General features: G+C 47.4%; 2 protein-coding genes across 3 annotated transcripts; one reads left to right on the top strand and one right to left on the bottom strand.

Annotated features, from left to right (window-relative positions):
- The first annotated feature begins 1,846 nt into the window (after nt 1-1,846).
- On the top strand, nt 1,847-60,440 carry LOC140408375 (insulin-like growth factor-binding protein 7). Its single transcript, XM_072495487.1, has 5 exons — nt 1,847-2,349; nt 42,010-42,119; nt 50,770-50,886; nt 53,307-53,415; nt 60,097-60,440. Exons 1-5 carry the CDS (start codon nt 1,923-1,925, stop codon nt 60,111-60,113), a joined length of 780 nt encoding a protein of 259 aa, XP_072351588.1. The 5' UTR covers nt 1,847-1,922; the 3' UTR covers nt 60,114-60,440.
- Nucleotides 60,428-112,842, bottom strand: LOC140408374 (DNA-directed RNA polymerase II subunit RPB2). 2 transcript variants are annotated; one of them, XM_072495486.1, is made up of 26 exons: nt 112,694-112,832; nt 106,143-106,231; nt 104,780-104,852; nt 99,376-99,526; nt 99,174-99,286; nt 98,857-99,076; nt 96,096-96,254; nt 95,844-96,008; nt 92,697-92,893; nt 89,148-89,267; nt 88,634-88,820; nt 84,242-84,385; nt 81,551-81,690; nt 81,176-81,287; nt 76,354-76,508; nt 74,810-75,008; nt 72,372-72,540; nt 71,363-71,459; nt 71,177-71,271; nt 68,968-69,218; nt 67,229-67,318; nt 66,464-66,571; nt 66,276-66,389; nt 63,884-64,044; nt 62,916-63,111; nt 60,428-60,785 (listed from the first exon to the last, which is right to left on the bottom strand). In XM_072495486.1, the coding sequence occupies exons 4-26, from the start codon at nt 99,460-99,462 to the stop codon at nt 60,696-60,698; spliced, it is 3,369 nt and encodes a 1,122-aa protein (XP_072351587.1). In that variant the 5' UTR covers nt 99,463-99,526; nt 104,780-104,852; nt 106,143-106,231; nt 112,694-112,832; the 3' UTR covers nt 60,428-60,695. The 2 variants fall into 2 exon arrangements, with proteins under 2 accessions (XP_072351587.1, XP_072351586.1); XM_072495485.1 differs by lacking the exon at nt 106,143-106,231 and having other exon boundaries at nt 112,694-112,842.
- Between the last annotated feature and the right edge of the window lie 31,337 nt (nt 112,843-144,179).

Consider the following 144,179-nt stretch of genomic DNA (forward strand, 5'->3'; position numbering starts at 1 on the left):
TCTGTGTGAATGGGGTTTAGTTTAGTCTGTGTGAATGGGGTTTAGTCTGTGTGAATGGGGTTTAGTTTAGTCTGTGTGAATGGGGTTTAGTTTAGCCTGTGTGAATGGGAGTTTAGTTTAGTCTGTGTGAATGGGGTTTAGTTTAGTCTGTGTGAATGGGAGTTTAGTTTAGTCTGTGTGAATGGGAGTTTAGTTTAGTCTGTGTGAATGGGAGTTTAGTTTAGTCTGTGTGAATTGGAGTTTAGTTTAGTCTGTGTGAATGGAGTTTAGTTTAGTCTGTGTGAATGGGGTTTAGTTTAGTCTGTGTGAATGGGGTTTAGTTTAGTCTGTGTGAATGGGGTTTAGTTTAGTCTGTGTGAATGGGAGTTTAGTTTAGTCTGTGTGAATGGAGTTTAGTTTAGTCTGTGTGAATGGGAGTTTAGTTTAGTCTGTGTGAATGGGGTTTAGTTCAGTCTGTGTGAATGGGAGTTTAGTTTAGTCTGTGTGAATGGGAGTTTAGTTTAGTCTGTGAATGGGGTTTAGTTTAGTCTGTGTGAATGGGAGTTTAGTTTAGTCTGTGCGAATTGGGTTCAGTTTAGTCTGTGTGAATGGGGTTTAGTTTAGTCTGTGCGAATTGGGTTCAGTTTAGTCTGTGTGAATGGGGTTTAGTTTAGTCTGTGCGAATGGGGTTTAGTTTAGTCTGTGTGAATGGGAATTTAGTTTGGTCTGTGTGAATGGGGTTTAGTTTAGTCTGTGTGAATGGGAGTTTAGTTTAGTCTGTGTGAATGGGGTTTAGTTTAGTCTCTGTGAATGGGGTTTAGTTTAGTCTGTGTGAATGGGGTTTAGTTTAGTCTGTGTGAATGGGGTTTAGTTTAGTCTGTGTGAATGGGAATTTAGTTTGGTCTGTGTGAATGGGGTTTAGTTTAGTCTGTGTGAATGGGAGTTTAGTTTAGTCTGTGTGAATGGGGTTCAGTTTAGTCTGTGTGAATGGGGTTTAGTTTAGTCTGTGTGAATGGGAATTTAGTTTGGTCTGTGTGAATGGGGTTTAGTTTAGTCTGTGTGAATGGGTGTTTAGTTTAGTCTGTGTGAATGGGGTTCAGTTTAGTCTGTGTGAATGGAGTTTAGTTTAGTCTGTGTGAATGGGGTTTAGTTTAGTCTGTGTGAATGGGAGTTTAGTTTAGTCTGTGTGAATGGGGTTCAGTTTAGTCTGTGTGAATGGAGTTTAGTTTAGTCTGTGTGAATGGGGTTTAGTTTAGTCTGTGTGAATGGGGTTTAGTTTAGTCTGTGTGAATGGGGTTTAGTTTAGTCTGTGTGAATGGGAGTTTAGTTTAGTCTGTGTGAATGGGGTTCAGTTTAGTCTGTGTGAATGGAGTTTAGTTTAGTCTGTGTGAATGGGGTTTAGTTTAGTCTGTGTGAATGGGGTTTAGTTTAGTCTGTGTGAATGGGAGTTTAGTTTAGTCTGTGTGAATGGGGTTTAGTTTAGTCTGTGTGAATGGGGTTTAGTTTAGTCTGTGTGAATGGGGTTTAGTTTAGTCTGTGTGAATGGGGTTTAGTTTAGTCTGTGTGAATGGGGTTTAGTTTAGTCTGTGTGAATGGAGTTTAGTTTAGTCTGTGTGAATGGGGTTTAGTTTAGTCTGTGTGAATGGGGTTTAGTTTAGTCTGTGTGAATGGGAATTTAGTTTGGTCTGTGTGAATGGGGTTTAGTTTAGTCTGTGTGAATGGGGTTTAGTTTAGCCTGTGTGAATGGGGTTTAGTTTAGTCTGTGTGAATTTGAGTTTAGTTTAACTTGTGCGCGCTGGAGTTTGGTGTGTGGGTGGGTTTGGGTTTATTTCGATGGGATTTCACTTTCTGTCACTGGAAGCACAGTTTGGGAGGAGCCTGATTTTGTGTATAAGGGGCCCCGGGTCTTCCCGGTTGGATTATTTGCCAAGTTTACTGTCAAGATGGGTTTGCAGTTGCTGGCTGGGCTCCTCCTGTTGCTCCATGCAGTGAATGTGGAGGGCAAGACGGGCAGAGTCCAGTGCCCTCCCTGTGCCCTGTCTGAGTGCCCGGCTCTGCCCCCCGGGGGCTGCCCGCTCGGGGAGCTCACCGACTCGTGCCGCTGCTGCACCGTGTGTGCCGCCGGCCAGGGAGCGCCGTGCGGCGGCCGCGAGTCCAAATACGGCCGCTGTGCCCAGGGCTTCGAGTGTGTCCGCTCCGGGAGCAAGCGCAGGGCCCGCGGCAGCTGCCGCTGTAAATCCCCCGAGCAGGTCTGCGGCAGCGACCGGGTCACCTACACTGACGGCTGTGAACTGAGAGCGGCGGCCAAGCGGGCGGAGAGGGAGGGAGGCGCCCCCATCACCAGGAATGGCAAAGGAGCCTGTGAGAAAGGTGAGGAAACACAATCTATCAGCAGCCCGGGGAGAGAGTGAGGGGGGGGGGGGGGAGAGTGTGAGGGGGGGGGGGGAGTGAGGAGGAGGAGGGGGGAGTGAGGAGGGTGGGGGAGGGGGAGTGAGGAGGGGGGAGAGAGTGAGGGGGAGAGTGAGGAGGGGGGGAGAGAGTGAGGGGGGGAGAGAGTGAGGGGGGGAGAGTGAGGAGGGGGGGAGAGTGAGGAGGGGGGAAGAGTGAGGAGGGGGGGAAGAGTGAGGAGGGGGGGGAAGAGAGTGAGGGGGGGAAGAGTGAGGAGGGGGGAAGAGAGTGAGGGGGGGAGAGAGTGAGGAGGGGGGGAGAGAGTGAGGGGGAGAGAGTGAGGGGGGAGAGAGGGGGTGGAAACGCAGAGAGTGGAAAGGGCAGAGAGGGAGGGAGTGAGAGGAAGAGGGAGGGAGTGAGAGGGGGAAAGGGCGGGGAGGGAGGGGGAAAGGGCGGGGAGGGAGGGGGAAAGGGCAGAGAGCGGGGGCAGAGAGAGGGGGAGGGGGGCAGAGAGAGGGGGGCAGAGCGAGGGGGAGGGGGGCAGAGAGAGGAGGGGCAGAGAGAGAGAGGGGTAGCAGAGAGAGGGGGAGGGGGCAGAGAGAGGGGGAGGGGGGCAGAGAGAGGGGAGGGGGGCAGAGAGAGGGGGAGGGGGCAGAGAGAGGGGGAGGGGGCAGAGAGAGGGGGAGGGGGGCAGAGAGAGGGGAGGGGGCAGAGAGAGGGGGGGCAGAGAGGGGAGGGGGGCAGAGAGAGGGGGGGCAGAGAGGGGAGGGGGGCAGAGAGAGGGGGGAGGGGGGTGGAGGAGGGGAGGGGGAGGGAGGGAGGTGGAAAGGGCAGAGAGAGAGGGGAGGGGGAAGGGGCAGAGAGAGGAGGGAGGGGGAAAGGGCAGAGAGAGGAGGGAGGGGGAAAGGGCAGAGAGAGAGGAGGGAGGGGGAAAGGGCAGAGAGAGAGGAGGGAGGGGGAAAGGGCAGAGAGAGAGGAGGGAGGGGGAAAGGGCAGAGAGAGAGGAGGGAGGGGGAAAGGGCAGAGAGAGAGGAGGGAGGGGGAAAGGGCAGAGAGAGAGGAGGGAGGGGGAAAGGGCAGAGAGAGAGGAGGGAGGGGGAAAGGGCAGAGAGAGAGGAGGGAGGGGGAAAGGGCAGAGAGAGAGGAGGGAGGGGGAAAGGGCAGAGAGGGGGAGGGAGGGGGAAAGGGCAGAGAGAGAGGGGGAGGGTGGAAAGGGCAGAGATAGAGAGGGAGAGAAAGAGAGGGCAGAGAGGGAGGGTGGAAAGGGCAGATGAGGGAGCGAGAAGGGCGTGTGTCAGGAGAGGGAAGAGAGTGAAAGAGAGGGAGGAGAGGGGGAAAGAGAGGAGAGGCAGATAGAGAGGGAGAAGTGTGTGAAAGAGGAAAGCGGGAAAGAGAGAGAGAAGAGAGTGTGAGAGAGGAGAGGGCAGAGAGGGGGAAAGAGAGGGAGGAGAGGGCAGAGAGAAGAGGAGAGGACAAAAGGAGGTAAGGCAGAGAGAGAAAAAAGGGCAAAGAGGGGGAGAAGGGAGTTTGCGAGAGGAGAGGGCAGAGAGAGAAAGGAGTGTGAGAGAGGAGAGGAAAGAGAGAGACGGAGGGAGTAGATATAGGAGGCTGAGAGAGAGATAAAGAGAGAGTGAGCGTACGAGTGGAAATGGCGGAGGAAGGACATTGGGCGATTGTTTAAAGATGCTGATTGGATTCCCACACTGGACACACACTCATCCCGAGTGTAACGTGGTGAGTGCTGGAGCCGCCGTCTTGAAAGAGAATTTGAAAGCATCTCCAGAAATGGACGCAATTTTTGGAGATTCGGGTTTACCAATCCTGTTTCCCCCCCCTGGCTCCTTCCCAGTGGCCCATGCAGGATGCCCCTGGGACCATTCCCATCCTGCCCACCCACACAGGGCCAGACCGAAGCTGCCCGGCTCAGTGTGATTCACTGCTCCCCGCTGCTGCTCAGTTCTCCCGCCCAATTCCACTGAAGCGCCAAGTTTGAAGACAGCTGCCAGTGCTGGCTCTGGGCACAGCCACTACACCTCCAGTGACTGCGGAGACGTGTGCGCCACCAGAATGTCTGCTCGGACAGCATGGGGCACCAGCTCACCAACTTCATTTCAAACACTTGTCCACAGATATACCAATCAATCTCCTTCTGACGTTTCTCATTCCATTTTTTGACGTCTCTTCGTCTTTCTACACATTTAAGTCCAACAGTATGCAGACGGTGCAAACTGCACTGATTTTAAGCAGAGTTGACTGCTCGAGTTTTTATTCCGAAAGTATTTGCACGTTGTTGAACATTCCTGAAACTGCGCAACCAAGCAGCATTTAAAAAAAAAACATTTTGCATGAACAAATATTTCTTGATAGATTGAAGGGCAGTTACGTGGTGAAGATATATTAAATGTTCCAATTGTATTATCACAAACCATTTTTATCAAAAACTATTGGTTCCCCAACTGTGATACTCCGATATTGAACAACTGGAGGTGACTACATAACATACAGAACTATTTTCAAATTTGTTTCTTGGGAAATGGAGAATGATCGGTCTGGCCAACAGTTACAATTCTAAATTGGGGCAAGGCCAACTGTAATGGTATTAGACAGGGGAATATTCCGTTTCCCAACGCCGATTTCGTAATCAGTGATCTGGCGGAGAAACCATTTTTACAACCAAATCAGGGGGCACCTGTTTTACACAGGTTGCGCATGCTCCACCCCTCCCAAAACGGCGTCATCGCGGCGCTCGCCGCACGCCGTTGGGACGGCCTCAGGGCGTCACCTGAAGGCCTTCCCGCGATGCTCCTCCCCCGATGGGCGGAGTTCCCGACCGCACGGGGGACGTGTGGTCTCAGCGGTCGGGAACCCAGCGCGGAGGCTGCGGACTGTGTCCAGCACCGCCGCAGTCGGGCGGGAGCCGTGCTGCAGGTCCCGGGGGACTTTGGTGAGGGCTAGGGGGGCTGGTGGGGGGTGGCGAGGGCGTGTCCTGAGGGGCACTATCTGGCAGGGTCCGTGCACGGCCGGCGGCAGGTTGTACGGCGCGCCTCTGCAGGTCGCCACTGTGCGCATGCGCAGCCATGGACCCGGCAATTCTCCGGCTGTTTATTTTGTGGAGGCTGGGCGGTTTATGTGGCATGGTTGCTAGCCCCTCACCGGTTGGAGGATCATTGCTGGGGTGGCGCCGATTTTCCCCATGTAAAACACCACGCATCCTCTAGAAAGAGCCTCAAAATCGGAGAGTCCAGCCCAGGAACTATCAAAAGTTGATCGGGGGAGTCTGTTGGCAGGCAAAGGGACAGCTGGTAAGTGGGAGGCTTTCAAAGGTGTGTTAACCAGAGTTCAGGGTAAGCACATTCTTTTTAGAGTGAAGGGCAAGGTTGGTATGAATCATAGAATCGTAGAATTTACAGTGCAGAAGGAGGCCATTTGGCCCATCGAGTCTGCACCGACTCTTGGAAAGAGCACCCTACAAAGCCCATACCCCCACCCTATCCCCATAACCCAGTAACTCCACCCAACACTAAGGGCAATTTTGGACACTAAGGGCAATTTAGCATGGCCAATCCACCTAACCTGCACATCTTTGGACTGTGGGAGGAAACCGGAGCACCCGGAGGAAACCCACGCACACACACGGAGAACGTGCAGACTCCGCACAGACAGCGACCCAAGCCGGGAATCGAACCTGGGACCCTGGAGCTGTGAAGCAATTGTGCTAACCACTATGCTACCGTGCTGCCCATAAGGAGGAGGGAACGCTGGATGGCTTGGGATATTGAAGCCCTGGTCAAAAATAAGAAGGAGGCATATGGCATCCATTGGCAGCTGGGATCAAGTGAATACTTGAAGAGTATAGGGCTTGTCGGAGTAGAGTTGAGAGAGAAATTAGGATGGCAAAAATGGAACATGAAATTGCTTTGGCAGATAAGGCAAAGAGAATCCAAAGAGTTTCTACAAATACATAAAGGGCAAAAGAGTAACGAGGGAGAGAGTAGGGCCTCTTAAAGATCTACAAGGTCATCTATGTGCGGATCCACAAGAGATGGGTGAGATCCAAAATGAATATTTCTCATCAGTATTTACTGTTGAAAAAGACTTGAGGAAATAAATAGTGATGTCTTGAGGAGTATACATATTACAGAGAAGGAGGTGCTGGAAGTCTTAAAGTGCATCAAGGTAGATAAATCCCTGGAACCTGATGAAATGTATGCCAGGACGTTGTGGGAGGCTAGGGAGGAAATTACGGGTCCCCTAGCAGAGATATTTGAATCGTCAACAGCCATAGGTGAGGTGCCTGAAGATTGGAGGGTAGCAAGTGTTGTGCCTTTGTTTAAGAAGGGCCACAGGGAAAAGCCTGGGAACTACAGACTGGTGAGCCTAACGTCTGTGGTGGGTAAGTTGTTAGAAGGTATTTCTTTCAAATAAAAAATGAGAAGAATTTCCTCACTCATTGGCAAAGTTTGAGGAAGAGAGCAGAACTTGCAGAAATACAGACAGCTTAGTGGAGTGGGTAGGTGAAAGATGCAGTTTGATGCAGGGAGATGTGAAGTTGTGCATTTTAGGAAAAAAGAACAATTAAATTTGTACTCTAAATGATTAGATTCTTAGCAGAGTGGAAGGACAGAGAGATATGGCAGTCCATGGATCTTTAAAGTTGCGTGTGCATATAGAAAAAGCTAACAGTAGGTCAAATGATTTGGGATTTTAAATGCAAGGATATCAAATATAAAGCAAAATACCAATGTTGAACTGGTAAGGCTACAATTGGACATTGTCTGCAGTTCTCAGCACCTTGTTACAGGGACGATATTCAAGCTTTGGAAAGAGAATAACAAAAATTTACTGAAGCTATATTATTGCTAGAAAGGAAACCTCAAAAACATTGATGCCTATTGTTGCTCTTATTAGCCTTAGTTTTATTAGCTCTAATTCTGTCACCTTTGCTCACGAGTCGCCAGGTATCTTTCTGATACCGCCACGTGGTTCAAGCTCAAGTAATGATTAATAATGCAGCACACCGCTTAGTAAGAGTTAATTCGACGATCATTTATTATATACAGCAATAAATACTTATACAATAATCCTACTTCTAGACTACTACCTACCACTAAAGGCCAATACTTAACTTTTGGAGATGGCCCATCAGGTCAGGGAAACGAATGGTCTATCGAATTGGGTCTGGCCTGCGGGGTTCAAAAAGGCTGGTACGAGTCGATAGTCTGGAGCACCTATCTGGTAGCGATCGCTGGAGTAAGACTTACTTGTTTTCCTTGTCGAAGGGTCTCGAAGGTTGCGAGCAGAAAAAGAAGGGTCGATCTGAACTTGGCCCCTATTTTTATAGTCCCTAGGGGCTTCCCGCCTCTCGGCGCGGACCTCGTACCTGGTTCCAAGTGATTGGACTTGGTCCCAATCACTTGGTTCGATGTGCTCCAATAATGGGGCGATTCCTTGATCGGGGGGTCGTTCACCTTCCTTTGTCACGGCCACTGCTGGCGCCGAAAAGTCTGGATCGGCTTTATGTTGCTAATGTGTAGCAATTGATCCCGGGGATGGCTGCTTAGTATGCAGATGGCTGGGTTGTTGTGCTGTTAATGGCGGCAGGTATCGGTCTGGGCCGACTTCCCCAGAGCCGAATACGCTGTTTTGCCTGCAGCTGTCCGTTTGAGTCCTGTTGGCTGATTTTCCCATCAGCCTCTTTCGTTCGCCATTTTAGATCGGGGTTTGACCATTTTAATCGGGAGGCAGCCATTTTAGGTAGCTACATACCCTCCTTGTGATCCTAACGCGAAGTGTGAAGCATCACATAAATTTTGTTCTTTCCATTCCCTGACCGGGGGGTGGGGGGGGGGGACACACCTCCTACATGGCCTCTGCTCTGACCCTAGCTATGCACAAATTTTTTTACCTAGACAATTCTAAGGGTGCTATGTCAGGCAGGGACATGCATTTACAAAATAGCAAACTTGGAACCTCTAATTTTACCTAAATACACTATACGCACTAAACATTGCATTATCCTATCTTCCTAAAACATACAACAACAATCACAACATTTAATATACTCTTTCCTCGCTTGGCAGTCAAGCCCCGGATCATACATTTTTTTTTGTTCATGAAAAGTCTTGTACATCTTTTATTTACAGTAATAACGCAAGTGAATGCTCATATTATTTTGTTATAGATCGCGGGGGTCGGGGGTCTGGTCGTAACCAAATATAGGGGACCTGATCCAATATACCGGGGTTCGAGCACGGTACGCTCTCCTTCTCCACTTGCGGAGGCGCATAGTCTGCACTACACAGCAGAGTATTGCCAACGCTAACAGTGCTTCGATCACGTAGGATGAACCTGGCACACCAGGAAGATGCAGTGTCGCTGGTGACTGGGCTCTGGGTACTGCGGGGCAGTGAAACATTAACGGCAGGGAGGTTTGAAGTAATGGGGTCCGCGTTCCCGCGCAACCAAATGTTCACAAAAAACATGTTGAGCACGATGAAGGGAGTCCTCATGGCTGTCCTGGCTGTCCTCTTTCCTTTTCCTTCTTGTGTTCTTTGTTTTCTCCGGTCCTGGAGCCTCTGGAGTTCTGTAAAAACAAGCATAGTATCTGTAACTACCTTGGTTTAATATCCGGTGTGTTAGTGTGTCTGTCCTTTGGGGCCAATTATACCCTTATAATTGGTCACTTTATGTGACTCCCTCATTTTTTTTTTTTCAAAAACCAAATTTTAGGACACGGCACACTTCCCAATGACGGACCAGTGCTTATTTACCATCCAAATGTTCCAGGATGTAAATAGCATATGGCAGCAACCTAAAGGTCGCTTAAACAAATAAAAACGTTTTGAAATCAAAGAATGTCAAATGAGGTGCGTATGGGCCGCGACGGGTAAGATTTGGATGGAGTCCCCGAGTAGGACGGCTACCAATGCCGTATCTCCCCTACCCGAGCGTGTTTGACCAACGGGGGGTCCCCAGGCAGGGCGGGTCTCACGCCGTTTCTCCACTGCCTGAGCAACCGACAACAACGGGCAAAAATGTAGTCATCGTGGTGTGGTTGCTACAGTGATTCTATCCTTGAATCACAAGAGCAGCTACGATCGGGCGTCTGATACCCGAACCGGTATCAGCTGAAGTGTCTGCAGACAAGCTAGTTCCACTGAACAAGCGTCTGGTCTGTTGACCAGGTATTTGCAGATAAGTTGGTACCACTGAACAAGCGGCTGGAAAAAAAACTCTCCTGTTGGATGAACAACACAAAACAAACATACGAACAACATAAACCATCCTGCAGGTTCCATCAGGAAGGACAACACTTCTCCCAAGCGTTTCCTTTAAACATCATGTGGACACCTCAGTTCTCTGTTGCGAACAGGGTCGCAAAGGGGTTGGCGGCTTGGGAGTCAGACTTGAGGTCGTCCCCTTCTCCCGGGTGCCAAACTCTGGAGTGAATTAGGGCTGAAAGGGCTGCTTGGTGTGAGTTGGGGTTGCTCTCGTCGTTGCGGACGAGTCTGTAGGAGTTGTCGCGGTGCCAATGAGTTGTGTCGAGTTGTGTGGGGACAAAGTCGGGGTCGTCGGTGTGGTTCGGTGGTCGGTGGTGAGATTTATTTAGAAAAGTAATCATGAAGGGATCACTGGAGTCGAAATCGGAGTCGCTGGGTGTGGGTCCGGTTGTATGGGGATAGTAGGGAGGCGTGCTGTGGCTATCGTACGAGTCACAGCCGCTGTCTCTGCTGCTGCAGTCTGTGGGCGTTCCGGGGCGGAGTGTAGATTTTGGGGGTGGAGTCGAGGTCGAGTCCGTGGCTGGACTTGGTGGGGGTTGGTCTGGTTATGTTGGCTGTGGGCGGGGTGTGGTCTGCTGCGTCAAGCATGACGTGGTGGGCATGGTTTGACTGGGCTCCATAAGCCTTTAACTGGTTTATATGAAACCACGCAGTCTTACCATTTGGGTATTTTATTTTGTAAACTGATGGGCTTACTTTATCCGAAATGGAGTACGGACCCGAGTATTTTGGAGACAGGAATGTGCTGGGGTTATATACAGACAACATCACTTGCTGTCCTATATCATACTCCGTTGCATGCACTGCCTTATCAAAACAGGCCTTGCTCTGTTTCTTTTTGGTGCCCAATTTAACTGCGGCTGCTAACTGAGCCGTTTTTACATTAGCAACTAATTGCTCCACGGCTTTCTCGTGGGCGAGGGCCATTACTTCAGGGCTGGTCAGGTCTAAACCTAACAAGTATTCTGTCCCTTTCATGGGGCGTCCGGTCATAAGAGTATGTGGGGTGTAACCTGTGGAGGTGGAAACAGTGTTACGCAAAAACATCAGCGCAAAAGGGAGGACTGAGTCCCAAGTGGTGGTGTTCTGCTGGACAATTTTTTGGAGGGTGATTTTTAGTGTCCGATTCATGCGCTCCACTATACCACTCGACTGTGGGTGGTACGCAATGTGGACTTTTTGGGTGATGCCAAATATCGTGAGGACGTTCTGCATGACCCGTCCCGTAAAGTGAGAACCTTGGTCCGATTCAATACTGCGGGGGAGTCCCCATCTTGTAAAGATGTGGTGGGTTAGGATCTTGGCTGTGGTTTTCACGGTGTTGGTGTGGGCTGGAAATGCTTCCACCCATTTTGTAAAAGTGTCTATGACCACCAGAACATATTTATAGCCGTTCCTGCAAGGGGTCAATGGACCTATAAAATCAATCTGGAGGTTAGTCCAGGGGCCGTTAACGGGTCGGGTGTGGCTGAGTTGGGCCTTTTTGCCATATCTATCGGGGTTGTTCTGCGCACAGATATAAGGCAATTCTCAATGTAATGGCTTACATCTTCCTTGAGATTTGGCCACCAACAAAGCTGTTTCAGGTGGGCTGTAGTGGGATCGATTCCCTGGTGTCCATGACCATCATGGAATAAACAAATTCATTGGTTCCTATCCTGCTCAGGAACTACATAAAGAGTGTCCTTTAACACCACACCGTCATGTGTGGTTAGTGTACTTCTGAACCTCTCGCAGGAGGCTGGAAACTTCCCTTTCACAATCTCAGTGAGAGCGCTATCCTGCTTCTGGGCCTCTACTAGATCCTCAATCCTAGTCTGTGTGACCTGAACTGCACTCACTGGCGTACTCACTGGCGCGCTTTCGGGGGGTTTCCAAAAGTACCCATGCCTGGATCCTGCTTTAGCCTGTGCGTCGGCTTTTACATTTCCAGGGGGGGGAGGAACGATGGTGGTTGCGGACTTTTTTGATGCCAAAAGTCCTGTTCTGGGCTTTTTGTAAAATATGGCGGAGTAATGGGGCTGAGGGGAGGGGTTTCCCATTTGCGGAAACAAATCCTCTTGTTTCCCACAGGGGCAGAAATTCTGTAAGGCTGTTACAGACATAGAGGCTGTCTGAGTATATGTCTGCTGGGCTGGGGAAGGAATCTGGGTGGTCTACTATGTACACGATGGCAGCAAGCTCTGCTGCCTGCGCGCCTATGTGTCCGGGGAGTTTTAATGCAATTTCCTCGAGGGCGCGTCCCTGCCTGTCCTCAACATAAATCCCGCAACCTGTTATGCGTTGCCCATCTAAGACTGTGGAAGATCCATCCACATAAATCTTAATGGGTTCACACGTGTCCGGGTGAGGGGGGCTCTGAGATGAATTTCCTATCTTTCTGGGGGGTGTTTTTGCTATAAAGGGTCCTGTGTTATGATGTGGAGAGATGATTTCACATTCATGGGAGGTTCCGGGGTACTGCAAATTGTCCGCTAAGTATATGTGAGTCTTTGTCCGTTTTACTGTGATGTCCCGTTCTTGCAAGAGAAGGGTCCATCTAGCTGTGCGTATTTGGCTGACGGTACCGTCCTTAAGTCGTCCGTCTAGTAAAAGTTGGGTGGGAGTGTGTTCGGTCAGAATGGTGATGGGGTTCAGTCCGGTGATGTAGGAAAAGTACTGGACTGCACAGAAAACTGCGAGCAGGTGCCTCTCACATGCTGAGAATCCCTGCTCCACAGCATCTAAAAGTCGGGAAGCATAAGCTACGGGTCTTAACTGGTCATGCCGTTCCTGCAGGAGCACGGCTGAAAGGGTGCGGTCTGTGGTCGCTACCTCTATTGCATAAGGGGAAAGCGGAAAGCGGGTCTGGAACTTGTAATGCGGGGGCGGCTATGAGCGCCTGTTTTAATGATTCCATAGCATCCGTATGCTGCGGAAGCTACTCCCAGGGGGCTCCTTTCTTTAGGAGGTCTGAGAGGGGTGCTGCCTTGCTGGCGAAACCGTCAATGTGGTTTCGGCAGTAGCCAACCAGTCCTAAAAACGACCGGAGGGCTGAAACGTTCTGGGAAAGGGGCAATTTAGCGATCGAGTCAATTCTTTTATGCTCGATCTCACGTTGGCCGTGTGTGATAATTGTATCCAAATATACCACTTTTTCTTCCAATATCTGGGCCTTTTTGGGGTTGACTTTACAGCCAATGGAATGTAATAATTCCAAGAGTTCGGACAGAAGCTCAATGTGCTCTTCCTTAGTGTCTGTCTGCAGTAGTAGATCATCTACATACTGTACCAGACATTCGGGACGAGAAAGTTTCGCTAGTCCATTTGCCAGCTGTCGGTGGAAAATGGAGGGAGAGTTGTGGAAGCCTTGTGGCAGGCATGTCCACGTGTACTGCTGCGCTCTAAAAGTGAAGGCAAATTTATACTGGCACGCCTTTGCCAATGGAATGGACTAGAATCCATTACTGACGTCCAAAACCGTGAAATATCGGGAATTGAGTCCCTGTTTGAGCATGGTCTCGGGACTTGTTGCTACGGTGGGGGCTGCTGCGGGGGTGACGTTATTGAGTTCCCGATAATCAATGGTCAAGCGCCATGATCCGTCGGGCTTTCTCACTGGCCAAATCGGGGCATTATTAGTAGAGGCTACCGATCTTAGTACGCCCTGCTCTAATAAGCTCTCTATAACTTTTAGGATTTCTCCCTCTGCTTCTAGGGGGAATCCGTACTGTTTTTGGGGTCTAGGGTCCGGTCCTGTTACTTGTACGGAGCCAGTCATCCATCCACAGTCATGCTTGTGGGTCGCGAATGCTGCCCTGTTCTTTTGCAGGACTGCCCTAACCTGTCGGTCCGTGCTAAGCGTGGTGGGGTTGAACCAAAACTCGCCCACTGTGCTAATTTTGTTCATATAGTCCCCTATGTTGAGCGTTGCGGGGACTCTAGCGGATTTCGCCATCTTCCAGACACACTGGTTGACTGGATCGAAGGATAGGTGGTGGGAATTCATAAAATCAATCCCCAGGATGCGATCTGCTGTGTGGGGCAAGTCTACTAAAACTACGGAGTGTTTTGTGGTTATGTTACCAATTTGAATGGGTACAGGGGCTGTGGTGTGTCCCTGCTGCGAGTGGCCTGTAAAACCGCTGAGGGTGATAGTGGCTGTAGTGGGCCACGTGTCCTGAAAAAGGGTGGAGGAATTTATGGTGGTGAGGGACCCTCCTGTGTCCCAAAGAAACTCGATAGGCTGTCCCTGAATTTTCGCTGCGACTACGGGTCGTCCTGACCTATCCCAAAGGGTATCGCAGACCCAACTGGGGGAGCCTGTACACCGTCATTCTGTTCCGGTCAAGTCCGTCTGATCCGAACGGGCGCTAACGCTATGGATGGGCTCTGCCTTTTTCTTAATCAGAGTGCCTGTCTGTTGGGCTCTCTGTGGCTTTTTAGGGGCATTGCACTCTTTTGCTAAAATGTCCCAAATGTCCGCAATTGTAGCATTCTTGTGATTTGGGTGGGGGCTGTTCTTTCCCTCATTTACCCAGGCGGGGTTGTGATGGGTTGCTTTTACTGCCTGCATGTCTGCGGTGGTTTGCTTTTCCTCGGTGGTTTTAGCGGTGGGTCTATTGTGAACAGACTGCTCCCAAACGCGGGACAATCTTTTAACCACCCACTTCTCGTTATGAGCCTCCTCCGAGGGATCATAACTATTGCAGGCATTCTGTCCTGCCTCTGTGGCATGGGAGATAAGGGTGCGGGTCCATTTGGCCATAGTGTCTGGGGAGAAATGGGCACGGTCTACGTCTCCAAAAACGGCTTCGAAGTGAATCCACAGGCATCCTGCAAACGCTGTGGGGTGCTCAGACTTCTTCTGCCTACACTTATTTAGGCCATCTACGGGGTCACCCTGGTTATACCCGATCGCATCCAGGATCTCGGTATGCATTTCTGCAAGGGTGCCTCCTCCTACGTTCTGTGGGTCGGGAAGGGCTGCTGCTACCGATGGATCCAAACTTAGAACCATGAGCTTTACATGCTCTCTCTCATCCAGGCCGTACATGGTCGCCTGATGTTTGACGGTGGCAAAGAAATGGTGGGGGTCTGAAGCGGGGAGGAAAGGTGTGATTTTCGCACACGCGTCCCGTAATTGGGTCACTGTGAGGGGGTGAAATATAGGAATTCCGCCTCGTCTGATGTGGCTGTGCGATGGGTTGTTACAGCGTTCATGGGAGCCTGAACTACCTGCTGTGCTGTGTGGGGGGTGGGGGTGCTTTTCTCCTTTGGGGCTTTCCCTGCACACATGTTCCCTGAACATATCTCTGCGCTGTTTCCTGTAATTCTTCCCAATCAGGGCCGTCTTCCTGGTCTAACTTTTCCCCAAAGGTTTCTTGAAATCCCTTCTGGACAGAAAGCAGTGACTGCAGGTCTGCAATTTGCTTCCGGCACTTTGCATGGTCTATGGTGCTCTGTCTTTGTTCTGTGGTTGCAGCGTGGAGCGCTCTCAAGGCTGCCTTGAGATCACTACATAGTTTCTGTAGCGTCTCCACCTGCTTCTCTGTTTCTTTCTTTACCAGGACTCCACGCTGCGTGTCCTGATAAGCCTTTTCATACTGGGACTGGAAACTACTCAAATGCGCCAGACAAGACGGGTGACCCCGTTTGGCATCCGCCACCTCTTCGTCCTTTGCTGCTAATTTCCTCCTTAATTCCAGATTCTCTTTCTCAACCTCGCATACATCGACTTTACTCATATGATGTATGCCCTCTACTTCTTTGCGGAGCGTCTTGACGACCTCCTCTGTGCCTCACAATTGTGTCAGACAGGACATAATTGCCATCGGCTTGCGAGCATTTGTTAAGTTCTTTTTATGGATCTCACTCATGTTCTCCCACCAAGTATGCCCTATACTTCCGGGACCTGAGTCTTCATTATCGCAGAAATCATTCCACATGGGCCATCCTTTGCCCTTGAGGTATTTCCGGATTTCTTCTTCCCAAATGGGACACTGTCCCACTCTACGGCTGCTGGTCGCTGCGACCGCAAATTCCTCGGGGTTCATGAGGCGTTGCATTGCCTGCATGGCCATCTTTCCTATCCATTTGCTTCGTTTAAATTTGGAACAGGGGGCTAAGGTGGTGTCGTAGATGCGGGTACGGCTTTCGCTAATTTCCGAAAATACAGACTTCCGACAGTTTTGACGCAACAAAATCTATCAGTTTTACCTTATAGCCCTGTTAGTTACGCATGCATACACACACTTCCAAATTATGAATTATTAATCAGAACTGCTTGAACACTTGTGGGTTTTTTTGTTTCCAATTGGATTCTAATTCAAAATTTCTTGGGTTCTCCCGGAGTGGTTTTCCACTTCTAGATCGGGTCCCGGCGGAGTCGCGAAAATGTTGCTCTTATTAGCCTTAGTTTTATTAGCTCTAATTCTGTCACCTTTGTTCACGAGTCGCCAGGTATCTTTCTGATACCGCCACGTGGTTCAAGCTCAAGTAATGATTAATAATGCAGCACACCGCTTAGTAAGAGTTAAATCAACGATCATTTATTATATACAGCAATAAATACTTATACAATAATCCTACTTCTAGACTACTACCTACCACTAAAGGCCAATACTTAACTTTTGGAGATGGCCCATCGGGTCAGGGAAACGAATGGTCTATCGAATTGGGTCTGGCTTGCGGGATTCAAAAAGGCTGGTACGAGTCGATAGTCTGGAGCACCTATCTGGTAGCGATCGCTGGAGTAAGACTTACTTGTTTTCCTTGTCGAAGGGTCTCGAAGGTTGCGAGCAGGAGGAGAAGGGTCAATCTGAACTTGGCCCCTATTTTTATAGTCCCTAGGGGCTTCCCGCCTCTCGGGGTGGACCTCGTACCTGGTTCCAAGTGATTGGACTTGGTCCCAATCACTTGGTTCGACGTACTCCAATAATGGGGCGATTCCTTGATCGGGGGGTGGTCGTTCACCTTCCTTTGTCACGGCCACTGCTGGCGCCGAAAAGTCTGGATCGGCTTTATGTTGCTAATGTGTAGCCATTGTTCCCGGGGATGGCTGCTTAGTATGCAGATGGCTGGGTTGTTGTGCTGTTAATGGCTGCAGGTATCAGTCTGGGCCGACTTCCCCAGAGCCGAATACACTGTTTTGCCTGCAGCTGTCCGTTTGAGTCCTGTTGGCTGATTTTCCCATCAGCCTCTTTCGTTCGCCATTTTAGATCGGGGTTTGACCATTCTAATCGGGAATCAGCCACTTTAGGTGGCTACACTATTTGATGGGGATGGCCTAAGTTGTGGTTCAGCTCAATTGGTTGCACTCTTGTTTCTGATAGGAATGTTGTGGATTCAATTGTCCCTGTATACTGCAGGCTGAAATTTCGACATGCGACTGAATAGTTTGGGACATTGAGGTAAAAGATCCCATAGTACAGTTTGAAGAGCAGAGAATTGTCTCCCCTAACATTACTTCCTCAACCAAAAACAGATATTCCATTAATTTCACTCGCTGTGTGCAAATGGATTGCCATGCTGCCAGTTACACTTTCAAAGTAATGTATTGGTTATAAATATTTTGGGATGGGGTACTGTGGAAATTCAAGTGTGTCCTTGTGGATGATTGCAAAATTAGAACAGCTCTTTGGTCCTGTCCAAAGCTGGAGGATTACTGGAAGGAGGTGTTTAGGATAATCTCTAAAGTGGTGCGTGTGAAACTGGACCCAGGCCCTCGGGAGGCCATATTTGGGATGTCGGACCAGCCAGGGTTGGAAACGGGCAGGGAGGCAGATATTGAAGCCTTCGCCTCGTTGATCGCCCAAAGGCGGATCCTGTTAGGGTGAAGATCAACCTCTCCACCCCGTGCCCTGGCGTGGCGGGGGGACCTGCTGGATTTCTTAACGCTTGAAAAGATCAAATTTGAACTGAGGGGAAAGATGGAGGGGTTCTACAATTCATGGGCGTTATTCATTATGCACTTTCGAGAATTGGATCACATTGAACATTAGGGGGGTTGGGGGAAGGGGGACTGTATGTGTTAATGGTGATTATGGGTGATTCCTTTTTGTCATTTGTTTATGTTAACATGCGGGCCAATGTTTAGGGTTTGGTGAGAGGATGGGATTATTGTTATTGATATGGGGATTGACATTACATTCATTACTGATTACTGTTTATTGTTGGGTGTAAATGTGGGAGAAAATGTGAAAAAGGAAGAGAATAAAAAATATTTTTTTAAAAACAGAGTAATTAGTGAGTGGTTGTTTCCATTGATCGTTAAATCATTAACACAAGGACCGTAACTCAGTATTTTCACAAAACGAATGAAGGGGGAGGTTAGAAGAGATTTTTCACACACAAATAGGGAAGGCTTTCCCACAAGTGGCGACTGTGATAGCAATTCATTTAGAAGGAATCAGTTGCATATTTCAAAAGGGAAAATATAAAATGGTACAAAATGGAAAAGGTAAGAAAGATGAAGAGATAGCTTTAGTTAAACCGCCTGCACTTGCCTCGAACGATAGGTCAAATAGTTCCTTTCTGTGCTGTGAATTCTGTAATTATATCTACGCCAACTGCAGCTGTACAATATTAACTGTACTAAGGAACTTTATACATACTTGACGTAATTCAGTTAGTCAGTACAAGTTGAGAGCTGTATGTGCAAAGTCCATTTTTGTATCAAATTCATTACATGCAACCGGATTATGGGCTGGCATTTATCAACACATCAATCATAAGATTCTTCTCAATTGGAAATGTTTTCAGAAAGTGACTTCAGAAAACACAGAAGGTGACGCATTTTTCAGTTTAATATTTGGACAAGCTATAACTTATTCCTCTGGAGCATTGTACCTAACGAATTTGAATGTTAGCAATTCTGGGCAAATTAATAATATTGTTCATGGCAGTCCCAAACAATGCTTCTTAAATAAATACTGCAGTTGCTGCAAATATTCGTCTGTAATGTAATCAAAATTATATCCCGTGTAATTAGAGTCATAGAGTCATAGATGTTTACAGCTTGGAAACAGGCCCTTCAGCCCAGCTTGTCCATGCCGCCCAGTTTCTATCACTAAGCTGGTCCCACTTGCCCGCACTGGGCCCGTATCTCTCTATACCCACCCTGTCCATGTAACTGTCGAACTGATTTTAAAGGAAGAAATTGTACCCGCCTCTACCACTGCCTCTGGCAGCCCATTCCAGATGCTCACCCTATGTGTGAAGAAATTTCCCCTCTGGTCTCTTTTGTATCCCTCCCCTCTCACCTTAAATCTACGCTCTCTAGTTCTAGACTCATAGACCTTTGGGAAAAGACATTGACTATCTACCTTATCTATGCTCCTCAATATTTTATAGACCTCTATAAGATCACACCTAAGCCTCCTAAGCTCCAGGGAAAAAAGTCCCAGCCTATCCAGCCTCTCCTTACAACTCGGACCATCAAGTCCTGGTAGCATCCTCGTAAATCTCTTCTGCACTCTTTCTAGTTTAACAGTATCCTTCCTATAATAGGGTGACCAGACTGAACACAGATAAAATTATATCGTGGTGAATTCGTGTCATTCTTGAACATAGCCTGTCCTGCATTAGGGCAGAGGTTAGCATGGCTGAGAATATCCTCAGATCTAGCCTGAAATCTGTCACAGGACTGGTATGCCAGGTGGCTAATAGGTAAGACCCATTGATGGGCCCAGGCTTAGGTCTTGGCCTGGATTTCTGAAGCAAAAAGTGGTATGTTAGTGGGGTGACCCTGCACCCTTGCACATGGTACAAGGATATCCAAAATAAGTCTCCATGCTGATAAAACCATAAGACCATAAGACATAGGAGCAGAATTAGGCCATTCGGCCCATCGGCTCTGCCCTGCCATTTAATCATGGCTGATATTTATCGCATCCCCATTCTTCTGCCTTCTCCCCATAACCCCTGATCCCTTTATTAACCAAGAACCTATCTATCTCTGTCTTAAAGACACTCAGTGATTTGGCCTCCACAGCCTTCTACGGCAAAGAGTTCCACAGATTCACCACCCTCTGGCTGAAGAAATTCCTCCTCATCTCTGCTTTAAAGGATCGTCCCTTTAGTCTGAGGTTATGCCCTCTGGTTCTAGTTTTTCCTACAAGTGGAAACATCCTCTCCACGTCCACTCTATCCAGGCCTCGCAGTATCCTGTAAGTTTCAATGAGATCCCCTCTCATCCTTCTGAACTCCAACGAGTACAGACCCAGAGTCCTCAAACATTCCTCATACGACAAGCTCTTCATTCCAGGGATCGTTCTTGTGAACCTCCTCTGGACCCTTTTCGAGGCCAACACATCCTTCCTTAGATACATGGCCCAAAATTGCTCACAATACTCTGACCAGAGCCCTATACAGCCTCAGAAGTACATCCCTGCACTTGTATTCTAGCGCTCTCAACACTAATAAGAGGCTGCAAATATTATATTACTAGCATTCAAGATGTGCCCGTAATAAGTAATAAAACACGGATGCCTATGCCGAACAGATAGCAATATCGCTCCTCACACACACAAACACACACACACACACACCCCACAGACCACATCATCCCTCCCCCCAACCCCCCACCCCCAGATCCCGCCACCCCGTACCTGGGTAATCTAGTAGAGTAATTGGCAAAGATTCCCAATGGGTTGATCATAAGATATTGGGGACCTACTTAATTTTTTATAGTGAGTGTCACTGCACAAGTTGGGCCTAAAAATCCACAGGAATCGGGGCAGCACGGTGGCCTAGTGGTTAGCACAGCTGCCTCACGGCACCGAGGACCCAGATTCGATCCCATCTCCACGTCACTGTCCGAGTGGAGTTTGCACATTCTCCCCATGACTCACCCCACAACCCAAAAAGATATGCAGGGTAGGTGAATTGGCCACGTTAAATTGCCCCTTAATTGGAAAAAGAAATTAAAAAGGAATCAACATCCTGACATGAATACTGGGATTTCCTCACCAGGAAATTCCAATGCTAAAACTGCCAGTGACCACAGAATGTCAGGAGGGTCCCCACTTTATATTTTAACAGTGGAAGCACATCTGTGCTTCTCAGCTGTCCAAACAAAAGAAAGAATATACTGCTATTCATAACCTCAGGACATCTCAGAAAGAACTAGGGAATCATTTTTTTGCACAAATAGTGAATTACATTTTGTAGTGTAGTCACTGCTGTAATACTGGAAACGTGACAGTCACTTTACACAGTGAGATCCTACAAACAACAATGGCGTAATGGCCAGAAAATCTGTTTCAGTGATGTTGATTGAAAGGTAAATGTTGTTGAGCACCAGACAAACTCTTCTTCAAAAGTGTGTCTGCAATTTCTTACATGCATCTTTAAAAAAACATTGTTTATCCTCTTAGAATCATAGATTATCATAGAATTTACAGTGCAGAAGGAGGCCATTCAGCCCATCAAGTCTGCACCGGCTCTTGGAAAGAGCACCCTACCCAAGGTCAACACCGCCACCCTATCCCCATAACCCCACCCAACACTAAGGGCAATTTTGGACACTAAAGGCAATTTATCATGGCCAATCCACCTAACCCGCACATCTTTGGACTGTGGGAGGAAACCGGAGCACCCGGAGGAAACCCACGCACACACGGGGAAGATGTGCAGACTCCGCACAGACAGTGACCCAAGCCAGAATCGAACCTGGGACCCTGGAGCTGTGAAGCAATTGTGCTGTCCACAAGGCTACCGTGCTGCCCCATTACAAAACCAATGCACAAAGTGGACAGGGCAAGCCCTTAATTCATCTCATTGCTTGTCCAAAAACCAATGCAAATTCAAATTGATTCCAATTCATGGTCACCACAAGAGAGACATACAAGATGACAAGAAAAGACATTGCACCTCATCTTGGGTTTGATCGGACGCTTGATCTTATCCAAAAAGCCAAGAAGCGTAGATATGGCATCGACTTAATGTCTCATGTGAAAACAACATCTTCCAACCGCGCAGCATTCTTTCAGTACTAAGCCTGAAACGTCAACCTGGAGTGAGTCTTGAACTCACGGTTTTCTTCCTCAGAGACAAGTGTACTAGCACTGAGCTAATGCTGACACCTGGATCGGCCACACTTCTCTAGATATGATGCTCCTCAGCAGCTACATTGATCCACAATCTGAAGCACGTGATCACCCACAGTGATGATAGGTGGAGCGTAATCGTTCCCTGGGGCTGGTTGGGAGAGAGAAAAAAACATCTTTTTAATTCTGATAGTCATGCCAGATTGCAGGCAATCTGTTGCACAGTGATTCATGATTGAATGCTCATCATCCTAGGGGTGGTTTATGAGAGCACCATCATAGTAAATAGGAAATCATGAATTAATACTTTATTCGACCTTGTAGTTTTAAAAAATTGAAACTCTCAAACAAACATGTTGCCATTGTCTCTTATCACTACATAGGCATATAGAAATGGAAAATCTACACCCATTCTACTATACTTGCTGCAACTAGGATTAGGAATTATTCCAGGGAAGGGATCCCACCCTTGGTCAATAGTTTCAGCGATGCCTTTTCAGAAGAAGACCAAACAAGGCTAGCAGCGTGGGAGTGAATACAAGAGCAGGGGCAGTCAATATGCTAACTGGGAGCAAGTATGACAGCTTAATCAACAGCAGATGGGGGCCTGAATTGTAGCCAAGAGCCCAAAAGATTTGAGGAATTCCTGCAAATTTTTCAACTCCAAAATGCATCACTAATAATCCAAATACCCAGCACTGACATTTAAAAAAAGGTAACCTCCCTCTGACCTCACCAACTTTATTAGGATCAGCACTAGAGGTCATTGGTGGGTGGATTCTCAGTATTTACACTGATTAGAATCTGCTGGGTTCTTGAACCCGTTTAAAAATGTGCAGAAGCAGTTGATTAAAGTTTTGTTTTGTGTGCTATACTTACTCATCTCTGCTCTTGTTTGTGGAGGGAGCAACGTTAAGGTTTCGGGTTGATGGGCAGTATGGTGGCGTAGTGAGTTAGCACAGTGGCCTCACACCACCGAGGTCCCAGGTTCGATCCCGGCTCTGGGTCACTGTCCGTGTGGAGTTTACACATTCTCCCTGTGTTTACGTGGGTTTCGCCCCCACAACCCAAAAATGTGCAGGCTATGTGGATTGAACACACTAAATTGCCCCTTAATTGGAAAAAAATGAATTGGGTCCTCTAAACTTATTTTAAAAAGGTTTCGGGTTGATGCTTTCTCATCGGTTTTTATTAGGAACAGGAGTGTGGGAGGCCATTCAACCCCTCACCTCAAGCCTGTTACACTAATCGGTGAGGTCACGGCTCACCTAAGTTCATGTATCTGCCTTTTGGGGCCTAACCCTTAAAGGTTTGGCTTAATAAAAACTGGCGATCCCAGATTTAAAGGCAATAATTGAGCTGGCATTGGTTGCATTTTGTGGAGAAGAGTTCCAAACTTCTACCACCCTTTGCATGTAGAATTGTTTCCTAATCTCACTCCTGAAATCTCTGATTCTTTTAGGCTTTGTTCTCCAATCATAGACCCCTCAATCAATGGAAATAGTTTATCCATATTTACCCTAACTCTTCCCTTAATACCTTGAAAACTGCAATCAAATTACCCTCTAGCCTTTTGAATTCCAAGGATTGCAGGTCTAGTTTGTGCAATGTCTTTTCATGATTTAATTCCAGATGTCCAGTTATCATTCTGGTAAATCCATGCTGTATTCTGTCCAAAACTAATATGTTCTCCACATCATAATATATTCTTCTTTAAGATTTAAATAATTGACTCTCTCGGTTTTCAGACTCTTCCACACTTTCCCATTGAATGTATATATCGTTCCTTTATTTCCTTTCACAATGCATCATTCTCCTCCTGAGAATTTGCACCTTCTACCCTTCCAACATTTCCACTAACCAGTGTTCTCTCCAGTGTTTACTAATCAGCTAATTTCGATGTTCTGTTCCCTATGACCAAATCATTGAGAAAGATGAGCGTCAGTTAGACCTCAACCAAGTACAGTTTTGGGCCACATAATTTAAGAAGAATAGATCAGCTTTGGGCAGAATACAGCATCGACCAGTGTTAATTTAGTCATCTTTAATGTCACAAGTAGACTTATATTCACACTGCAATGAAGTTACTGTGAAAAGCCCCTAGTCGCCACATTCCGGCACCTGTTCGGGTATACAGAGGGAGAATTCAGAATGTCCAAATTACCTAATAGCACATCTTTTGGGACTTGTTGGAGGAAACCGGAGCATCCGGAGGAAACCCATACAGGCACAGGGAGAAGGTGCAGACTCCCCACAGACAGTGACCCAAGCCGGTAATCGAACCTGGGACCCTGGTGCTGTGAAGCCATAGTGCTAACCACTGTGCTACCATGCTGCCCATGCACGTGAGTAAGACTACACAAGAGCGTGAAATCATGGAATGCTGGTCGACCTATCTTTTGACATTGACATCTCCCTGTTAAAAGGTGTGCAAAACCTGTGCGTATGGCTAAACCTCTGAGAAAGTTATGAGTGTTGTCAATTGGAGAAATCTTTGGTTTTCAAAGCATGAAGTGGAAAGCGGACATCGCAAAGAAGTGGGAGATTCCACCATTGTGTTTTCCTCCAAAATGATACACAAGGAATAGTTTGACAGACAGTCGCTCCAGCAAGGAAGATGATGAGAATGGCTGCCCGACACGACATTGAAGAAGTTCTGCTAACATTGTTCAAGCCTGCCCCACATGAAAGGGGCATCGCCCTGGCAACGAAGCCGGACCACGTAGAGTCCACTTGCTGTGACAGATGGCTGATATCTCAAGTTATCGAGGCCATTATTAAGAAGCAGGAGTAAAATCCAACTGTTTGAGAGGCCATGTTGATGATGCAGAAGACAGGGATTATGGTGGAGGAAGCCACTATTGTCAACTGCTTCTATCACTCACGATTCAAACAGGTTATGACTGCTCAAGACTTTGAAAATGAGGAGAAACAGGGTGAGGCCAACCAACCTGATGACAAGGCACTTTTAACTTTCCTGCTGGAGGCTGGCATGGAAATTCCAACAGAAGTGATCCTAAAGATTTACGTGAAGGTGGGCGATGTCATATTCTCTACGACAGAACTGACAGGTGATGCTATTGTAGATGCAGTGCATTCTTCAGCCGAGGAGGCCATTGACCCTGAAGAGTCTGATGAATGTGTCCAATTGTCTCCCTAACTGAAGCTGCAAAGGCCATAGAGATGCTCTGGGATTTCGCCCTGCAACATGAAAACACCAGAGACATGTTTGAATGCATTGACGATATGCCTGAGTGTATCACGCATGTCCGAAGTCAGCACGCTAAGCAGAGAAAGATTACGAAGTCTTTCCAGAGGTAACACCTGACATATTTCACTGAGAACTCTGGCCTTTTCAGGCCATTACAAGGAGCAAAAAAAGTGAATAAAGACTTTATCACGCATCTAACACTTTATTGTGTTTTCATTTGGTATTTGAATCTGTTGTTTTTGACATAAACCATGTTTGTTGGCATTCTGGGTTACATAGAGACGCTTTAATGTGGGAATGACTATTACAAAGCTCAACTTAACTCAAATCTGTGGGTGTATCCCCTGGGAATTGACTCATCGGAATTTTACTGTACTACCTCTGGTTGCAAGTGCGTGACAAGGTGGTCATCAAATTCAAATCATCATTAAATGAATGCCAAGAATATTTAGGAGAAAACCTTTGCACAGAAGCTGGTTGGAGCATCAAAAACCAAAAGCAGCAATGTATCACTTTTTAAAAAAATTTAGAGTACCCAATTATTATTATTTTTCCCCAATTCAGGGGCATGACCAATCCACCTAACCTGCACATCTTTGGGTTGTGGAGGTGAAACCCACGCAGACATGGGGAGAATGTGCAAACTCCACGCGGGCAGTGACCCGTGGCCGGGATTCAAACCCGGATCCTCAGCGCCATGCAGTGTATAAGTTAACCCGAAGTATAAGAGCATCTCATTTGTCTGGTCCCATAAATGTTGGGCTGGATTCTCCATTTCAGCAGCTAAGTGCCGGTTGAAACAGAGAATTCTCGGGCGTTTTATGACTTCACAATCGGCGCCGACCTCTCACCGATTGCGGGACCAGTGAGGGGCTAACAGCAGCTCCGGCTCCTGCGCCAAACAGGCTGGAGAATGGTCGGGTCCATGGCTGCGCATGCGCACGGCGACAATCTGCAGTGGTCGCGCCGTACAACATGATCCAAGCTGCCAAATGCAACCCCACAGGCCACACTCCGGCCACACCCCACCAGTCCCCCCCAGCCCTCGTGGAAGTCCCTTGGCCAGCAGCACGGCTCCCGCCCAACTGTGGAGGCGCTGGTACACAGTCCGCAGCCGTCATGCCGGGTTATTTACCGCTGAGACCACACGTCAACCGCGCGGTTGGGAACTCGGCCCATCAGGGGCGGATCTTCAGGTGACGTGCTGAGGCCGCCCCGACTGCATGCGGCATGCAACGCAATGACACCACTTTCGGAGGGGGTGGAATACACAAAACCTGCGTCAAACAGGTGCTGCACCCGATTTTGGCGTCAAAGGGAATACTGTGCCCGATCGCCGATAACGAAATCGGCGTCGGGGAATGGAGTATCCTGCCCATTGCTTTTGCAAATACTCAGCATATAAGTAGAGCCCCTTTTCAGTCATTATGCATCAGTTCCAATTCTCTTCCCGGATCTAGTGGTGCACTAAGACAGACGTTTGTCTGTTTCCATAGCTAGTTATTCCTGGAACAGGTCTCTATCGCCAGAGACTTAGAGCTTGAGGGGGCACCAGTCCACATCAAGGATGGCTGACCAGGACTCTTGCCTGCTCTTGCTCCCTGCCATTGGCTGTCAGGAGGATTTGGAGATTGATACTCAACCTGTTTGGCCGCAATATAAACACACGTTCCTTGGCCATCAAGTTCTGCGTTGGGACTCAAACCTGGAGCTCCTGGCTCAGAGACAGACCTGCTACCCCACTGCGCCACAAGACCAAATGCATTGGTAGTCAGCCTCAATTTATTTTAACCTGTACCTTATAAGTGGGCGTTTAAGACATGTCCACTCGTTGTGTCTGAAGCAGATGACATTTCAAAATGGTGACCACCACACCCATACCGGCGTCTCACTATTTTATACTCAGCGTACAAGTCGACCCCGGTTTGGAGGGATTTGTTTCAAAACCTCAGAGGTAGACGTACACACTGACATCCACAGTATTTTCCATATCTGTTCAAACCTCATCATGGCAGTTGAGGATTTTTAATTCAGTTTCTTTTAAAATCTGGAAATGGAAAGTTGGTATCAGCAAAAAATAACAATATTCATTCATCTCCAGTGCCTTAGATTGGAGGGGTGTTGCTAACTTTCTCCTTGGTTCAATTGCTCTGTTTTATTACCTTTGCTCTCGAGTTGCCAGGTATCTTTATGATACCGCCACGAGGTTCAAGTCCGAGTAATGATCAATAACCCAATACACCGATTAGTAAGATTCAAATCAAAGCACATTTATTATACACAGTAATCGCTACTCATGCACAAATTCTACGTCTAAGCTACTTCTACAACTAACAGGCCTATACTTAACTTCGGACTGGCCCACCAGGTCAGGGGAACAAATGGCCTTTCGTTCGGGTTCTGAGTCTGCGGGATTCGAAGTTGGTACGGATTGGTAGCTAGGAGCGCCTATCTCGTAGCGAGCGTTGAATTAAGACTTACTTCGTTCGGTGGTCACTGCACCGGTCACGGTCAATGTTGGTTTGTATTGCTGGATGACCTGGGCAGGGCGAAGAGGTGAAGAGAGAGCGATTTGAACTTGGGGCTTAACTCTTATAGTCCCAAGGGGCTTCCCGCCTTTCGGGGCGGACCCTGTACCTGGACCCAAGTGATTGGACTTTGTCCCAATCGCTTGGTTCGATTTCCCCAATACTGGAGCGGTTCCCTGATCGATGGGCGGTCTTGAGGTGCTCGTTCACCTCCTTTGTGTTGGCTCCTGCTGGCGCCGAGGAGTCTGGCTTTGCTTTGTGTGTCCAAAATGTTACTTATTGTTCCCAGGGATTGCTCATCAGTATGCAGATGGCTGCTAATCTAATAGAAACTTACAAGATAATGAATGGCTTAGATAGGGTGGATGTAGGGAAGTTGTTTCCATTAGCAGGGGAGACTAGGACCCGGGGGCACAGCCTTAGAATAAAAGGGAGTCACTTTAGAACAGAGATGAGGAGAAATTTCTTCAGCCAGCGAGTGGTGGGGCTGTGGAATTCATTGCCACAGAGGGTGGTGGAGGCCGAGACGTTGAATGTCTTTAAGACAGTAGTTGATGAATTCTTGATTTCTCGAGGAATTAAGGGCTATGGAGAGAGAGCGGGTAAATGGAGTTGAAATCAGCCATGATTGAATGGTGGAGTGGACTCGATGGGCCGAATGGCCTTACTTCCGCTCCTATGTCTTATGGTTTATGCTACATCTATCACGTGGGACAGGGAGTACCAGGTTATAAACCTGTCACACCAAGATGGTGCGGTGTCGCTGGTGACTGGGCTCTGGGTACTGTGGGGAAGTGAATCATTAACGGCTGGGGGGCTTGAGGTCATGGGGTTTGCGTTCACGCGCAACCAAACGTCCATTATCACGATGCACAATCCGGAGGATGTCCTCATGGCGCGTCTTCTTTCACGTCTCTTCTCTTCTCCGGTCCTGGAGCTTCTGGAGTTCTGTGGAAACAACCATAGTGTCTGTAACTGTCTTGGTTTAACATCTCGTACGATAGTCTGTCTGTCCTTTAGTGCCAATTACTCCCTTTATAATTGGTCACTATGTGTGACTCCCTCATTTTTTTCCCCCAAAACCGAATTTTAGGACAAGACACACTTACAAATAATGAACCAGTGCGAGCCGCCTCGCAGACTGTGCGGTTTACCATCCAAATGTTTCAGGATGTAAATAGCATGTGGTTGGCAACCTAAGGGTTACCTGAAACAGAACAAAACTTTTTGAACTAAAATTTCCAAAATGAGGTGCCAATGGGCCGCGACGGGTAAGAGCTGGATGGAGTCCCCGGGTAGGACGGCTACCAATGCTGTGTCTCCCCTACCCGAGCGTAGTTGACCAGAGGGGGGGTTCCCAGGCAGGGCGGGTCCCAAGCCGTTTCTCCATTGCCTGAGCAACCGACAAGAACGGGCAAGAAATGTCGTCATCGTGGCGGGGCTGCCGTAGTGGTTCTTCCCTCGAACCAGAAGGGCAGTTATGAACGGGTGTGTGGTATCTGTCGACAGACGAGTTCCGCTGAACTGGCGTCTGGGACCTTAACAAGTCTCTGTGGGCAAGTCCCCAGAGGCTTCGGCCGAAAAGGCGTGGGGCCGTGGAAAAAAAAATTTCCGGTCTGACATACAACATTTAACAAACAGTACAAACAACATACAACATGCTGCAGGTTCCAACAGAAAGGACACCGTTTCTCCCAAGCGGTTCCTTTTAAAACATCGTCTGGACACCTCAGTTATCGGTTGCGAACAGGGTCGCAAAGGGGTTCTCGTTTTGGGAGTCAGACTCAAGGTTGTCATCTTCTCCCGGATGCCAAACTCTTGAGTGTATCAGGGCTGAAAGGGCTGCTGGTATGATTTGGGGTCGCTCTCGTCGTTTCGGACGAGTCTCTATGAGTTGTCTTGGTGCCAATAGGTGGTGTCTAGTTGTGTGGGGACGGAATCTGGGTCGTCATGGTAGGTCGGTGGTCGGTGGTGGGGTTTGTTGAGGAAAGTGTTCATGAAGGGTTCATTCGAATCGTGGTTGGATTCGCTGGGTGTGGGTCCTGTTGCATGAGGATAGTAGGGAGGCATGCTGTGGCTATCGTCCGAGTCACAGTCACTGTCTCTGCTGCTGCAGTCTGTGGGCGTTCCGGGGCGGAGTGTATATTTCGGGGGTGGAGTCGAGGTCGAGTCCGTGGCTGGGCTGGACGAGTTGGGGGATGGCAGGGTTACGTTGGCTGTGGGCGGGGTGTGGCGTGCTGCGTCGAGCATGACGTGGTGTGAGTGGTTAGACTGTGTTCCATATGCCTTCAGCTGGTTGATATGGAACCGCGCAGTCTTTCCGTTGGGATACTTTATCTTGTATACGGAAGGGCTTACTTTGTCCGCAATGGAGTACGGACCCGAGTACTTTGATGATAGGAATGTGCTGGGGTTGTATACGGAGAGCATGACTTGCTGTCCTATACTGTACTCAGTCGCGTGCACTGTCTTGTCGAAACAAGCCTTGCTCTGTTTCTTTCGTGTGCCCAATTTCACTGTGGCTGCCATCTGAGCCGTTTTAACATTCTCCACTAATTGCTCTACTGCTTTCTCATGTGTGAGGGCCGTCACCTCTGGGCTGGTCAAGTCTAAATCTAATAAAAATCTGTGCCTTTCATGGGGCGTCCGGTCATGAGAGTGTGTGGGGTGTAACCTGTGGAAGTTGAAATTGTATTACGCAAAAACATCAGCCCAAAAGGGAGGACTGAGTCCCAAGTGGTGGACCATTTTTCTGAGGGTGGATTTTAGGGTCCGATTCTTGCGCTCCACGATACCACTCGACTGTGGGTGGCATGCTATGTGGAATTTTTGAGTAATGCCAAATATCGTGAGGACGTTCTGCATCACGCGTCCCATAAAATGGGAACCTTGGTTGGATTCAATGCTGTGGCAGAGTCCCCATCTTGTAAAGATGTGGTGGGTCAAAACTTTGGCTGTGGTTTTTGCAGTGTTTGTGCAGGCTGGGAATGCTTCCACCCATTTTGTAAACGTGTCTATCACCACAAGTACATATTTATAACCATTCCTGCAAGGGGACAATGGTCCTATAAAATCGATCTGGAGGTTAGTCCAGGGTCCATTAACGGGTCGGGTGTGACTAAGCTCAGCCTTTTTGGCATATCTGTTCGGATTATTCTGGGCGCAGATAAGACAATTCTCAATGTAGTGATTTACATTGTCCTTTAAATTCGGCCACCAACAAAGCTGCTTGAGGTGGGCTCGATTCCCTGATGTCCGTGACCGTCATGGAATAAACAAATCAGTTGATTCCTGTCCTGTTCAGGAACCACATAAAGTGTGTCTTTTAACACCACACCGTCATGTGTGGTCAGAGCATTTTTAAATCTCTCGTAGGGTGCTGGATATTTTCCTTTTAAAATCTCCCTGAGATTGCTGTCCTGCTTCTGGGCCTCCACTAGATCCTCGATCTTAGTCTGTGAGACCTGAACTGCATTCACTGGTGCGCTTTCGGGGGGTGTCCAAAAGTATCCATGCCTGGAACCTGCTTTAGCCAGTGGTTGGCTTTCACATTTCCAGTGGGGGGAGGACCGATGTTGACTACGAACTTTGACTATCCCAAAAGTCCTGTTCTGTGCTCTTTCTAAAATGTGACGGAGCAATGGGGCTGAGGGGAGGGGTCTTCCATCTGCGGAAACAAATCCTCTTGCTTTCCACAGGGGCAGGAATTCCGTGAGGCTGTTGCAGACATAGAGGTTGTCCGAGTATATGTCTGCTGGGCTGGGGAAGGAATCTGGGTGTTCCACTATATATGCTATGGCCGCAAGCTCTGCTGCCTGTGCGCCTAAGTGGCCTGGAAGGTTTAATGATATTTCCTCTAGGGCATGTCCCTGCGCGCCTCGACATAAATATCGCAACCTGTTATGCGCTTCCCATCCAATACTGTGGAAGATCCATCCACATATATCCTTATGGGCTCACACGTGTCTGTGTGCTGGGGGCTCTGGGTTGAACTACCTATCTTTCTGGGGGTGTTTTAGCAATAAAGGGGCCTGTGTTGTGGTGTGGAGAGATAATTTCACATTCATGGGGGGTTCCTGGGTACTGTAGGTTGTCGGCTAAAAAGGTGTGTGTCTTTGTCCGTTTAACAGTGATGCCCCGTCCCTGCAAGAGAAGGGTCCATCTAGCTGCTCTAATCTGGCTTACTGTACCGTCCTTGAGTCGTCCGTCCAGTAAAAGTTGGGTGGGGGTGTGTTCTGTGAGGATGGTGATGGTATTCAGTCCGGTAATGTACAAAAAATACTGAACTGCCCAAAATACTGCGAGCAGGTGCCTCTCACAGGCTGAAAATCCCTGCTCCACAGCATCTAAAATTCTGGAGGCGTAAGCTACGGGCCTTAACTGGTCATGCCGTTTCTGGAGGAGCACGGCCGAAAGGGTGCGGTCTGTGCTTGCTACCTCTATAGCGTAAGGGGAAAGTGGGTCTGGAACTTGTAGTGCTCCGTATGCTGCGGAAGCCATTCCCAGGGGCTCCTTTCTTTAGGAGGTCTGAGAGGGGTGCTGCCTTGCTGGCGAAACCGTCAATGTGGTTTCGGCAGTAGCCAACCAGTCCTAAAAACGACCGGAGAGCTGAAACGTTCTGGGGAAGGGGCAATTTAGCAATCGATTCAATCCTTTTATGCTTAATCCCGCGTTTACCATGTGTGATAATTGTTCCCAAATATATCACCTTGTCTTCCAAAATCTGGGCCTTTTTGGGGTTAACTTTACAACCAATTGATTGTAAAAGTTCCAGGAGTTCGGACAGAAGCTCGATGTGCTCTTCCTTGGTGTCTGTCTGCAGTAGTAGGTCGTCTATTTAGTCGTCTACGTACTGGACCAGACTTTCGGGGCGAGAGAATTTAACTAAACCATTTGCCAGCTGTCGGTGGAAAATGGAGGGGGAGTTGTGGAATCCTTGTGGCAGGCATGTCCACGTGTACTGCTGATTTTTAAAGGTGAAGGCAAATTTGTACTGGCACGCCTTTGCCAATGGAATGGACCAGAATCCATTACTGACATCCAAAACCGTAAAGAATCGGGAATTGAGTGCCTGCTTGAGCATGGTTTCGGGACTTGTTGCTACTGTGGGGGCTGCTGCGGGGGTGACTTTGTTGAGTTCCTGGTAATCGATGGTCAGTCGCCATGATCCATCGGGCTTTCTCACTGAGCCAAATCGGGGCATTATTAGTGGAGGCTACTGATTCCAAGTACACCCTGCTCTAATAAGCTTTCTATTACCTTTGAGATTTCTCCCTCTGCCTCTTGGGGAAATCCATATTGTTTTTGGGGTCTAGGGTCAGGTCCCGTGATCTGTACGGAGCCAGTCATCCGGCCACAGTCGTGTTTGTGTGTCACGAATGCTGCCCTATTCTTTTGTAAAACTGCCCTAACCTGCTTGTCCGTACTAAGCGTGGTCGGGTTGAACCAAAATTTGCCTACTGTGCTAATTTTGTTCGCGTATTCTCCTATGTTGAGCGTTGCGGGGGCTCTTGCGGACTTTGCCATTTTCCAGACACACTGGTTGACTGGATCAAATGAAAGATTGTGGGAATTCATGAAGTCTATTCCCAGAATGTGTTCTGCTGTGTGGGGCAGGTCAACTAAAACTACGGGGTGCTTGGTGGTGATGTTACCGATTTGAATGGGTACAGGGGCTGTGATGTGTCCCTGCTGTGAGTGGCCTGTAAAGCCGCTGAGGATGATGGTGGCTGTAGTGGCCACGTGATTTTTTGAAACATGGTGGAGGAATTTATTGTGGTGCGGGACCCTCCTGTGTCCCAGAGAAACTCGATGGGCTGTCCCCGAATTTTCGCTGCAACTACCGGTCGTCCGGCCCTATCCCAAAGGGTGTCGCAGACCCAACTGGGGGAGCCCGAACACCGTCAGTCCGTTTCGGTCAGGTCCGTCTGATCTGAACGGGCTCTAACACTATGAATGGGCTCTGTCTTCTTCTTACTCAGAGTGCCCGTCTGCTGGGCTCTCTGTGGCTTTCTAGGGGCATTGCACTCTCTTGTGACGTGTCCCAACTGTCCACAGTTGTAACACTCCTGTGACTTGGGTGGGGGGCTGTTCTTTCCTTCATTCAGCCATGCGGGGTTCTGGTGTGTTTTAACTGCCTGTATATCTGCGTCGGCCTGCTTTTCTTCGGGAATTTTAACTGCGGGTTTGCTTTGTATAGATTGCTCCCAAGTGCGGGACAATCTTTTCACTACCCACTTCTCGTTATGGGCCTCCTCTGAGGGATCATAACTCGCGCAAGCTTTTTGTCCTGTTTCTGTGGCATGGGAGATAAGGGTGCGGGTCCATTTGGCCATGTTGTCTGGGGACAAATGGGCACGGTCTACGTCTCCAAAGACTGCTGCAAAGTGGATCCCCAGGCGTCCAGCAAACGCTATGGGGTGCTCGGCTTTCTTTTGCCTGCATTTGTTGAGGCCATCTATAGGGTCACCCCGGTTATACCTGATCGCATCCAGGATCGCGGTATGCATTTCTGCAAGGGTGCCTCCTCCTACATTCTGTGGGTCGGGAAGGGCTGCTGCTACTGAAGGGTCTAAACTTAAAACTGTGAGCTTTACATGCTCTCGCTCATCCAGGCCGTACATGGTCGCCTGATGCTTTACTGTGGCAAAGAAATGGTGGGGGTCTGAGGTGGGGAGGAATGGTGTGATCTTATCGCACGTGTCCCGTAATTGGGTCACTGTTAAGGGGATGTAGTGTAGAAATTCCGTATCATCCACTATGGCTGTGTGGCGGGTGGTTACTGGGTTCATTGCAGCCTGAACTATCTGCTGTGTGGGGGGTTGGGGCGCTTTCCTCTTTTGTGGCTTTCCCTGCGCACAGGTTCCCTGAACATATCTCTGCACTGTTTCATTCAATTCTTCCCAATCAGGGCCGTCTTCCTCATCTAACTTTGCTCCAAAGGTTTCCTGGAATCCTTTCTGAACTGAAAGCAGCGATTGCAGCTCTGCAATCTGCTTCCGGCACTTTGCGTGATCTAGCGTGCTTTGTCTTTGCTCTGTGGTGGCAGCATGGAGTGCTCTTAACGCTGCCTTTAAGTCGCTGCACTGTCTCTGCAATGCTTCTACCTGCTTTTCTGTTTCTTCACGTACCAGGACTGCACGTTGCGTGTCCTGATAGGCCTTTTCTTATTGAGACTAGAAGCTGCTTAAGTGCACCAGACAAGACTGGCGAGCCCTTTTGGCATCTTCCACCTCTCCATCTTTTGCTGCCAATTTCCTCCTCAATTCTAAGTTCTCTCTTTCTACCTCGCTTACATCAACCTTACTCATTCGATGTACGCCCGCTACTTCTTTCCAAAGCGGCCTAACGACCTCCTCTGTGCCTCGCAATTGTGCAAAGCAGGACACGATTGCCATCGGCTTGCGAGCTTTCCCTAAGCTCTTTTTGTGGATCTCGCTCAGGTTCTCCCACCAGGTATGTCCTATACTCCCGGGGCCTGATTCCTCGTTGCTACAGAATTCGCTCCAAAGGGGCCATCCTTTCCCTTTGAGATATTTCCTGATCTCTTCCTCCCAAATGGGACATTGTCCCACTCTACTGCTGCTGGTCGCTGCGACCGCAAATTCCTCTGGTTCATGAGGCGTTGCATTGCCTGCATTGCCACCTTTCCTATCTGAATGCTTCCGAATTATGAGTATTGATCAGAGTGCTTGAACGCTTGTGGTTTTCTGTTCCCAATTTTGGATCTCTAATTCAAATTCTGGGTTCTCCTGGAGTGGTTTTGCCACTTCTAGATCGGGTCCCGGTAGAGTCGCCAAATAATGTTGCTAACTTTCTCCTTGGTTCAATTGCTCTGTTTTAGTACCTTTGCTCTCGAGTCGCCAGGTATCTTTATGATACCGCCACGAGGTTCAAGTCCGAGTAATGATCAATAACCCAATACACCGATTAGTAAGATTCAAATCAAAGCACATTTATTATACACAGTAATCGCTACTCATGCACAAATTCTACGTCTAAGCTACTTCTACAACTAACAGGCCTATACTTAACTTCGGACTGGCCCACCAGGTCAGGGGAACAAATGGCCTTTCGTTCGGGTTCTGAGTCTGCGGGATTCGAAGTTGGTACGGATTGGTAGCAAGGAGTGCCTATCTCGTAGCGAGCGTTGAATTAAGACTTACTTCGTTCGGTGGTCACTGCACCGGTCACGGTCAATGTTGGTTCGTGCTGCTGGGTGACCCGGGCAGGGCGAAGAGGTGAAGAGAGAGCGATTTGAACTTGGGGCTTATCTCTTATAGTCCCCAGGGGCTTCTCGCCTTTTGGGGCGGACCCTGTACCTGGTCCCAAGTGATTGGACTAGGCTCGTTCACCTCCTTTGTGTTGGCTCCTGCTGGTGCCGAGGAGTCTGGCTTTGCTTTGTGTGTCCAAAATGTTACTTATTGTTCCCGGGGATTGCTCATCAGTATGCAGATGGCTGCTACATTGTTATGGTGATGGTCGCTGGTATCAATGTTGTCTGGCCTTTTGCAGAGTTTTAATACACAGCAAACCTGCACCTGCCGGTTTCTGTCTTGGTGGCTAACTTTCCCATCAGCCTTTGCCGTTCGCCATTTTAAATTGGGAGTTGGCCAATTTAGGTGGCTACAGGGGGAACAGTAAATGTTTATTAGATTGGTCCTTGGGATGAGAGAGTTGTCCTATGATGAGAGGCTGAGTAATTTTAATCGCCCCTCTCTGGAGTTCAAAGGAATAAAAGGTGATCTCATTGAAATATACAAGGAGCTGGATTCTCCGGTCCCCCAGCTGCGTGTGTCTCGGCAGCGCAGCATTCTCTGGTGGTGGGATTCTCTACTCCTGCCGCTTGTCAATGGGATTTCCCATTAAAGCCACCCCACGCTGCCGGGAAATGGATGGGCGGATGTGTGTGCTACCGGCGCAAATCCATAGGCGGGGGTGCACAAAAATCTTGATGACTTGAGAATTCCAGGTGCGACCTTCACAGCCACTGCTCTGTACTGACCACTTGGCAGTGTGTAGAGAGAGAGTGGCTCAGGGTAGCAGCATAAGTGGGGAGAAAATGGTGCAAAGGATGCTTCAAATCCCATCAATTAATGATGGTTAATGTATAGCTTTTCACAAGAAGAATTTGTGGTGGGGTGTTATTTCGCAAGAAACAGAAGTACACTTATTCATGTCACAACATTATTGTGCTCCCAGCAGTTTCTCAAGTTAAATAGTGTAGTTATGTTCAACAGTTCAACTCAACAAAATATTTATTCTATGCTGGGTTTCCACAAGTGCAGTCATGAACTCGCACAGTACAGCACGCACTTTGGCAGGATTCCAGAACTAAGTTCCAGGTGAGAATGGCTACCCTTGATAGTAAGGTAACCTTCAACCTAGTAAAATCAGCATCAATGAGAATAAAGGAGAAAATTTTTGAGTGGCCAATCCCTAACAGAAAGAAAGATAGTTGTGGTTGTTAGAAGTTAATCTTCTCAGTTCCAGGATATCGCTGCAGAAGTTCCTCCGAGTAGTGATCTGGGCCCAACCACCTTCTGCAACTTCATCAATTTTTTTAAAATTTAGAGTACCCAATTCATTTTTTCTAATTAAGGGGCAATTTAGCGTGGCCAATCCACCTCGCTTGCACATCTTTGGGTTGTGGGGGCAAAACCCACGCAATCACGGGGAGAATGTGCAAACTCCACACAAACAGTGACCCAGAGCCGGGATCGAACCTGGGACCTCGGCGACGTGAGGCAGCAGTACTATCCCACTACGCCACCATGTTGCTCTACAGCGTCATCAATTACCTTTCCGGTGGCACAGTAGCACAGTGGTGAGCACTGTTGCTTCACAGCGGCAGGGTCCCAGGTTCGATTCACGGCTTGGGTCACTGTCTGTGCGGAGTCTGCACGTTCTCCCCGTGTCTGCGTGGGTTTCCTCCGAATGCTCCGGTTTCCTGCCACAATCCCGAAAGACGTGCTTGTTAGGTGAATTGGACATTCTGAATTCTCCCTCTGTGCACCCGAACAGGCGCCAGAATGTGGCGACCAGGGGATTTTCACAGTAACTTCATTGCAGTGTTAATCTAAGCCTACTTGTGACAATAACATTACTATTATTAAAAAGTCAGAAATGGGAATGTTCTCTGATGATTCTCTTCCCGCATGCAGAAGGCCTGGACAGTATCTAGGTTTGCGCTAACTGATAAATTTCATTCAAACCACACTGTCCCCAGTGGCACTATCATCACTGACTCACACACAACTAATCCTAGTACTCTCTCAAAACTCATCCTAGTACTCACTGTTGACCAGATTTTGCGCCAGCCATAAAAACGTTGGGGAAACCAGGGCAGATCAGAGGCTGGGAATTTATGCCTGGTTTTTCACCTGCCTTGTCCCCAGAGCCTGTCGACCACCAGCACAATACAAATTAGGAACATGGTGGAATACTCTTCTCTTGCTTGGATGAGTGCAGCTGCAACACCAGTCGAGAAGCTCGGCACTTTCCAGGATGAAGCAGTCCGCTTGTTGAGAAACCCATGGAGCACCTGAAACATTTGTTCTCTCTCCGCTACTGCATTGTGGTTGCAGTGCACACTATCGACAGGATGCACTACAGCAACTAGACAAGGCTCCTATGACAGCACCTCGAAAAGCTGTGTCCTCAACCACTTCGAACAACAAGGGCAGCTGGCACATGGGAGCACCAGCACCTTCAAGTTCCCCTCCAAGTCATAGAATCATAGAATTTACAGTGCAGAAGGAGGCCATTCGGCCCATCGAGTCTACACCGGCTCTTGGAAAGAGCACCCTACCCAAGCCCACACTTCCACCTTATCCCCATAACCCAGTAACCCCACCCAGCACCAAGGGCAATTTTGGACACTAAGGGCAATTTATCATGGCCAATCCACCTAACCTGCACATCTTTGGACTGTGGGAGGAAACCGGAGCACCCGGAGGAAACCCACGCACACATGGGGAGAACGTGCAGACTCCGCACAGACAGTGACCCAAGCCGGAATCGAACCTGGGACCCTGGAGCTGTGAAGCAATTGTGCTATCCACAATGCTACCGTGCTGCCCCACATCATCCTGACTTGAAAAGATATCGCTCTTCCTTCATCGTCGGCGGATCAAATCCTGGAACTTCCTCCCTGCCAACGTTGTGGGTGCACTTTCACCACGTGGAATGCAGCAGTTCAAGAAGGCAGCTCACTATCAACTTCTCAAGGGTAACTAGGGATAGTCAATAAATGCTAACCTTGCTAGCGAATCATAAATCCTTAATATGTTTTTTAAAAAATGGAAAACCTGTTTACACTTTGATTAAAACTTATATAAACTCTATCAAATGTAACTAAAATATATTAAAAATCAAAAGACTTGGAACTTGAGCATAACACTTTGATTGTTTTTAAATTACCATGAGTTGCTGTAAGAAACCAAGACAGATCAACATTGTGGTGTGCCCATTAGCAATGTATCAGTGTTGCAGCGCTCAAAGATTTTATAATTCACCTTCAAAGTATGCAGTAGCATGTCTAATCTTATTAACAACCTGCATGCAGTGACAAGTCAAGCTAGTTTGGATAAAGGACCGCAGCCTATTAAGTTTTTTGCTGAGGCCGATCTATCAGTAGAAGTGGCTTTCAACCATTGCTTATTGTATGTCTTTGTTAAGCGCCGGATTAATAATAAACACAGCCGAGTGCACAGAATGCTATCTGAAAGGTTTTGCTGGCAGTGCTGAACCTTTTCTGTGGTGAATATTTCATTCCACTATGAATGAATGTTTTCACTGGAGCTGGATTTTCTTTTCTCTTGCATAGCTTTTTTTTTTGTTGCATTGTTGACTCCATTTGCTGGTTTGCCCCCTTGGAATGTTTTTCTAGAGCTTTGGAAAGCGCTGTTCATATCCCTGCTACAAATCACTGAATAAATCCTGAGTAGTAGGCCCTATTTATATGAAAATGGATAGGAATGTGAGTCACAATTTTATACATGACTCCTAATGCTTTCATGTGACACAGCCATGTAACCCACAAAAAGGCTTGGGTACCCCTACCTGCTTTAATGACATTAAAAGGTAAACTTTGCTGTGGGACCTTTCCACAGGAATATTTTTCTTTTAACTAAATATTAATTTTTTAATTTTATTTTTAAATTTAGAGTACCCAATTCATTTTTTCCAATTAAGAGGCAATTTAGCGTGGCCGGTCACCTAGCTTGCACATTTTTTGGGTTGTGGGGGCGAAACCCACGCAAACACAGGGAGAATGCGCAAACTCCACACGGACAGTGACCCAGAGCCGTCGAACCTGGGACCTCGGCGCGGTAAGGCCGCAGTGTTAACCCACTGCACCACCGTGCTGCCCTAACTAAATATTAATTAAAATTGCCTTTCTTTGGTGTCCACTAGGGTCAGCTGAAATCCTCACCTCAACTGGGCTACTAATGAGTTCAGAAAAAGGTAGTGCCAATGTCTGCCCCACACACCGGAGATTTCAGCAAAGGGCCTTTCAAAAAGTGGTGGATCCCTTGCTTACATATTTAAGGGACCTAATGCCTGTTTTCGGCATCTTCCCAGCACACACAGAGTTTAGGTCCACGTATGAATTAAGCAGTGAGTCCAACGCTTGTGTAGATTGCACAAACCCGTCTCACTGTTAACGTGGTCTGCATCACATCTGTTTTACAGCAAAAAAAATTGCAGACGAATTTCACGACCTTGGTCTTCCTCGTGCTTCATGTTAATATTTCTTGCTTTATGCACGGCTCAAAAATGTGCAACGGGATTCTCCATTCTGTTGATGCCGGGGCATCCACAACAGCAAAACTGGTGCTGTACCTGGACCGATTCAGCGACCGTGGAGGGGCTAGCACCAGCACAACGTGAAATACAATTGACCCTTAGTCTCCAAAGGTTGTGTGTGGTTAAAGGGTTTCGATGATAGGGAGGGGATCGTGGCCCTAGATAGGGAGATCTTTTAGAGAGTCGGTGCAGACCGGATGGGCCGAATGGCCTCCTTCTGCACTGTAGGGATTCTATGAAGTACAATACAACCTAGCCAGATTCTCTCGGCCTTCCAGTGGCGATTCCAGAAGACAGAGGTAACAGCCCAACAGCTATTTTACACGAGGCGCTAGAAACTGGAAAAAGATGTATTAGACAACATTTGTTAAATTCTACCGCTTCCAATCATTAAATAAAGAGGTAGTCCTCCCTTGAAGCCTTTACACTGACCACATTCCTGCCCTTAATGCCAACACGACCATTTCTATTTCCTTAAACTATCTGCTAACCGCAGAAGCTCCATTTTCCTTGTCAGTCACCTCTCAGTGAAACATTCCCAAGTACAATGAAACACAAAATCAAACTAAACAACAGCCACACTTAAGAGTCTGCTATCTGTCTCATTTTAGAAATTGTACAATTTCTTCTTCTTGTGGCTTTAGTGGTCTGAGATCATGTGGTTCTCCACCTGAAGCCCCAATTCTGTTGTTTCACCAATTCAGAGGTGGAGTTAATGTCAGAGAACCACAAGATCTCATTAATAGGAATAGTTACTAATTTCCCATCCTAACAGGATATTCTTCAGTTCTCTGTCCAAAGGCAGGTCCTCGACAATTATTTGCCAAACCATAGCGAAGTGCAATGACTTTTTACCACGGGTAAGGCAAGGATGCAGATTCAGAGTCAACCTCAACTGAAACAGTGATCGAACCCTGTGCTGTTGGAATTGATCTGATCAACACGCTAGCTGCTTAGCCACATGAGCTAACTGGCATCCCTTTGCAGGATAACGTAGCGTATTTTTAGTGGGGCATTGCAGCTTGTTCTACAAACGACGGCGGGATTCTCCGTTCCTGAGTGTTGGCGCCAGGGCAGGATTCGTGGACTTCTCCGACAGCAAAACTGGCGCCGCACCTGGACCGATTCAGCGACCGTGGAGGGGCTAGCGCCGGCACCAGGTGGAACACAATTGATTCCAATGCGAAATGGTGTGGGATTCGCCAGGTCCGTTATTGACACTTGGGAGGCTGACAAGCTACAGCCGCACATACACATTACAATTCCCACACACACTCATCCCAGCCAACAAGATGGCATTGGTTGCGTTGGAGCACGCCCATTCCGCTGATGGGTTGGCTGGGGCCAGAGGGCACCTTGGGAGATGTGCTGGGAGGACACCCATACGTCCTGTGGGCCTACATTCACAGTGGACAGTTAGCGCCGTGCACAGCTACATGGCTGCCTTGCAGGCCGCGGCAATGGTGGCTGCAGTGTCCCTCATCTCTATCCCCAACCCGCACTCTATCTTCACTTTGGCATGGCAAGTTAAATTTGATTATTAAATGACAATCATGCGGGTCAACACAGTCAAAATGGTGGCTAGAAACCCATCCTGTCTTAGCAATATCCAGCCTATGACATTTTTTGTTTCAAATCTTGAGTAAAATGAGTTAAGGTGAATAATTACCACGTGATTCTCACTCCATCTCTGCTGACATGAGGACTAACCTCTCATGCTAGTCCTCACTTTGTGTAAGTGATGACAACAGAGAAACTCAATTCACGTTACTTTTCATTGACAGCTCCAGTCATTGTGACGCAGCCTAAGGAGGTCTGGAATGTCAGTGGATCCCAAGTTTACCTTAGCTGTGAAGTTATCGGAGTACCTACTCCTGTCCTCACCTGGAACAAGGTTTGCAAATTTCAGTTTCTTCTCTATTTCTATTCGGTTTGCAGAGTTTAGGTTTTTTTAGGAAAAGGAACTTCTCACATGTTTCTAAATCACCTTTTGGGGAAATCAAGAATTTAGCCTGCATACTTAATTACAAATGCAATTAACACATCTATGAACACATTGGTTAACACATCTATATTAGTCATTTGACTAATTAGAATCTATACATGTGAACACTTAAAATGTTGAAATAAAACAATATCATAAGCCCTTTGTCTGACAATCCTAATTGCTTTGGACCACTGACATGGCAATAATTCCATCAGTCCATTAGTCACAGGACTGACATCTCACCCGTTAGCTATGGCATGCGTCAGGCCAGTCAGACCATCGATTCTCTGCTAACATTTTGCTAGAATGATCCAACCTAATCTCACTGCCCTGTTCTCCCCCTAGAGTCCAAAAGCTTCCTCTGCTTCAAATATGTATCCAATTTCCTTTTAAAAGGTACAATGGCCTCTGCCTCAATCACTCCCCTTGGCAAAACATTCTATTCCCCAGCAACAGTAAAGGCACCTCTCTTAACTTCCAACTCCCCTAATCATAATCTTATGTTAATGGCAAACTTGGGCAGTTCCGTCACATGGAATGTTCCTCCTGTGCAATGTGGGAAACCAGGGTCACTTCCAATGTCCAGAGTGGCTCTGTGTGCAGGAATTAATTGACTTCCCCAGCAATAGGGAACAGCCTGATTTCATTCTTACTTCTGTCTTTAAGACTAAATACCGCTTTGTCTTGGACATGCCACCAGATGAAGCAGTTTCTCTGTATCAACTCAATCCAATCCTTTCATCAGAACTATTTTTCGTAACTCCGTTTTAATCCTGTAAAGTCCCTTTATTATTCCAAAGACATCAATTTAATAGTTTTGACCTTCTAACGCAAGGGAATTGTTGTTCTATTTCTCTGGTTATGAATATGGTGGTCAATATGGTCGCCTTTCTTGATCCTAATTATGTTTATGCCTTAGAGTCGCCAGGTATCTTTTGATACCGCCACAAAGTTCAAACCCAAATACTGATCAAAGAGCCAATACACCAGTTAGTTAGTTCAAAGTCAATACTATTTATTTACACACAGTAATATCTACTCATGCACAAAGTACTACAAACTGAACTATCTCTAACGCTAACGCCTATACTTAGCTTCGGGTGCCCACTCAGTCAGAGGAACAATGGCCGTTGTTCGGATCTGAGGTTGCTGGGTTCGAAGTGGTACAGGAGAACAGCGAAGGTCGTCCGTCTGGTAGTGAGCGTTGACCTTGGACTTACTTGCTTCTGGTGCAGCTGGTGGACGGGTCTCTCTGCTTTGAGAGCCAAGTCCAAGAGAGCAATTCTTTCGTGTGGATTCCTTCTTATACCCGGAGGGGCTTCTCGCGCTTTTAGGCGGGCCTTAAACTTGGTCCCAATTTATTGGGCCGCTTCTCGATCACTGATATTGATCTTGACCAATAAAGGGGTGGGTGCCCTGATGGCTGGGCGTGTCTTTGGTGGCCGTTGGCCTTGCTTTGTTTGTGCTTTCGGTTGGGGAACTGGCGGCGGGATGTCTGAAACAGTATCGGTTGCTTGAGTGTCTTTCCTTTGTTCCCGGAGATGGGCCATCAATATGCTAATTGACCTATAGTTTCAATTCCGTCTGGGAGCTGTTTCTCCAATATGCATACAGGCTCTGTGCCTGCTTGTTTTCCTAACATTGTCCACAGTTCCCTATATTCTTTGCGAGCGTCCATTTTGTATTCTGGAAGTGGCCATCCCAGATGGCTACAGAATACAAACCAACTTTATGCAACCTGACATCATAATTAATTGTAAGTTTTGGTATCATCATGGAAAGATTAGAGTACAGATTCACATATTTCCTGATGTTTGGTGTCCAGTACTGAGTGCAGTTCTCCAAGTGGGTTGTGGCCAAGCCTCTGAACAACTAAAGAATCACTTCTTCTCTTTTGTAGTCCAGCCCCTTTGAGTTAAAGTCCAACATCCCATTTGGATTTTCAATTACTTTTTATACCAGACTAGCTTGAGTGTTGCATACAACGTAGGCACCCAAATCCCATTGCTCCTCCACAGTTCCCACTAGTTTATTCTGATTAAAATATGTAATCTTAGAGTCGCCAGGTATCTTTCGATACCGCCACAAAGTTCAAACCCAAATACTGATCAAAGAGCCAATACACCAGTTAGTTAGTTCAAAGTCAATACTATTTATTTACACACAGTAATATCTACTCATGCACAAAGTACTACAAACTGAACTATCTCTAACGCTAACGCCTATACTTAGCTTCGGGTGCCCACTCAGTCAGAGGAACTGTCCCTCTCTAAACTCCTCCACTGTCTTTAAAATGTATGTCCAACATGTAGTACAAGCATCTACAGTGTTTCTCTGGGCTGCATTACAGTGTTTCTCTTGGAATTTGGTGACTGAGGGAGTTTGGTGAAGGGGGAAGGAAGTGATCCTTTCATCTTCTACCTTTCTTAGATTCAAAGTAGGTGTTCTCATATGGTCCCATGTCAAACTCTATCTGCCATAGTTTTACCCATTCAACTTCATCTGTCTATGACTTTACAAAGGGAAACTATTCCTCCTCAACCATTTTGCAGCCTTTGACATGGTTGACCATGAAATTCTGCTCAAACGCCTCTCCGCTGTATCTGGCTGCACTCACCTTGTTTCATTCTAATCTATCCAGTGGTAGCTAGACAATCGCCTATACAAGCTTTTCTTCCCACTTCTGCGCTGTTACTTCTGGTGTTCTCAAAAGATCTATTATTGGCCACCTTCTATCTCTCACTTACGTGTTGCCCCTCTGCGACCTCATCTATAACACAGCATCACATTCCACATGTGCACTTACGCAAACCCAGCTCTACCACATCTGTCCCTCTCTAAACTCCTCCACTGTCTTTAAAATGTATGTCCAACATGTAGTACAAGCATCTACAGTGTTTCTCTGGGCTGCATTACAGTGTTTCTCTTGGAATTTGGTGACTGAGGGAGTTTGGTGAAGGGGGAAGGAAGTGATCCTTTCATCTTCTACCTTTCTTTAGGAAGAAGAATGATGACCTTGGTAAGTAGAACCTGGTCAGTGTTTCCACTGCCCTTAATAGTCTCTAAACTATACAAGGTAAAAGCAAAGGAAGTAATTTAAAGTACGTCATGGTAGGGCAACTTGGTCACATGGAATGCTCCTTCTGTGTGACGTGGGAAGCCAGGGGCACTTCCAGTGTCCAGACAGACCATGCATGCAGGATGTGTTTCCAGCTGATGCTAAACAAAATCCATGTTTCAGAGCTAGAGCTGCTGCAGGAGTCATTGTGGAGCATCCACAGGGATGAGATCTTTATGGATAGCATGTACAGTAAGGTAGTCATACTGCAGGTAAAGAGTGCACATGCAGAAAGGAAATTGGTGACCACCAGACAGAGTAAAAGCACTAGGCAGGTTATACAGAAGTTCACTTGGTCCACCTCCCTCTCTAACAGATTTTCTGCTGAGGCAGATGGTTTCTCAGGGGAGTGCAGCAAGAGCCAAGCCCGTGGCATCAGAAGAGGCTCAACTACATAGTGGGGAGAAAAAAGAGATGAGGGAACAATAGTGCTAGGTGATTCTATCTTAAGGGGAACAGATCGATGCTTCTGTGTCTGCACACATGACACCAGGATAGTATGCTCCCTCCCTGGTGTCTTGATGCCAATGAGCAGCTGCAAGGCAATAGGTAGGAGAAAGGTGAACAGCCAGCAGTCATATTGGTACCAACAACATAAGCAAAAACAGGGATGAAAGCAGAATATAGGGAGCTAGAAAATAAATTAAATAAATTGAAAGGAAGGACTTCAAAGGTAATAATTTCAGCATTACCCCCAGTGCCATGTGCGAGTGATATCAGGAACAGGTGAATATTTAAGACGAATGCATGGCTGGAGAGATGGTGTAGGAGGGAGGGATTTAGATTCCTGAGGCATTGGGACTGATTTTAAGTAAGGTGGGCCTGTAGAAGTGGACTAGTTGCACCAAGCAGGACCAGGACCAATATCCGCAAAGGGGTATTCGCTAGTACTCTGGGGGAGGGTTTAAACTAGTGGCAGGAGGATGGGAACCTGAGCAGCGAGACACAAGAGAGAGAAACAAAGATTGATAGGCAGTAAAGTAGAAAACAAAAGTGGAAGGCAAAGGAAATAAGAGCTAGCAGCAAATGGGGTCATAGTACAAAAAAGTGTAAAAATATTAAAAATATAAGTCTAAAGGCACTGTATCTGAATGCACAGCACATTCGCAATAAGGTAGGCAAATTAATAGCACAAATAGATGTAAATGGATACGATATGAGTGGGGTTATAGAGGAATGGCTGCAGGGTGTCCAAGGCTGGGAACTGAATATACCCTAAGTGCATTTGATATTTAGGAAGGACAGGCACAAAGGAAAAGGAGGTAGGATGGCATTGTCAGTTAAGGATGAAATCCTTGCAGTCGGGAGGATATTAGCTCAGAAAATCCAGGTGTAAAATCAGTTTGGGTGGCGCTAAGAGGAATCAAGAAGTAGAAAGCATTAGTGGGAGTCCTCTGAATTCTCCAAACAGTTGTGGTAAGGTAGGGGATGGCATTAAACAGGAAATTAGAGATGCATGTAACAAGGGTGCTACAGTAATCATGGGTGACATTCATCTTCATATAGATTGGGCAAACCAAATGAGCAATAATCTTGTGGCGGATGAATTCCTTGAGTGTGTACAAAATGGTTATTTAGATCAGTATGTCAAGGGACCAACTAGGGAACATACTATCCTAGATTTGGTATTCTGCAATGAGAGGGGATTAATAATAATCTTGTGCGGGATCCTTTAGGGAATGGTGACAGAACTAAGATACAAAATCTAAACGAAAGAAATTATAAAGATATGAGGTGTGAGTTGGCTAAGGGGAACCTCAGTAAACAATGTGATGGTGGATAGGCAATGGTTAATATTTAAGGAAGAAATGTGTGCATTGCAACAGTTATACATTCCTTCTTGCCACAAAAACACAAGAAAAGCAGTCCAACCACGGCTAACAAAAGAAATCAAGGATAGTATTAGATCCAAAGAAGAGTATTATAAAGTTGTGAAAACCAAGCAGCAAGCCTAAGGATTGGGAGCAGTTTAGAATTCAGTAAATTCGATCTAAGAGATTGATTAAGAGGGAAAAAAATCGAATACGAGAGTAAACTTGCAAGGAACAGAAAAAGACTGTTAAAGCTTCTAAAACTCTTTAGAAAGAAAAAGATTGGTGAAGACAAATGTAGGTCCTTTACAATCCAAAATGGGAGAATTTACAATAGAGAACAAGGAAATGGCAGTGCAACTAAACAATAATTTTAGTTCTGTCTTCACAGAGGAAGACACAAATAACTTCCCAGAAATGCTAGGGAACCAAGGAGGAGGAATTACGAAAGAAATGTGTTAGAGAAATTAATGGGACTGAAAATTAATAAATTGCCAGAGCCTGATAATCTACATCTCAGAGTACTAAAGGATGTGGCCATGGAAATAATAAATGCATTGCTCATCAGCTTCCAAAATTCTGTAGATTCTGGAACAGTCCGGGAAGATTGGAGCCTGGCAAATTTAACTCCACTACTTAAAAAAGAAGGAAGGGATAAAACAAGGAATTTCAGACCAATTAGCCTGATATTAGCAGTAGGGAAAATTTGCTGGAGTCTATTTTAAAGGATGTGATAACAGGACACTTTGAAAATAACAACAGGACGAGACAAAGTCAACATATTTTGAAAGGAAAACCTACTGGAGTTTTGTAAGGATGTAAGTAGTAGGATAAGAGAGAACCAATGGATGTGGTGTATTCGTATTTTCAGAAAGAAGTTGATAAACTCCCACATAAGATGTTAGTGTGTAAAATCAAAGTACGTAGAATTAGGGAAAATATATTGCATGGGTTGAAAATTTATTGAAGACAGGAACCAGAGACTGGGAATACATGGGTCTTTTTCGGAGTGGCAGTTGGTGTCCAGTGGGGTACTGCAGGGATCAGTACATGAGTCCCAGCTAGTCACAATATATATTAATGATTTGGATGAGGGAACCAAATCTACTATTTCCAAGTTTGCTCATGACATGAAACTTGGTGAGGATGTGAGTGATGAGGAGACGCTACAAGGCAATTTGGACAAGTTGAGTGAGTGGGCAAATACACGGCAGATGAAGTATAATGTGGATAAGTGTGAAGTTATCCACTTTGGTAGGAAAAACCGAATGGCAGAGTATTATTTAAATGATGATAGACTGGGAAATGTTGATGTACAAAGGGACCTGGATGTTATTGTACACCAGTCACTGAAAGCAAAGATGCAGGTGCAGCAAGTAGTTAGGAAGGTAACTTGTATGTTGGCTGTCATTTCTTCTTGACTGGAGTACAGGAGCAATGCAGCTGTACAGGGTCTTGGTGAGACCACACCTGGAGTATTGTGGGCAGTTTTCATCACCTTGCCTAAAAAAAGAGATATTTGCCACAGAGGGAGAGCAGCGAAGGTTCACCAGACTGATTCCTGGGATGGCAGGATTGTTGTTTGAGGTGAGATTGATTCAAGTAGGCCTGTGTTCACTGGCGTCCAGTAGAATGAGAGGGGACCTCATTGAAACGTATATAATTCTGACAGGGTTGGGAAGACTGCATGCAGGGACTCTGTTTCCTCTAGCTGGAGGGTCTAGGTCAAGGGGTCGCAATCTCAGTATAGGGGATAGGCCATTTAGGACTGAGATGAGGAGAAACCTCTTCACTCAGAGGGTGGTGAACCCTTGGAATTCTCTACCGCAGAAGGCTTTGGAGGCTAAGTCACTGAATATATTTACGAAGGAATAGATTTTTAGATTCTAAAGGCATCAAGGGGTACAAGGCGAACGCGGGAATATGGTGTTGAGATAGGGGATCAGCCATGGTCATATTGAATGGCGGAGCAGGCTCAAAGGGCCAAATGATCATCTACTCCTATTTTCCAAGAACAGAAATTTCCTCCAACTAAATTTCCTCCGGGGCGGCATGTTGGTACAGCTGCCCCACAGCACCAGGGACCTGGGTTTAATCCTGGCCTTGGGTGACTGTGTGGAGTTTGCACTCCTCCCCGTGTCTGTGTGGGTTTCCTCCGGGTGCTCCGATTTCATCCCACAGTGCAAACATGTGCAGGTTAGGTGGATTGGTCATACTAAAAATTGCCCCTTAGGGCCCAAAGATGCGTAGGTTAGGTGGGGTTACAGCAATAGGGCAGGGTCATGGGCCTAGAGAGGGTGCTCTTTCAGCGGGTCGGTGCAGACTCAATGGGCCAAATGGCCTCCTTCTGCACTGTAGGGATTCTATGATTCTTCTATGAAATATTGTGAAGACAGAAACATTGTCTTTGTTTCCCATCACCAACTCTGTTCTCTTGCACATGGCTCCATTCCTCTTCCTAACAGCTGCCTGAGACCGAACCAGGCTGTTTGCAACATTTGGCCCTAAGATGAACTTCTTACCCTATATTTACCACGAAGACCACCTAGTTCCACCTCCACGAATTTCCCAACTTTGCTCCAGCCTCAGCTGTCACTGAAACCCTCACCCATGCCTTTGTGACGTACAGGCTTGACCATTCCAATGCACTTTTGGCCAGCCTCTCTAGCCTCTGCAAGCTTGCAGTTATCCAAAATTCTGCTGCCCAGGTTCTAACTCACACCAAGTCCAACTCGCCCATCTCCCCTGGTTTGCTGATCTACACTGGCCCCCTGGTTACGCATTGCTGATTTTTAAAGTTCTCAACCTTGTTTTTAAATTCCTGTATGATCTTGTCTCTGCCCTTCTCTTGTAATCTCCTCCAGCCCAACAACCTTGTTGCATTCTGACAATTTTGACATCTTGAATGTTCCTGATTTAAAAAAACTCTCCTATTGATGGACATCCTGCATCTGGCTAGGTCCTAAGCTCTGAAATTCCCTTCCTAACCCTCTCTGTCTTTCCTTCTTCCTTCAAGAGGTTCCTTAAAATCTGCCACTTTGACCAAGCTTCAGCTCATCTGAAATCTCCTTATAAGGCTCAGTGACAAATCCAATATACGTAGAGTCTGGAATTCAATATATTCTATTGGCTGAGTGCATCTAAACTCCGTTTTTGTTACTACCTTGAATTCCAATATACTTCCCCCACAATGATAACATTGTCATGCTTTCCATTACAAAAATATGCACTGGCAGCTTATAAAGAATGGAAAAAAGTTACTGCTTAGAGGGCCTATTGATGACTGAAGTGAAAACTTTGATTTGCTAAAGAGCCATTATGCCTGAGGAAATAATCAACTTTTGTTGCTAACTAAATATTTGCTTGTGAAAAGTTCTTAAACAATTTAGAATGAAGCCTTTTAGCTCTATTTGCTCTCCTTGGGAACTGCTGACAATGACTTTCAACGCACACAAGTTGACATGGTGCAACATGTCTGGGGCTATTGCAAAACATGCCATCATACAAGGAACATTTGTTATGCTAAGCACAAAGAACATTCTCAAAGTGGTGTGGTCCTTCAGCGATCTAAAAACGTATTATGTGAAACCACATAAGGATACATTATGAATGCTATTTTAAATAATAGGTAAAGAAAACAGCAAACGGTTTGGAAAAGGTGGAGTTGCTGCCTGGTGACCGGGACAACCTTGCCATTCAGACCCGTGGTGGACCAGAGAAACATGAGGTTACAGGATGGGTGCTGGTAAGCTTTTAATCCACATTTAAGAACATTCATTAGGAATTTATGTAATTTCAACCCACAAAAAAATTCTTAAATTGTTGTGCTGCTTACAGTAAGGAATGGGAATGCCTTTCACCATGTTGCACACAAAACAGTCCCCAGTCGATATTACAAGAGTGGTGACAATTAGCAAAGCATTTCCTTGGTTGTAAAGCACTTTGGGATGTTCTGAGATCGTGTAAGGTCCATCTAAATGCAAGTTCTTCCTTTTAAGTCACGGCTCCCAGAGTAAAGATCTGCCAAATCTGCGGCAAAAGTGAGGAAAACATTTATTTTGTGCGCTACGGGTTAGCTTATAATAACCTGTAACAACCTGTCTGATTGGAGATTGCACATTTTGTGCTGTCCTGTGGTCATTGTTGGGCTGCTTCCGCGCTCCCCACAAGAGTTTAGAATTAGGTTGAAAATATCCAAACCCAGTCCCGAGCAAGGAAGGCTTTCGTATCACCAGACTAGTCATGTCTGTCTTCAACCCCGAGGTAGCCTTCACACAATTATGTTTCAATTTTTCAAACAAAAACATTGTTGCTTTCAAGAAATCTGAAGGAGCAGAAGTTTTACTATCAATTCTGCTCATTATAATTTGCTTTCAACATTATCTGTCCGTTTTATAAAAAAAAGCCTGTAAAAAACTGACCCACGTTGCCAACTTGTCACAAGCATCTGAAATATGGTTAACTATATTTACTCATCTAATTGAACTTCGGGATTAAAATGTAGAATCTCTGGATTAAATTACCCACAATTGGGCAACAATGGAACCAAAGTAACAATCTGGCTGTGAGGAGATTTGACTCTTGGTGTACTAATTGTACGCTAGATTAAAAAAACCATCTTATTTCTTGCTTGGTAAAAGAGTGACAAAGACAGCAACTTAGTTACATATCCATGGCGAAGAAAAACAGACACTGATTCAAAGGAAAGATAAGTGAATAAGACCTTGGTTTAATGACTTGAGCTGAGAATTTGTTGTCACCCCACTGTTCAGGTATGACATTGAAAACTAACTCTCTTCTCTATCTTGACCTCATTTATTAATCCAATTTCTTTGCCCCAACACACCCCCCTCTCTCTCAATGTGACCATCTGTATTTTCACAGAGCAGTGCTGTCAACACATTCTGCTATCTTACCTTTATGCCACTATCAGCACCATCTTTAGTCTTTAACACTACCATTAACACTCCCTTTAGTGGCCATGACATTTGGCCATGCATCACTCCTAGCTCCCACCTATTCTTCTCCATCCCTTCTTAAACAGTATAAAATTCATCACATTTCTCTCTCTCTCTTTAGCTCCGAAGAAATCATACAGACTCGAAATGTCAACTGTTCCTCTGTCCACAGATGTTGCCAGGCCTACTGAGATTTTCCAGTATTTTCTGTTCATATTTTAGAATTCCAGCATCGGCAGTTTCTTTGCTTTTATATACCCAGGCATCTAATTTGGAAGGCAGCAAAAATGCATCATGTCATATAGTACAAACTGTAGTACAAGCCTCCTGGCTCTGTGCCTGAAATGGGGCAATCGGGTCTTTGCATTTGCAAATAGAGGCGTTTTGTGACTCCATTCTTAAAATTGGACAGACCTGAAAATAGCTGATGCCAGGGCCTGCTATTTTCCACCACAGCATTGAAGATCATTGCTAACCTCACTCGCTTCCCTCCTGATTGCAATCCTTTCAAAGGCTTCTTGAGGGAAAGCAGCCTACACAATGTTTCATCCATAAAACTGGTGAGCTGTCTCTGCACCGGGGCTGGTGTCTGCATATGTTAAGACGGCCCGGCTGAGACTCAGGCCTCCGATGAGTGCTCGCAAGGAGTTGTCCATTTCAGCCTTGAAAACAAGGCCAAAACAAATTTCCACCCCTTGAGCTTTAGAGAGGATAGAAAGGGAAGTGGATGCGACACTGAGAAGTTTAGGGCTGAAATGCCAGGTTAGATTTGGTATGCTGAAAACACAATTGCTAATACGGTGCAGGGAGTAGATTTAAGAGTTAGAAATTATATTGAGGCACTCATCATGCCGTATGAAGGAAAGGTGAATTCTATTGCACTTTCTGCAATTTTTGAATTTGAAATGTTTTGTCGCCCGTCTACATATCACATATATTGTAAATAAGAGAATTACAATTGTATAGAGGTACTCAGGAGGGGCTCACACTGTATGGTGACAAGTCAAATTTTATGGCATTTTCTGTAATTTTCAAGTTGAAATGTTTTGTAATATTCTTTTGCAATTTTTATGAATCAAGGATATAATTTTGTAAACAAGAAGATTCAAGAGTTAGAGGAATGGAGAGTTGTCGAAACATTCATTTTTGCAAATTCTGCACATTAAGTGCCATGTCTCCAATCATCTTTATTTTCAATTATATTTAGATCTCTCCGCTCACCGAGGAAGACGCTGGAGAATATGAGTGCCATGCGTTGAACACCAACGGAGAGGCTGCAGCTGCTGGAAGCATACATGTGGTTGAAGAACTAGAAAGTGCGTGTAATGTTCTATATAAATAACATAGATGTGTCATGAAATATATGTAGCTTCATGGCTACTAAAAGGACTATCATGATTTTTCATGGGAGTGATAAAGAGGTAGTGAGGGGAAAGGGCAGACAGATTTTAGCATGAGAATTTTAAATACATGTCCTGAAGCCTGCAAGATGCGATTCAGGCGGCAAAGTTTTGCACTGAGCTGTTTTATATTATGTAGGAAGCCGGTCAAGAGAGAATTGGAATAATCAAGTCTGGCAGTGACCAAAGCACGAATCAGATTTCATTCACACACAGGTTGAGGCAGGCTGGTGTTCGGGGAATGTAATGGAGGTGGAAAGAGGCTGGAGGAAATATGGGGTCAGAGAATTAAACGGGATGCTGAGATTTCAAACAGCTGAAAAAGCCTTAAACAGTGGCAAGGATTCAGAGTTTGTGGCAAGGGCACAAGACTATTGCTTCAGTCTTCCTAATTCCCCAAAAAGCTATGGTTAATTTAAGACTTCAACTCAGCAACCTGCCAGAGATAGAGGAAGTGTTGAGAAAGGGAGCGCTATAATGCTGGTTGTCCTCCGTGTACATGGGGAGGCATAATCAGTGTTTGCAGTTATGTAACCCTAGGGAACCATGTAGTCAAGAAGGGATTGGTCTCAAAGGTCACAGTGTAACTTGAGGAAGATAAGCCTTCGCTGGAGATGGTCTATCCATCCAGATATGAATGGAATCAAATGAGGGCAGGGCTACTGAGCTGATTAACTAAGAAAAGATGTTGGAGGTGATTGACCATATCAAGGGCCGCAGAGATCATGGAAGATGAGAGAAAATGAACCACGGTCACAATCACAGAATATTAGTGCCATGGCTGGAATAGAAATCTGAATAGAAGTTCAGGCAGGGAGTTGCAGGATTGATAGGTACAGATTTTGGAGACATGTTGAAGAGAGGAAAGGAAAGTTGGCATCGGGTCAGTAGTTTGCAAGGACAAAGTTGTCAGTGATGGGGATTATTTTGAGAGGGTGATGACAAATGTTTTTGAAAGATGGGGAGACAAAACCAGAGGAAAATATAATGTTTACAAAGTCAGTACGGGGAAGGGAGGTTGGGTGCTCAGCAATTTAGCAGAGGAATGGGGACAAAGGAGCAGGTGGTGGTTTTTGTGGACAAGATGAGCTCAGAAAGGGCATAAGGGGAGAAAACTAGAGAAGGACGTGGGATTAATACTAGGTCTGATGGGAAAGGTTTAGTTTGTGGAGCAGGAGGGATACAGATGGTGTCAATCTGAGCGATAAAAGTTGTCCCGGAGTTCCTTGCAATTGTAGTGGGAGTAAGGGTAGAACAGGTAAGCATAAAGATGGTAATGGAGAAAAGAAGCCAAGTGTTTTTTTTGTTCTCCAGGATCATGGAGTGGTGGGCACTTTTTGTCAGGGGAGAATGGGACCCAATTGTATTTGAAGTGTGAGACTATGTTTTTCAGAATTTCTCCATAATTCTGTTCTTCAAGCGTCTTATGTTAATCCACTGATGTGTGCTGTAATTCTGACCTGTTGTTGACGTTATGTCCTTAAGCTTGAATGGGAATGGTGACAGTTTCCTCAACATATTTGCTTGAAAAAAGGATCCAAAACTGAATGGGTGTTGTGTATCGACCCCCTGGTAGCAGTTCGGAGGTGTTAAGATTATATAAATGCAGAAATTAGACAAGTGTGTAGCAAAGGCGGACGGCGAACATGGAGAAGGTGAGGCGATTGGGGGGGGGGGGGGAAGAATGAGTTAGGATGGAAGAGGAATTCTGTAGGGGTGGGGTCCAGCTTAAGGGCTATGCTGGCGGCAGCATTGTCAATGGCGCCGAGCAGATACTCAGGGAGACCGATGGTGCAGTCCACGGTAAAGATCTAGAACCAGCTGAGGAGGCACTTTTGGAAAGAGGGGGTGTCAGTGTTAAGCCTTTGTGTGAAAGCCACGGTTTACTGCCAGGGGATAGATGGCACGTATAGGTACTGGAGAGAAGTGGGGGCTGGTTAAGGTGAGGGATTTGTATCTGGAAGAACGGTTTGCCAGTATAGATGAATTGAAGGAGAGGGTAGAGTTCCCGAGAGAAAGTGAGTTTAGGTACCTGCAGGTAAGGGACTTTGCGTGGAAAGTTTGGAAAGGGTTCCCCAGGATGTCGAGGTACTCCCTGCTGGAACAACTGTTGCTTCCGGATGTGGAAGGGGAGGGTAGAATGGGAGACCAAATACAGGTGGCTGGGGAGCTGGGTGGGGAGATAAACTGGAGAGTATGGAGTGAGGTGCTACGAAGGGTAAATGCAACCTCCTCATGCGGAAGGATGAGCCTGATACAATTCAAGGTTGTATACAGAGTACATATGACACGGGCAAGAATGAGTGGATTCTTTCAGGGCGTGGCAGACAAGTGAGAGACGTGTGGGCGGAACTAGCGAATCATGCACATACGTTCTGGTGCTGTGAAAAGCTGGAGAGATTCTGGGCGGGAGTGTTCACGGGCACTAGCAAGGAGAGTGGTGGAAGAGGTGGATTCGGACCCGTTGGTGGTGATCTTTGGGATATCGGAGAAGCCGGAGCTGGTGGAGGGGAGGATGGCTGATGTTGTAGCCTTAGTCTCTCTGATTGCTTGGCGACGGATTTTATTGGAGCGGCCGTCAGCAATGGGGTAGCGACCTGGCTGGGTGACTTATATGACTTTTTTCGGCTGGAAAGGTCAAATACGAGTTAAGGGGTTCAGTGGAGGCCTTTGAGGCAAGGTGGGGGATGTTCGTGACTGTGTTTGAGGAGTTGTTCGTCGTTGGGGGATGAGGGGGGGGGGTGAAAAAGGGGAAGATTTGTATGAACTGTATAGTTGTGTGTTGGGAAGTTTGTTTCCCAAATTGTTTATATGTTGTAACTTTTCATATACATTTGGAATAAAATACATTTAAAAAAGTGTGTAGCAAAGACAGAGTAGTATTAATGGGAAATTTTAACTTACACATTGATTGGGAGAGGCAGACAAGCACCTGTCAGAAAGGTAGTGAATTTCTGGAATGTGTCCGGGATAGTTTCCTGCAGCAATGTGTTCTACAGTGCAACAAAGGAATTCAGCGTCGTGTTTGAAAGTGAAAAGCACGATTCAGATACTAGAATTTTAGACTTGGGTAATGCTGACTTTAACGGGATGAGACACAGACTGTCTAAACTGGAAAGATATGTTAATGGGTCTAAAGATTGAAGACCAGTGGGGAATATTTAAAGAAACATTTAACAAGATACAAAGTGAGTTTATACCCCTGAGAGGAAAAGGCTCCACTTCACACAAAAAAACCGCCATGGACAACTGGAGATTAGGGGCAGCATAAAACAAAAAGGGCTTACAAAAATGCAAAACAGAGCACAAACACAGACGAATAAGATAGATAGAGCAATGGGTTACAAAGCAGTTTATCAGGGCTACTGAAAGGGATTATTAAAGGAAACTTGCAAGGGACATCAAAATCAATAAGAAGAAATTTTATAGTTTAGTAAAGGGAAATTGGGTGGTCAACAACTAAAGCTGAAAATGGAGATACTGCCAGTGATAATGAGAAAATGGCAGGCATGTTGAACAATTACTTTTCCCTCAGTATTTACAGCTGAAAAGAAGGATAACTTGCCGGAAGTCCCGAAAAAATTAATAGCCGATAGACGACAGGCATAATACAATTATTGCAAGTACAGCGTCAGTAACGAGGAAATTAATGGAACTAAAGAGTAACAAATCCCCAGTACCTGACGGTTTCCATCCAAGGGTGTTAAAGGAAGTAGGGAACACATTGTAGGTGCCCCAACTATAATCTTTCAGAGTTGCGTAGGATCAGTAGTCCCTCTGGATTGGAAAATTGTACATGTGACTCCACTTTTTAAGAAGGGTGAAAGGGGGAAACCGGGGAATTACAGACCAGTTAGCCTAATTTTGGTCGATTAAGGAGAGCCAGCATGGATTTGTGAAGGGAAGGTCATGCCTGGCTAATCTTATTGAATTTTTTTGGTGACAAAGGTAGTGGAGCGGGGAATATCTATGGATGTTATTTACATGGACTTCCAGAAGGCATTTGATAAAGTCCCAAATAAGAGACTGTTAGCTAAAGGTGGAAGTCCACAGAGTTGAGGGCAAATGATTGAAATGGTTAGGAAATTGGTTAAGTGGCAGATGACAGTGTGGGGATAATGGGCAATTACTCTAATTGGCAGGAGGTGACTAGTGGTGCACCACAGGGTTGTGTTGGGGCCTCAATTATTCAATAATGACTTGGATGATGGCATAGAAAGTCAAAGATCCAAATTTGCTGATGATACAAAATTAGGTGGCATTGTAGACAACCTAGATCAGAGCATAAAATTGCAAGGAGGGCAGCAAGGTGGCGCAGTGTTTAGCACTGTTGCCTCACAGCGTCGGGGTCCCAGGTTCAATCCCGGCTCTGGGTCACTGTCCGTGTGGAGTTTGCACATTCTCCCCGTGTTTGCGTGGGTTTCGCCCCCACAACCCAAAGATGTGCAGGGTAGGTGGATTGGCCACACTAAATTGCCTCTTAATTGGAAAAAATGGACTAGGTACTCTAAATTTATAAAAAGTAATAATAAAATTGCAAGGAGGTATTGACAGACTAGGTGAATGAGCAAAATTGTGGCAGATGGAATCCAATGTAAGCAAGTGTGAGGTTATCCATAGATCCTTAAAAGGCCACGAACAAGTGCAGAAAATAATCAAAAAGGCTAATGGAATGTTAGCCTTTATATCTAGAGCATTGGAGTATAGAAACACAAGAGGTTTTGCTGCAGCTATACAGATCCCTGGTTAGAACCCGCTTGGAGTACCGAGAGCAGTTCTGGGCACCACACCTTAGGAAGATATTTTGGTCTTGGAAGGAATGCAACGTAGGTTTACAAAGATGATACCTGGATTACAGGGTTGATTTGAGAGGAAAGATTACAAAGATTAGGCCAGTTTTTGTTAGAATTTAGAAGGTTGAGGGGTGATCTTATCAAAGCATTCAAAATATTAACAGGGGAGGACAGGGTAGATAAAGATAAAACTATTTCCACTAGTTGGAGATTCTAAAACTAGGGGGCACAGCCTAAAAATTAGGGCTAGACCATTCAGGAGAGATGTTAGGAAGCACTTATTTTATTTTTTCCAATTAAGGGGCAATTTAGCGTGGCCGAGGACAGCACGGTGGGGCAGTGGCTAGCACTGGGTCATTGTCAGTGTGGTTTTGCACATTCTCCCCGTGTTTGCATGGGTTTCATAGAATTTACCGTGCAGGAGGAGGCCATTTGGTCCATTGTGTCTGCACCGGCCCTTGGAAAGAGCGCCCTACCTAAACCCTAGCCCCGTAACCCAGCAACCCCATCTAACCCAAGGGCAATTTAGCATGGCCAATCCACCTAACCTGCACATCTTTGGACTGTGGGAGGAAACCCACGGAAACACGGGGAGAACGTGCAGACCCTGCACAGACAGTGACCCAAGCAGGAATCAAACCTGGGACCCTGGCGCTGTGAAGCCATAGTGCTAACCACTATGCTACCGTGCTGCCCCCACAATACAAAGATGTGCAAGGTAGGTGGACTGAACACGCTAAATTGCCCCTTAATTGGAAAAAATGAATTGGGTACACTTAATTTTAAAAAAAAGTTAGGGTGGCCAATCCACCTTCCCTGCACATCTTTAGGTTGTGGGGGTGAGACCCACGCAGACACGGGGAGAATGTGCAAACTCCGCATGGGACAGTGTTCCGGGGCCAGGATCGTACTGGGTCCTCAGCGGCGTGAGGCAGGAGTGCTAACCACTGCACCACTGTGCCGCCAGGAAGCACTTCTTCACTCAAAGAGTTGTCGAGGTTTGAAACTCGCTCCCACAAATAGCAGGTGAAACCAGAACAGTTGTTGATTTTAAATCTGATAGATTTTTGTTCAGCAAAGATATTAAGGAACCTGGGCTGACGGCAGGTATATGGAGTTAAGTCACAGATCAGCCATGATCTCATTAAATGGCAGGACAGGCTCGAGGGGCTGAATGGCCTACTCCTATTTCTATGTTGGTTTGTCACAGGGAAAATCCTGGAAATCAATGTATTCAACAAATTATGTGTAATTATTACAGGAGACTTCAGAATTGAATTTAAGACCAGAATATGGAGCTGTATTATGATATAGAAGAAAACTAAAGTCAATAGATTATGATTTTAAAGACACACATGGAAAAGGTGAAATAAGTCAGTGAAAAATCTAATGGGACAGGGCTCTCCATTTGTTGAGCATGTACAGTAAAACCATAGAAACATAGAATCCCTACAGTGCAGGAGGATGCCATTCGGCCCATCTCATCTGCACCAATCCTCTGAAAGTACTCCACCCAGGCCAACTCTATCCCAGTTACCCTGCAACCCCATCTAATCGTTGGGACACCAAGGGGTAATTTTGCGTGGCCAATCCACCTAACCTGCACATCTTTGGGACAGTGGGAGGAAACCGGAGCACCCGGAGGAAACCCATGCAGACACAGGGCGAACGTGCAAACTCCACACAGTCACCCAAGGCTGGAATTGAACCCGCGCGCTGTAAGGCAACAGTGCTAACCACAGTGCCACGGTGCCATTCTATTAACGCTATTTCTTCTTATTAACTTTGGCGTTTTGCTTTACAGTGAAAGAGGAAGTATGAAAAAATATTCAATGGAATGAACCAATGACCAACCACTAGCTCAGCTTGGAGCTCATCTACTGACGGGGAACGCTGGGGATATGCAGACTATTTGTATAGCGCTTTTTTCAGTGCATAACAAGTCGGGTTTTCTAGGGATCGTTTTCCCAGCATATAGTTACTTTTAATGATGATTGTTGTTGTACCCTTCATTTTACTCTGCTTGTGGTTAGATTTTTGTAAGTCAAATATAAGGCCAAAGGAGCACAAATCAGTTTCTCCATTATCAAGATACAGGCTGTATATAAAGTTATGGAATAAAATTTATACAAAGCTTAAAATACAAAATTTTATTTTTGTTTTCACAACAAAATCTACTTACAATGCTGGCAAAGATAAAACCACCAATCAAGCCACCAGTGAGAACAGTAAACACATGAAGTGAGACTAAAGACCTGGTATTTGAATAAGCAATACCATCACACTTTCTCATACATCATTGTGCACTCTGCTGCAAATAATTTTGCCAGTCACATATTATACTATTTCAATATTGTGCCATAAACCTGGCATGTCTGAGAAAAGCCGATCATTTACAGTCCATTATGAAATCAACATTCGGGGTGCAATGCTCATTGACATTAGTTCCTGGAAGAGAAGTTTGCAGGCATAGGGCATCCGCACCAACGAAATCTGAAAGTTAAAGAACAAGGTGAATAAAAGGTAAGCATCTATTTTTTAAAAACCTACTTCTATTTTTATTCTCATCCTTGCCACAACACGGTTCCACTGACATTTATGGATATTTACAGTCATTTACACATTGTTTAAAATTACTGTTCATGGCTTCGAGTCCCCTCTCCAAAAGTCTTCCCAGTTACTCTGGAGAAATCAGAGAGCTATTGACTTAAGCTAAACTTGTGTAAAACTTAATTCAGCCTTTTTTATATAAATACCCTTAAGGCTATTTGCATAGCTATGGTATAAGCGCTTTCATGTTAGTATTACAAACTTTTCAATTTGTTACAGTTTAAAATATTGATAGGTTGCGTTTTTCTATCACTGGATGCACAATCTGCTACAAATAATTACTTAGCCATATGCATCTTTGCCATTCACATCTGGCCACTCACATTTCACCTACTCTTTTATATTTAGCCACTTCTTCACCTCAACTGCCCGACCGAGCAGTCCATCCACAAATGTCATCATTCTCTGTATAAAGTAGTTAAATACAAACGTTCTATTCCCTTTTCTAAGCCTAGTCATGTCTCCAGATTCAAAACTTTGTGGCAATCTCATCTAGGATCCATTGGTCAGATTCTCATTTCACAAAAGCCATCCATTAGCCGCTCAGAGCCAAATGAGGCCAGTTCTTTTTTTTTTTTTTACAGCTCATGTCCAATACAAAGCACCCAAACATATTTGATACAGGACTCACAAACACAGAGGAGACATTGATTCTATCAGTTTAGATAGATTTCAGTTGAGCTCCCACCGATGAAAATGCCTAAATCACTGTTCCAATATAGCACGATAACTTGATAAGAGTTGCATCAGTGGGGCGGCGCGATGGCACAGTTGCACTGCTGCCTACTGCGCAGAGGACCCGGGTTCGATCCCGGCCCCGGGTCATTGTCGTGTGAGTTTGCACATTCTCCCCGTGCCTGTGTGGGTGTCACCCCTACAACCCAAAGATGTGCAGGTTAGGTGGATTGGCCACACTAAATTGCCCCTTAATTGGAAAAAGTAATTGGGTATTCTAAATATATTTCAAAAAAAGGAGTTGCATCAATAAATTGTAGTTAGATATTGATGAGATGTGTGGAGTCAGTTGGGACGATCACTTAGGAGAGAGGAAAGGTAATAAAGGCAACCAGTTTCTGGTGCTGGCTAATCTTTTCTAATACTAAACATGGAACAGTACATTTCTATAGTTTCATGCCGTACAATTCCACTGATCTTTTTTTTTTTTAAATTGGAATTTTATCATTTTTACAGATAACGCAACACATTTTTTTTTTTTTTTAAGTACCCAATTAATTTCGGTTTCCAATTAAGGGGCAATTTGGCGTGACCAATCCACCCACCCTGCACATCTTTGGGTTGTGGGGATGAAACCCACGCAAACATGGGGAGAGTGTGCAAACTCCACACGGACAGTGACCCAGGGCCGGAATTCGAGCCCGGGTCCTCAGTGCCGGAGGCAGCAGTGCTCACCACTGCGCCTCGTGCCGCCGCAATTCCACTGATCTTTTAAAGCATTGGAATAAAATGAACATTAATTTATGAGTTCCTGCTACAAAACTAGAGTAGAGAAACTTAAAGTAGCTTGATCCTTTTTCAGAATTATAACTTACACTCCAAGGTCTGTTTAAGCAGGAAAGAGGTTTTAGGATGGAGATTCCCACACAATAGCTTTGGTCAACAAAATGAAAGTTATTACACTTGAGTTATTCACTCACTTATCCCTTGGGCACAAGTAAAACAATGCAATAATCTGAACACAGACAGAAAGCAAGAGCTCAGCCTTCTGGATGGTTAGAAGAACAAGCATTGTGGCACTTCAGCAATACCGAGTAAGCACACGGTAATTTACAATGTGAAAACAAACATACAGAACTGGACATTCCTAAAATATTCAAAATGAAGTCGCCAGATACAGAGCATGCAGAATACAGGTTTGCACGTCTATCTATCATACAGATTTCTGCATGTTGGAAGAAGATCATGCTCGTCACTTGAAGCAACTATCGCAACCCCCTAGAAATTACGGAAAGCCAATATCTTTATTGTCTGTACTTCAGAATGTTTGACACGTACCTGAGTTTTGTTACGACATCCTCTGCATTCGTAAGTGTGTGTCCTGGTATTGGCAATCGCCATGAGTCCACAAAGATTGCATACATGCACCTGATAAGGATCAGAAACCTCAAATAGCCTCTCTCTCAAAAACTGGGCTGCACCGTGAGCAATCTGACAATCTCGTTCCATCTCCCCAAAACGTAGACCGCCGTCACTAAAACAAAAACAAATCACATATTATGGAGAGCAAAAGGTGGGGAAAACAATCTGTAAATTACGACAGGTTACCTCTTAATTTGATGATTTCCCAACACAACCTCACTCTACCCTCAAATTATGTACATTGGCTTCTGGTGAAAACACTAGAGCTGAGCCTGGGTGTGAACTTCAACAGCGCCCGTCCACCTGCTTAATCACTCCCTCCAATGTAACATTGACGCAGAGTGTACCATCTAGAAGGTACACTGCAATAACTCACAAAGGCTTAAGCCAATTGCCTCCCAAACCCATGATCTCTACCACCATGGGTACAGCGCCAACTGCAAGTTCCTTCAATGTTACACACCATCGTGACTTGCAAACATACTGCAATTCTTTCATCATCACTGGGTCAAAATCAAGGAGCACACTATGTAACAGCACTATGAGAGTATCTTCAGCACTCAGCAGTTTAAGGTTCATCATTATCTTGTCAAGCGCATTTGGGTATGGGCAACAAGGGCTGGACTTATAGCAATGTTGACACCCAATGGAGGAATTTTTAGAACGGTTTGAATACACTAGGTCAGTCACACACTCACCCATCAGACATAAAAATGTTACCATAATTGAATAATTCAAACAAGTATAAATTACAACTAAATGGACTTGGGAAGTCACATGGTCATGATTAGAGTAGATGGCCTCTCATCAAAACTGGAAACTTGCTCAAAGTCAGCAGAATTACTTCAAAGACACAGTAAGACAAATGTCAAGTTTCATCTTACCGAGATCTACCCTCCATTGGCTGTCTGTTAAGGATTTGAACAGGTCCTCGAGCACGGGAATGAATTTTGTCATCTACCATGTGTTTCAGGCGCTGGTAGTAAGTAGGTCCAATAAAGATCTGCGATGTAAGTTTACGCCCTGTAAACCCATTATATAGAACCTAGGTATGAGAGGGATATGTTAATTATGTAATTTGTCATGTAACCAAACACTTTACTATATTTATGCTCACTGGAAAATAGAGGACCATGTGGCTTTCAAGGCCATAGCATTCAACGCACAACATTAGTGATCTGCGTATATAAAATGTCACTTAGTAACAAGCTGACTGGACTGCACAAACAACGTGACCCTCAGTAATAAAAATGGCACGGGGTGCATGATGTGAGCGTGGAGCGGCTGCGTTTTCCCGATCTCGGACTTTAATCCTTTATTTTATCCCAATACACATTCCATAATTAACTTTTTGGAGGCATATATGTCTTGCACTATGTCCCTGGTTGGAGTTTGGTGATGAGGAGCCGAGTTGAATCAGAGAGAACCACGTTTGATTGAGGCGGTCAGTGGTATCTGGGGTGGGGTCCAGCTTGCAGTGGTTATTTTGGTGCTGGACGGGCCCACGCCTTGGCATGCTGTTTGAATCGGAAAGATGGCTACCATTGCAAATGATGTTTTGGATGATGATCTCGGCTCCGTGGTACAAGTGGTGCTCGCTTTGATGAACTGCAAAGTATCCTTGGGAGAATGGTGGAAGCGCAGAAGAGAATCCTGGTGTTCGATACAGCAATTTCCCTGGTGGAGGCCTGCCTTCAGTTGGTAGAAATCCTGTTGCATGGCATGCCATCTATACTGACCGACCCTGAAGTGGGGGCCGGACAGGTAGTGCCCCTGAGCCCAGTCTTTTGCGATATGTGAGAGGCGAGTTCCCAATTGAGTTTGAAAATTTTCTTTTTTCTTTTTATTAAATTTAGAGTACCCAATTCATTTTTTCCAATTAAAGGGCAATTTAGTGTGGGCAATCCACCGACCTTGCACATCTTTGGGTTGTGGGGGCAAAACCCACGCAATCACGGGGAGAATGTGCAAACTCCACACGGACAGTGACCCAGAGCCGGGATCGAACCTGGGGTCTCGGCGCCGTGAGGCAGCTGTGCTAACCACTGTGCCACCGTGCTGCCCTCATCCTGAACTCTCTTGGTCATTACGAGCAATTGCTGTGGGAAGGTGTGCACCACTTTACCATGTTTTCATGGCTTTATCCTTCTTTCCCTTGTTCTCTGGTGGTGCGTATGGAGGCACCAAGTTGAGCCAGCTATATTGCTGTTTTCCTGTTCCCCTCTGTATCTATGGACGTTGAGACTTGTTTTCTTGCTGAGCTGTACCATTCCTGTGGTTTTGTTGTGTTATTTGTTAAAATGTAAAACTTCAATAAATCTACGTTTTTCAAAATGGCACACGGCTAGCACTTCCAATCCCTTTTTCCAATTCCACAGAAATTCTCTCCAACCCATTATGCAAGACAGACACACCCCTGAAATTCCCTGGCCACTCCTCGTGTTCGGATCAAGCTCTTCAACCTCTTGTACTAACAGAAATTAGAGTATAGGAAGCCGGCACCATTATTATTCAAGGCTGAGTTAGATAGATTTTTGAAAGACAAGGGAGTCAAGGTTCAAAGGGGGAAAACAGGAAGGTAGAATGGAGACCACAACCAGATTAACCTTGGTCTTATCGAATGGTAGAGCAGGCTCGAAGCGCCGGATGGCCTACTCTTGCTCCTCAGTCCTATGTTCTTATAGTTTGGTAATCAACAATCCAGCTGGGTTACTGTGACACAACTGAACTGCCTTTAGAACCACTTAATTTACTAATCATCTGCATACTCAAATGTTTAAATTCAAATAAATGTATATACTGCTTGTCATAACAATTTTGATGATTAGGCAAGAAATTCACTCAGTCAATAACATATCTCTTTGAATGGTCTACAGATCTCCTCCACTGCCATCTCCACTATCCAATGGCCAATAATGTACTCTAAGCATTTCCCTACGCTAATGTAAATGGATATGATAAAGGTGTACTCAATCCAAAATGAATGCAAGACAGATTGCAAGCCAAATATGAGCAACATTCACTCCCAATCATAAATTGGATGATAAAATTGACTTGGGTGAGCCAGACATCTGTTCCCCCAAGGCCAGCACATCCTGGGGTACTTATGTGTGTCTAGAAGCTGAAAGAATGAGATACGGTAAATATGTTACACAATGCTCCCCCTTGTATGAACAATGGCCTCAGATGCCTTGTGATGTTATTCTAAAGCTGCTATTAAAAGGTTGAGCCAGGTTGCACAAATTGTCTTCTGCATACAAAAGGAAAATAAGTTACCTCATTGCCTCGGAGGTGGTATCCATAGTCTGATAACAGGTTAGAAATCTTCTGTACATTAACGGCGTCATTAAAGGGGGTAGCGTCACCAATTTCACCCTTATTTGCTGACACCTGAAAAAAAACTTGAATGAGAATGGAGACGCCAACTTTACATAACAATGAAATCTTTACGCTTTTAAACATACCTTCCCTTGCAGACACTCAATCAAGTGACCTACTGTCATTCGAGAAGGAATGGCATGTGGATTGATTATAATATCCGGGGTGATACCTTCACACGTGAATGGCATATCCTAGAAAAACACATGCACATTAAGCAATTATAAAAAGGTAGAAAATCAAGAAGTCAGAAACAATGTAGATCAGTATCTGCTGCTTCTTGGCCTAACTCACCCATTACCCAGGTCTTTGCTACCTTAAGCTGCCTTGGCAAATAAGCATTTTAAATCCTTGTCCAGCTTCAATCCCATAGTCTCACCCATCCACACCTCCGAATCTCATCCAGTCCAATAGTCACTGCCTAAACATGCTCCTCTGATGCAGACCTCATATATGCGTCGCTGTCATTCCCCCTGCCATCCCACTCCACTGTTGGTAGCTGTGCTTTCAATCAACGTGTCTAGTTTTGATGTTGAAATGTAATCCCTAAACTCTTCAACCTCTCTCTGCTCCTTCAGCACCTCCTCAAAATTCATCTCCCCTTTCCAACTCAGGGGGGGGGGGGGGGGGGGGGAAGAGAGAGAGAGAGAGAGAGAAAGAAGAGCTAAAATTGATTCTGAAGCTCAGTGGGTCAGGAAGTATCTCTCTCCATAGATGCTCCCTGATTTGTTGAGACTTTTCAGCACTTATTACTCTTATTTCACCATCTCCAGTATTTTTATTTGGTTCTGTTCCTGAATTTCAAATCAATTTTCCCCTGAACCAGAATCCATACAACACAAATCCCTTACCTCTTGTCTGTACTGGATACCACACGTACCCTTCTGGCCATGGCGACTGGCAAATTTGTCTCCAATTTGTGGAATTCGGACAGATCGTACCTGTGTAAAAAGGGCACGTGGTTTACCAAAACCAAAAGAAGGCACTAGACAAATAAGAAATGTCAGGTAGTTGCAATGGTCGTTTAATGGTATTTTCGAATGATTCTTGCTTGCGCATCCTGATGGTGCTGGTGCAGGGCCCAGTCCATAAGGTGGTGGTGCTCAAGACCCAGTCCGTTGTTTCTGTACCCTAAGTCGTTATCAGTTTGGGAAGCTTTGAAACATTACTAACTTCTGGCTTGGGTTACATCCTCCCAAGCGTTGATAAGAATATAGCATGTTTTTAGGACACTGTTTAAGACCATCTTTTTAGATACATGCACACATATAAATACATACATACATACACACAGTCAGTGAGACAGCATTTAAATTCAGTTGTGCAACATTTCTTCCAAATGGGTTGGAACAATCTGCTTCCATTTCTAGGAATGGTTGGTAACATTTATGTTTCTGCTGGGATTCCTTCAGATTAGGTAGCCTCTCTGATCTAGATTACGTACTCGAGTCTCATTTAAAAAAAAATTCATACATAGGATGTGGGCGTCCATAGCTAAGTCAACATTTATTGCCCAGCCCTAACTACCCGTGAGAAGATAGTGGTGAGATGGCTTTTTGAATTGCTGCAGTGCGCTAGGCCTTCTGACTCAGAAAGAAGTGTGCTTCACTGAACTAAGGCAAGCTAAGGTTCTGTATCTTTTTAATCTAGAACAAAGAACAAAGAAATGTACAGCACAGGAACAGGCCCTTCGGCCCTCCAAGCCCGTGCCGACCATACTGCCCGACTAAACTACAATCTTCTACACTTCCTGGGTCCATATCCTTCTATTCCCATCCTATTCATATATTTGTCAAGATGCCCCTTAAATGTCCCTATCGTCCCTGCCTCCACTACCTCCTCCGGTAGTGAGTTCCAGGCACCCACTACCCTCTGCGTAAAAAACTTGCCTCGTACATCTACTCTAAACTTTGCCCCTCTCACCTTAAACCTATGCCCCCTAGTAATTGACCCCTCTACCCTGGGGAAAAGCCTCTGACTATCCACTCTGTCTATGCCCCTCATAATTTTGTATACCTCTATCAGGTCGCCCCTCAACCTCCTTCGTTCCAGTGAGAACAAACCGAGTTTATTCAATCGCTCCTCATAGCTTATGCCCTCCATACCAGGCAACATTCTGGTAAATCTCTTCTGCACCCTCTCTAAAGCCTCCACATCCTTCTGGTAGTGTGGCGACCAGAATTGAACACTATACTCCAAGTGTGGCCTAACTAAGGTTCTATACAGCTGCAACATGACTTGCCAATGTTTTGTGGATGTTTTGCACGCTTTGGAAGTTGAAGACTGCTGGACTGTTATTTCTTTCTCATTAATACCATGTGCTACTTCAAACTCATCAAATAGGCCCAATTTGCCTCCTGACTTGGGGCACAGATAACAAAGACAGTGCAGTGGTTGCTATCCTAATCTTGGATGTAACATTGACAAGACAATGTCAACTCAACAGAGAAGGATAAACTACTGAAAAAGTATCTGCAGAATAAAGTTACTGTGGATATCTGTGTGAAATATATTTTTCACACTTCCATCCAATGCTTCAATAAAGAAAAAACTCAAAAAGGAATAAAAGTTAAGTATTTTCATGCCTTACCCTAATTTTGCAAAATTTGTATCCTTCTTGGTTTAGCGTCACCATGACCTGATCCACAATACCAGTCTCACTGGTCCGTAGGAAGGTGCTGCAGTCTCTCTTCGTGTACCGTCGATTTATGCTCTCCAGCTCGTCATCGTTTTCTGGCAGTGTTACGGTTTTACCAATGATTACATCATCTCCTGACACACGCACACCAGGCGCTATCAGCCCATCTTCATCTAGCTTCTCATAAATAGCATGTCTCATACCTATGAAACAGGTTAAAGGATGAATCATCGGAAGAGAAATAATTATCATACTGAATCTTTACCGGTCGTATTGGTGATTTCACCAGCTGAAAAAACGGATCAGGAATAGCTTTTAAAATATGCAGACGAGCACAACATTTGACTTTTGTCTCTACAATAGCTTTTCAAGAGTAAATTACACCTAAAACATCATGCAGGGTTCAATTTAGGACCAAATACCATTATTTTACACTTTGATTCAGCCAGAAGCTCCATGCAAGATGTAACTTCTATCCTGTGTGGGACTGATTTCTGACAAACTAAACTTTTAAAAATGGATGTAGAACCCTGAACAATTGAATGGTTTCAGTGAATTAGTCTAAGTACTTTATTTTTTTTTTTAAAGTTCTTTCCAGGTGGGATGTTCCTGTTTACCTCCACTTATCAAAATATATGGTCAACATATTCACTGGAAAAATTATAAAAGGCATGTCACAACAGGCATTTTACAGACCGTACCCAACCAGCCCTTGCTTGCAAAATTCAAAACATAGTCTGCAACATTAGATCTGATTCTGCGATTGGATAACATTTGCTAAATAACCCTCAGTGTGCTAAGAATGACACTGACAACTAATTTAAAATAGTCAGTCAGGCTCACAGTGTGGTGCATTTGACTGTACTGGAAGTTACATATATTAATACAGAGCCCATTTCTTTGCAGACAGAAAGAACATGTATACACATTAAGCCTGCTTCAGCTAAACAAAACAAGTGATAGCCATTCGTTGGATCATTCCTCAGGGCAATGCCTAGACCAGAGTCAAGCTGTCTGGTTTAAATTTCAAACAATGCTTGGCAGTTACCTATCAGTCACCAACAACTGGTGCATTCTCCATGGCAATGCCGCTACTAATTAGTATGTTTACCAATCAATCAGCATTCAGTTCTCATACAGCATGAATTGCACTCTCCGTGGCAATGCCTCTACTAATTATAGTCTGCTTGTCAACCAATCAGCACTCCCTTCTCATACAGCATAAATTTGTTGTCCCCCCATGGATTTGTATTCTAGCGAAATGTCCCAATGAGTGCAAGATGAAAAGCTGTGCCAAAAATTATTTTCTCAGCAATACTAATGTTACATTTATTTCCCCCCTTAAATTTAGAGTACCCAATTCATTTTTTCCAATTAAGGGGCAATTTAGCGTGGCCAATCCACCTACCCTGCACACCTTTGGATTGTGGGGGCGAAACCCACGCAAACACGGGAGAATGTGCAAACTCCACATGGACAGTGACCCAGAGCCAGGATCGGACCTGGAACCTCGGCGCCATGAGGCAGCAGTGCTACCACTGCGCCACCGTGCTGCCCCTAATGTTACATTTGCATGTATAAGTTAGCCTTATGGAATAGGGGAAAATGAAAGTGTTAATTATTTTGATATTGATGCCTAATAGGCCTGTTAGCAGGGTTAAATTTGTATCTCTAGGATTCAGGACAGTCAGTGAGTCACAGAACATAAACAAGCCATTCAACCCTTCAAGTATAAGCCTACTCCCCAAATTACTTTTCAAATCAATTCATAGGTTCGAAAAGGCCAAGGTATATAAACGACTCACTTGTGTGATACCATATTCTGGCAATAAATGCCACTTGGGTGTAAATGTCCAAGAATAGTGCCCCAGCAGAAAAAAAACAAATACAACTGTAACAGCAGAATAGCTGAACGAGAGATGTAACTAGCAGAACCAACGACCAAGAATGCAATAGCAATGTGGAGGTGTAATCCCATCATTAATCCTCATGTGCAATAGAGTCCACACTCACAAAGGTTGTATGAAAAATATGTAAATGTGATGATATCTGAGTGGAATTGCTACCGCACTGAAGGACAAACCCGAACATTAAATTATGAACATGCAGCATTTTAATATTCAGACCTGAACTGGGAAAGCAAAACAGAATTCTGGCTCACCCTGGCAAGTTTCCCTAGAAGGTCTCTCAAATACTTCCTCTTGGTCAAAACCTTTCTTTGATTCTTGTTCTTTGTACGAGCGGTAGAACACAGACCTATTAGACACAAATAAATACATTCATGAAAATAAACATACACACCAAAAATCAAAAGATAATTGAACCGTTGTGGCCAAGATACACATACCTGAAATAGCCCCTGTCTACTGCAGAACGATTCATGATGACAGAATCTTCTTGATTGTAACCAGTATATGAAGCAATCGCTACAATAGAGTTTATACCTAAAACACAATTTGAATAGATTAAGCATCCACTTTTGGCATATCTCCTACAAAATCCACAACCTTTGTTCACACCAAGATAAGATTAAAACTTAGTTTAACTAGTTTTGTTTTTGAATTTAAGTGAAACATCAGGGACGGTATAGTGGTGCAGTGGTTAGCACTGCTGCCTCATGTGCCGAGGTCCCAAGTTCGATCACGGCACCGGGTCTCTGTCCGTGTGGAGTTTGCACATTCTCCCTGTGTCTGCGTGGGTCTCACCCCCACAACCCTAAACATGTGCAGGGTAGGTAGATTGGCCACGCTAAATTGCCCCTTAAGTGGAACAAAAATACATTTATTTTTAAAAATAATTTAAGTGAAACAAGGGCAATTAAGACCTATTTATATGCATAAACACACTGGGTTTAAATCAAATGCTACCTTATATTTATTAACAAAGTTAACTATTTCACAAAAAGGATCCTCACAAAGCACGGAGATCAAATCACATTTAATAGTTCATCACCACACCAACCATGAAAACCAAAGCAGCTTTTCCACTTCAAGTGGTTAATATTAGATTCCCAGACTTCTTAGTGAGACTCAAATGCATTATGAGGTTTAATCCGAGGAAAGAAAATCTCAAACCTACTCCAATACAAAGATGCTGTTTACAGCTAATATCCAATACAAAGATACCACAGCTATTAATCTACTCTTCCATTCCATAAATAACCTCAATTTGGAATAAACAATGAAGTTAGCATTCAGTAGTAGATTAGTCTCAGTGCGTGGTAATTAATACAACTTCCTTCTACCCAGAATGCTATAGACTACTCCTCCGATGTAATAACGTTTTGGCAATATAGAGACTGGCTGTGATTCTGCAAGAGCCCGACTATTAGCTTGTTTAGTTAACTGGTCACTCACCGGCTGGTAGCTCTCTGAATCGCAGATACTCCATAGAACGGGTTGTAACAAGTGGCTTTTGTGGGTAGTACAGTACATGGGCTAGGGTGTCCATACGCACATGAAAGTTCGTAATATAAACTCCCATAGCTTGTTTACCCATAGCAGATTGATATGTATTTCTGGGAGACTAGAACGGTGAAAGGAATAGATAATGAGATCAGAGACTTTCATAAATCCACCTTCAACAAAAATCATTCCTTCCTTTAGAATGCTCGGAAATCACACAATTCTGTACAAGCTCAAAACAAAATTGAAAATGCAATTAGCACTGAAGTAATACCAAAAAGCTCTTTGGTGTAAATAGAATTCCTCGCTTCCTGATTTAACGTTAGTCAAGTGCAATATGTAAACCTTTGGTGAGGTGGGGTGGGAAGGAGAGTAGGATACAGAAAATAATCTTATTTGCGGATGGTGGCAAGCCATCTTAGATATTGAGGAGGTCAGTTTCCTGACAAAATGTCAATATGGGGATTTGGATTGCTGCATAAATATTCCCTGTGCAGCGAACAGCACACAATTTAAGTATTGGGTGAGCAGGGGCTGGGATAGAGAGAGAGAGAGAGAGAGTTGGATTTGCAGTCTTAACAAGGGCTCAGATGGGTTTCATATCCAGTTTGAGTGATTACACAATGGAAGGTGACCCAGGGAGAGACTGAGAGGTTCAGGTCAGGTTGGAATTCTTACAACCAATAGGAGAAAATGAATGCTGAGCCTGGAACTGGAACTGAGAGCTTTTACACATTGGGTAAAAGTTGTGACTAGGGAGGATGTGTTTTAAGAGTTAAAAAAGCAGTTATAACTTCAGAGATCACACAACAGTCCTTTTCAATTCAAGGAAACTGACACATCTTATACACAGGCATGAGCTTTGAACATTTGAGGTTTGTACGTTACTTCAGTGCCACCCAGTGGCCTAGGTGTGCAAATGCCTACAGATCCATTCCAGCAATCTATCGCAGTCAATATCAAATAGAATTTAATGCTGGAAATACTCATCACATTACCGCCTTCAGTCATCATGGGTATTGCAGGTTGAATGGGTCACTGCTAAAATGAAAAATCTCATATGGTAAAGATGACATTGAGGTTTATGATGCATCTTGAAATGGAATGTAGTGACCTACCAACTTTAGTATATAAATTACAATGCTTGGGATGGGTAAGTAAAATGCCATTGTTACGATCCCAGTTAATGTTAAAACTGGGTGGGAAGAACCCAGAATGGAATGCTGGCTCAAAAGACCATAGCGTTTATTTAACAAGACTTCGAGGACAGTCACAGGACTGTTAATTGGCAAAAAGCATTTATTAAATATGAAAAGTTGGATTATAATAAAATACTCCTTTGCTCCCCCTTAGCTAACAATTACAAACAGTTTTTAAAATTAACATGAATTACAAAGTACCTCAAGCTACAATGGTCCCATTAACACACAAAGTCCCCTTTAAGCACACAAGATGACTGTGGTAAGACACACTTCTCTCTGAACCCAAGTGAATGTTTGTAGATTTCTCTTCAAAATCCTCCCAGATGATTCTTATACCATGAGCCACCATTTATCACTGAACTCTGGCTTCCAAACAAGTGATCTCAAATTCTGCTTTCAAAAGTCACACTTTCAAATCTTCTTTTAAGTTATGTTTTCCCTCTGCTGCTTCCATCAAGGTTTCACTTTCAGGTTTTACACCTCTCCCTTCAGGTTTTCTTTGTCTTAAACCTTTCACACAAACTCAAGAGGTCCAGCCACCAATTTCCACAATTGTTTCAAATAATGTCTCCAAAACTGTAGTAATTTCTCAAACCTTAACACTACTGCAGATGTCTTTCTGATCTCTCACGATCCAAAGCCGTTTCAACTCTTGTGACTTTACTGAACAGTAATCTGTTCTGGTTGTCGGTTTCCTCTGTTCCGTTAACTTCTCTTCATTTTTCTAGTTTCCTTAACTAGCTAAACTTTAGATTTCTGGTATGTTTTCTTAACCATTGCTCCATAGTATGGTTTTTCTTCTAACAAGGCTGAGAGACACATTTCCTCTTTAGCCTTCTAAACACAACTGCATCTTGCAGAGCTGTGAGAGCTGACTTCTCTCTCACTACCTATCTCCAACTGCAATCAAATTAACTAAACTAAAGCTTAAAGGTTTTCCTACCGTACAAGGCCCCAGTTGCTAAGCAACCACTGCTGGTTTATTCACTCTTCACACGATGTAAACAACCTAAAACTAGGATCAGCTCTGAAAAGAGCTCAATTAATTTCTGTTTGTCCCAATTCTGGTGTTCTTGAAATATGAACACCTTTCCCGACACCAAAATGATACAGGTGATATTTGTTAAATCTTTCAGCAGTTTACCGACATAAACTCATCTCGAACAACTCTCTTCTGGTCTTACCCACCTGATTATGGTCAGGAAATGGAATAATTGATGCACAAACACCAAGAATCATTGATGGGTGAATCTCACAATGTGTATACGTTGAACAATATGCAACGCCCTTTTCCTGCAAGTCATCTGGGGTCATGGCTAGCATTACGGTCTCCTCTTCCAGTGTATCAATGTACTCCACCACACCACTGGCCACAAGATCCTGCCAACTATGTGGAAGGAAAAAGTTGGGATTCAATCAATGTGCTCTCAATGCAATATTAGTTTATAAATCTGTCAAATACTGATGGTTATGAAGAGCTTGTCACATGAGGAGCGGTTGAGGACTCAGAGTCTGTACTCATTAGAGTTTAGAAGGATGAGGGGGATCTTACTGAAACTTACAGGATACGGAGAGGCCTAGATAGAGTGGATGTGGAGCAGATGTTTCCATTGGTAGGAAAAACTAGAGCCCGAGGGCACAGCCTCAGACTGAAGGGACAATAATCCTTTAGAATTGAGATGTGGTGAATTTCTTCAGCCAGAGGGTGGTGAATTTGTGGAACTCTTTGCCGCAGAAGGCTGTGGAGGCTAAATCACACAGTGTCTTTAAGACAGAGATAGATAGGTTCTTCATTAATAGGGGGATCAGGGGTTATGGAGAGAAGGCAGAAGAATGGGGATGAGAAACATATTAGCCATGATTGAATGGTGGAGCAGACTCAATGGGCCTAATGCTGTCCTATGTCTTACGGTCTTATGGAACAATCATTTATAGGTTTTCCACGGTACAAAAATAAGCATTTAACCATATGCAGAATGACTGCAAGTACAACTGCACCCATTAACTACAGGAAACCTCTACAAATAGGGAGGCTCATGGAAGTTGCAGTGCCCTTTTGTTCACTTACTTTATTGCTCCCTAACAAAAGTCACAGGGTCTCTGGTTACAGAGACGAGTTACATTCCATGGAGGAATATGCTTAATGCAAGCAGCAATTTCAGGCCAGGGGCACTACCAACATTATTGTTGTCAACTGGATTGCTGATGGCAAGCAGGTGATGCAATTAACATTCACCACTGTAGCTTGGAGGAGGGGATAAAGTTGTGCGTCCAGCACCAACTTGGCTACTCTAGAACGAGTAGCTCCATGGGCAGACTTACTGATGTTGCTCGCTACAGCAATCTATTCAGGCTTCATCCCTTTGCATTGGTGGTCCAATTTGGTTAATTAGCTAATAGGTTTACATGTTAAGAACAGCAGCTTGGAAAATTTGCCTGAGAGCAACTCTGAACCAGGGAACTGTCCCCAAACAACAGGAGTGGAAGGAGAGGCTTCCCTCTCCCTGGGACTGGAGGTGAATACTGGACAATCTTAATGCTCCAAGGTTAATTTATTCTGGCCAATTTTTGAACATGGTTCCATTTTTGGAGAAGTCCAAAATAAGCAGTCATAAATAAAAGATGTCAAACATGAAACTCGACAGAATATATTTGGCCTACATACTCAAATTCAATTTGAGGGAGGTTGGCAGCAGTAGCAGGAAACAGGTTAGCTGTTTTTCTTAACATACCTATAATTGTTGTACTCTCGTTCTTTCAATTGATCAATATGCCGCTTTTTCAACAGTAGCTTCTGTTTTTCTACAATCAGAAGTGGCCGACAAATTCTACCTGCATCTGTGTAAATCCGAATCTCACGCTCACGAATGTCTCTGACCATGGACACCTTAAGTAAAGAGAAATGTTCAAGTGGTTTTACGGGTTCAGAATAAACCTTCCCTACTTGTTACCTATGGAAACTTTCCATGTAAAAGATGAATTTAGTGGTAATTATGGCTGACCCTGTGGCCGGGGGGGGGGGGGGGGGGGGGAGAGATAGTCACCTGGAACGCGAGGGCACTTCACGGCCCAGTGAAAAGAGCCAGAGTCTTTGCCCATCTCGAAAGGCTGCGTGCCAACTTAGTCTTCCCCCAGGAGACACGCCCGAGGGAGAAGGACCAACTGAGAGTAAGGAAGAGCTGGAAAGGACAGACCTATCATGCAATGAGGATGAGGGGGTGGCCATACTGTTTAGCGAAAGGATGCTTTTACAGCGACAAATACTGTGATGGACCCGGGGTGAATGGTATATAATGGTCAGCGGTGTCCTAGAAGTGGCACCTGTGGCGCTTGTGAATGTTTATGCCCCTAACTGAGATGACGCTGACTTTGTCAAAAAGACTATGGCCTAAATAACCAACCTAGGCTCCCACCAACTCATCATGGGGGAGATTCAAAACGTGTAAAGGACCAAGGACGGACAAAAACAGCCCCAAATCAGGGAAACAATTGGTTATGGCAAGGGAACTGAACACCTTTATGGAGCAGATGAGGGGTTGACATGTGTGGAGGTTCAACCACCCGAGGGAGAAGGAGTTCTCCTTCTTCTCACAAATCTGTAAAGTATATCCCTGCATCGGCTTCTTTGTAGTGGGGTGCTTCCAGGGGTGGTAGGGGCAAAATACTCTATAATAGTAATTTCCAACTACGTACCACACTACGTGGATGTGAGGTCAGAGACGGGCCGGGCCCAGCGCCCTCCATGGAGGCTGGACACAGCCCTCCTTGCCAACAAAGCGTTCTGTGACAAAACGTCACAAGCCATCGATGGGTACATATCCTGCAACTAGAAAGGGGAGGTTTCACCTTTTACATTCTGGGAGGCACTGAAGGCGGTGACAAGGGGGGAATAATGGCTTACAAGGCACTCAGGGACAGGAAGGAGAGGGCAGCTAGGCAACAACTGATCAAATCCATATTGGAGGTAGATCGGCGATACTCCACTGCCCCGACCGTGGAACAACTGCCTGAGGGGAAGTTATAAATGGAATTTGACCTGCTCTCCACCAAGAAAGCAGTGCACCAACTCCACCAGACAAGAGGGAACCTCTATGAACATGGAGACAAGGCCAGTCACCTGCTGGTTCACTAGCTGAGAAAGCAGGCAGCCAGAGAGATGAGAGCGCAAGTGAAGGACAGGAACAGGAAATTAGTCACAGCGTCAGATAAGATCAATGACGCCATTGCGACCTTTTACCGGGAGCTGTACACCTCCATGCCCCAGAGCGGACTCCCAAGATGAGGCGATTTCTCGATGGGCTGGACATACCAGCTGTAAGGCAGGGGCTGAAACATAGAACATACAGTGCAGAAGAAGGTCATTTGGCCCATCGAGTCTGCACTGACCCACTTAAGGCCTCACTTCCACCCTATCTCTGTAACCCAATAACCCCTCCTAACCTTTTTCATCACTAAGGGCAATTTATCATGGCCAATCCATCTAAACTGCACGTCTTTGGACTATGGGAGGAAACCGGAGCACCCGGAGGAAACCCACGCAGATATGGGGAGAACGTGCAGACTCCACACATATAGTGACCCAGCGGGGAATCGAACCTGGGACCCTGGCGCTGTGAAGCGAAAGTGCTATGCACTTGTGCTACCATGCTGCCCAGTAGAGCTTGGAGAAATCATGGAGAGCATCAACTCCATGCAGTCGGGGTCCCAGGGTCCAGAGATCCGGAGTCCACCGGGTCCGGACGGATTTCCAGTGGACAATTATTAAAGATTTGCAGCGGCACCAGCCCCACACCTGCGGGAGAAGTTCACTGACTCTCTATCGAGAGGGACTCTGCCGTCCATGCTGGCACAGGCCTCAATATCATTCATCCCTGAAAAAGGCAAAGACCCAACTGAATGCGGGTCATTCAGACCCATTTCACTCCTAAACACTGACTCCAAAGTCCTGGCGAAGGCCTTGGTGAGGCGACTGGAGGGTTGCGTCCCTGAGGTGGTTCCAGAATATTAGATGGGCTTTGTCATGGGCATACAGCTAATGGCGAATATCAGATGCCTGCTAAAAGTGATTATGACCCCACCCAGGGAGGAGACACCAGAAGTGATAATTTCCCTAGGTGCAGAGAAGGCCTTTGACAGAGTCGAATGGAGGTATCTCATGGAGGTATTGCAATGGTTTGGGTTGGGGCCAGGGTTCACCTAGTGGGTGAAACTACTGTACAGTGCTCCCATGGCTAGCGCGCGGACGAACACCCCCAGCTCTGAATCCTTCCGGCTATACAAAGGCAACAGTGAACAGTGAAAGGCTACCGTGCACTTGTACCGAGGTACAGTGAAAAGTATTGCTTTGCATACAGTCCATGCATGAGAAAATATAGGACATACGATAAATACACAATGTAAATACATGGGCATCGGGTGAAGCATATGGAATATAGTGCTAACAACAGTAGAGAAGATGCGTAGAAAGATCAGTTCAGTCCATAAGAGGGTCACTCAAGAGTCTGGTAACAGCGAGGAAGAAGCTGTTTGTGAATCTGTTTGTGCATGTTCTCAGACTTTTGTATCTTCTGCCCATGAACGTTTGGAAGAATGGGTAACCCAGGTGGGAGGGGTCTTTGATTATGCTGCCTGCTTTCCCAAGGCAGCGGGAGGTGAGGACAGAGTCATGGATGAGAGGCGGGTTCACGTAATGGACTGGGCTGTGTTCATGACTCTGTAGTTTCATATGGTCTTGGGACGAGCAGTTGCCATGCCAAGCTATGATACAGCCAAATATGATGCTTTCTATGGTGCATCTATAAAAATTGTTAAGCGTTAATGTGGACATGCTGAATTTCCTTAGTTTCCTGATGAAGTATAGGCGCTGTTGTGCTTTCTTGGTCGTGAGGGTGAAGGTATGCCCACTAGTGGCAGTCTTTCGGGTATCAGAACAGCCAGAACTCTTTACGGGGAGAGGGGCAGACGCCTTCGCCTTTGCCTCTCTGATCTCCCGACAGAGACTACGTCTCGGCTAGAGATCAGCAGTGCTGCCCAAGGCCACAAACTGGCTGTCTGACTTAGCGGAGTTCCTTGAATTGGAAAGGATAAAATTCTCTATTTGTGGATGGGAGGAAGGCTTTCACCACACGCGGAAGCAATTCACCAACCTGTTTCAAGTCATGTTTGCGATGAGCAAACAATAACGGGACATATGGAAGCAGACAAGAGATTAATTGTCAGAGATTTGTAAAGAATTTATTTCCTTCCTCTCTTTTTGTTGATGTTTGCCCCTTCCACTTCACCTCTCCTCACTCATTAGAGTACAGGTTTGCAGGGCTCTTACATAAGTGGACTTCCTGCTAAACAAATGTGAACCCAAACGCGAGTAGACATGGAGAACATTGTAGCCCAGTCACAATTTCACAAATATGGTAACGGGATGGAACCAGGACAACTTTCATCAAGGGCGAGGATAGGACAATAGAAGTCAGATGGGAGGGGAATGGAGGATTTTAAATCACCATGGATTTAACTTTAACGGGATGAGACAGGGCCTGTCCACGGTAAACTGGGAAGATCAGTTAATGGGTCAAATGACTGATCAGTAGAGAATATTTAAAGAAGCATGTAACGAGGTATAGAGCAAGTATATACCCCAAGAGGAAAAAGTTCCACTTCATAAGAAAAACAGCCTTGGACAACTAAAGAGGTTAGCAACAGCACAAAGCTAAAGGGGCTTAGTAAAACGCAAAACATAGCACAGATCTGACCAGCAAAGGGTCACAAAGCAGCTTGAAAGAACTACTAAAAGTGATTATGAAATGAAACTTGCAAGAGACATCAAGATCAATAGGAAATTTTAGAGTTATTATAAAGGGAAAGCAGGTGTTGAAAGAACAATGTAGGCCCTCTGAAAATGAGGATATAGTCAGCGGTAATGGGGAAATGGCAGGCATGTCGAATTATTATTGTGCCTTAGAATTCATAGTTGAAAAGGAGGATAACTTGCCAGAAGTTCCAAAGTAATTAATAGTCGATAGAGGACAGGGACTTCACACAATCAACATAAGTACAGCATCACTAACAAGAAAATTGATGGAACTAAAGAAAGAGTGACAAATCCCCAGGATCCGACGTTTTCAATCTGAGGGTGTTAAAGGAAGTAGGGGAACACATTGTAGATGCCCTAACTATTAATCAAAAAGCAGATGTTAGACAAAATTAATGTCTGTGATAGGGTGGAGGACAGGAGAGTCTTAAAGACCACAGGGAATGGTGATGGGGCAAGAAACGAAAAAGGTATGCCTAGAGCAGGTGTGCAACTATCTAAAAGCGAAAATAAGAGAAAAACCAAAACATGCAAAGGAAACAAAATAAGGGGACAGAGCTTAGAGTCTGAAATTGCTCAAAATCTTTTACATGTTTAACTTTTCCCAGTTCTGATGTTTTTATTTTGCTTTTCTGTTAACTGAATTCTAACCTTAATGAAGTAAACAAACAGATGCATCTGGTTGAATTTCTTGAATTATATAGAGCAAAGAGTCTGCATCATACAGAATCAGATATTTACTGTACCTCAGATACAATGATGTCCATCTGACGCCTCAGCTTCCTTAGTGTAGTCATCAGCTGGTCAGGATCTTTATGTATTCCAACCCAGCAACCGTTGACAAAAATCTTTGTAGCACTAAAAATAAAGTTGGACGGTCTTACTATTTAGGTCTAGCACTATATGTGGAGTCTTTGACAGCAACAAGAACGTTTAAGGTCTCAATCACTCGGGTAATTATCTAGTCAGTATAAACCACACAATAAACCAGATTTCTGTGTGCACACACACACGCACTCTCAATCGTACAGAAAACCTTTCTATTCCAACCAACCGCATACTGAAAAATATTATGGGAATTATTTTTTCTAAGTGAAATTCAAACAGTTAGTTTAATTTACTCTGCAATCGCAGCAGGAGAGATTTCTTCAAGATTTTCCATGCTCCACTCCTCCAAGAATTCCAAAATGGGTGAGGGCTGAGATCCTACAGAAATGTAAGCCATCAAAGCCAGGTTTTTCACTAATCCGACAGCATGACCCTAAAAAAAGATATTAAAGTGTTAACATTTTTAAGATTCAAATGCTTAACTGTTTGTTGCTTGGGCAAGATCATTACTGCAACCAATCTTTACAGAGTTCCTAAATAAAAGCTCTTCATGGCAAGTAAAAAAATCACAAGAACATCTCAGCAGGTGCACAGGTTGAAAATTAAATCGGAAAACTTACAAACCCAGAACATCATACGGCACTGCAGATGTTAGAAATCTGAACTAAAAGCATAAAATGATGTAAATACTCAGGTCTGGCAGCACCTGTGGAGAATGGAACAGTGTTAATGTTTCAGGTCACCGTCTCTTCATCAGTGTGCTACAAAACCTGAGTATTTTCATTTCTTAATTCCAGAATGTGATTACTATCACAGAGCACTCACAGTTCAGATTACTTCCAAATTCCAAGGTAGTTCTCTATCTCACCTTTTTAAATTGTGATTTTCCTTTAAAATGATCAAACACGTCTAGAAAATAGTAATCAACTGAGCAATTCAGGAAATTAACACACAAAGTGACATCACATGCATGTTAGTCACTATGTTAGGTTGGTGACTTCGAACCAAACAACACTTTATCTTTCTTTCCATTTTCCCAGTACTTATTTCTTGTACGACAGTAGATGGGTCCAAGAAAAATCACAATGGAAAAAAATACAGCCCATAATTTATTCCAACACAACATTACAGGAGTCGGAAAAAACAAAAGACTACTCAGTGTGTCAAAGCTCAACACTAGTTCAGTATGCAACATAAAATAAGTTGAAGCTCCAAAAGGAAAATATGTCAAATAAACATGGCACACAAGCAATCTAAAACTAATCCCAAGGCCTGTATAGTTATCCATTTCAAAAAGGAGATTCCCTCAATTGTGCGCTTCAATCATCCGTTGCTCCAACAACCGTGTGAAGAAATTTCTCCTAATCTTTCTCTACATTTAGTGACCACTTTAAGTCGATGACTCCTTGTCAAAGATGTTCCAACCAAAGGAAACAGTCTTTTTCTAATCATTTGTATTGAAAAAGGGAAGATTAAATGGAAGCATTGAAAATAAGGGGTTTTGCATAATTCAGATATTTACTGTACCTCACTCAGATGTTGAGAGATTTTTTTGCCACAGGCCAATGGGTCAATAACTAGAGGACACAGATTTAAAATAGCTGGCAAAAGAACCAAAGTCAGCATGAGGACTTTAAAAAAATATATAAATGCAAGTTAAGGTAAGGTCTGGAATGCATTGTTTAAAAGGATGATGCAAGCAGATTCAATAATAACTTTCCAAAAGCAATTAGATACACTTGAAGGTAAAAGTTGCAGGGCTATAGTGAAATAATAGAATGTAGAGCTTGATACTGTCCATCACCTCCTTTGTTGAGCATGGTTGCTTACCCAAACAAGAGCCGTAGTCTTTTAGGAATGTATACTGGCATGGTATACCTGAATAGTTCTCTGAATACATTCCAGTTTGTGTCTGTAGGTTTACCAACAGTCGAATTCAGTTGCAGTAGTCAATTTGTTTTTACCCCTTCAAATTTGGCCTTTCATAAATTAAAAACCTTGGTTTGTGACTCTCTCTCAAACTACTATCAAGTTCAATTATATAATTGTCACTATTCACAAGATGTTGAGGTATCATCATATTGTTAACTAATTCGGATTGGTTACTCTTAACTACATTTAGTGTGGTGGGTTCCCAGGTCTTGCTATAAAACACCGGGGTAGAAATTCAATGACGTAACATTGCTTCTAGCTGCACATTGTAGATTATGTTGATTCCCAGGGCAGGCAGCATGGTGGATCACCTCTGCGTGGTTCTTAAATGACATCAATAAAAAACAGTGTTAATGGCCAATGGTGTTGCTTGCCCCCGTGGATTCAATACAAGTTGGTGCAGTGGTGCGACACAGACAATTTTCTTGCCCCTCCAGAATACTACCCCAAGAAATGTATCATCTTTGCCACTTGCGTTGTTCTACTTTGCCCCGTCTATATGAAAATTAAAGTCTCCCATTATAACCATATTGTTCTGCCGCATGCTTACCCAATTTTGATATTTATATATCCCCTCCACCTCACTGGGTCTGTGGACAACTCTGCTAGAGCTTTACAACATTTGTTTTCCTTAGTTCTAACAAGCACTTCCACTATCTAAATCATCCTTGCAGAAATCCTTTCGTCCAACTGCTTTAATTGTTACCTTTATCAATATTGCTACTCTATCTTTCCCAATTTCACGTCCTTTTTAAGGATCCCGTCGCCTTAAATATTTAGCTCCTAGTAAGGTCCAGCTTGTAGTCAAACTCTGTATCTGGCCACTACATCATACGTTTGATGGTGATTTTATGCTTCTAACGCTCATGTGTTTTATTCCTCATACTACATGCATTTGTGTAGAGCAGTTTTATATAGTCAAGTGTCCCAGCATTGCCATAGGTCCTTGTGGTGCTTCTTCTCAAACCTTTCGCTTTTCACACTGGTAATGGTGATGGAAAATTGATAAAAGTCATTTTAATAGGCAATACAGCAGAGAACTCTAAGCTTACCTCTGGTGTCTCAGCAGGGCAAATCATACCCCATAAAGTATTGTGCAGCTGCCTAGGTTTTGCTAACTTTCCATCTCTTCCAATTGGAGAGTTAAGACGACGAAGATGAGAGAGAGTTGAAGCAAAGGTCAAACGGTTCAACACCTAGTTATAATGAGATAAATATCCAATTATCAGTTTCAGATCATATCATTTATGTTCACATACATAAGTTATGACATTACATTTGAGCGCCATGGTTTATTTAAATGTGCAGTCACACATCTTTCAAAAGTGTACATTTACATCTCTATCATATGAAATCAATGCAGTTTTTCCTTACATAATGCATCAAAATATTTAGGCTTTTTGGTATGACTGTGTTGACTTGACAGCAATGAGCATCAGACTGTTTATGCAACTAGTTGGGTCTTTGCTTCAGATTTTAATTAGGTCTGGAGAAAAGGGCCAGAGGCCCGGCACAGTGCGATCACACCAGTTTGGATTGCCATCCACCCTCGGGCCACAAAGTAATTTTTTTTTTTTTACTTTTTCTGAGTTACAAAACCAGGGCTCAGAGTGTGGGTCAGGGGCAAACCCCTAATCCAGCTCCTCACCTGCTCAAAAAAACAATTCAAATTGAATCCAATTAATGGTCAATGGGTCAATAACTAGAGGACACAGATTTAACATAGCTGGCAAAAGAACCAAAGTCAGCATGAGGACTTTAAAAAAAAAACATAAATGCAAGTTAAGGTAAGGTCTGGAATGCATTGTTTAAAATGATGATGCAAGCAGATTCAATAATAACTTTCCAAAAGCAATTAGATACACTTGAAGGTAAAAGTTGCAGGGCTATAGTGAAATAATAGAATGAAATAGAATGTAGAGCTTGATATTGTCCATCACCTCCTTTGTTGAGCATGGTTGCTTACCCAAACAAGAGCCGTAGTCATTTAGGAATGTATACTGGCATGGTATACCTGAATAGTTCTTTGAATACATTCCAGTTTATGTCTGTAGGTTTACCAACAGTTGAATTCAGTTGCAGCAGTCAATTTGTTTTACCCCTTCAAATTTGGCCTTTCATAAATTTAAAAAATGAAATTGCAGAGCCGTTGGCAATGATCTTTTCGTCCTCACTGTCAACAGGGGTGGTACCAGGGGATTGGAGAGTGGTGAAAGTCGTGCCCCTGTTCAAAAAAGGGAATAGGGATAACCCTGGGAATTACAGGCCAGTTAGTCTTACTTCGGTGGTAGGCAAAGTCATGGAAAGGGTACTGAAGGATAGGATTTCTGAGCATCTGGAAAGACACTGCTTGATTAGGGATAGTCAGCACGGATTTGTGACGGGTAGGTCTTGCCTTACAAGTCTTACTGAATTCTTTGAGGAGGTGACCAAGCATGTGGATGAAGGTAAAGCAGTGGATGTAGTGTACATGGATTTTAGTAAGGCATTTGATAAGGTTCCCCATGGTAGGCTTCTGCAGAAAGTAAGGAGGCATGGGATAGTGGGAAATTTGGCCAGTTGGATAACGAACTGGCTAACCGATAGAAATCAGAGAGTGTGGTGGAAGGCAAATATTCAGCCTGGATCCCAGTTACCAGTGGCGTACTGCAGGGATCAGTTCTGGGTCCTCTGCTGTTTGTGATTTTCATTGATGACTTGGATGAGGGAGTTGAAGGGTGGGTCAGTAAATTTGCAGACGATACGAAGATTGGTGGAGTTGTGGATAGTGAGGAGGGCTGTTGTCGGCTGCAAAGAGACATAGATAGGATGCAGAGCGGGGCTGAGAAGTGGCAGATGGAGTTTAACCCTGAAAAGTGTGAGGTTGTCCATTTTGGAAGGACAAATATGAATGCGGAATACAGGGTTAACGGTAGAGTTCTTGGCAATGTGGCGGAGCAGAGAGATCTTGGGGTCTATGTTCATACATCTTTGAAAGTTGCCACTCAAGTGGATAGAGCTGTGAAGAAGGCCTATGATGTGCTAGCGTTCATTAACAGAGGGATTGAATTTAAGAGCCGTGAGGTGATGATGCAGCTGTACAAAACTTTGGTAAGGCCACATTTGGAGTACTGTGTACAGTTCTGGTCGCCTCATTTTAGGAAGGATGTGGAAGCTTTGGAAAAGGTGCAAAGGAGATTTACCAGGATGTTGCCTGGAATGGAGAGTAGGTCTTACGAGGAAAGGTTGAGAATGCTAGGCCTTTTCTCATTAGAACGGAGAAGGATGAGGGGCGACTTGATAGAGGTTTATAAGATGATCAGGGGAATAGATAGAGTAGACAGTCAGAGACTTTTTCCCTGGGTGGAACAAACCATTACAAGGGGACATAAATTTAAGGTGAATGGTGAAAGATATAGGGGGGATGTCAGAGGTAGGTTCTTTACCCAGAGAGTAGTAGGGGCATGGAATGCACTGCCTATGGAAGTAGTTGAGTCGGAAACATTAGGGACCTTCAAGCAGCTATTGGATAGGTACATGGATTACGGTAAAATGATATAGTGTAGATTTATTTGTTCTTAAGGGCAGCACGGTAGCATTGTGGATAGCACAATTGCTTCACAGCTCCAGGGTCCCAGGTTCGATTCCGGCTTGGGTCACTGTCTGTGCGGAGTCTGCGCATCCTCCCAGTGTCTGCATGGGTTTCCTCCGGGTGCTCCGGTTTCCTCCCACAGTCCAAAGATGTGCAGGTTAGGTGGATTGGCCATGATAAATTGCCCTTAGTGTCCAAAATTGCCCTTAGTGTCGGGTGGAGGTGTTGACTTTGGGTGGGGTGCTCTTTCCAAGGGCCGGTGCAGACTCGATGGGCCGAATGGCCTCCTTCTGCACTGTAAATTCAATGATAATCTATGATTAATCTCGGACAAAGGTTCAGCACAACATCGTGGGCCGAAGGGCCTGTTCTGTGCTGTATTTTTTCGATGTTTTTCTATGGTCCCCACAAGAGAGACATACCAGATCTGAGCCAAAAGGCTCAATCTACACCACACATGATCTTAGCCAAAAGGCCGAGAAGCGATCACAAAGTAATTTGTAATGATTAGCCTTCAAGAACAGTTCCCAAGCTAGCTGTTATTTACATAGTTTCCATAGGCAGAAGAAGCTGAACATCTCTTGATCTGACTGCTTATTTATTTCAGTCACATTTGTTGAGCAGGGGCCTGTATGGAAAATGCATCTTCTTCTAGGTGATAGCAAGCTTTATTCTAGCGTTTTCATTGGAGAGTGAGTGTTCACTCCACAATGGCCTGGATTAACACCTACTGCATCGGCCACCTGGGATTGCAAAATCTAGTCAACATCCTAATCATTTTTGGGGGGTGATGCATAATCATGCGTTTGCCTACAAAACAAAAAATTCTTCCTACTTCCTCTAGCTATTTCACACACCAACCAAGAGATAATTCTGCAATCTAGTCAATCAGATCGCCACGTTCCACTGATAGACAAGAGACTATGAATACCAAATTTCAGGCACTACTATTGTGATTCTATATGAGGTCATCGCCTTTGAATTTTTGTTTTGACAAGGAATGGAAGTCAGGACCATCCAACCAACACAACCCCCATCCCGTTTCACAAGTGCAACATCCAATTCAACATCATAAAGAGATCCAACCATCTCTAGCTTTCTTAGACTGGAGAGGTTTGTGTCTCTCCAAATATCTCACCAATAATCCTCTCCCACACAAGAGGAAGCTACAAACAAGATTCCTCAGGTGCATGTAGAACTTGGTACAAGGAAGAGATTAGGACAATCGTTCCTTGGAGGCAAGACTAAACCCTTCCACTTAAGCAACAAATTTCAGATTAATCAATACCACCATCGCCAAATGAAGCCCTATCTCCAGAACTGTGCGAATATCAGCAGACCGGAATGTTAGCCAATTCCCTTGGGCTTTTATGCATCCACCAGCTATCAGTGTATCTCTACTTTGGGCACATCAATGACAAGGGGAGAGACAGAAAGTTGTGGAATCAAATCTAAGCAGATCATTATGAGAAGAGAATTGGTGCCAGGTGTGGAGTCAGATCCTGAACATCACCACACACTGATTAAAACAGCATTTGCCCCCCTCCAAAAGAAAGCAACTGTTAAGAGCACAAATACTTGCTTCGCCACTTCCCCGACATTTTTTTTTCCCAATTAAGGAGAAATTTAGCATGGACAATCCATCTAACCAGCGCATCTTTTGAGTTGTGGGGGCGAAACCCACGGAGACACGGGGAGAATGTGCAAACTCCACATGGACAGTGACCCGGGGCCAGGATTCCAACCCTAGTCCTCAGCGCCGCAGTCCCAGTGCTAACCACGGCACCAACATGCGGCCCTATACTTCCCCGATATTGTCACAAGAATCGTTATACCCAATTTAGAAACTTTTACTGCAGTAAAACAACTTTACCTGAGATACACCAGCTCTGGCTTGATGAGCTTTCTTTTGATCGCCCCAATTTCCTGTTGCTAGGGAATATTTTAAACCATCAGAAATAATACGTGTTTTAATTGCTAATTCCAAGTTGAAATCTTTCCCTCTGTCTATGAACTTCTGGGAGTATATCCGTACTTCTTTAAGTAGGTTTTTAAACATTCTGCGGAAGGAAATTTGTATTGTTAAATTTTAATACGTTTAGAATTATATTTATTACAAAAGGTACAAACCAAAACACTCACTCAGCTGTATAATATAATATGAATACATTTCAAAACAGAGTAGATGTGCTGTTTTGTTGTGCATGGTGAGTGAGAGGATATGCTGTTTTATAATGTGGGCATGCGCATCCTCACTCCATACAATTAGAGAGAGAAGGAAAGAGGAGAGCAAGATCAAAAAGAGAAAAAAAAAGAAACGGGGCAGAGTTTTTAATTGCATGTGAAAGAATGAATACATTTAAATTTCATTACACATCTTTCCTTACCCTCTAAACAGGAACGCAAGCAATGGTCCAGCGAGGTCCAACCTTTTGTTCCCATAATGATCTCTGTCATCCAATTCTCTTCGGCCTAAAGCAGCTAGCAGTAATCTATGAACCATGTAACTTGAACCAAAGAAAACAAATTAGTTTTAAACCACTGCTACTCCAATATATAAATTGACAAATATATTGCTGTAGGGCTTAAATATAAAGTGCACAAATGGCATATGGTTTGAGAAAATTAAAAGTAAACAAAGCATGCAGAAAAAGAAAACATCTTTACATAACCTCTTGCACTTGGAAACATCAATTATTCTGAAGTTTAATTGTTGGAAAGAGCACTGAATTTAGTTTTTTTTCCTTCCCACTCAATTAGGAGCCAGAAAACTGAGCACAGGTGCACACCTGAAGTAACGTTTAAAGGTTCAGCCACACCAAAACTGTAATTATCCATGACTGCATGAGGTCCTTGCTCCTGATAATCAGATATTGTTTGTAACCCACTTACTAACAAAGAATCCTTTTAACCATTCCTAACTCACCCAATGAACAGAGAAATCATGGCCCTGGTGCTTTTCCTGATTCCGGGCCCAAGATCACATTATGTAACAAAGAGAGTCAGGCAGCATGGAATCTAAAAAGTGCATGACCACAATGAGTAAATTATGCATGCTGTGCATTTTCTGACTAAATGCACCACAGCTTAGAACGGCAATGCAGTGCACCTTTATTCATCAAACAATGGCCTGGCTACCGCTGCTTGGGTTCTATAAAACATTCTTGTAATTAAAAATCTGCGTGTTTAAAGAACAGCAGCAACGACCCACGGGTCAGTTATTCTCTTTCTTTGAAATTAGAGCTGCTTTAGTTTAGTTTTGGGAACATTTCCAGTGAGGGCTTCCAAAGTTGCAGGTTTTGAATTGAAGTGCATATGATCATAATCAAAATCAGATAAAAGCAATTTACTGCGGATGCTGGAATTTGAAACAAAGACAGAAAATGCTGGGAGGTCTCAGCAGGTCTGACAGCATCTGGAGGGAGAACAGATTTAATATTTTGAGTTTGGATGACTTGTCAGAGCTGGGGAGAACTGGAAATAGGATGAGATTTATGCCATGTGTATGGGGGGGAAGCGGAGAGGTGGCATGGAGCAGTAGAGTTGGATAGAGAGCCAGCGACAGGTGGAGGCTAGGGAGAGATTGACAAAGATATTGTGGACAAAAAGGCAAAGGGAATGTAAATGATGGCGATCATGGCTAAGAAGAATACTGATAGTAGCACATTAGAGAGATCAAAATGTGTTAATGACAGAACAAAGGTAAGCGTCGTGTCCAGACAACAACCAGGAACAGGAAACAGATGGCCCTAGTGGGGTGGGGAGACGAACGGAATGAGGGTTTCCTGAGCTTGGAAGAGGAGGTTGCGTTGCCAGGTGGAAATGGGTTCCGGTATCTGCAGGAGAGGGATTATGTATGGAGGCAGGTTTCGCCTTCCCGCACCTGCCGCACTGGGGACTACAGGATAAAGATGGTGCCGAGAACAGGAGTAAGAGAGGGGAAGGTCTCAGAGATCTATAAGGAGTTGATGGAGTGGGAGGGAGCCCCAATTGGGGACGTGAAGAGAAAGTGGGAAGAGCTGGGGGGGGGTTACTGGAGGCGGCCCTGAGGAGAGTTAACGCATCCTCGTTGTGCGCCAGGCTCAGCCTGATACAGTTCAAGGTGGTCCACAGGGCACACATGACTGTGGCCCGGGTGAGCAGGTTCTTTGAGGAGGTGGAGGATAGGTGTGGGCGCTGTGTGGGGGGTTTTGCGAACCATGGCCATATGTTTTGGGCGTGTCCGAGGCTGAGGAATTTTGGGCAGGGATTTGCTGACGTCACGTCAGAGGTCTTACAAGTGAGGGTGGTGCCGAGGCCAGAGGTTGCGATCTTTGGTGTGTCGGAAGACCCAGGAGCCCAGGGGTTGAGAGAGGCTGACGTCCTGGCCTTTGCCTACCTGGTGTCCCGGAGACGGATCTTACTAGGATGGAGGGACTCGGAACCCCTGAAGTCAGGGGAATGGGTTAGCGACATGGTGGCGTTGTTCAGATTTGATAAAATTAAATTCGCCCGGAAGGGATCGTTGTAGTGGTTTGCTTGGGAGGTGGCAGCTGTTCATGGACTTATTTGAGAAAAAGTAAGCGGCGGTGGTGGGGAGGGGTGACTGGGGAAGGTTGCCGCTGTTTGTGTAAGCCATGTTGGCTGGGGTTTGTGTCTGGGGAGGTTTGTTGGTTATATTGTTGTGGTTTTTGTTTATTGAAATTTAACATTGAAAATTGTTAAAACTTTAAATGCGTCAATAAAATATTTTCTCAAAAAAAAGCGGGATAAAAAAGGGATGGAAAAATGAATCAATGAAAGAAATGAAAATAAGTAGATAGAACTAAAAATGGGGTGGTGGGGGGGGAGAGAGAGAATTCACAGTCTGAAATTGAACTCAAATGTTAAGACTGGATGGTTCTAACAGACCAAAACTCAATGTTAAGTCCGGAAGACTGTGATGTGCCTAATCGGAAGATGAGGTGCGGTTCCTCCAGTTTGCGTTAGACTTCACTGTATGTAATATTGCAGGTCAGACATGTGGACACGAGAACAGGACCATGACTTGAAATGGCAAGTGACATTTCAGCCATGATCTCATTGAATGGCGGAGCAGGCTCGAGGGGCCATATGGCCGACTCCTGCTCCTAGTTCTTATGTGACAGTAAGACATTGATCCTGCTTGCTAACGGACCGAAAGTGTTCTGTAAAGCGGTGACCCAGTCTGTGCTTCGTCTCTCCAATGTAGAGTAGACCACATTGGGAACAGCGAATGCAATAGACTCGATTGAAGCGCTGCTCCACCTGAAAAGTGTGTTTAAGCCCTTGGATGGTGAGTAGGGAGGAGGTAAACAGGCTGGTGTTGCAAATTCTGTGATTGCATGGGAAGTGCTGTGGGAAGGAGGTGAGGTGTTGGGGGTGATGGAGGAGTGGACCAGGGCATCCCAGAGGGAACTGTTCCTAGCCCTCACCCCCACCCTCACCCCACCCCTGTCAGGGCACGAGCTCCAGGAGAATCATAGAATTTGCAGTGCAGAAGGAGGCCGTTCGGCCCATCGAGCATCCACCGGCTCTTAGAAAGAGCGCCCTACCTATGCCCACGCCTCCACCATATCCCCGTAATCCCACCTAACCTTTCTGGGCACTGAGGGCAATTTATCATGGCCAATCCACTTAACCTACACATCTTTGGACTGTGGGAGGAAGCCCACGCAGTCACGGGGAGAACGTGCAGATTCCACACAGACAGTGACCTAAGCCGGGAATCGAACCTGGGACCCTGGAGCTGTGAAGCAACTGTGATAACCACTGTGCTTCCATGCTGCCCTTAAAGTAGTTTGCATATTTTGCATCAAGCCATCCTGGGCCCCGCTGAAGAATGCATTTGGGTCAGTCTATTATACTCAGTGAATTTAAGAACATTTTCTTTTTTTCCCCCAAAGTACAATTCTCACTTAAGCAGTTTGTAAACATACCCCAAGAAATATGCTTTCTTAGTCTCACAAAAGTCACTGACTCCAACATGTGGCAGAACTTCCTTCTGTAGAATTTCCTTTGCGTATTTAATTCTCTTCTCCTTTGTAACACCAGGTTTTGCACCTCTTGAACCAATAAAATTCAATGCAACATTTTGCTCCTGGATAACAAATGCTTCATCCAGGGAAGGCTTCACCTAGAATAAAAACTTAAGAATTGTAATCCACATGTACTATTAAAAGGTGAATACATTTGGATACTTGAATTAACTATTTTTCTGTCCACTTCAAATCCAGATTCCCGTTTTAGCCTTAACTCGACATTTCTTTGAAGAACTTTTACTTACCATAAGAGCAGTTCGGATATTTGTGGTGTCTAAAATTAAAATTGATCACTGACTACATGATTTAACCAATCGAAAAATGCTTTCATAGCCACTTTTAAAAAGTTATCAAGTCACAAATGCAAAGTGATTTCCCTCAAACTGCAGGTTTTGACAGTTCAAAGCAAAATACCATGGATGTTGGAAATCTGAGTTTAAAAGATTATTTTCTGTTTTCAGCTCAAAATCAAAATCCAGCTGACTTGGAAGGGAGTGAAACTGGAGAGCATAATGACAAAGCAGCACTTCCAACTTTTGCAGTCCTGGCTTCTAAGGAAAACTCGCATTTATACAATATTTTAATGCAAGGAAACACCCCAAATGCTTCACAGGGATATCATCAGATCAAATCACAGAACAGCTTGGTCAGATAGATTTTTAAGGAGGGTTTTAAGATTAGAGGAAAGTGGAGAGGATTCTGGAGAAATGGCCATAAATGATTGAAGGCATGGCTGCCAATGGTGAGGCAAGGGGATGGTGTGTGATATCATGAAGGCATGCAACACAGGATGAGAATTATATTTTGAAGATATTGGGGGCCAGAAGCTAATGTATCAAAAAATACAAGAGTGAGGTCCGAATGAGCGGACAATATACAGACAATAAGAGTAAAAGACAGCTAAAATGAAATGGGATGAAAACAAAGGGGTCGAGGCGGGGTAGAGCTAATCATCTGAAGTTGTTGAATTCAATGTTGAGACCGGAAGGTTGTAGCGTGCCTAACCGGAAGATGAGATGTTGTTCCTCCAGTTTGCGTTGAGCTTCACTGGAACATTGCAGCAGGCCAACGATAGACATGTGGGCATGGGAGCAGGGTCTTGTTCAATTTGCGGGTCCTGACAGCAGGCCGATTCATTAATGGCAGGGATACAAGAGTTTCCTGGCGAGACTTTGATCTTTCTATGGTTATGTTGTGGCTCATTTGAGAATGGATGACAATTATGCGGACTGCAGAAATCTCAGGATCAGTAAGAGGGCAGGAGGAGCTTTGGCTTGCTGGCAGGCATGAGGAACATGGGAGTACACCACAGGCATCTTTACTTTCATTTGTTGTTGGAGGTTAAGACGAAGGGGGCAAGAGAAAATGAGTCTCAAGAGAAATTTGGCAGTGGAGAAAAGAACCTGGACATTACCCTTGCTCAACAGAATGATCTTGTGGGTAGTTTCAACAGAATGATCTTGTGGGTAGTTTCTGTCAAAGGCCACTTGATATTATCCAGCGAGATCTGGTGATGGATGGATAAACTCGTTGTGTGCCAGATATTCTCAGTCTGCACCTTGAATTTTATAGAGCAAAGAAGGCGACCATTCTGGATGGGAGAGGGGAAAGATTTTAGGATGACAAAGACATCATTAATGGGTGTGAGGGAGTGGCTGAGTTAACAATAGCCGAAGAATGGAAGATTAAAAATAAGCAATTGGGTGTTTTAACTTTAGACATTTGAACAGTCCAAATGATTTTGGAGTGGGGGGTGAAGATTTTCCTCCAGAACAGGCACAGACAGTGGGTTTAGAAGGCTGCAATTATGATGGATACCCGAAGGCAGTCAGAGCATTTAATAGAAACCATGGGAATGGAAAGGTCTACCAGATGGCAAAAATCAAGGGGCTGGCTCTGAACAGTGGGAAGAGAATTTACCTGGAGGGTGAGGTTTAGGGTACACAGGAGAACAATGGAAAGGTGATTCAATAGAAAATCAAATCACGGAGGATGAGTGGTTCAGTACAGATGCTGAGGGAGGACATCTCAGGATGTGAGAGGGGAACAAGGCACCCAAAGGAAAAGGTGCTAAAGGAGTAGGATTTACTGAATAGATCTCCCACGTAAATGAAAGAATTAAAAGGGAACAAACAAAAATATAGTCAATTGTGTTGTTGATGAATAAGAGGGTCATTTAGGAGTCTGGTAACTTCTTCTCCGTTGTTACCAGACTCCTAAACAACCCTCTTATGGACTGATCCGATTAATACTACACTCCTGTATGCTTCACCAGATGCCGGTGTCTATGTATTTACATTGTGTACCTTGTGTTGCCCTATTATGTATTTTCTTTTCATGTACTAAATGATCTGTTTGAGCTGCTCGCAGAAAAATACTTTTCACTGTACCTCGGTACATGTGACAATAAACAAATCCAATCCAATGCACCTGTCCAACGTATTGAGAATAATGAAATGAGTAAAGAAAGAAAGGAAACCCCCATGTGTAAATAGCATCCTAGACAACCAACTGACGTTTCAAAGTACTTTACAGTCAATGAGGTATTTTTGAAGTATAGTCATTGTTGTAATGAAGGATGGGCGGCACGGTGGCGCAGTTAGTTCTGCTGCCTCACGGTGCTGAGGACCCAGGTTCGATCACGGCCCCGGGTCATGGTCCGCGTGGAGTTTGCACATTCTCCCCGAGTCTGCGTGGGTCTTATCCCCACATCCCAAAGATGTGCAGAGTAGGTGGATTGGCCACGCTAAATTGCCCCTCAATTGGAAAAAAATAATTGGGCACTCTAAAATTAAAAATAAATTATAGTAATGTAGGAAATGCAGCAACTAATTGCACAGGGAAAGCTTCCAAAAACATAATAACCTGATTGAATTTGTTTTGAGATGATGATTGAGGGATAAATACTAGCTAGGACACCGGGGTAACTCCCCTGCTCTTTTTCAAAGATAATAGCAAAATCTTCCGCAACAGCAAGACATTCAAAATGAACTGCCTGAAACAGTATTTTTTTAAATGTTTATTTTTAATCACAATGAAACTCACCATTTCCATCATTTCAGGGTCATCAAAATCATAAATAATGTGCTCCAAAATGTCTCGATCAGACACAAATCCCAAAGCTCGAAACACAATAATTATGGGAACTTCCTGTCTGATATATGGTAGTGTGGCAACAATTCTCTGGCCTATTGCACTTTTTCTTACACCCTGCAGAGAAAACAGATAGCATTCGAAGAGTAGTGTCCAAAAAACATTAAAAGTGAATACAGTGAATATGATTGTCAAAAATCTTACCTGTCCTCCTCTTGCTAACATGCTGACCCAGATGGTACTGGTAGGACGAGATGAATTCTCTAAACAGGACCGACACTCTCCTGTATATGCATATTTGGAGTCTTTCTTTGCAAACACGTACACAGTGTTTGTCGCCATCTTTTCCTGTGCAATTAGGACCTTGGGAAATTCCAAAATGAATCATTTATTATTAACTCAAGTAATTTATTTTACTGCCACTCTAGTTACACCTACACCATTTGTTGGAAGTATATCTAATGATAATAAAAATTACAAAATCGCACAAAATTTCTGAGAATTGAGAATTGTTCCCCGTTGCTGTGGAATCTAGAAGCACAATTTCAGGATAAGGGACTGATCATTTAGGACTGCGATGAAGATAAATTTTCTCACTTAAAAGGATTGTGGATCTTTCAAACAAAGGGTTGGGGAAATGCCATCACTGTATATATTTATGGTTGAGATAGACAGATTTTTAGTCTCAGGGGATATGGACAGGGAGCGGAAGAGTGGAGTTGAAGGTTAAAATCAGCCATGAACTACTGAATTCCAGAGCAGGTTTGATGTATCATACGAGTTGGAATTCTCTGCCCGTTGGTATTCTCTGTTCCCACCGGCAGTGCAGTTCCGCCTGTGGGTTTCCCGGCGGCGAGAGTTGGCTTCAATGGGAAATCCCATTCACAAGCAGCAGGATGACCGAATCCCGCCACCATCGAACAGCCTGCTGCCGGATAACATGCGCCTGGGGAACCTGCTTTTAAACATGGCTTTTAAATTGCATCTTTTGGGCGGAGTGAGGAAAATTGACAAGTGACAAGTATTGTTTCAGTGAAACAACTAACTCTAAAAAAAAAAAATTGTTCTTGGGATGTGGGCGTTGCTGGCTGGGCCAGCATTTGTTGTCCATCCCTATTTGTCCTTGAACTGAGTGGCTTGCTAGGCGATTTCAGTGGGAGGCAGTTAAGAGTCACATGTAGGCCAGACCGGGTAAGAAGGGCAGATTTCCTTCCGTGAAGGATATTAGTGAACCAGATGGGTTTTACGACAATCAGCATTTCATTTGGTTTTTTTTATTGAATTCAAATTTCACCAACTGCCATGGTGGGATTCAAATATGGGTCCCCAGAGCATTACACTGGACCCCAGAGCATTACCTGGTCTCTGGATTGCTAGTCCAGTGACAATACCACTACGCCACTATCTCCCCTAAGGATTTTACAACCAATTACAATGGGTCAGTTGACAGAAAGCTAAAAATTTAGTAAATTTGTTCATGGTGCATTACAGAAAGTTAAGATCTTTATAGGTAATGCATCTTAAATTAATCTAACTACGGTTATTAAAATATCCATTGGCTATTAGACAATAGATAAATGCAAATCTACAGTTCAACTGCAAGACAATGCTAATGAGGGCACACAGGCCCACAACCTCCAGTCTCAGCTTTGGGAGGTACCCTGAAGATGCACTAGGGAATTCCTCTTGGAAGATCGCAGGTAAGAATTTGGACCGCAACTATCCTGAGGTCCTAACCTCCCATGGACAATGGAACCATCCAACAAAACTATTTGAATCGCTACCTATGGATGGTTCTGCCAGGATTATGATGATAGTTACTCTGAAAATGTTAAAGAAATAAAATCTCTTCTAACTTCAGTGTAACTACTTTAAATACCCAGAGCAATCCTCGTTTGAGACACCGCCACACCACAGATGTCCCCCAACCTGACCTTGCTGGATTCCACCCTCCCCTCGCCTGAAACCCCCAAGCCAGATCTCCCCCCCACCTCCCCCAAAGAAATAAGAAACATTCACAAACAGACCTGGTGTCAGATAGCTTAGGAAATTGTAAAGGAGTGTGAAACATAAATAGAATGTGAAATATAAGAGGCATGAGAGTAAAGGCCATGTCTGGAGAGTAAAAGCATGGTTACTCATATCAAAAGAACAACAAACAAATGGACAGTATTGTGCAGGTGTGTCAGGGAATGCCCTAGGAATGCGGGTTAATGTACTTGCACATATTCTTTCAATAGGACGTGCTAATGTAAGTCTCAGGTCTAGGAGAATGTAACCCTATAATGATTTGCTGCACCAAAGTCCCGTCGGGGTCTTTTCCTTGGTCATGCTGGGGTTACTGTGAGCAGTCAAGAAAATACACTTTTAAAAAAATATATAAATTAGAGTACCCAATTATTAGTTTTTTTTTTTAAATTAGGGCAATTTAGCATGGCCAATCCACCTAACCTGCACATCTTTGGGTTGTGGGGGTAAAACCCAAGCAGACACGGGGATAATGTGCAAACTTTACACGGACAGTGATCCAGGGCCAGGATTCAAACCCAGGTCCTCAGCGCCGTAGTTCCAGTGCTATCCACTACCTCACCGTGCTGCCCTTATGATGCCTGATTAGTTATGAGAGTTTTTCGGAGCCAGGCCAACAGGTGCTTTGTGTATCAATACATAATGAATGGAAAATGTTAATCAGACATCACCCATGTTTACTTGTCTTCAAAATTATATTAAAGAGCAAGTCCCTTACCCGATAAACCCACCTTATACAGGGTGCCTACATATTATTATACAAATTGTAAAAGAACTGTACAAAAAGCGATGTAACTGACTCGCGCATTAGTACTCACCTGGATCACATTAAGACATTGAATGTCTCAAAGCAATTTAATTTTCATGAGAACAATTATTATTTGTACAAATTCCTTACTTTTCTAAATACTTCATGAGGCAACTGCAAATTCTGTACCTTTTCTGATCCATTGATGATGAAATAGCCACCAGGGTCCAGTGGGCACTCATTGAGCTCACAGAGATCACGATCCGTCAAACCGCTGAGAAGACAATAGGTGGATCGAAGCATGATAGGAATTTTTCCTATAAACGTCTTCTGATGCTGAGTTTGCATCTGCTCCTCTCCCTCCTTAATCACTGTCTTTGTGATATCTACATAGAGAGGTGCTGAATACCTGTAAAACAAAGATGCAACATACCAAATCCTTACCTATTTTGAAAAGTTGGAAAAAAGATTGGCTCCATCTCTGCAAGGAATCCAAGGAAACTTACGTAAGGTTGCGCAACCTAGCTTCATTTGGCATCATTGGAGATGGTGCCCCATCCCTTTCCCAATGTGTTGGTTTGGATAAATAGATCTGTTCAAATTTTAGTAAGAACCTGGGCTGGAACACGAAAATAATAAGTATTATACATATGCGCAATTCAACTACTAAAAATATAATTGTACATTTTCTTCTGGGGGTTTGCTTACCGGCTCTTCTACTTCCCCAGTAGTATGTTGAGCTTCAGCTTGGAGATCTATTGGAGGAGCATCTTCCACAATTCTCTGCACTGACATTTGGATGAATTCATCAAATGAATCCAACTGTTGCCGAACCAAACCTTTCTCATCAAAATATGAGCTGCAAAATAAATATCCTAATTATTATTTTTTAAAGAATAGGTTGTAAAGGCAACCCAACCTATTACTGAGAATCAAAACACCACATGGTAAAATACTTTCTGGTCAAATTCATAGGCAAGTAGGGTTTTTTTTCCAGTTTAAACTAGCTTTTTAAAGCTAATTCAGTTTTGAGTTTTCTCATTTAAAAGTCAGATTGAGTAGAACCTTCTTTTTAGGGGGCTCATTTACCATACTCCCAGAAAATAGTACTCAAATGCTGGGGCTTAAAATTTATTTGGGAAAGCGCAGAATATTGCTAAACCATTTTCCCCTCCCCCTGCCCAGTCAAAAACTCATCCTTCCTTCATCCATCATACAGTTCTTCATTTATCACCCTGCAATTTATCTTCCCACCAGCTTTGTAATGTAATACAGAAGCATTTCCACATAGTTATTATCAATTAAAGGTAAAATAGTGGAGATGAAAAGTCAAAGTATTTGTGGGAAAACAGAGTTAATGGCAGTCACAAGCTCAAACATCTTATAATTAAAGAACATTGTAGTTCACCCAAAGGTAAACTACACTATAGGATGCAGTCATCGTCGGCAAAAAATAATAAAGGCATGTTTTCTTTTCTAAAGAATGATTTTGCATTGGCTGTCATGTGTTAAAATTATACTCCACTATAAAGCGATGTCTATAGTGAACCTGGAAAACATTTACCCAGCTCCAGGAGGTTGGGGAGGGCCCATACTGCAATTGTGAAACCCAGTTTCTCTCAGATCCAATAAATTTAACAGCAGGATCTGATTAACATTTATTTTTTCATTTTTCCAGCCATTGCCAGCCAGATTAAAAGGCTGTAAGCCTTTGCCATCAAGCCACAATCAAGGAAGGAGTCACAGAAAGACTGGTGAAAATCAGAGGCCAGGAGAGGATAGATAAATGGAAGTCAGGGGAATAACAATGTAGGCCAGAGAGTAGTGAACCAGAGATTGAACACGAGAAGTAGATTGGAAAGGTTTGTGAGGTGGATCAGGCAATGACAGAGTAGAGCAATTGAATGCCTTGGTGGAGGAGGCAGGTGGGGAGAAAAGAGGGTTACTGAATACTGGAAGGGAACTTGACCTCTAGAGCGCCACAGTGTTTAGCACTGCTGCCTCACAGCGTCAGGGACCCAGGTTCGATTCCGACGTTGGGTGACTGTCGGTGTGGAGTTTGCACATTCTCTCTGTATCTGCATGGATTTCTTCTGGGTGCTCCGGTTTCCTCACACTGTCTGAAGATGAGAAGGTTGGGTAGATTGGCCATGCTAAATTGCCCCTTAGTTATAGGATGGGATTGTGGGCTTGGGCTGAGTGCTCTTTCGGGGGATCAATACAGGCTTAACGGGCCGAAAAGTCTCTTTCTGCACTGGAGAGATTCTATGATTCTGAACAATCACACTAGCTTCCAGGTGGGAGTTTCAAAGTATGAAAATACAACAAAACTAGATTATAATTGGAAATGCACAAAAAGCAATGGAACTTCAGAAATTGTTGCATTAAAAGTGGAATTTCAAATGTTTTATTCTTCTGCCTCCTGGCTCTTATGGCCCATGTTGACATTTGAAGCAGGTTCGAGCTCAGGCAATATGGTTAATAGTCAAAGCCACTACAGCAGAGTAAGAAAGATTCATCCTCAACAATCCACCAAACTCGGGTAAGGTTAATGAATATCGATAATTGAGCTGAACCACTCCATGCTGACAGAGTAGCAACAGATTGAGCCTGAGCCATGTTGACCAAGGGATAGTTTTGAATACCAGTTCTTTTTTTATATTTTTTATTCTCCTCCTTTTTCACATTTTCTCCCACATTTACACCCACCAACAATAAACAATAATCAGTAACAAATATGTCAATCCCCATATCAATAACAATGATCCCATCCTCCCACCAAACCCCAAACATTAGCCCGCATGTTCACACAAACAAATGACAAAAAGGAATTAGGGATCACCCACCATCACCATTAATACACACAGCCCCCCCGCCGCCCAACCCTCCCACCCACCCGCCCCAACTAATGTTTGATGATATCCAGTTCTTGAAAGTGCATAATGAATAATGCCCATGAGTTGTAGAACCCCTCCATCCTTCCCCTCAGTTCAAACTAAACCTTCTCAAGAATCAAGAATTCGAACAGGTCCCCCTGCCATACCAGGGCACAGGGTGGAGAGGTTGCTCTCCAACCTATCAGGATCCGCCTTTGGGCAATCAACGAGGCGAAGGCTACAAGATCTGCCTACGCACTGTAATTCATAATCTGGAAAGATGTGTCATTTGAAACATGGAAGTCTGGCAATATCTGGTCTGAGAGAAACATGATAGGATACAGGGAAAGATCCCACAAAGGGCAGCTGCCAGGGAAGGATTGTAAAATGCAGATAGCCTTGGTCAAGCAGGCTGAGCAAACAAGACAAACAGGATTTTGAATGAAGCCAAAAACAATGGCTCATACCTTCATTGAAAGTAACTAACTTAGTAAGGATCTGGAAAAGAATGGATGAGGTTCTAGGTGTGAAAATTTGCTAATACCAGGTAAATTAAAGAAAACTGGAGGCTCTCAGTCTACGAGAAACATAATTCAAAGCCAAAATCAAAGTCAAAATTATGAGCTGAGGACACAATTGGAAAATAAAACTATGGAAATGACAGGAATTAAAAGTAACACCTCTTGAAACCAAAGCATTTTGAACACCACAAAGGACACAATGTAGTCAGATCTATGAGATGAAGTCATGTCAAAATGTATACTTAGTTGGATTAGACTATTTAAATCAAAGTTCCTTTTTACAATCAAAGAAAATAAGAGTTACTTTACAATAACATCAAAAAACTTAATTGTTAGAAAGCAAATATAAACCTCGCGACCAGGGCAGGAAAGATCAGATCCAGAACGACAACCAGAGCTCAGAGGGAGAGAGAGAGAAGCAGAGAGGGAACAAGCAGCTAGACTCAGATTACAATCAGCTCGGCCATGGGAAATGGACAGGGCATAGCAGCCGAGCTAAAATAGCTGATACATCTAAAGAAGACCAGACTTTAAAGAAGATTGATTGTCAAGTTGGGCCTGAAGGTCCCTTCAACCAACCAGAAGGATCCAGAAGCAAGATATTTTTACTTTTCTGTAAAGACAGTGATTGCATCTTTTAAAAATAAAAAAATATATATATAATAAAATAACTTAAAAGTTTTAACCTGAAACAGTGGTTATTCCAAAGTCTACTTTACGTACTTAGCAATGCGGGACCCAGGATCGATGCTACTAAGTAGATGAAATCTTCGGTGAAGGTATGGGTTATACCAGGGGATAACTTGAAAATATAGTTTGACCTGAACAGCACCCACTGAAGCTTGCATCGGAGTCGGGGAGTGAGAATCCCTGATCACCATTTAGAATGTCGGCCCTTTTTGGTATAGGGGGACTTCTAAGAATAGTGGTGAGTTTTCAAAAAACAGCACCCGTTTCCAACCATGGCTGGTCCAACACCCTGAATATGGCCTCCCTGGGGCCCGGGTCCAGTTTCACGTGCACCACTTTAGAAATTACCCTAAAAACCTCCTTCAAGTAATCCTCTAGCTTTGGACAGGACCAAAACATATCAACGTGATTAGCGCCCCCCCCCCCCCCAAAAAACGTTCACACACATCTTCTACTTCTTCAAAGAATCGGCTCATCCTCATGAGATGTGCTCTGTATACCACCTTCAGCTGTATCAGCCCCAACCTCGTGCACGAGGTGGAGGCATTCACTCTCCGGAGCACCTCACACCAGAACCCCTCCTCCAGATCCTCTCCCAACTCTTCCTCCCACTTTGCTTTGATCCCTTCCAGTGGAGCCTTCTCCTCTTCCAAAATAGCTCCGTAAACCGCCGACACTACCCCCTTCTCCAGTCGCCCTGTCGTCAGCACCTCCTCCAACAATGTGGAGGCCGGCTCCACCGGGAAGCTCTGTATCTCCTTTCTAGCAAAATCTCGAACCTGCATGTATCCAAACATTTCCCCCCACTCCAGCCCATACCCTTCCAGCTCCTTCAATCCTGCAAACCGACCCCTAAGAAACAAATCTTTTAGTGTCTTAATCCCCTTCTTCTCCCATTTCCGAAAATTTCCATCCCACTTCCCTGGCTCATATCGGTGGCTCCCCCGAATCGACATTTCCCTTGACCCTGCCCCCAACCCAAAGTGTTGGCGAAACTGCCTCCAAATTCTCAATGAAGCTATTATTACTGGACTCCCTGAGTATTTCCCCGGGGCCATCGGGAGCGGCGCTGGTGCTCGTGCTTTCAATCCCGACCCCCTGCACAAACTGTCCTCCATTCTGACCCACTGGGAATCAACCTCTCTGACCCAGCTCCGCACCTTCTCCACATTCGCCGCCCAGTAGTAATGCATTAGGTTTGGAAGACCTAAACCCCCTGCCTGCCTTCCCCTCTGTAGCAGAACCTTTCTAACTCTGGCCACCTTCCCTCCCCATATGAACGATGTAATCCTTCCCTCAATCTCTCTGAAAAAAGCCTTTGGCAGGAAAATCAGCAGGCATTGAAAAATAAACAGAAATCGCGGCAACACGTTCATTTTAACCGCCTGTACCAGACCCGCCAGTGACAGAGGGAGACCATCCCACTTTGCCAGATCAGCTTTCACTCTCCCCACCAAACTAGAAATGTTGTACCTGCGGAGCCCCCCTCACTCCCGGGCAACCTGCACCCCCAGGGACCTAAAGTGAGTCCCTGCCCTACGGAATGGCAGCCCCCCCCACCCCTGCCCCCACCCCCGGCACCGCAAAATACTCACTCTTGTCTAGATTTAGTTTGTACCCCGAGATAGCCCCAAACACTCGAAGCAGCTCCAATATTCCCCCTATCGACACAGTCGGTTCCAACACGTATAACAGCAAGTCAACGGCATACAAGGACACCCTATGCTCTATCCCCCCCGCACTATTGCTTTTGAATACCAGTTCTTACCAGCAATTTCAGAATATTATGCAAACAAACTGACAGTAGATCATTTTACAAAATACAGTTGTTTCATGTAAAAGCAAATTACTGTGGATGCTGGAATCGCAAAACCCAAAAAGAAAATGCTGGAAAATCTCATCAGGTCTGGCAGCATCTGTAAGGAGAGAAACGAGCTAACGTTTCGAGTCCATATGACCCTTTATCAAAGCTGGTTGTTTTATAGTCATTTATTTTGGTCCAAGTCCAACAGATACTTTATTTACCTGATAACAATCCAACATGCCTCCTGCCACAAATCTGGGGTGATTTCATCATCATCTTCATCATATTGTGTATCTTGAAATCAAATAGTAACAGATTCTCAATTTTCACGTCAGTAAGTCACCATATCGCACAACAATATAAAATATTCAGCTCATTACCAACAAGTGATTGCAAAAGCAGCAATCGTAACCATTCAATGCCCACCACAATTTCATTGCTGGCACTGCAGTTAGGAGAAAACACCAAATGTCACATTGTGTTGGGTGGTGTAATTTGAGCAAGAATACACAGAGGGGAAAAGATAACAGAATGCTCACAAGATGGGTGAGAGATGGAGGGAGGGCAATGGGGACAGGCAGGTGAGATAAGTTCCTCTCGGTCTACTGAGGATTCTACTAACAACTTAGAGCTAATATTATGAAGCAGCATACCCTAGGAATGCTGGTCAGTTGTTTAATTATTTTAGAGGTTCCCCCATCCCAAAATACCTGTTTTCTAGACTTGAGGTTAATTTTCTTTATACTTTCCTCATTAGTCCATCCTAAGGAAACCAAATGAATGTTATCGTTCATACATTTTAAACAATGATTTTGCCAGCACATCCCAAGAGAAGGAAATGGAGACGGGGGAAGAAAATAAAATTAGGCCAAGCTATGAGCAAATGCTGCATTTCAGCTGTTTGAGCAAGAGATTGGCATTGTGCTGGACCTGCCTTCAAACAGGTGCTAATGCAGGATCAGGAAGTTTTCTTTTTGCACATACATTTCAATAAGCAGACTGCAGCATCTGGTGGAGAATATGCAGCCGGATGCCCCCAGTATCCAGGAAGGAGAACTCAGCTCTGCAGCAAGCAACATCTTCACAGTCATGTAGTAAGATACTGAAGCATAGAAAAAAGGCACCCACTCTGTACAGTACTTTTGGGAACATGGTGCTTCAATTAATGGTCTGCAGCTGGAATGGGGCACACTTGGGGGATTTGGTTTACATCAGAGTCAAACTATGGACGGCATTCCTACAGTAGCAGATCATGTAGCTGGGCACAAAGCACCAGGGATGAAGAGTAAGAGAAGGACCTGATGAGATGGCGTCCTCTTTTTATAAAACCCACTGCTATTGGATTCTTCTAGTAATAGTGTCAGGGAGTAGGCAGCATTGACCAGTCACTGAGCTCAATATGGCTCCAACTGTTACAAAGTTACTGCAACCACACACCGGGAGGCAATAATCCACCTAACAGGGCCAAGCCATACATTGGCAGCCTACCATTCCAGGTTTTGCTCCTACTCAAAGAACTAAGGGATGCAGCATTTACAGAATATGTGCTGTATAAATCACTCATAACAATTGACCTATATTTACCTTTACTACTGATAGTATTCCTTGTGTCGGCTGAACCCTCTTCCCCTCCTCATCTGGCTATTTGCTCACCCCCTCATCAGATGGCAAAACTGCAGATTGCAACACACAAAAAGACCTGAAATTTCAGCTGGACTGTGGAGCAGTAGCCCACTGGAGTAGTCCAAGTAAACAAAGCATTGCTACAGAAACACTAAGGTGTGCTCCAGAGACACCAGTGAAATCTCTGTGTACCAGCACTTCACTGCTGTGGGGGACTTCAGCATCTATGGCTTGAATTGGAGGGAGGTTGGAAATGGATTAGACTATGGATCAGCGATGGGTCCACTTTTGCTCTCAGTATATAAATGTGTTCCAAAGTCCAAATCACAATCTCAAAATCTGCTGATGGCCCAAAACTAGGTGGTTTGGCACATAGCATGCAGACAAAGACACCAGGAAAATACAGAAAGCTTGACAAAATAGCTGATTAAACTGGATAAATGAGAGTTTAGACTTTTTGGGGAAAAGAACAAAGAATGGGAGTTTATACGCAATGAAAAAATACTGGAGTGGGCCGAGGATAGAGTGCTCTTTCGGTGGGTTGGTGTAGACTTATTGGGCCGAATGGCCGCCTTTTGCACAGTAGGGATTCTGTGATACAGATGAACAAAGAGACCAAGAGTTCAAATACATAATGCCTTGAAAGTACTAGTAGATGTAGCCATCAAAAAAAAAAAACGCTATTTTGAGTTTTATAAATAGGAGTATGGAGCACAAGAATAAAAAATAACAAGATAAAATTTGTACAAAACATTGGTACGGCCCAGGTTACAGCCTGCAAGGCATTTTGGGTATCCACACTACTGGAAAGACATTAAAGACATAGCGTAGACACAGAATAGATTCACTGGAACATGTTAGGGAAGAGAGTTATACATGTTTATGAACGACTTCCGGTGGCAGCCATGGTGTGAGTGGTCGCACACAGAGTAGCTTCTGCTTGAAGGCAGAGGAAAGAGTTTTTTTCATCCGATATTGGGTGGAATTTTGATGAAAAGGCAGAGGTGAAGGTTGGAGGAGTAGTTTCACCGGGGGTGGTATGTCCGCTGGTTACCAAACCCGGCAGAAGACGGTGAGAGACCTGGCCAAAGAGTTGGAGGAAACCTGCACTGTAGCATCCAGTGTAAGGATGGCTGTGGGGGAAGGGTTGGTACAAGGTGGAAGGCCCCAGCTGGAGCAGTTGATGGCGTTTATTAAGGAGGAATTCCACCAGCAGAGGAAGGAAATGCGGGAGGATCGCTCGAAGGCCATCAAAGGAGCTGTGGCATCCCTGAAGAGTTCGCTGGAACAGATGGAGAAGTGTTTGGAGGTGCAAGGGTCGCAATTTTGGGAGATCGAAGGAGTAATCTCGGACCACAGCGATCGTGTGGTGGCTCTGAAGGCGGAGCTCCTAGAGGACCTGTGTAAAACGTTGAAGGCAAAGGTGGAGGAGCAGGATACCTCGAGAAGGCAGAATCTGCGAATAGTGGGCCTGTCTGAAGGAGTGGAAGGTGAGAGTGCCACGAGGTACGTCTCAAAGATGCTGGTGGAGGAAAGGGTATTAGATAAGGCCCCTGAAGTGAACCGAGCACATAGGTCCCTGAGCCAGAAGCCTAGAGCTGGGGAAGCGCTGCCGGCGGTGATCGCGAGACTCCACATATTTGCGGAGAAAGAATATTTGGCGTCGGGCCAGGGAGAAGTACGCGAGTGGGAAGGGAACAAGGTCCGAATTTATATGGACATCAGAGCAGTGTTGGTGAAGCGGCAGGCAAGGTTCAGCAAGGCCAGGCGGTGCTGTATCGGCAACAGATCAGGTGTGGGGTGCTCTACCCTGCGAAAGTATGGGCGACGTTCGGAAGCTGGGAGCATTATTACGAGACCCCAAAAACGGTTGAAGACTTCATTAAGGAGCATAAACTGGGGGAGAACTGAGTGGACAATGTTTGAGAACCGGGGTGCTGGCACTTTGTAATGGTTGGGAACATATTCGAACCTGGGGTACGGATTGGGGGATTTTCGTCCCCTCCGATTTGGAGGGGGTCATTTTTTGGGTTTATTGTTTGCTGTTGGGATTGTCATGATGTGGAGATGCCGGCGTTGGACTGGGGTGAGCACAGTAAGAAGTTTTACAACACCAGGTTAAAGTCCAACAGGTTTGTTTCGATGTCACTAGCTTTCGGAGCGCTGCTCCTTCCTCAGGTGAATGAATATTGTAAGGGGTGAAAAGTTTATGTGGGGGATGGATGTTCCCATCCCCACCTCCTGTTTTATCGGACTGTTTGTATTTAGCATTTGTTTCTTTGCTTTTGGGGGAGGCGGCCTGGGATTCAGGCGACATCTTTGGGTGGGGGAGCACAAGGTCAGTAGGGAGCCTTCTCCTTGAGCTGAGTAGGGGGAGGGGAGGTCATTGTAAGGTGCCTTTGGGCAGGGGCTGTTATGATAGCAGGTGAGGCTGGGAACAGAAGTGAGGTGGTGGGGTAGAAGGCCGAGAGGGGTGGCCCGGGGGGAGGGGGGGCTGAGAGGTGACATGGTCAGGGGCAGAGAAGGGGGTCAATTGGGATAGGCTAGGTACAGGGTGGAATTAAGGGGGCGGGAGTTAAATGGGGAAGATGACGGACGGTAGGGGGGAATCAGAGGAATATGCCTCCGTAAGGCTGGTAACGTGGAAAGTCCGGGGATTGAATGGGCCAGTTAAAGGGTCGTAGGTATTCGCACAACTCAGGAGCTTGAAAGCGGGGTTGGTCTTTCTGCAGGAGAAGCACCTCAGTGTGAAGGACCAGGTTAGATTAAGGGGGGGGGGCAGGTTTTTCACTCGGGGTTTGATTCGAAAAGGAGGGGAGTGGCGATTTTAATGAGCAAGAAAATGGGATTTGGAAGTGCGAAGGAGGTGAGGGATCCTGGTGGGAGATACGTGATTGTGATATTGGAGTGGGAGTCGGTGGTGTTGGTAAATATGTATGCCCCCAAATTAGAATGATGTGGGTTTGATGAGGGGGTAGCGATCCCGGATTTGGCCACGCACCAGTTGATCATGGGAGGAGATTTTAACTGTGTCCTAGAGCCGAGGGTGGATAGGTCGCTCCCCAGGTCGATAGGTAGGGTGCAAATTCCAAGGGAGTTGGGGGTTTACGGAGGATTGATATGGTGGATCCATGGCGCTTTCAGAACCCAGGTGGAAATGAAAATGAAATGAAAATCGCTTATTGTCACAAGTAGGCTTCAAATGAAATTACTGTGAAAAGCCCCTAGTCGCCACATTCCGGCGCCTGTTCGGGGAGGCTATTACGGGAAAGGAGTATTCCTTCTTTTTACACGTCTATACGGTGTATTTGAGCATTGATTACTTTGTAGTGAGTCGGGGGGTTTTGGTTCGGGTGGAGGAGACAAAGTATGCGGGGATAGATATCTCGGACCATGCACCCCACTGGCTGGAGATTCGGTTTAGATTGGGACGAGTGCAGAGGCCGGGGTGGAGGTTAGATTCGGGTTTGTTGGCGGATCAAGGTTTTTGTGATAAGGTGCGGGAGGTGAGTAAGGAGTATTTGGAGTTGAATCAGAATGGGGCGGTGTCAGCGGCCATTTTCTGGGAAGCACTGAAGGCAGTGGTCCGGGGGAAAATTATTTTATTTAAGGCAAGTATTGTTGGCGGGGAGGATGGAGGATTGTGTCCCGGAGGTGGTTACAGATGATCAAACAGGCTTTGTGAAGGGCAGGCAGCTCGCAAGTAATATAAGACGACTGTTGAATGTAGTGATGAATCTGTCAGGGGTTCTGGTACCAGAGATGGTGTTGTCCATAAACACAGAGAAGGCATTTGATCGGGTGGAGCGGCGATACTTGTTCGAGGTTTTGGGAAGGTTTGGGCCGAGATTTGTGGCAGACATGGGTGAGGTTGCTGTATGTGGCACCAAAGGCGAGTGTCAGGCCAAATAATATGAGTTCGCAGAGCTTTGACTTACGCAGGGGAACGAGGCAGGGGTGCCCGCTATCACCGTTACAGTTTGTGCTGGCCTTAGAGCTGTTGGCGATGGCTCTCAGGGGGTCGGCGGAGTGGCAGCGGATTATGAGGAGATAGAGGGAGTATCGGGTGTCACTCTATGCCCTTGGCCTGTTGCAGTATGTTTCGGATCCGCTGGAGAATATGGGAAGGATTATGGGCCTGCTGGGGAGGTTTGCAGGGTTCTCTGGGTATAAACTGAATGTAGGGAAAAGCAAGGTTTTCCCTACATGAATGAGCCGGGACAGTGGGCAAATTTAGGGGGGGGGTGCCATTTACGGTAGCGAGGGATAGGTTTAGGTATTTGGGGATTCAGGTAGTGAGAGAATGGACGGGGCTCCATAAGTGGACCGAAACTGGTGGAGGAAGCCAGGGAGGATCTTAAGAGGACTCTGCAGTTGACGTTGGCGGGGAGGGTCCAAGTGGTGAAAATGAATATTATGCTGAGGTTCTTGTTTATCTTTCAGGCTCTCCCAATCTTTACACCAAAGGCCCTTTTTCGGAAATTGGTCACCATCATTTCGGCCTCTGTATGGGCGGGGAAGTTGCCGAGGGTTGGAAGGACCCTGCTACAGAGGCAGAGGTGTGGTGGAGGGGGGTGGGACTGGCCAAGATTGGAAAAAAAAAGGATTATATTTATTGGAGTTTAAAAGAGTGAGAGGGGATCTCATAGAAACTTACAACATTCTAACAGGATTAGACAGAGTAGATTCAAAAAGAATTTTCCCGATGGTAGGACAGTCCAGAACTAGGGGTCATAGTTTGAGGATAAGGGATAAATCATTTAGGACTGAGGTGAGGAGAAATTTCTTCACCCAGAGAATGGTGAATCTGTGGAATTTGCTACTACAGAAAGTAGTTGAGGCCAAAATTGTTTTTAATTTCAAGAAGGAATTAGATATAGCTCTTGGGGCTAAAGGGATATTGGGGAGGGGGGGGGGGGGGGGGGGGTAGGATCAGGGTTATTTGTTCTCCCAGTCTCTGCGTAGGTTTCCTCCGGGTATTCCTGCTTCCTCCCACAGTCCAAATTTATGCAGGTTTGGTGGAGTTACGGGGATAGACAGGAGTAGGCCTAGGTAGTGTGCTCTTTCAGAGGGTGGGTGCAGACTCGATGGGCCAAATGCCTCCTTCTGCCATGTAGCAATTCTATGGTTCTATTCATATAGCACATGCCTCAGAAAAGTCAAAAGCATTTTACAGACACTATTGTAATACAAGAAACACAGGAGCCTATTTGAGCACAACAGGTCCTAATCACACAATTTACAGTGCAGAAGGAGGCCATTTGAGCCATCAAGTCTGCACCGGCCCTTGAAGAGCGCCCTACTTACACCTACACCATCCCCACGTAACCTTTTGGACATGAAGGGCAATTTAGCATGGCCAATCCACCTAACCTGCACTTCTTTGGACTCAGGGAGCAAACCGCAGCACCCAGAGGAAACCCACAGACACGGGGAGAAAGTGCAAATTCCACCCAGACAGTAACCCCAGACCTTTTTTAAGAGAGTAGGTACGAGTATTATGGGGTTTCTGTGGGCGAATAGGACCCCGAGGGTAAGGAGAGGGTTCCTGGAACGCAGTAGGGACCGAGGAGGGTTGGCGCTGCCAAACCTAGGGAGCTACTACTGGGCAGCAAATGTGGCGATGATCCTCAAGTGGGTGATGGAGGGAGAGGGGGCGGCATGGAAGAGGATGGAGATGGCGTCCTGTAAAGGAACGAGCTTGGGGGTGTTGGTGACATCACCGCTGCCACTCTCGCCGACAAGGTGCACCACGAGCCCGGTGGTGGCGGCAACCTCCCAGCTGGCTCCAAAAAACAATTCAATAATAATCACCTTTATTATCGTCACAAGTAGGCTTACATGAACATTGCAATGAGTTACTGTGAAAATCCCCTAATTGCCACACTCCGGCTCCTGTTCGGGTGCACAGAGGGAGAATTCAGAATGTCCAATTCACCTCTTTTGGGACTTGTAGAAGGAAACCCACGCAGACACGGGGAGAACGTGCAGACTCCGCACCGACAGTGACCCAAGCGGGAATCAAACCTGGGACCCTGGAGCTGTGAAGCAACTGTGCTACCCACTGTACTGCAGGCAGGTCTCATTGCATCTAAACGACAGGAGCTCCTGACAATGTAGCACTGTCTCAGTGCTGCACGAATGGCCCTGGAGCGGGAACTGATCCTAGGGGCTCCTGAATGTAGAAGCAAGAAGAGTGTTGACCCTCTGCGCCACAGCTGACTGACAATGTTGACATAGTTTGAAAACCCGACATGCATCCAAAACTATTTATATTATGCATCATTCTGCAGACCAGACACTTCAGTCTGCATTGCTCAAGTTTCCTCTTTTAACAAGCCGTCTCTAGATTAGCGGCACAGCTGGGAGGGAGGCCTCGACCAGAGCCAGGCCCCTGCCCGGGCTCCCAACCCCGGTTCCAGGTCCAGCCCCCGGGCCGCCGCCATTTTCAGTCCTCCCCCAACCCAGAGCATCGCAAACCCGCCGATTCAAACGTGAAGCTCTGCACTCACCCTCGCCCTCGTCCGGATCATACATCCCGACAGCGGAGGGTGCGTTACGGAGGACGGAGTAAGAGAGCGGCCGGTGACAACCCGATAAACGGACGGATGGAATTCGATTGAATCCGCGGACCCGTCACCGAGCAGCCGCTCCGGTGCGCACTGCGCATGCGCCGCCTCTTCCGCTCTGGAAAGGAATACACACTCCGGGGGGGGGGGCGGGGACACTCCGGGGGGGGGGCGGGGACACTGTCTCTGGGATATAAACACACTCAGTGGGGGGGACGACACTGTCTCTGGGATATAAACACACTCCGGGGGGGGGGCGGGGACACTGTCTCTGGGATATAAACACACTCAGTGGGGGGGACACTGTCTCTGGGATATAAACACACTCAGTGGGGGGGGGGGGGGGGGGGGACACTGTCTCTGGGATATAAACACACTCAGTGGGGGGGACGACACTGTCTCTGGGATATAAACACACTCAGTGGGGGGGGGGGGCACTGTCTCTGGGATATAAACACACTCAGTGGGGGGGGGAGGACACACTGTCTCTGGGATATAAACACACTCAGTGGGGGGGACGACACTGTCTCTGGGATATAAACACACTCAGTGGGTGGGTGGGGACACTGTCTCTGGGATATAAACACACTCAGTGGGGGGGGGGACACTGTCTCTGGGATATAAACACACTCAGTGGGGGGGGCACTGTCTCTGGGATATAAACACACTCAGTGGGTGGGTGGGGACACTGTCTCTGGGATATAAACACACTCAGTGGGGGGGACGGGACACTGTCTCTGGGATATAAACACACTCAGTGGGGGGGGGGGACACTGTCTCTGGGATATAAACACACTCAGTGGGGGGGACGGGACACTGTCTCTGGGATATAAACACACTCAGTGGGGGGGGGACACTGTCTCTGGGATATAAACACACTCAGTGGGGTGGGGTGGGGGGGGGGGGGCACTGTCTCTGGGATATAAACACACTCAGTGGGGGGGGGAGGACACACTGTCTCTGGGATATAAACACACTCAGTGGGGGGGACGACACTGTCTCTGGGATATAAACACACTCAGTGGGGGGGGGGGGGCACTGTCTCTGGGATATAAACACACTCAGTGGGGGGGGGAGGACACACTGTCTCTGGGATATAAACACACTCAGTGGGGGGGACGACACTGTCTCTGGGATATAAACACACTCAGTGGGTGGGTGGGGACACTGTCTCTGGGATATAAACACACTCAGTGGGGGGGGGGGGACACTGTCTCTGGGATATAAACACACTCAGTGGGGGGGAGCACTGTCTCTGGGATATAAACACACTCAGTGGGTGGGTGGGGACACTGTCTCTGGGATATAAACACACTCAGTGGGGGGGACGACACTGTCTCTGGGATATAAACACACTCAGTGGGGTGGGGTGGGGGGGGCACTGTCTCTGGGATATAAACACACTCAGTGGGGGGGGGAGGACACACTGTCTCTGGGATATAAACACACTCAGTGGGGGGGACGACACTGTCTCTGGGATATAAACACACTCAGTGGGGGGGGGGGGCACTGTCTCTGGGATATAAACACACTCAGTGGGGGGGGAGGACACACTGTCTCTGGGATATAAACACACTCAGTGGGGGGGACGACACTGTCTCTGCGATATAAACACACTCAGTGGGTGGGTGGGGACACTGTCTCTGGGATATAAACACACTCAGTGGGGGGGGGGACACTGTCTCTGGGATATAAACACACTCAGTGGGGGGGGGGGGGCACTGTCTCTGGGATATAAACACACTCAGTGGGTGGGTGGGGACACTGTCTCTGGGATATAAACACACTCAGTGGGGGGGACGACACTGTCTCTGGGATATAAACACACTCAGTGGGGGGGGGGGGACACTGTCTCTGGGATATAAACACACTCAGTGGGTGGGTGGGGACACTGTCTCTGGGATATAAACACACTCAGTGGGGGGGGGGACACTGTCTCTGGGATATAAACACACTCAGTGGGGGGGGGGCACTGTCTCTGGGATATAAACACACTCAGTGGGTGGGTGGGGACACTGTCTCTGGGATATAAACACACTCAGTGGGGGGGACGGGACACTGTCTCTGGGATATAAACACACTCAGTGGGGGGGACGACACTGTCTCTGGGATATAAACACACTCAGTGGGTGGGTGGGGACACTGTCTCTGGGATATAAACACACTCAGTGGGGGGGGGGGACACTGTCTCTGGGATATAAACACACTCAGTGGGGGGGGGCACTGTCTCTGGGATATAAACACACTCAGTGGGTGGGTGGGGACACTGTCTCTGGGATATAAACACACTCAGTGGGGGGGACGGGACACTGTCTCTGGGATATAAACACACTCAGTGGGGGGGGGGACACTGTCTCTGGGATATAAACACACTCAGTGGGGGGGACGGGACACTGTCTCTGGGATATAAACACACTCAGTGGGGGGGGGGGGACACTGTCTCTGGGATATAAACACACTCAGTGGGGGGGGGGCACTGTCTCTGGGATATAAACACACTCAGTGGGGGGGACGGGACACTGTCTCTGGGATATAAACACACTCAGTGGGGGGGGGACACTGTCTCTGGGATATAAACACACTCGGGGGGGGGACACTGTCTCTGGGATATAAACACACTCAGTGGGGGGGGGGACACTGTCTCTGGGATATAAACACACTCAGTGGGGGGGGGACACTGTCTCTGGGATATAAACACACTCAGTGGGGGGGGGGGCACTGTCTCTGGGATATAAACACACTCAGTGGGTGGGTGGGGACACTGTCTCTGGGATATAAACTCACTCAGTGGGGGGGGGGACACTGTCTCTGGGATATAAACACACTCAGTGGGGGGGGGGGAACAATGTCTCTGGGATATAAACACACTCAGTGGGGGGGACGGGACACTGTCTCTGGGATATAAACACACTCAGTGGGGGGGGGCACTGTCTCTGGGATATAAACACACTCAGTGGGGGGGGGAGGACACACTGTCTCTGGGATATAAACACACTCAGTGGGTGGGTGGAGACACTGTCTCTGGGATATAAACACACTCAGTGGTGGGGGGGGACACTGTCTCTGGGATATAAACACACTCAGTGGGGGGGACGGGACACTGTCTCTGGGATATAAACACACTCAGTGGGGGGGGGGGGGACACTGTCTCTGGGATATAAACACACTCAGTGGGGGGGGGGAACACTGTCTCTGGGATATAAACACACTCAGTGGGGGGGACGGGACACTGTCTCTGGGATATAAACACACTCAGTGGGGGGGGGGACACTGTCTCTGGGATATAAACACACTCAGTGGGGGGGGGACTGTCTCTGGGATATAAACACACTCAGTGGTGGGGGGGGGGACACTGTCTCTGGGATATAAACACACTCAGTGGGGGGGGGGCACTGTCTCTGGGATATAAACACACTCAGTGGGGGGGGGGGACACTGTCTGGGATATAAACACACTCAGTGGGGGGGGGACACTGTCTCTGGGATATAAACACACTCAGTGGGGGGGGGAGGACACACTGTCTCTGGGATATAACCACGCTCAGTGGGGGGGGGACACTGTCTCTGGGATATAAACACGCTCAGTGGGGGGGACGGGACACTGTCTCTGGGATATAAACACACTCAGTGGGGGGGGGGGGACACATTCTCTGGGATATAAACACGCTCAGTGGGGGGGACGGGACACTGTCTCTGGGATATAAACACACTCAGTGGGGGGGGAGGACACACTGTCTCTGGGATATAAACACACTCAGTGGGGGGGGGGGACACTGTCTCTGGGATATAAACACACTCAGTGGGGGGGGGACACTGTCTCTGGGATATAAACACACTCAGTGGGGGGGACGGGACACTGTCTCTGGGATATAAACACACTCAGTGGGGGGGGGACACTGTCTCTGGGATATAAACACACTCAGTGGGGGGGAGACACTGTCTCTGGGATATAAACACACTCAGTGGGGGGGGGGGACACTGTCTCTGGGATATAAACACACTCGGTGGGGGGGGGGACACTGTCTCTGGGATATAAACACACTCAGTGGGGGGGGGGGACACTGTCTCTGGGATATAAACACACTCAGTGGGGGGGGGGACACTGTCTCTGGGATATAAACACACTCACTGGGGGGGGGACACTGTCTCTGGGATATAAACACACTCAGTGGGGGGGGACACTGTCTCTGGGATATAAACACACTCAGTGGGGGGGGGACACTGTCTCTGGGATATAAACACACTCAGTGGGGGGGACGACACTGTCTCTGGGATATAAACACACTCAGTGGGGGGGGGGAGACACTGTCTCTGGGATATAAACACACTCAGTGGGGGGGGGGACACTGTCTCTGGGATATAAACACACTCAGTGGGGGGGGGGGACACTGTCTCTGGGATATAAACACACTCAGTGGGGGGGGGACACTGTCTCTGGGATATAAACACACTCAGTGGGGGGGGGGAGACACTGTCTCTGGGATATAAACACACTCAGTGGGGGGGGGGGACACTGTCTCTGGGATATAAACACACTCAGTGGGGGGGGGGGGACACTGTCTCTGGGATATAAACACACTCAGTGGGGGGGGGGGACACTGTCTCTGGGATATAAACACACTCAGTGGGGGGGGGACACTGTCTCTGGGATATAAACACACTCAGTGGGGGGGGGACACTGTCTCTGGGATATAAACACACTCAGTGGGGGGGGGGACACTGTCTCTGGGATATAAACACACTCAGTGGGGGGGGGGACACTGTCTCTGGGATATAAACACACTCAGTGGGGGGGGGGGACACTGTCTCTGGGATATAAACACACTCAGTGGGGGGGGGGGGACACTGTCTCTGGGATATAAACACACTCAGTGGGGGGGGGGGGCACTGTCTCTGGGATATAAACACACTCAGTGGGTGGGTGGGGACACTGTCTCTGGGATATAAACACACTCAGTGGGGGGGGGGACACTGTCTCTGGGATATAAACACACTCAGTGGGGGGGGGGGGAACTGTCTCTGGGACATAAACACACTCAGTGGGGGGGGGGAGGACACACTGTCTCTGGGATATAAACACACTCAGTGGGGGGGGGGACACTGTCTCTGGGATATAAACACACTCAGTGGGGGGGGGGACACTGTCTCTGGGATATAAACACACTCAGTGTGGGGGGGACGCTGTCTCTGGGATATAAACACACTCAGTGGGGGGGGGGGGACACTGTCTCTGGGATATAAACACACTCAGTGGGTGGGTGGGGACACTGTCTCTGGGATATAAACACACTCAGTGGGGGGGGGGACACTGTCTCTGGGATATAAACACACTCAGTGGGGGGGGGGACACTGTCTCTGGGATATAAACACACTCAGTGGGGGGGGGAACTGTCTCTGGGACATAAACACACTCAGTGGGGGGGGGGAGGACACACTGTCTCTGGGATATAAACACACTCAGTGGGAGGGGGGGACACTGTCTCTGGGATATAAACACACTCAGTGGGGGGAGGACACACTGCCTCTGGGATATAAACACACTCAGTGGGCGGGGGGGACACTGTCTCTGGGATAGAAACACACTCAGTGGGGGGGGGGAGGACACACTGTCTCTGGGATATAAACACACTCAGTGGGGGGGGGGACACTGTCTCTGGGATATAAACACACTCAGTGGGGGGGGACATTGTCTCTGGGATATAAACACACTCAGTTGGGGGGGGGACACTGTCTCTGGGATATAAACACACTCAGTGGGGGGGGGGACACTGTCTCTGGGATATAAACACACTCAGTGGGGGGGGGACACTGTCTCTGGGATATAAACACACTCAGTGGGTGGGTGGGGACACTGTCTCTGGGATATAAACACACTCAGTGGGGGGGGGGACACTGTCTCTGGGATATAAACACACTCAGTGGGGTGGGGTGGGGGGGGGCACTGTCTCTGCGATATAAACACACTCAGTGGGGGGGGAGGACACACTGTCTCTGGGATATAAACACACTCAGTGGGGGGGACGACACTGTCTCTGGGATATAAACACACTCAGTGGGGGGGGGGCACTGTCTCTGGGATATAAACACACTCAGTGGGGGGGGAGGACACACTGTCTCTGGGATATAAACACACTCAGTGGGGGGGACGACACTGTCTCTGGGATATAAACACACTCAGTGGGTGGGTGGGGACACTGTCTCTGGGATATAAACACACTCAGTGGGGGGGGGGACACTGTCTCTGGGATATAAACACACTCAGTGGGGGGGGGGCACTGTCTCTGGGATATAAACACACTCAGTGGGTGGGTGGGGACACTGTCTCTGGGATATAAACACACTCAGTGGGGGGGACGACACTGTTTCTGGGATATAAACACACTCAGTGGGGGGGGGGACACTGTCTCTGGGATATAAACACACTCAGTGGGTGGGTGGGGACACTGTCTCTGGGATATAAACACACTCAGTGGGGGGGGGGACACTGTCTCTGGGATATAAACACACTCAGTGGGGGGGGGGGCACTGTCTCTGGGATATAAACACACTCAGTGGGTGGGTGGGGACACTGTCTCTGGGATATAAACACACTCAGTGGGGGGGACGGGACACTGTCTCTGGGATATAAACACACTCAGTGGGGGGGACGACACTGTCTCTGGGATATAAACACACTCAGTGGGTGGGTGGGGACACTGTCTCTGGGATATAAACACACTCAGTGGGGGGGACGGGACACTGTCTCTGGGATATAAACACACTCAGTGGGGGGGGGGGGACACTGTCTCTGGGATATAAACACACTTAGTGGGGGGGGGGCACTGTCTCTGGGATATAAACACACTCAGTGGGGGGGGACGGGACACTGTCTCTGGGATATAAACACACTCAGTGGGGGGGGAGACACTGTCTCTGGGATATAAACACACTCAGTGGGGGGGGGACTGTCTCTGGGATATAAACACACTCAGTGGTGGGGGGGGACACTGTCTCTGGGATATAAACACACTCAGTGGGGGGGGGGACACTGTCTCTGGGATATAAACACACTCAGTGGGGGGGGGGACACTGTCTGGGATATAAACACACTCAGTGGGGGGGGGCACTGTCTCTGGGATATAAACACACTCAGTGGGGGGGGAGGACACACTGTCTCTGGGATATAAACACGCTCAGTGGGGGGGGGACACTGTCTCTGGGATATAAACAAGCTCAGTGGGGGGGACGGGACACTGTCTCTGGGATATAAACACACTCAGTGGGTGGGTGGGGACACTGTCTCTGGGATATAAACACACTCAGTGGGGGGGGGGGGGGACACTGTCTCTGGGATATAAACACGCTCAGTGGGGGGGACGGGACACTGTCTCTGGGATATAAACACACTCAGTGGGGGGGGAGGACACACTGTCTCTGGGATATAAACACACTCAGTGGGGGGGGGGGGGACACTGTCTCTGGGATATAAACACACTCAGTGGGGGGGGGACACTGTCTCTGGGATATAAACACACTCAGTGGGGGGGACGGGACACTGTCTCTGGGATATAAACACACTCAGTGGGGGGGGGACACTGTCTCTGGGATATAAACACACTCAGTGGGGGGGGAGACACTGTCTCTGGGGTATAAACACACTCAGTGGGGGGGGGGGACACTGTCTCTGGGATATAAACACACTCAGTGGGGAGGGGGGACACTGTCTCTGGGATATAAACACACTCAGTGGGGGGGGGGACACTGTCTCTGGGATATAAACACACTCAGTGGGGGGGGGGACACTGTCTCTGGGATATAAACACACTCAGTGGGGGGGGGACACTGTCTCTGGGATATAAACACACTCAGTGGGGGGGGACACTGTCTCTGGGATATAAACACACTCAGTGGGGGGGGGACACTGTCTCTGGGATATAAACACACTCAGTGGGGGGGGGGGGAACACTGTCTCTGGGATATAAACACACTCAGTGGGGGGGGGGGAGACACTGTCTCTGGGATATAAACACACTCAGTGGGGGGGGGACACTGTCTCTGGGATATAAACACACTCAGTGGGGGGGGGGACACTGTCTCTGGGATATAAACACACTCAGTGGGGGGGGGACACTGTCTCTGGGATATAAACACACTCAGTGGGGGGGGGAGACACTGTCTCTGGGATATAAACACACTCATTGGGGGGGGGGACACTGTCTCTGGGATATAAACACACTCAGTGGGGGGGGGGACACTGTCTCTGGGATATAAACACACTCAGTGGGGGGGGGGGGACACTGTCTCTGGGATATAAACACACTCAGTGGGGGGGGGGGGACACTGTCTCTGGGATATAAACACACTCAGTGGGGGGGGGACACTGTCTCTGGGATATAAACACACTCAGTGGGGGGGGGGGACACTGTCTCTGGGATATAAACACACTCAGTGGGGGGGGGGGACACTGTCTCTAGGATATAAACACACTCAGTGGGTGGGTGGGGACACTGTCTCTGGGATATAAACACACTCAGTGGGGGGGGGACACTGTCTCTGGGATATAAACACACTCAGTGGGGGGGGGGGGAACTGTCTCTGGGACATAAACACACTCAGTGGGGGGGGGGAGGACACACTGTCTCTGGGATATAAACACACTCAGTGGGGGGGGGGGACACTGTCTCTGGGATATAAACACACTCAGTGGGGGGGGGACACTGTCTCTGGGATATAAACACACTCAGTGTGGGGGGGACGCTGTCTCTGGGATATAAACACACTCAGTGGGGGGGGGGGGGACACTGTCTCTGGGATATAAACACACTCAGTGGGTGGGTGGGGACACTGTCTCTGGGATATAAACACACTCAGTGGGGGGGGGACACTGTCTCTGGGATATAAACACACTCAGTGGGGGGGGGACACTGTCTCTGGGATATAAACACACTCAGTGGGGGGGGGGGAACTGTCTCTGGGACATAAACACACTCAGTGGGGGGGGGAGGACACACTGTCTCTGGGATATAAACACACTCAGTGGGAGGGGGGGACACTGTCTCTGGGATACAAACACACTCAGTGGGGGGAGGACACACTGCCTCTGGGATATAAACACACTCAGTGGGCGGGGGGGACACTGTCTCTGGGATATAAACACACTCAGTGGGGGGGGGAGGACACACTGTCTCTGGGATATAAACACACTCAGTGGGGGGGGGGGGACACTGTCTCTGGGATATAAACACACTCAGTGGGGGGGGGACACTGTCTCTGGGATATAAACACACTCAGTTGGGGGGGGGACACTGTCTCTGGGATATAAACACACTCAGTGGGGGGGGGGACACTGTCTCTGGGATATAAACACACTCAGTGGGGGGGGACACTGTCTCTGGGATATAAACACACTCAGTGGGTGGGTGGGGACACTGTCTCTGGGATATAAACACACTCAGTGGGGGGGGACACTGTCTCTGGGATATAAACACACTCAGTGGGTGGGTGGGGACACTGTCTCTGGGATATAAACACACTCAGTGGGGGGGGGGGACACTGTCTATGGGATATAAACACACTCAGTTGGGGGGGGGGGACACACTGTCTCTGGGATATAAACACACTCAGTGGGGGGGGGGACACTGTCTCTGGGATATAAACACACTCAGTGGGGGGGGGGACACTGTCTCTGGGATATAAACACACTCAGTGGGGGGGGGGGAACACTGTCTCTGGGATATAAACACACTCAGTGGGGGGGGGACACTGTCTCTGGGATATAAACACACTCAGTGGGGGGGGGGCACTGTCTCTGGGATATAAACACACTCAGTGGGGGGGGACACTGTCTCTGGGATATAAACACACTCAGTGGGGGGGAACACTGTCTCTGGGATATAAACACACTCAGTGGGGGGGGGGGACACTGTCTCTGGGATATAAACACACTCAGTGGGGGGGGGAGGACACACTGTCTCTGGGATATAAACACACTCAGTGGGGGGGGGGCACTGTCTCTGGGATATAAACACACTCAGTGGGGGGGGGACACTGTCTCTGGGATATAAACACACTCAGTGGGGGGGGACACTGTCTCTGGGATATAAACACACTCAGTGGGGACGACGACACTGTCTCTGGGATATAAACACACTCAGTGGGGGGGGGACACTGTCTCTGGGATATAAACACACTCAGTGGGGGGGGGGACACTGTCTCTGGGATATAAACACACTCAGTGGGGGGGGACACTGTCTCTGGGATATAAACACACTCAGTGGGGGGGGGGGGACACTGTCTCTGGGATATAAACACACTCAGTGGGGGGGGACACTGTCTCTGGGATATAAACACACTCAGTGGGGGGGGGGACACTGTCTCTGGGATATAAATACACTCAGTGGGGGGGGACACTGTCTCTGGGATATAAACACACTCGGGGGGGGAGTGGACACTGTCTCTGGGATATAAACACACTCAGTGGGGGGGGACACTGTCTCTGGGATATAAACACACTCAGTGGGGGGGGGACACTGTCTCTGGCATATAAACACACTCAGTGGGGGGGGGACACTGTCTCTGGGATATAAACACACTCAGTGGGGGGGGGGAACTGTCTCTGGGACATAAACACACTCAGTGGGGGGGGGAGGACACACTGTCTCTGGGATATAAACACACTCAGTGGGGGGCGGGACACTGTCTCTGGGATATAAACACACTCAGTGGGGGGGGGACACTGTCTCTGGGATATAAACACACTCAGTGGGGGGGGGGACACTGTCTCTGGGATATAAACACACTCAGTGGGGGGGGGACACTGTCTCTGGGATATAAACACACTCAGTGGGGGGGGACACTGTCTCTGGGATATAAACACACTCAGTGGGGGGGGGGACACTGTCTCTGGGATATAAACACACTCAGTGTGGGGGGGGACACTGTCTCTGGGATATAAACACACTCAGTGGGGGGGGGGACACTGTCTCTGGGATATAAACACACTCAGTGGGGGGGGGGACACTGTCTCTGGGATATAAACACACTCAGTGGGGGGGGGGACACTGTCTCTGGGATATAAACACACTCAGTGGGGGGGGGACACTGTCTCTGGGATATAAACACACTCAGTGGGTGGGTGGGGACACTGTCTCTGGGATATAAACACACTCAGTGGGGGGGGGGACACTGTCTCTGGGACATAAACACACTCAGTGGGGGGGGGGAACTGTCTCTGGGACATAAACACACTCAGTGGGGGGGGGGGAGGACACACTGTCACTGGGATATAAACACACTCAGTGGGGGGGGGACACTGTCTCTGGGATATAAACACACTCAGTGGGGGGGGGGACACTGTCTCTGGGATATAAACACACTCAGTGTGGGGGGGACGCTATCTCTGGGATATAAACACACTCAGTGGGGGGGGGGGGACACTGTCTCTGGGATATAAACACACTCAGTGGGTGGGTGGGGACACTGTCTCTGGGATATAAACACACTCAGTGGGGGGGGGGGGGACACTGTCTCTGGGATATAAACACACTCAGTGGGGGGGGGACACTGTCTCTGGGATATAAACACACTCAGTGGGGGGGGGAACTGTCTCTGGGACATAAACACACTCAGTGGGGGGGGGGAGGACACACTGTCTCTGGGATATAAACACACTCAGTGGGAGGGGGGGACACTGTCTCTGGGATATAAACACACTCAGTGGGGGGAGGACACACTGCCTCTGGGATATAAACACACTCAGTGGGCGGGGGGGACACTGTCTCTGGGATATAAACACACTCAGTGGGGGGGGGGGGGAGGACACACTGTCTCTGGGATATAAACACACTCAGTGGGGGGGGGGGACACTGTCTCTGGGATATAAACACACTCAGTGGGGGGGGACATTGTCTCTGGGATATAAACACACTCAGTTGGGGGGGGGGGACACTGTCTCTGGGATATAAACACACTCAGTGGGGGGGGGGACACTGTCTCTGGGATATAAACACACTCAGTGGGGGGGGACACTGTCTCTGGGACATAAACACACTCAGTGGGGGGGGGGAACTGTCTCTGGGACATAAACACACTCAGTGGGGGGGGGGGAGGACACACTGTCTCTGGGATATAAACACACTCAGTGGGGGGGGGGACACTGTCTCTGGGATATAAACACACTCAGTGGGGGGGGGGACACTGTCTCTGGGATATAAACACACTCAGTGTGGGGGGGACGCTGTCTCTGGGATATAAACACACTCAGTGGGAGGGGGGGGGACACTGTCTCTGGGATATAAACACACTCAGTGGGTGGGTGGGGACACTGTCTCTGGGATATAAACACACTCAGTGGGGGGGGGACACTGTCTCTGGGATATAAACACACTCAGTGGGGGGGGGACACTGTCTCTGGGATATAAACACACTCAGTGGGGGGGGGAACTGTCTCTGGGACATAAACACACTCAGTGGGGGGGGGAGGACACACTGTCTCTGGGATATAAACACACTCAGTGGGAGGGGGGGACACTGTCTCTGGGATATAAACACACTCAGTGGGGGGAGGACACACTGCCTCTGGGATATAAACACACTCAGTGGGCGGGGGGGACACTGTCTCTGGGATATAAACACACTCAGTGGGGGGGGGGGGGAGGACACACTGTCTCTGGGATATAAACACACTCAGTGGGGGGGGGGACACTGTCTCTGGGATATAAACACACTCAGTGGGGGGGGACATTGTCTCTGGGATATAAACACACTCAGTTGGGGGGGGGGACACTGTCTCTGGGATATAAACACACTCAGTGGGGGGGGGGGACACTGTCTCTGGGATATAAACACACTCAGTGGGGGGGGACACTGTCTCTGGGATATAAACACACTCAGTGGGTGGGTGGGGACACTGTCTCTGGGATATAAACACACTCAGTGGGGGGGGGGGACACTGTCTCTGGGATATAAACACACTCAGTGGGGTGGGGTGGGGGGGGGGCACTGTCTCTGGGATATAAACACACTCAGTGGGGGGGGGGAGGACACACTGTCTCTGGGATATAAACACACTCAGTGGGGGGGACGACACTGTCTCTGGGATATAAACACACTCAGTGGGGGGGGGGGGGCACTGTCTCTGGGATATAAACACACTCAGTGGGGGGGGAGGACACACTGTCTCTGGGATATAAACACACTCAGTGGGGGGGACGGGACACTGTCTCTGGGATATAAACACACTCAGTGGGTGGGTGGGGACACTGTCTCTGGGATATAAACACACTCAGTGGGGGGGGGGGACACTGTCTCTGGGATATAAACACACTCAGTGGGGGGGGGCCACTGTCTCTGGGATATAAACACACTCAGTGGGTGGGTGGGGACACTGTCTCTGGGATATAAACACACTCAGTGGGGGGGACGACACTGTCTCTGGGATATAAACACACTCAGTGGGGGGGGGGACACTGTCTCTGGGATATAAACACACTCAGTGGGTGGGTGGGGACACTGTCTCTGGGATATAAACACACTCAGTGGGGGGGGGGGGACACTGTCTCTGGGATATAAACACACTCAGTGGGGGGGGGCACTGTCTCTGGGATATAAACACACTCAGTGGGTGGGTGGGGACACTGTCTCTGGGATATAAACACACTCAGTGGGGGGACGGGACACTGTCTCTGGGATATAAACACACTCAGTGGGGGGGACGACACTGTCTCTGGGATATAAACACACTCAGTGGGGGGGTGGGGACACTGTCTCTGGGATATAAACACACTCAGTGGGGGGGGGGGACACTGTCTCTGGGATATAAACACACTCAGTGGGGAGGGGGCACTGTCTCTGGGATATAAACACACTCAGTGGGTGGGTGGGGACACTGTCTCTGGGATATAAACACACTCAGTGGGGGGGACGGGACACTGTCTCTGGGATATAAACACACTCAGTGGGGGGGGGACACTGTCTCTGGGATATAAACACACTCAGTGGGGGGGACGGGTCACTGTCTCTGGGATATAAACACACTCAGTGGGGGGGGGGACACTGTCTCTGGGATATAAACACACTCAGTGGGGGGGGGGCACTGTCTCTGGGATATAAACACACTCAGTGGGGGGGGGGGGACACTGTCTCTGGGATATAAACACACTCAGTGGGGGGGGGGACACTGTCTCTGGGATATAAACACACTCGGGGGGGGGGGGAACACTGTCTGTGGGATATAAACACACTCAGTGGGGGGGGGGGACACTGTCTCTGGGATATAAACACACTCAGTGGGGGGGGGGGACACTGTCTCTGGGATATAAACACACTCAGTGGGGGGGGGGCACTGTCTCTGGGATATAAACACACTCAGTGTGTGGGTGGGGACACTGTCTCTGGGATATAAACACACTCAGTGGGGGGGGGGGGACACTGTCTCTGGGATATAAACACACTCAGTGGGGGGGGGGGAACACTGTCTCTGGGATATAAACACACTCAGTGGGGGGGACGGGACACTGTCTCTGGGATATAAACACACTCAGTGGGGGGGGCACTGTCTCTGGGATATAAACACACTCAGTGGGGGGGGGAGGACACACTGTCTCTGGGATATAAACACACTCAGTGGGTGGGTGGAGACACTGTCTCTGGGATATAAACACACTCAGTGGTGGGGGGGGACACTGTCTCTGGGATATAAACACACTCAGTGGGGGGGACGGGACACTGTCTCTGGGATATAAACACACTCAGTGGGGGGGGGGGGACACTGTCTGTGGGATATAAACACACTCAGTGGGGGGGGGGGAACACTGTCTCTGGGATATAAACACACTCAGTGGGGGGGACGGGACACTGTCTCTGGGATATAAACACACTCAGTGGGGGGGGGGGGACACTGTCTCTGGGATATAAACGCACTCAGTGGGGGGGGGACTGTCTCTGGGATATAAACACACTCAGTGGTGGGGGGGGGACACTGTCTCTGGGATATAAACACACTCAGTGGGGGGGGACACTGTCTCTGGGATATAAACACACTCAGTGGGGGGGGGGGACACTGTCTGGGATATAAACACACTCAGTGGGGGGGGGACACTGTCTCTGGGATATAAACACACTCAGTGGGGGGGGGAGGACACACTGTCTCTGGGATATAAACACGCTCAGTGGGGGGGGGACACTGTCTCTGGGATATAAACACGCTCAGTGGGGGGGACGGGACACTGTCTCTGGGATATAAACACACTCAGTGGGTGGGTGGGGACACTGTCTCTGGGATATAAACACACTCAGTGGGGGGGGGGGGACACTGTCTCTGGGATATAAACACGCTCAGTGGGGGGGACGGGACACTGTCTCTGGGATATAAACACACTCAGTGGGGGGGGAGGACACACTGTCTCTGGGATATAAACACACTCAGTGGTGGGGGGGGGACACTGTCTCTGGGATATAAACACACTCAGTGGGGGGGGGGACACTGTCTCTGGGATATAAACACACTCAGTGGGGGGGACGGGACACTGTCTCTGGGATATAAACACACTCAGTGGGGGGGACACACTGTCTCTGGGATATAAACACACTCAGTGGGGGGGGAGACACTGTCTCTGGGATATAAACACACTCAGTGGGGGGGGGACACTGTCTCTCGGATATAAACACACTCAGTGGGGGGGGGGGGGACACTGTCTCTGGGATATAAACACACTCAGTGGGGGGGGGACACTGTCTCTGGGATATAAACACACTCAGTGGGGGGGGGGACACTGTCTCTGGGATATAAACACACTCAGTGGGGGGGGGACACTGTCTCTGGGATATAAACACACTCAGTGGGGGGGGACACTGTCTCTGGGATATAAAGACACTCAGTGGGGGGGGGACACTGTCTCTGGGATATAAACACACTCAGTGGGGGGGGGGGAACACTGTCTCTGGGATATAAACACACTCAGTGGGGGGGGGGAGACACTGTCTCTGGGATATAAACACACTCAGTGGGGGGGGGACACTGTCTCTGGGATATAAACACACTCAGTGGGGGGGGGGGGACACTGTCTCTGGGATATAAACACACTCAGTGGGGGGGGGACACTGTCTCTGGGATATAAACACACTCAGTGGGGGGGGGAGACACTGTCTCTGGGATATAAACACACTCAGTGGGGGGGGGACACTGTCTCTGGGATATAAACACACTCAGTGGGGGGGGGACACTGTCTCTGGGATATAAACACACTCAGTGTGGGGGGGGACACTGTCTCTGGGATATAAACACACTCAGTGGGGGGGGGACACTGTCTCTGGGATATAAACACACTCAGTGGGGGGGGGGACACTGTCTCTGGGATATAAACACACTCAGTGGGGGGGGGGACACTGTCTCTGGGATATAAACACACTCAGTGGGTGGGTGGGGACACTGTCTCTGGGATATAAACACACTCAGTGGGGGGGGGACACTGTCTCTGGGATATAAACACACTCAGTGGGGGGGGGGGAACTGTCTCTGGGACATAAACACACTCAGTGGGGGGGGGGAGGACACACTGTCTCTGGGATATAAACACACTCAGTGGGGGGGGGACACTGTCTCTGGGATATAAACACACTCAGTGGGGGGACGACACTGTCTCTGGGATATAAACACACTCAGTGTGGGGGGGGACGCTGTCTCTGGGATATAAACACACTCAGTGGGGGGGGGGGGGACACTGTCTCTGGGATATAAACACACTCAGTGGGTGGGTGGGGACACTGTCTCTGGGATATAAACACACTCAGTGGGGGGGGGGACACTGTCTCTGGGATATAAACACACTCAGTGGGGGGGGGGACACTGTCTCTGGGATATAAACACACTCAGTGGGGGGGGGGAACTGTCTCTGGGACATAAACACACTCAGTGGGGGGGGGAGGACACACTGTCTCTGGGATATAAACACACTCAGTGGGAGGGGGGGACACTGTCTCTGGGATATAAACACACTCAGTGGGGGGAGGACACACTGCCTCTGGGATATAAACACACTCAGTGGGCGGGGGGGACACTGTCTCTGGGATATAAACACACTCAGTGGGGGGGGGAGGACACACTGTCTCTGGGATATAAACACACTCAGTGGGGGGGGGGACACTGTCTCTGGGATATAAACACACTCAGTGGGGGGGGGACACTGTCTCTGGGATATAAACACACTCAGTTGGGGGGGGGGGACTGTCTCTGGGATATAAACACACTCAGTGGGGGGGGGGGACACTGTCTCTGGGATATAAACACACTCAGTGGGGGGGGACACTGTCTCTGGGATATAAACACACTCAGTGGGTGGGTGGGGACACTGTCTCTGGGATATAAACACACTCAGTGGGGGGGGGGGACACTGTCTCTGGGATATAAACACACTCAGTGGGTGGGTGGGGGACACTGTCTCTGGGATATAAACACACTCAGTGGGGGGGGGGGACACTGTCTCTGGGATATAAACACACTCAGTTGGGGGGGGGACACACTGTCTCTGGGATATAAACACACTCAGTGGGGGGGGGGACACTGTCTCTGGGATATAAACACACTCAGTGGGGGGGGGACACTGTCTCTGGGATATAAACACACTCAGTGGGGGGGGGGAACACTGTCTCTGGGATATAAACACACTCAGTGGGGGGGGGACACTGTCTCTGGGATATAAACACACTCAGTGGGGGGGGGGCACTGTCTCTGGGATATAAACACACTCAGTTGGGGGGGGACACTGTCTCTGGGATATAAACACACTCAGTGGGGGGGGAACACTGTCTCTGGGATATAAACACACTCAGTGGGGGGGGGGGACACTGTCTCTGGGATATAAACACACTCAGTGGGGGGGGGGAGGACACACTGTCTCTGGGATATAAACACACTCAGTGGGGGGGGGCACTGTCTCTGGGATATAAACACACTCAGTGGGGGGGGGGACACTGTCTCTGGGATATAAACACACTCAGTGGGGGGGGACACTGTCTCTGGGATATAAACACACTCAGTGGGGACGACGACACTGTCTCTGGGATATAAACACACTCAGTGGGGGGGGGACACTGTCTCTGGGATATAAACACACTCAGTGGGGGGGGGACACTGTCTCTGGGATATAAACACACTCAGTGGGGGGGGACACTGTCTCTGGGATATAAACACACTCAGTGGGGGGGGGGGACACTGTCTCTGGGATATAAATACACTCAGTGGGGGGGGACACTGTCTCTGGGATATAAACACACTCGGGGGGGGGTGGACACTGTCTCTGGGATATAAACACACTCAGTGGGGGGGGACACTGTCTCTGGGATATAAACACACTCAGTGGGGGGGGGGACACTGTCTCTGGCATATAAACACACTCAGTGGGGGGGGGGGGACACTGTCTCTGGGATATAAACACACTCAGTGGGGGGGGGAACTGTCTCTGGGACATAAACACACTCAGTGGGGGGGGAGGACACACTGTCTCTGGGATATAAACACACTCAGTGGGGGGGGGGGACACTGTCTCTGGGATATAATCACACTCAGTGGGGGGGGGACACTGTCTCTGGGATATAAACACACTCAGTGGGGGGGGGGACACTGTCTCTGGGATATAAACACACTCAGTGGGGGGGGGACACTGTCTCTGGGATATAAACACACTCAGTGGGGGGGGGACACTGTCTCTGGGATATAAACACACTCAGTGGGGGGGGGGACACTGTCTCTGGGATATAAACACACTCAGTGGGGGGGGGGACACTGTCTCTGGGATATAAACACACTCAGTGGGGGGGGGGACACTGTCTCTGGGATATAAACACACTCAGTGGGGGGGGGGGCACTGTCTCTGGGATATAAACACACTCAGTGGGTGGGTGGGGACACTGTCTCTGGGATATAAACACACTCAGTGGGGGGGGGGACACTGTCTCTGGGATATAAACACACTCAGTGGGGGGGGGGGGGGAACTGTCTCTGGGACATAAACACACTCAGTGGGGGGGGGAGGACACACTGTCTCTGGGATATAAACACACTCAGTGGGGGGGGGGGACACTGTCTCTGGGATATAAACACACTCAGTGTGGGGGGGGGACGCTGTCTCTGGGATATAAACACACTCAGTGGGGGGGGGGGACACTGTCTCTTGGATATAAACACACTCAGTGGGTGGGTGGGGACACTGTCTCTGGGATATAAACACACTCAGTGGGGGGGGGGGGACACTGTCTCTGGGATATAAACACACTCAGTGGGGGGGGGACACTGTCTCTGGGATATAAACACACTCAGTGGGGGGAGGGAACTGTCTCTGGGACATAAACACACTCAGTGGGGGGGGGGAGGACACACTGTCTCTGGGATATAAACACACTCAGTGGGGGGGGGGACACTGTCTCTGGGATATAAACACACTCAGTGGGGGGGGGGGACACTGTCTCTGGGATATAAACACACTCAGTGGGCGGGGGGGACACTGTCTCTGGGATATAAACACACTCAGTGGGGGGGGGAGGACACACTGTCTCTGGGATATAAACACACTCAGTGGGGGGGGGGACACTGTCTCTGGGATATAAACACACTCAGTGGGGGGGGGACACTGTCTCTGGGATATAAACACACTCAGTTGGGGGGGGTGGACACTGTCTCTGGGATATAAACACACTCAGTGGGGGGGGGGACACTGTCTCTGGGATATAAACACACTCAGTGGGGGGGGACACTGTCTCTGGGATATAAACACACTCAGTGGGTGGGTGGGGACACTGTCTCTGGGATATAAACACACTCAGTGGGGGGGGGGACACTGTCTCTGGGATATAAACACACTCAGTGGGTGGGTGGGGACACTGTCTCTGGGATATAAACACACTCAGTGGGGGGGGGGGGGGACACTGTCTCTGGGATATAAACACACTCAGTTGGGGGGGGGACACACTGTCTCTGGGATATAAACACACTCAGTGGGGGGGGGGACACTGTCTCTGGGATATAAACACACTCAGTGGGGGGGGGACACTGTCTCTGGGATATAAACACACTCAGTGGGGGGGGGGGAACACTGTCTCTGGGATATAAACACACTCAGTGGGGGGGGGGACACTGTCTCTGGGATATAAACACACTCAGTGGGGGGGGGCACTGTCTCTGGGATATAAACACACTCAGTGGGGGGGGGGACACTGTCTCTGGGATATAAACACACTCAGTGGGGGGGGAACACTGTCTCTGGGATATAAACACACTCAGTGGGGGGGGGGGACACTGTCTCTGGGATATAAACACACTCAGTGGGGGGGGGAGGACACACTGTCTCTGGGATATAAACACACTCAGTGGGGGGGGGGGCACTGTCTCTGGGATATAAACACACTCAGTGGGGGGGGGGACACTGTCTCTGGGATATAAACACACTCAGTGGGGGGGGACACTGTCTCTGGGATATAAACACACTCAGTGGGGACGACGACACTGTCTCTGGGATATAAACACACTCAGTGGGGGGGGGACACTGTCTCTGGGATATAAACACACTCAGTGGGGGGGGGACACTGTCTCTGGGATATAAACACACTCAGTGGGGGGGGACACTGTCTCTGGAATATAAACACACTCAGTGGGGGGGTGGGACACTGTCTCTGGGATATAAACACACTCAGTGGGGGGGGACACTGTCTCTGGGATATAAACGCACTCAGTGGGGGGGGGGACACTGTCTCTGGGATATAAATACACTCAGTGGGGGGGGACACTGTCTCTGGGATATAAACACACTCAGTGGGGGGGGGACACTGTCTCTGGCATATAAACACACTCAGTGGGGGGGGGGACACTGTCTCTGGGATATAAACACACTCAGTGGAGGGGGGGGAACTGTCTCTGGGACATAAACACACTCAGTGGGGGGGGGAGGACACACTGTCTCTGGGATATAAACACACTCAGTGGGGGGGGGGGACACTGTCTCTGGGATATAAACACACTCAGTGGGGGGGGGACACTGTCTCTGGGATATAAACACACTCAGTGGGGGGGGACTGTCTCTGGGACATAAACACACTCAGTGGGGGGGGGGAAGACACACTGTCTCTGGGATATAAACACACTCAGTGGGCGGGGGGGGACACTGTCTCTGGGATATAAACACACTCAGTGGGGGGGGGGGGACACTGTCTCTGGGATATAAACACACTCAGTGGGGGGGGAGGACACACTGTCTCTGGGATATAAACACACTCAGTGGGGGGAGGACACTGTCTCTGGGATATAAACACACTCAGTGGGGGGGGGACACTGTCTCTGGGATATAAACACACTCAGTGGGGGGGGGGGGGGACACTGTCTCTGGGATATAAACACACTCAGTGGGGGGGGGGGAACTGTCTCTGGGACATAAACACACTCAGTGGGGGGGGGGAGGACACACTGTCTCTGGGATATAAACACACTCAGTGGGGGGGGGACACTGTCTCTGGGATATAAACACACTCAGTGTGGGGGGGGGACGCTGTCTCTGGGATATAAACACACTCAGTGGGGGGGGGGGGACACTGTCTCTTGGATATAAACACACTCAGTGGGTGGGTGGGGACACTGTCTCTGGGATATAAACACACTCAGTGGGGGGGGGGACACTGTCTCTGGGATATAAACACACTCAGTGGGGGGGGGACACTGTCTCTGGGATATAAACACACTCAGTGGGGGGTGGACACTGTCTCTGGGATATAAACACACTCAGTGGGGGGGGGGGGAACTGTCTCTGGGACATAAACACACTCAGTGGGGGGGGGGGACACACTGTCTCTGGGATATAAACACACTCAGTGGGGGGGGGGACACTGTCTCTGGGATATAAACACACTCAGTGGGGGGGGGGACACTGTCTCTGGGATATAAACACACTCAGTGGGGGGGGGGGAACTGTCTCTGGGACATAAACACACTCAGTGGGGGGGGGGAGGACACACTGTCTCTGGGATATAAACACACTCAGTGGGGGGGGGGACACTGTCTCTGGGATATAAACACACTCAGTGGGGGGGGGGACACTGTCTCTGGGATATAAACACACTCAGTGGGCGGGGGGGACACTGTCTCTGGGATATAAACACACTCAGTGGGGGGGGGAGGACACACTGTCTCTGGGATATAAACACACTCAGTGGGGGGGGGGACACTGTCTCTGGGATATAAACACACTCAGTGGGGGGGGGACACTGTCTCTGGGATATAAACACACTCAGTTGGGGGGGGTGGACACTGTCTCTGGGATATAAACACACTCAGTGGGGGGGGGGGACACTGTCTCTGGGATATAAACACACTCAGTGGGGGGGGACACTGTCTCTGGGATATAAACACACTCAGTGGGTGGGTGGGGACACTGTCTCTGGGATATAAACACACTCAGTGGGGGGGGGGGGACACTGTCTCTGGGATATAAACACACTCAGTGGGTGGGTGGGGACACTGTCTCTGGGATATAAACACACTCAGTGGGGGGGGGGGGGGACACTGTCTCTGGGATATAAACACACTCAGTTGGGGGGGGACACACTGTCTCTGGGATATAAACACACTCAGTGGGGGGGGGACACTGTCTCTGGGATATAAACACACTCAGTGGGGGGGGGACACTGTCTCTGGGATATAAACACACTCAGTGGGGGGGGGAACACTGTCTCTGGGATATAAACACACTCAGTGGGGGGGGGACTCTGTCTCTGGGATATAAACACACTCAGTGGGGGGGGGCACTGTCTCTGGGATATAAACACACTCAGTGGGGGGGGACACTGTCTCTGGGATATAAACACACTCAGTGGGGGGGGAACACTGTCTCTGGGATATAAACACACTCAGTGGGGGGGGGGACACTGTCTCTGGGATATAAACACACTCAGTGGGGGGGGGAGGACACACTGTCTCTGGGATATAAACACACTCAGTGGGGGGGGGGGCACTGTCTCTGGGATATAAACACACTCAGTGGGGGGGGGGACACTGTCTCTGGGATATAAACACACTCAGTGGGGGGGGACACTGTCTCGGGGATATAAACACACTCAGTGGGGACGACGACACTGTCTCTGGGATATAAACACACTCAGTGGGGGGGGGACACTGTCTCTGGGATATAAACACACTCAGTGGGGGGGGGACACTGTCTCTGGGATATAAACACACTCAGTGGGGGGGGACACTGTCTCTGGGATATAAACACACTCAGTGGGGGGGTGGGACACTGTCTCTGGGATATAAACACACTCAGTGGGGGGGGACACTGTCTCTGGGATATAAACACACTCAGTGGGGGGGGGGGGACACTGTCACTGGGATATAAATACACTCAGTGGGGGGGGACACTGTCTCTGGGATATAAACACACTCAGTGGGGGGGGGACACTGTCTCTGGCATATAAACACACTCAGTGGGGGGGGGACACTGTCTCTGGGATATAAACACACTCAGTGGGGGGGGGGAACTGTCTCTGGGACATAAACACACTCAGTGGGGGGGGGGAGGACACACTGTCTCTGGGATATAAACACACTCAGTGGGGGGGGGGGGGACACTGTCTCTGGGATATAAACACACTCAGTGGGGGGGGGACACTGTCTCTGGGATATAAACACACTCAGTGGGGGGGGACTGTCTCTGGGACATAAACACACTCAGTGGGGGGGGGGGGGAGGACACACTGTCTCTGGGATATAAACACACTCAGTGGGGGGGGAGGACACACTGTCTCTGGGATATAAACACACTCAGTGGGGGGGGGGACACTGTCTCTGGGATATAAACACACTCAGTGGGGGGGGGACACTGTCTCTGGGATATAAACACACTCAGTTGGGGGGGGTGGACACTGTCTCTGGGATATAAACACACTCAGTGGGGGGGGGGGGACACTGTCTCTGGGATATAAACACACTCAGTGGGGGGGGGGACTGTCTCTGGGATATAAACACACTCAGTGGGTGGGTGGGGACACTGTCTCTGGGATATAAACACACTCAGTGGGGGGGGGGGGACACTGTCTCTGGGATATAAACACACTCAGTGGGTGGGTGGGGACACTGTCTCTGGGATATAAACACACTCAGTGGGGGGGGGGGGGACACTGTCTCTGGGATATAAACACACTCAGTTGGGGGGGGACACACTGTCTCTGGGATATAAACACACTCAGTGGGGGGGGGACACTGTCTCTGGGATATAAACACACTCAGTGGGGGGGGGACACTGTCTCTGGGATATAAACACACTCAGTGGGGGGGGGAACACTGTCTCTGGGATATAAACACACTCAGTGGGGGGGGGACTCTGTCTCTGGGATATAAACACACTCAGTGGGGGGGGGCACTGTCTCTGGGATATAAACACACTCAGTGGGGGGGGACACTGTCTCTGGGATATAAACACACTCAGTGGGGGGGGAACACTGTCTCTGGGATATAAACACACTCAGTGGGGGGGGGGACACTGTCTCTGGGATATAAACACACTCAGTGGGGGGGGGAGGACACACTGTCTCTGGGATATAAACACACTCAGTGGGGGGGGGGGGCACTGTCTCTGGGATATAAACACACTCAGTGGGGGGGGGGACACTGTCTCTGGGATATAAACACACTCAGTGGGGGGGGACACTGTCTCGGGGATATAAACACACTCAGTGGGGACGACGACACTGTCTCTGGGATATAAACACACTCAGTGGGGGGGGGACACTGTCTCTGGGATATAAACACACTCAGTGGGGGGGGGACACTGTCTCTGGGATATAAACACACTCAGTGGGGGGGGACACTGTCTCTGGGATATAAACACACTCAGTGGGGGGGTGGGACACTGTCTCTGGGATATAAACACACTCAGTGGGGGGGGACACTGTCTCTGGGATATAAACACACTCAGTGGGGGGGGGGGACACTGTCACTGGGATATAAATACACTCAGTGGGGGGGGACACTGTCTCTGGGATATAAACACACTCAGTGGGGGGGGGACACTGTCTCTGGCATATAAACACACTCAGTGGGGGGGGGGACACTGTCTCTGGGATATAAACACACTCAGTGGGGGGGGGGAACTGTCTCTGGGACATAAACACACTCAGTGGGGGGGGGAGGACACACTGTCTCTGGGATATAAACACACTCAGTGGGGGGGGGGGGGACACTGTCTCTGGGATATAAACACACTCAGTGGGGGGGGGACACTGTCTCTGGGATATAAACACACTCAGTGGGGGGGGACTGTCTCTGGGACATAAACACACTCAGTGGGGGGGGGGGGAGGACACACTGTCTCTGGGATATAAACACACTCAGTGGGCGGGGGGGGACACTCTCTCTGGGATATAAACACACTCAGTGGGGGTGGGGGGACACTGTCTCTGGGACATAAACACACTCAGTGGGGGGGGGGGACACACTGTCTCTGGGATATAAACACACTCAGTGGGGGGGGGGACACTGTCTCTGGGATATAAACACACTCAGTGGGGGGGGGGACACTGTCTCTGGGATATAAACACACTCAGTGGGGGGGGGGAACTGTCTCTGGGACATAAACACACTCAGTGGGGGGGGGGAGGACACACTGTCTCTGGGATATAAACACACTCAGTGGGGGGGGGGACACTGTCTCTGGGATATAAACACACTCAGTGGGGGGGGGGACACTGTCTCTGGGATATAAACACACTCAGTGGGCGGGGGGGACACTGTCTCTGGGATATAAACACACTCAGTGGGGGGGGGAGGACACACTGTCTCTGGGATATAAACACACTCAGTGGGGGGGGGGACACTGTCTCTGGGATATAAACACACTCAGTGGGGGGGGGACACTGTCTCTGGGATATAAACACACTCAGTTGGGGGGGGTGGACACTGTCTCTGGGATATAAACACACTCAGTGGGGGGGGGGGACACTGTCTCTGGGATATAAACACACTCAGTGGGGGGGGACACTGTCTCTGGGATATAAACACATTCAGTGGGTGGGTGGGGACACTGTCTCTGGGATATAAACACACTCAGTGGGGGGGGGGGACACTGTCTCTGGGATATAAACACACTCAGTGGGTGGGTGGGGACACTGTCTCTGGGATATAAACACACTCAATGGGGGGGGGGGGGGGACACTGTCTCTGGGATATAAACACACTCAGTTGGGGGGGGACACACTGTCTCTGGGATATAAACACACTCAGTGGGGGGGGGGACACTGTCTCTGGGATATAAACACACTCAGTGGGGGGGGGACACTGTCTCTGGGATATAAACACACTCAGTGGGGGGGGGAACACTGTCTCTGGGATATAAACACACTCAGTGGGGGGGGGACTCTGTCTCTGGGATATAAACACACTCAGTGGGGGGGGGGCACTGTCTCTGGGATATAAACACACTCAGTGGGGGGGGACACTGTCTCTGGGATATAAACACACTCAGTGGGGGGGGAACACTGTCTCTGGGATATAAACACACTCAGTGGGGGGGGGGACACTGTCTCTGGGATATAAACACACTCAGTGGGGGGGGAGGACACACTGTCTCTGGGATATAAACACACTCAGTGGGGGGGGGGCACTGTCTCTGGGATATAAACACACTCAGTGGGGGGGGGGACACTGTCTCTGGGATATAAACACACTCAGTGGGGGGGGACACTGTCTCTGGGATATAAACACACTCAGTGGGGACGACGACACTGTCTCTGGGATATAAACACACTCAGTGGGGGGGGGACACTGTCTCTGGGATATAAACACACTCAGTGGGGGGGGGACACTGTCTCTGGGATATAAACACACTCAGTGGGGGGGGACACTGTCTCTGGGATATAAACACACTCAGTGGGGGGGTGGGACACTGTCTCTGGGATATAAACACACTCAGTGGGGGGGGACACTGTCTCTGGGATATAAACACACTCAGTGGGGGGGGGGGGGGACACTGTCACTGGGATATAAATACACTCAGTGGGGGGGGACACTGTCTCTGGGATATAAACACACTCAGTGGGGGGGGGACACTGTCTCTGGCATATAAACACACTCAGTGGGGGGGGGACACTGTCTCTGGGATATAAACACACTCAGTGGGGGGGGGGAACTGTCTCTGGGACATAAACACACTCAGTGGGGGGGGGAGGACACACTGTCTCTGGGATATAAACACACTCAGTGGGGGGGGGGGGGACACTGTCTCTGGGATATAAACACACTCAGTGGGGGGGGGGACACTGTCTCTGGGATATAAACACACTCAGTGGGGGGGGACTGTCTCTGGGACATAAATACACTCAGTGGGGGGGGGGGGGAGGACACACTGTCTCTGGGATATAAACACACTCAGTGGGCGGGGGGGGACACTCTCTCTGGGATATAAACACACTCAGTGGGGGTGGGGGGACACTGTCTCTGGGATATAAACACACTCAGTGGGGGGGGAGGACACACTGTCTCTGGGATATAAACACACTCAGTGGGGGGAGGACACTGTCTCTGGGATATAAACACACTCAGTGGGGGGGGGACACTGTCTCTGGGATATAAACACACTCAGTGGGGGGGGGGGGACACTGTCTCTGGGATATAAACACACTCAGTGGGGGGGGGACACTGCCTCTGGGATATAAACACACTCAGTGGGGGGGGGACACTGTCTCTGGGATATAAATACACTCAGTGGGGGGGGGGGACACTGTCTCTGGGATATAAACACACTCGGGGGGGGTGGACACTGTCTCTGGGATATAAACACACTCAGTGCGGGGGGACACTGTCTCTGGGATATAAACACACTCAGTGGGGGGGGGCACTGTCTCTGGGATATAAACACACTCAGTGGGGGGGGGGGACACTGTCTCTGGGATATAAACACACTCAGTGGGGGGGGGGACACTGTCTCTGGGATATAAACACACTCAGTGGGGGGGGACACTGTCTCTGGGATATAAACACACTCAGTGGGGGGGGGGACACTGTCTCTGGGATATAAACACACTCAGTGGGGGGGGACACTGTCTCTGGGATATAAACACACTCAGTGGGGGGGGACACTGTCTCTGCGATATAAATACACTCAGTGGGGGGGGGACACTGTCTCTGGGATATAAACACACTCGGGGGGGGGGTGGACACTGTCTCTGGGATATAAACACACTCAGTGGGGGGGGACACTGTCTCTGGGATATAAACACACTCAGTGGGGGGGGGACACTGTCTCTGGGATATAAACACACTCAGTGGGGGGGGGACACTGTCTCTGGGATATAAACACACTCAGTGGGGGGGGGACACTGTCTCTGGGATATAAACACACTCAGTGGGGGGGGACACTGTCTCTGGGATATAAACACACTCAGTGGGGGGGTGGGACACTGTCTCTGGGATATAAACACACTCAGTGGGGGGGGACACTGTCTCTGGGATATAAACACACTCAGTGGGGGGGGGGGGCACTGTCTCTGGGATATAAATACACTCAGTGGGGGGGGACACTGTCTCTGGGATATAAACACACTCAGTGGGGGGGGGACACTGTCTCTGGCATATAAACACACTCAGTGGGGGGGGGACACTGTCTCTGGGATATAAACACACTCAGTGGGGGGGGGGGAACTGTCTCTGGGACATAAACACACTCAGTGGGGGGGGGAGGACACACTGTCTCTGGGATATAAACACACTCAGTGGGGGGGGGGGACACTGTCTCTGGGATATAAACACACTCAGTGGGGGGGGGACACTGTCTCTGGGATATAAACACACTCAGTGGGGGGGGACTGTCTCTGGGACATAAACACACTCAGTGGGGGGGGGGGAGGACACACTGTCTCTGGGATATAGACACACTCAGTGGGCGGGGGGGGACACTGTCTCTGGGATATAAACACACTCAGTGGGGGGGGAGGACACACTGTCTCTGGGATATAAACACACTCAGTGGGGGGGGAGGACACACTGTCTCTGGGATATAAACACACTCAGTGGGGGGAGGACACTGTCTCTGGGATATAAACACACTCAGTGGGGGGGGGGGGACTGTCTCTGGGATATAAACACACTCAGTGGGGGGGGGGGAACACTGTCTCTGGGATATAAACACACTCAGTGGGGGGGGGGGGAACTGTCTCTGGGACATAAACACACTCAGTGGGGGGGGGAGGACACACTGTCTCTGGGATATAAACACACTCAGTGGGGGGGGGGACACTGTCTCTGGGATATAAACACACTCAGTGTGGGGGGGGGACGCTGTCTCTGGGATATAAACACACTCAGTGGGGGGGGGGAACTGTCTCTGGGATATAAACACACTCAGTGGGGGGGGGGGGGACACTGTCTCTGGGATATAAACACACTCAGTGGGGGGGGGACACTGTCTCTGGGATATAAACACACTCAGTGGGGGGGGGGAACTGTCTCTGGGACATAAACACACTCAGTGGGGGGGGGGAGGACACACTGTCTCTGGGATATAAACACACTCAGTGGGGGGGGGGACACTGTCTCTGGGATATAAACACACTCAGTGGGGGGGGGGACACTGTCTCTGGGATATAAACACACTCAGTGGGCGGGGGGGACACTGTCTCTGGGATATAAACACACTCAGTGGGGGGGGGAGGACACACTGTCTCTGGGATATAAACACACTCAGTGGGGGGAGGACACTGTCTCTGGGATATAAACACACTCAGTGGGGGGGGGACACTGTCTCTGGGATATAAACACACTCAGTTGGGGGGGGTGGACACTGTCTCTGGGATATAAACACACTCAATGGGGGGGGGGGGACACTGTCTCTGGGATATAAACACACTCAGTGGGGGGGGACACTGTCTCTGGGATATAAACACACTCAGTGGGTGGGTGGGGACACTGTCTCTGGGATATAAACACACTCAGTGGGGGGGGGGACACTGTCTCTGGGATATAAACACACTCAGTGGGTGGGTGGGGACACTGTCTCTGGGATATAAACACACTCAGTGGGGGGGGGGGGACACTGTCTCTGGGATATAAACACACTCAGTTGGGGGGGGGACACACTGTCTCTGGGATATAAACACACTCAGTGGGGGGGGGACACACTGTCTCTGGGATATAAACACACTCAGTGGGGGGGGGACACTGTCTCTGGGATATAAACACACTCAGTGGGGGGGGGGAACACTGTCTCTGGGATATAAACACACTCAGTGGGGGGGGGACACTGTCTCTGGGATATAAACACACTCAGTGGGGGGGGGGGCACTGTCTCTGGGATATAAACACACTCAGTGGGGGGGGACACTGTCTCTGGGATATAAACACACTCAGTGGGGGGGGAACACTGTCTCTGGGATATAAACACACTCAGTGGGGGGGGGGGGGACACTGTCTCTGGGATATAAACACACTCAGTGGGGGGGGGAGGACACACTGTCTCTGGGATATAAACACACTCAGTGGGGGGGGGGGGCACTGTCTCTGGGATATAAACACACTCAGTGGGGGTGGGGACACTGTCTCTGGGATATAAACACACTCAGTGGGGGGGGACACTGTCTCTGGGATATAAACACACTCAGTGGGGACGACGACACTGTCTCTGGGATATAAACACACTCAGTGGGGGGGGGACACTGTCTCTGGGATATAAACACACTCAGTGGGGGGGGGACACTGTCTCTGGGATATAAACACACTCAGTGGGGGGGGACACTGTCTCTGGGATATAAACACACTCAGTGGGGGGGTGGGACACTGTCTCTGGGATATAAACACACTCAGTGGGGGGGGACACTGTCTCTGGGATATAAACACACTCAGTGGGGGGGGGGGGGACACTGTCTCTGGGATATAAATACACTCAGTGGGGGGGGACACTGTCTCTGGGATATAAACACACTCAGTGGGGGGGGACACTGTCTCTGGCATATAAACACACTCAGTGGGGGGGGGACACTGTCTCTGGGATATAAACACACTCAGTGGGGGGGGGAACTGTCTCTGGGACATAAACACACTCAGTGGGGGGGGGAGGACACACTGTCTCTGGGATATAAACCCACTCAGTGGGGGGGGGGGACACTGTCTCTGGGATATAAACACACTCAGTGGGGGGGGGACACTGTCTCTGGGATATAAACACACTCAGTGGGGGGGGACTGTCTCTGGGACATAAACACACTCAGTGGGGGGGGGGGAGGACACACTGTCTCTGGGATATAAACACACTCAGTGGGCGGGGGGGGACACTGTCTCTGGGATATAAACACACTCAGTGGGGGGGGGGACACTGTCTCTGGGATATAAACACACTCAGTGGGGGGGGAGGACACACTGTCTCTGGGATATAAACACACTCAGTGGGGGGAGGACACTGTCTCTGGGATATAAACACACTCAGTGGGGGGGG

The sequence above is a fragment of the Scyliorhinus torazame genome, chromosome 3 (assembly GCF_047496885.1).
Source record: "Scyliorhinus torazame isolate Kashiwa2021f chromosome 3, sScyTor2.1, whole genome shotgun sequence".
In the NCBI taxonomy this organism is placed as follows: domain Eukaryota; kingdom Metazoa; phylum Chordata; class Chondrichthyes; order Carcharhiniformes; family Scyliorhinidae; genus Scyliorhinus; species Scyliorhinus torazame.

Bases quoted from the DNA above. Each gene is read 5' to 3' on its own strand.
- LOC140408375 (XM_072495487.1), top strand. From the start codon at position 1,923: ATGGGTTTGCAGTTGCTGGCTGGGCTCCTCCTGTTGCTCCATGCAGTG. The intron at 2,350-42,009 runs GTGAGGAAACAC...TTTCATTGACAG, and splicing joins CAAAGGAGCCTGTGAGAAAG to CTCCAGTCATTGTGACGCAG. The intron at 50,887-53,306 runs GTAAGCTTTTAA...AATTATATTTAG, and splicing joins AGGTTACAGGATGGGTGCTG to ATCTCTCCGCTCACCGAGGA.
- LOC140408374 (XM_072495485.1), bottom strand. From the start codon at position 112,718: ATGTATGATCCGGACGAGGGCGAGG. The intron at 67,319-68,967 runs GTAAGGCATGAA...CTTTTTACACAG, and splicing joins ACAAATTTTGCAAAATTAGG to GTACGATCTGTCCGAATTCC. The intron at 64,045-66,275 runs GTAACTTATTTT...TCTCATACCTAG, and splicing joins ACCACCTCCGAGGCAATGAG to GTTCTATATAATGGGTTTAC.